The sequence below is a fragment of the Coffea arabica genome, chromosome 2e (genome assembly GCF_036785885.1).
Source record: "Coffea arabica cultivar ET-39 chromosome 2e, Coffea Arabica ET-39 HiFi, whole genome shotgun sequence".
Classification (NCBI taxonomy): Eukaryota; Viridiplantae; Streptophyta; class Magnoliopsida; order Gentianales; family Rubiaceae; genus Coffea; species Coffea arabica.
In genome coordinates, this window is record NC_092313.1 from 76,553,749 (window position 1) to 76,664,726 (window position 110,978).

Here is a 110,978-nt window from a genome sequence, read left to right on the forward strand (position 1 = left end):
CCCTGGGATCACTCCGACGATCAAGTTAGTATGAGAACGAGAGAAAAGCAATAGTATATGTGAATGAACAGTATGCTTACTTGTGTGGAGTACATGAGGGGTATTTATAGAGCGTGAGCGGAAGGTAGGACGGAGGGCTCACGCTGGTGGGACCCATGTCCTGGTCATTACGACTATGTTCCCTGCCAGGAGGTCTGACTTTGACACTGTAGCCGCCTGGACATGATGACGGGGAACCTTGCGCAGTAGCCATTAAGAGCATAATGTGCTTTTCAGATAAAGCATTGGTCCCGGATGATGTCAGGTGCGTTGACATCATCAGCGTGCAGCCGAGGTGGAAGCCCGAGGTGCACAGGTCACCTGAGCAGCAGACCAGGGACCAGCCCGAGCTCCGGAGTCATGTTCAGGACATGACTGCGCTCGGGTGAGGGATGAAATGAGGTCACCTCGGCTGTAGAGGGACCGCCGAGGTGAGCATCCTCAATACTGTTTATTTTGGCATGTGGAGATTGCGGATATCATCACATAGGTTGACTCTGTTAATTCTAATTATAATGTATATTTGATTTTGTTAATTCTATTCTATATTATAATAGGTTGACTCTGCTCTTCACGATGATATTAATGTGTATAAATGTTTTCAGGTAATTAGTTTATAGTTAGTCCTCTTGATGGGGATTTTAGGCTTTTGATGTAGATGAGCTTCAGTGCAGATTATTAATTCATGCCTACATGATTGCTAGTTATTGGTTTTTTCCTCCTCTTATTATTGTACATTAATAAATCAGGCAAAGAAAGGCAGAGCTTTCTTGTTTTCCCATGCTAGGAACGTTGTTGCAGGGCCTACAGAGGATTGACACCTGATCACCAGCCTCCACACGGTGGACGATGTTAGCTGCTCCGATTGTGGAGAGGTGTTGGGATGGAAGTACGAAAGGGCAACAAGGAAAGAAAAGTCGTTCTTGAAAAGTTTAAGATAGTCGAGGAAGATTGGCAGCCCGATTGCCCAATTCATCGTCATCAAAGATCGTCACCAAAATCTATCCTGCAGTTACCATTAAATATTAATTCCGTCGAGTCTTTATTAAGTCTGTTTAATAGCAATGGAGTTCTCCGCCTTTCATATTAAGTATGCACCACCCAAATTTGTTTTCTAAGATTTTAAGGAAGGAAGAAAGGAAGGAAAAGATACGAGCATGTCCATTTGGAAAAGAATTTGAAGGGTCATTCAGCTCCAATTTCGCAAGCGGAATTATGTAGGATGAATAATGGTGGAAGGATGCGGCAGGGTTTAGGGCAGTTTCAAAGGTTAGTACTATAACTTCGAAAAAATCACATCGAAAAGAGAAGAGACTCTCTTTCTTTATCATCCTTGCTTTGCTGTCCAGTCCAACAACCAGGGATCAGAAAAATGACCTCATCTCATTGGTTGAATCACCACTCTACTGCTGCTTCAAATATAGAAACGTCCTAGCACTTCAAGATTTTTTTTGGGTTTCCAAAAGTTTCGTGGTAAAGTCTTTTCTATTCTTTCTTTTTTTTTTCTTTTCATTTTGTTGGGTGTCACCAGGATCAGTTGATTCGTTAATTGTTGAATTGATGAGTTGGTGTTGTGTGAGAGTAGTGAGGCTCTTCTTTCTCGATTGATTGAGATAAATTCATCTCATCTTGGGGTAAGTAAAAGATTTGGGTTGGAATTGGATTAATAATAAGGTAGTCGAGTTAGAGTGTGTGATAAATTGCCGTGATACTAAAATGGATTTGAGTCATCATTGATATCAACACATCTGGAATTCCCAAATTCTTGTTGTTGACACATATTTTCTTTTTATTTCTCGGGTCTCTGGTGAGTTGCCGACAGAATTCGAAAAGATCACATCTTTGATAATTCCATTAGCTATGATTGAATTGCGAAAACTTCTGGATAGATATCCTAAATGTGAACTGTAGTACGGAGGACCATCTTCCTGAGATGATCACCGTTTCTGGACATTTCCTAATCTGAGGAGTGGTCGTGTGGCTTAAAGGTCTTGTCAGCCAAGAACACTACGACAAGAAGTAATTGACACGACACCTTACAAGCTTTTGAGACTTATACTTCTGCACCGACAGACCTATAATGCAATCCGAACCCCAAAGTCGCCTCTCATGTTCTATTATAAATACTCTACTTCTTGAATCCTAGAGATAACTACTTCCTAACTCTCCTACTCGGTAACTTATTTCCGAACTGTCACTCTTATTAAATTATGCATTGGAATCAAACTAGGGGAATAGCCCCGCTTTTGTTTTTGATCTCGTACAAGAAATTAGAACTAGAGTTTGTCGATCTCCAGTCTTCTCAAGAGCCTCGATTATGACTCTATCATGAACCAAATTCTTTCTAGTTAAAAATTATCTTTCTCTTTGAAACAATTAGGAAATTCTCTAGACGCAATACGAGGTGTGTAGGCAGTGGACGTGGATAAGGAGGTGGAGGTCAAGCATTCTTATTTTCGCATGTTAAGAACGTAGTGGAAGGGCCTGCACAAACAAGAGTGGAGAATGTAGAGGTGGTTAAAGTGAATATTGCTACACACAGGAGATCGGATAGCAATAAGGTTGGTATAGGAGTGACTGTTATGATTGAAGGAGATGTTATAGTGGCAGTTTGGACAATGCATGAAAGAAGTTACAATTGTCCACAATTGGATGAAGCCGAGGCAATCAAGTTAACCATGAGTAAAACTAGCAGTGAAAGGATGGAGGAAGATCATCGTACAGAGCTGCAATAAGTAACTGCTCCAGCAAATCCATTCTAGAAGTGCATCAAACATCAAACTGCACACTCTAGTTGAGGATATACTTAGTTTGAAAGCTTTGTTTCACATGTGTTTTTTTTTTTGTTTTTTGACTAAAAATGTTAACCATGTTAGTAATAAAATTAGTAATTATACTTTAGGCATTTTACATGATGAGGAATGAATCAATCCTATGTGCTATTAAGCACTTTGTATAGAATTGGGGGCCTTTGCTCCAAACTTAAAGCTCAGTTTATGATTACTATTTAATGAGAATCGTTCCGGAAAAAAAAAGAAGGGCCTGCACAAGATCGGCATCTGATCACCGGCAATCATATGGTTTGCGACGTTTATTGCTCGGATTGCGAAGACGAGTTGCAACCCCACTTGTACAAGTTAGGTAAAACCGTTCTTGTCAAGTCCAAGATTACCGAGCTTGTTGATTCTCCTCCTTTTTAATTTTTTTTTGTTTTACCACCAATCCATTTGGATTCAGTATACGTAAGTGTTATAGTACAAGGTGACGTGATTAATAGTAGCCACCATCTGTTGATTGGTTGTGGATAGGGTTGCAAACGAGTCGAGTCGAGCCGAGTTTTGACCTAATCGAGCCGAGTCTTGACTGAATTTTACCAAGTTCGAGCTCGAGCTCGACGAGCCGGCAATTTTCAAGCTCGAGCTCGACTTGATTGCCGGCAATTTTCAAGCTCGAGCTCGAAAAAAATAAAAAATAATTATTTTATTTTTAAAAAAATAAATAAAATAATATTTTTTTAATAAATAATAAAATATTAAAGATATATACGTAATTTTACTATAAAAATAAAAAATAAAAAAATAAATATAATATACGTATTTTTATTATTAAATAAAAATATATATATATATATATATATATATATATATACTCAAGCTCGCGAGCGTAACGAGCTTAATATTTTAAGCTCAAGTTCGAACTCGAGTTTGACTCGAGCCGGTTCGAGCTCGACTCGAGTTTGACTCGAACCGTTTTGATTATGGGGAATGGGTAATGGGTAATTGTCCTGCAATTTTGATTGTGCTGTCAATCTCGTCCGTCACCATGCAACAAACAGAAAACATCACCTCACATGACTGCAATAATATTTTAAAGGCAATGTCGGTCAAGTCTTAGCAATAATATTACTAATTGGCATTGCTGTTACAAGTAAATATTTTAAGGGATAATTTCAGAAACCTCCCCTGAGGTTTCTGACACTTTCACTGACATCCCCTGAGGTTCTCAAAATTTCACTTACCTCCCTTGATAAAAAATTGGGCCCCTTTTCTGACGTCATCAGGGCCAAAATTACAGATATATCCCAAGTAGTTGGGGTTAATTACTACCGTTTATGTTTAAGTTACATAATGAATTTTCTTATTCTTTACGTACCTATTCTTGTCATGCAAGATTACACGTCTGACTTCAAATTACGTACTTTGCAAGAAAATGTCTGTGGAGTCATTTGTTACAAGACAAGAAGTTCAATCAAATAAGAACAATTTATGTACACAGGTGGGATTGGGAATTCAAGCTTGTCCTTTTTGGTATTTAGGATAATGTTTTTATATGAACTCAAGGAAGATGGATAGCCTATTTTGCAAGGTTATTAGGTAATTTACCTTTGTGGAATTCTTGATATCAAGCCATTTGATTGCTAATGTGGACAGGTGGCTTAAGCGCGTAATAAGTGCCATGGATTCGAAGTTCGGCTGAAATATCACATATCGAACGAAGTCTTTATTAGAAACCTAATTAGAAACCTATTAGAGTTCAGTGAGCTCTCGTACTAAGCTCCACCGCCAACCCTCCATTTCGAAAAAAAAAGACAAAAGCAAAACAAAAGCAAACACACGAAGCGCAGAATAACGTTGAAACCCGCGAGCGGGATTATGTGTTTTTTCTATTTCAAGGTTAGCTCGCATGCGGGTTAATGTTATATTTGAGCGCGAGAAGAAAAAATTGGTAATTAGGCTCTTTGGGCATTATAAGTAAATATTTAAATTAATGGCAGTTTTATTACACCAATATTATTGTATTATCATTATTATGATTATTGTATTATTTCTTATGCAAATATAACATTTAATTATTTAAATTTGATTTTATTTTTACAATTTATAAAATTTTTATCACTTATATAATATTTTTAAAACCCTAATACATCTAAATTTGATTTTATTTTTCAAATTTATAAGATTTTTATTTAAAAAAATGGGATACGGATAAGATATTCGGTTGGTTCGATTTGCATAGGTGCATATGAGAATATCCGAATACTCCTGAAACCCGCAAGCGGGATTCTGTGTTTTTTCTATTTCAAGGTTAGCTCGCATGCGGGTTAATGTTATATTTGAGCGCGAGAAGAAAAAATTGGTAATTAGGCTCTTTGGGCATTATAAGTAAATATTTAAATTAATGGCAGTTTTATTACACCGATATTATTGTATTATCATTATTATGATTATTGTATTATTTCTTATGCAAATATAACATTTAATTATCCAAGCAGTTTGATTTTATTTTTACAATTTATAAAATTTTATCACTTATATAATATTTTTAAAACCCTAATACATCTAAATTTGAATCTAATTTTCTACAAGTCATACTTATAAATGCGAAATCTAACAAAAAAGTTAAATACAATTTTTGCAGGTCAAATTTAACAAATGCGAGCTATTTGCAAAATTTTAAATATTTGCAACATTTTTTAAAACAAAAATTAGAAGCTTTCTGCAAATAATTCCCTACCTCTCAAAAAATACCAAAATAAAAAAGATAAGAGCTCGCATTTGCTTCCTAGAAATAATTCCCTAGCTCTTAAAAAAGGAAAAAAAAAAATTGAGAAGAGCTCGCATTCGTGGAATGCGAGCTCAATAACCAGAGCTCGCATTCCACGAATGCGAGCTCTTGTAAGCTCGCATTTGTGAAATTCACAAATGCGAAGACCCCCCTGACGGAAATTAAACCCAAAATCACCCCTTTTGTAGAATTTTTTTAAAATTCATCACAAAGTTGGAAATTTCTCAATAGAAATACAACTTGTCTGGATTTCTTTCACTCTCTGATATCATTACGGTTGCTTTGCGATTACAGCGGCAAAACCTGTTTTTAATGGAGAAAGATGTAGGTGAATTCCATGATTCTCCCCTATGGCTTGAAGAGGCCATGGTTGCAGCTAAAACTTTTTACTCAGAGCTCTAATTGTAGCACAGCAAATGCACTTGTTATCACTCCAAATTAGTAGCAAAGAATGTTAATAGCTTGAAACCTCAGAGGTAGTTAAGTTGCTTTGCTTTATATGCTATTGCTACTGAAACAGCAAACCTTCTGGCCGTTGCAATTTGCAGCTAGCCGTTGCAAAATCTGCCAAATAACTGTTGCATGGCACATCTGGTGCATGCAATTTTTTGTATTGCACTTACCCCCCCTCAACTTTACTAATTAGTCCAAATCATTTATTCTTCTTTGAATCTTCTACTAATACAACTTCTGCAAAGGGTAGCTATGGAATAAAAATACCTTCTCACACATGAAAATAATATTTTAATCTGATTTGGACTGGATTGTTACCACAAAATCAAAAGCAAGGGAGGTAAGTGAAATTTTGAGAACCTCAGGGGATGTCAGTGAAAGTGTCAGAAACCTCAGGGGAGGTTTCTGAAATTATCCCATATTTTAAAGGCAATGTCGGTCAAGTCTTAGCCGGCGGGATAACCCAAAAAAAAAGTCTTGGCCGGCAAGCTAACCAAAGTTTTTCTTAAAAAAGGGATAGTTTCAGAAACATCCCCAGAAGTTTTATAAAATATCACTTAACTCCCTTGAATTTTTAAAATCTCACTTAACACCCTTAAAGTAATAGTGAGACTATATGTCAATATCAAAGGTGAAAAATTATCAATAATATCCTCATATTTAAATTTCCTAAACTTTTTTTTTCTGTAAATTTCTTGCTTTTCTTTAATAATGTCAATACACACACACACACACATACATATATATAGTTGAATTACAAATGTCCATGAAATATAGGATTTAATCAATGAAATAGTCAACGCATTGGGAGAAGAAGATCAAGCTGTAGGTTTTTTTTCCCCTTTTTTTTTGTGTTTCATAACTAAGGGTTTGTTTGGATAGGAGTTTATTTGAATGATTTATTTGAGATAATTACTGTAACACTTTTTGTGATGTGATGTATGTGAGATAAAAAAATGATTGAAAAAATAAAAAGGTGATTAGAATTTGTGAAGCAAATTATTTTATTTGAAATAATCTCAATCCAAATAAACCCTAAATTTATCTATCTGTTTATTTGTTTGTTCCTATTCATATAAAACGCCAGAGAAATGATAGGTTTGCTTGGATAGTGGGTTATTTTTCCAAATATATTTGCTTATATCACCATTACAATTTTCAATACAATTTTTATCTTCCCAATTATCTTTTTATCTCACATACATCACATCACAAAAAGTGTTACAGTAAAAATATCTCAAATAATTTACAATCTAAACAAACCCGACGTAATTGGAACTTCGGACACCATAGTTTTTCAAATTTGGACTTTTTTCTTTTTATAATAAAATTTTTATGTTTCACGTCCATGAAAAAATCGATCCATTTCGAGTAAATTCTCTATATGATATTGAGGTTGAATTTCATCTATTATTGAGTTTTTTTGCTCAAATGTACAAGTTTTATATGACAATTGCCTTCAACATGATGGAGTGTTTTATTTGTGGCAATAGTTTTATTTATTTCTTTTTTTTCCATCAATTATTGGAGTATTATTGACCTGTGTGTGCTTGCCTAAATTTTGACTTGACGTAAAATTACTTCTCTGATTTCTCATTTCCAAGGAAAAGGGACCGAGGCCCGTAGAACTTGTGTGATTAGAATACCACAAGGAGCTCTTTTAAGTTTATTTTAACGCCAAAACATGAATTTATTTTGGACAAAATTAAATGTTGGTCAATAGTGGAAGAAACTAACGATAAAATGTAAGCAGAACAAAGTATGATATATATATATATATATATATATATATATATATATATATATATATATATATATATATATATATTTTAAAATAAATCTTGATAACCAAACAGTACCAGTAGTATCCAACTTTGATGGATGAAATATGTACGGATGGGGTAGAGATAGAGGGGTACAATCAATAATATTCAATAGCAATGGGGTAAATTTCTCGTCCATGACATTTTAGCAGGCAGCTCCGAGGAGGAAAACAAGGGGCATATCATTAATAGTAGATGGTTGGCACACAAGCAAGCTGCAAAGAATCTGGTGCGGGCTGTTTGGGGAGAAGAAAAAGGAACCTTCCACGAAAGTCGACTCCGGCCGCCTGATTGATTGATTAAGCAAACGCTGTCGTCATGACACATGACTCCTGACTCCGACTCCACATTTTGAGTGATGACAAATTACCGGAAACTCCAAAAATCCAAAGCACCTTCCTCGAAACCCAGCCATACGTACATACAAATACAATACTACAAAGAAACAATAATTAGGTTTGTTTGGACTGCGATTTATTTGCCAAAATATATTTGCTTACATCATCATTACAATTTCCAACACACATTTTTATCTTCTCAATTATTTTTTTATCTCACATACATCACATCACAAAAAATGCTACGGTAAAAATATCTCTAATAATTCACAATCCAAACAAACCATAATGGGAACAAAATGCCAACCCCCAACCCAGAAAACCTATAAAATCATACGCTGCTAAACTACTGCTGCTGCTGCTATGGAAAATCATACTACTCCATGATAAAAAATCATTTTACCAAGCAACTTCAATTGAAATTATTATTACTTTTCGGAGCGTTCTTAGAAAATTTTGCTCTTAAAACTGTGAAATTATGCAAAAAAAAAAAAAAAAAAAAAAAGCGTACGTACGAAACAAACAAAACTAGTAGTCTAGTACTTTGGACGGTGGCCCCGGTCCACGCAAGCACAAGCAGCAGCCTCTCAGTAAAACGACTGGAATAAATGAATGGTCCTCCCCTCCCCAGTCCCTCCCCCGCCCCCTTACTAGTTACTACTAGTAACCACCAGTGTGTGTGTGGAAGTCGCATTGCTGTCATTTGTTTAGGCTCAACTCAACAGTAGTTGGATTGCGTAGCACCTCCACCAATTTTCCTCCATTCCTTGACAAACTCCTCCCCCTTTTTCTTTGTAAATGTTGCTAGTATAAAGTAGTACTAGTACTAAATAGTTCCAACAAACTCCCCTTCTTCCTCAGGCTATCCGCCAGCAGTATTGTCCAACACTTGTGGTGGGGGGGGGGGTCACCAAACTAAAATAACTAAGATTTTTTTTTTTTTTTTTTGTATGCGTTGAAGAAAGAAGAAACTGAAGAAGGGCTTTCGAGAGGAGGAATGGAAAATAATACCAACTCGGGAATAACGGAGTCAACCGAATATGAAGACTTGTTGCCTGTGATGGCGGAAAAGCTAGACGTGGATACGTTTGTGGGGGAACTTTGTGGAGGGTTCGGGCTTCTGGCAGACACAACAAGCGGCCTGATCACATCGGCCAGCCTGCGCAACAACTGTGCCCTCCTGGGCATGGAAGGACTGAGCAGAGAGGACGCAGAGGCTATGGTGAAAGAAGGAGACCTGGATGGAGATGGAGCCCTCAATCAGACAGAGTTCTGCATCCTCATGGTCAGACTTAGCCCGGGGATGATGCAAGATGCTGAGGCCTGGCTTGACAAGGCAATTGCTCAAGAGCTGGGACACGCCTCCGCTTAGTCTCCTGCAACTTCCAAACTACTCAAATTCATTTACTTGATTAATTTACCTACTACTGGCTACTGCTGCTTCCATGTATGTACTATTTGCCTTGGCCTATACTATATACGCCATGATGATGATGCACCTTAATCATTCACAACAGAAGCTTGTGTTGTTCATGATAATTTAACAACTTTCTGAATTTCTTCTATTTAAAAAGGTCTTCTTTTCTTTTTCTTTCTTTTTAATACTCCCTCCGTCCCACTTTGATAATTTGTTTCTTTTTTTACACAGTTTAAGAAAAAGTAGTTAATTTTGTTGGAAAAGTAAATTTAGATTGCTATTTTTTTAAAATATTCTCACATTAAATATGGTACAACTTTATGAAAATTTGAATTGATGGTAAAAAAAGAATCAATTCTCATTAAATGGAGTAGGTCTATAGTAACAACTACTTACATTGAATAAAGGATATTTTAGAAAAATTAAAATACAACTACATTTTTCAATTGGAGAGTGGACTACAATTTGGGACAGATGAAAAAAAAAATACAAGATTATTAAAATGGGACGAAGAGAGTAACAAATGATTGTGATATCGAATGCGGAGAGCGGATGTCGAAAAAATGAAAAACAATTGTCCATCCAGGTTTGCAATGTTTAGTAATTTCCATAATTTGTCCCTCCTTCCTTCACAATCCAGTCCAGATGATGCCTGATGGTGTTAACTAATTGACGTTCACACATGGTAATTGGTAAAGTCAATAGCACTGCATAGACGACGCAGCGTGGATGCATTTTTTTTAAAACTAAAACAAAAATAACTGCAGTTGCTATGTAGGTTTGGCTTCCTGATTGATTGGAGACTAGAGTCGCTAGGCCGCTCAGATGCCGCCATATTCCAACGGATTTGTGCACCTTTGGACGAATTGGAGTTGATGGCCCTTCCAAAGTTTCATAATTCGACAATGTACGATTCTACTGAACTTACACCGTTGCATATTCTTTCGCATTAGAACTCAAAATTTTTTTTTTTTTTTTTTAAAAAAACGCCAGGCAAGCTCGGTCGACATTGTTCATGAATAAAAGACACCCTTACGAAATCAAATTCGCAACCAAGTTCTTCATAAATACACAACCATTAGGAACAGATCGATTCCAAACTATAGATTTCCAACACATAATCTTTAGACTAAACATCATGTGCTAGATATACACAAAGAAAAGGATAATGCAAAGCACATATAACAGCCAATTTTAAAATATCAAAATCATCCCATCCAAACCAATGCAAATTTTAAAAAGAGTGACAGAGTGAACTACGCTCTAAACCAAATACACCAATTCAGTACGCCTATCCTCCTGCATGTTGCAACTGAAACTACGGCAGCATTTACAAAAAACAAAAACTTTCAAGTCTTCCCTCCCTCACTCATCTTCATACCTTTCAAGTTCTTGACCTCCGAACAGGCGACCTGCTGTTCAAAAAAATTGAGGAATAAAAAAAGAATTCCAGCAACAATTGCAATGAAATCAAAGAACACATAAACTGACCCAAGGGAAAATTGCAAAACAGAAAGGACCCAACCTGCGGTGCCTATCATGCTCGGGACTCCTTCGCCTTTCATAAGGGCCATTGTACTTGTCATAGACAGGGCTGCGAACACGCCCATAATCAGGACTTGCTCGACCCCTTCGGTACACAGGACTCGGTGACCTCCTATAGGGACTGCCCCCACGCCCTCCATAGTCTCTTCTAGGACTGTCATATCTGTCACCCCTCTCCCCATCATCCCTTAGAGCATATTCAACAGATACCACCCTGTCCAATATCTTGCTGCAGATTCAAAGGCAATGCAGATTGTCAGGCAACAAAAACAACCAACTATCAATTATAACCAATTCATTTTCCAGACCATCCGGTGTGAAGGTAAAAAAGTAAATATGCATATATCACAAACCTCATATGTGTACACTCCAAGGCTTTGGTAGCATCTTCTTGAGTCTCAAACTGCACAAATGCAAAGTTGCGACGGATGCGAACGTTAAGAACCTTACCATAAGGTTCAAAGTGCCTTTCAATGTCACGGATCCTAGTGCGGATGGGATCAAAGTTTATGACAAACAAGGTTTTTGTTGGTCTCTGGTTAACCATTGGCCTAGAGCTATCTCGGTGTCTGCCACGTTCACCCTGCCCAAGCATAAACATGATCATATTCATAAATGACATACACAATATGGCACTCACTTAGCCTAAGAATAGCTGGCACACATGTGCGCATGCACACAGAGACGAACTTTTTCCCTTTTTTTGGGGGGGGGGGGGGGGGGGGGGGGGGGAGGAGGGGGGAAATAGGGAAACACCTTAGCCCATTCCACTGAAAGCCTGCGTCTGTCATACCCAAAGGGCGCATTGTCAAGGCCACGGATAGCATCTTCAGCATCACGCTCATCCTCAAAATAAACAAATGCAAACCCTACATTATAAAATTAAACTACTCAGAGGTAAAAATATTATAAATTGCGATGTTTATAGGCCCATTTACAAAATGCTACATCAGCAAAATCAGGGATCTTTTCCCTGGGAAAAGAATTAAATTTAGTACAACACCTGCAGATATGTGAAGGGCTGATGAAAGTAAGGATGTAGAGGCCTTGCATGAAGAACTAAATCATGATGATGATGAAGGTGTGAGAAGGGGGCAAAATAAATTTTATATCCATAGTATCATGGCTGAGTACTGATTGCTAAGCATGCTTCACCATTTTCACAGCACGAAATCAGTATATGGGACTCATGGCATGATAGAATTCAGTGATCCCCTTATGATAGTGGTGGTAGACAAGGCATGAAGAACTGATAGATGACACCATGACGACCATTCTTGTAAAATGGCAACTTAGGCAGAGAGGTAAGTGAGTAACAGGTGATCGGAGTGAAATAAATACAACGATTCCATCTTGAGTATCAGGAGAGCAGGCAGGTAGATAGGTTTCCATTGCATTAGAAATGTTATTGCACAGAAGTTGGCGAGCCAAGAAAGAAGCTCACTTTTCCTTAGTAGACGTTCCTGCGTCAAAACAAACACTTAAACATGGATACCTTTGCCAATTATTTTTTTTTTTGACAGTTTGATTATTCTACTCAAGTGACGTTGACTGAACTATTAGCTTTCCTGTTCGGGTTGCACTAAAGTTGTAAATCTTTTTAATATGCATATAACATAAGCAGCTTGTTCTTTCCCCTCTTCACTTGATTATTGTGGCTTTGTTATCCATTCCAACTACATATAATCAATGGTCAAACAAACAATTGCAACAAAGAGCTGCCCTCTAATAAGAGCTGACCTATAAATCAAGTGTGAACCTTCCTTAAGACAAGAATGGCCAAAAAGCATGCTGATTACTAATCATTTACTGCAACGTTGAAAATGAAAAAAAAAAAATTCAAGCATTCATTTATGACCTAAAAAAAATCCCAGCAACACGGCCACCCCAATTAAAATGGAGGAGGAGAAAAAGGATTTAGAGATTAGTATTTAACAAATGAGCAAAAGGACAAAAATAAACCTCAATATCTAACTACATGGAATCAAACTCATCATTTATGCGAGCCATTGATATCCTCCCTCGTGGGGAAAGCTAAGGTCATATGTGTTTTATACTTGTAAACAATCGACCAACCCACTCTGGAAAATGAAATACTATCCTAGGAACATCAACAACGTCATGTGAGAACTAGCGCAGCAACTGAAACTAGAGGAAAAAACGCACTTGAGTACATGTATATCTAAACATCGGTGATGAATATAGAATAGTTACCAGATTTCATGTCAACGCGCTCAACCCTTCCGTATTTAGAGAAGAGTCGTTCCAAGTCAGACTGGCGAGTCTCGTACTCAAAATTCCCACAGAACACTGGCCTCATCTTCCTTTTCCTTTTTTTTTCCCGACCAGATTTACCTTTTTCCTTCAGAACAAAGAACGAATTAGAAATCACTCTTTCCCCTTTTTTCTTAACAGCAAAAAAAAAACGAGAGAGAGAGAGAGAGAGAGAGAGAGAGAGAGAGAGTACCCTTGAGCTTGGGGTATGGAGGACAGGAGGAACCAAAAAGAACCCTAGCCTCCCGAATCGAAGAGGGTCCTCACCAATTACAATCTTTCCAAGGGGTAAACGGGTATACGGGAGGCCATTTTATAGCCAGGACTGGCAGGCATGGGCCGACTCCAACTGAACAGCATAAGCCCAAATGCCTCAGAATCAACCCACTGAACAACACCAAAGGGATCGGGTCAAGAACGTTCTACTGCCATCAGCAAGCCCTATCTTTAGACTTGCAAGTGTAGGTTAGGGGCTAGGACAGTTATCAAATTCATATCAATCCTCCCGGAAGAGCGTGTCTATTTGAGTCTCGCATATTGCGTTTAAAAAACCCATTGTATGCTAGTGTATAGTGATTTGAGCCTTAAAATTTTTTTGACCAATTATATAGCTATCAACCTTCAAATACAACAGTTTTTTAGGGTTGTCAATTGTGCCATCAGAGTCGGATTTTAACAAGTCTAGATTCTGTTCACCTAATTAGTATGACACTTGGATTTCAAACTATGAGTCTTAAGTTAATATATGTGAAACTCATACTTTATTTACAATACATTCGTGGCTTGGAGTTTAATACGAGTTTAGTATAAATTCATTTATTACTCTTTAATTTTCTTGATAGAATTTCTATAATGATTTTGTAGTAAAGTTAATTTGTAATATACAATATTAAAATTACACATAAATTAGTAAAAAAATCACTAAATGTACATCAATCAAAAGTTTTCCAACAATAATTATGTCTAATTATTTTAATCACATGAAAAATAGTAATAATAAAACATGATCAACAGATGTTATAACTTCTCAATAGCCTTCTCAATTTGCTCCTACAAGGATTTGTTCACCATACTGAATCTTCATTAGTTAATAAACTACCAAAAGTTTTTTCTTTTTAAACATATTTATTTAGTGAATTTAAGTCTCTTCAAAACCAATACTAATTACTAATTGTCTAATTGTATATTACATATTTAAAAATAATATAGTTATAGTTATATACATTACAGGATGTGGGTATGTATATGTGTGTACATATATATATCTATGTATATGTGTACACACATATATAATCACATCAAAGTATAAATAATATATATAATAATCGGTCGGGCTTTAATCGAGTTAAGCCTGTAGAAACTCAAGTTTGACTCACATTTTAATCGCGTTTCAAATTTAAACCCAGACTCTACCCGTCAAAGAATTATAGTAGGCTCGGCTATTTTTCTTTCGGGCCGAACGAGTCAACTTCGAGCTAGTCCGACCCATTAATAGTCCTATCGTTTTTGCCTTAATTTTGCAAGTTGCAGCTGTATGTTCTTCTCTGAATTTTGTAGTATTTGACTTGCATCCACAAATTCAAAGTTCGACTATTTTCCTTAAAATTCAAATTATTTTCCCCCAATCAATCTTTAGACTACTATAATGGATTAAGATTTTCTTCACGTTTGACTTGTTGTTTACATAGTTTAAGTGTAATCAAGTACATTAAAAGCATCAAAATAACACATAAACAAAATCAACCACAAATCCACGTTTTACTTAGATGACATGTGAACTATTTTATCACAACTTGGCACACCCAACTATTTTGCATGAATATTCAATATTGGCTCAGGCCTAGCTAGACATAAAGTGTTCAATTGGCTCATAAACGTGATAAGGGAAGGTAAAGAATACCGAGATAATTGTCCTCAATTATCTCTACCAAGAAAATCAAGAAGAGAACGTCCCCGGCCTAGAATATTTGCAAGTCAAAAAGTCCTTACCTACACCATTGGATCCGACGACTTTGGAAACCTAATCACGAATACAGCAACAAAAATGTGAATTCAGTAAGAAGTTGCTTTTTTAGCTCACATGTATCACATAAAAAAAATACTAGAATATTATTCAAAAAATTTTCAAATAATCTTCTATCCAAATTTAGGCAAATAGAAATGTATAATTATTAAGATACAAGGAAATTGAATGTACATTCCTTAACAGATTAATATGTATACAAATTAGAAAGTAATTAAGTATTGCAAATAATTTAAGAGTCACCACTCACCCAATACGACTAGATAAAAATGAGGATTATAAAATTGTCTTTTATACCGACAGCAGGCCTATACAGTCATGATTTGAATCTTATGGTGTAGTTAATTGTAAGGATGAATTTGATTTGATAGTTGATGGGTAAACTTGATCGTAGGATATAATTTTCAAATAGTGCCAAACGCATGTTGTGCTTCTACACATTTTTGTTTCATTTTTTAAATTTTATTTTAGTGTTTACATCATTTTTTGCAAACTGCAATTCGTGAGATTGGAAAATTGCGAAGTCCTGGTCCTTCATACACTACAAATGCGTGTGAATCGTGGCAATGTATATGTTAGGATACTGTCAAGTCGAGTCGAACTTGAATATCACTATGCTTGAACTCAAATTCGAATTCGATAATTATTAGTGCTATTCAAGGTTGAGCTCAAATTCGAACAAGCATATAAATTTGAGTTCGAACTTGACTTAACATAATGGAGATTAAGTTCGAACTCGACTCGTTTGAAATGGAGTAAACTGCAAGCCGTATCAAATTCAAGTTACTCGAGTTTCGACTCGAGTTTTTCTTTTCTTGTTTTAAATTTTTTACACTTTAGATTTATCAGATTACCATTTTGCCATCTATCACATTTTTTTTATTGAACAGTACTTTATGTAAATTTATTAAACTACGAACCCATAATAGTCATTTTATACTTAAAATATATAATATATAAATAATATAAATACTCGATTAAGCTCGTCGAGCACTCGAGTAGTCATTACTGATACTCAAACTCAACTTGTTACACGGAACGAGTAACTTGAACTCGAACTTAAGGTCGAACTCGATCAAATCAAGTACGAACCAAACTTTTGACCAAACCTCTCGCAAACCACTCGCGAGCGGTTTGACTTGTCCATACCCCCAGTATATATGTTACTAAGGGTTTATAGTACTTACTAGGAGACGTTCACCGTGCTTGCGCACGGTGGAAAATTGTATATATGCCCAGGATCAAAAGCTAGACAGCAAATTTGTAAGGATAGGTGTAAAATACGCAAATTTTATTTAATGGGAAATGCATGATGTGGACCACAAACATTCACGGAGAAAATGGACAACAAAGGAATACATGGAGATTTCAAACTACACGTGCATTAGAAAAGTCATTAGGATAAAACTAAGTTGTGGCATCTCCCATGGTAGAATACACATAAAAGCTGTTATACCATGGGAAATGTTTTTCTGCACCGTGTCTATCAAAGATTATAACAGTGTAGGTAGTAACGGATTCAGGAACAAAGACCAAAACTTCTCGAAACTGTAGTTGGTGCTCTGCCACAAAGATGTTCCAGTTGTCCGTAAATTGTCTTCCACGCATTGAAACAGTTATTGTTTTGTTTCCAGTCCTCAGAGTAACCGAAGGAGTCTTTGTGCTATGGACGAACTGAGCAACAAACCTTGGGACTTTCTAGCATTGCATGGACCAAGAGCTAAGCGTGTTGTGGGATATAGATGTAAAAAATTAAATAAATCTATATATTAAACTTACAAAATTATGCCGATTCAGTTTGTCAATGAACTGATAGAAACACACGCCTTCGGTTAAGGTTTGTACGAAATCAGGCCTGATGGATGATGACACTCGCTGGCGTAGCATTTTCTGCTGTTCATCACCTGGAAGTAAAGGACACTCGCATGAGAGAAACAAATTTATAAAAAAAAAAAATGGCTGATACAGAAAAAAAATGTTTAGCCCTCAACTTCCGAACTCGAGGGACAGCTGGGAATGCAGCATATTAGGCAGAGGATCTGTCCATGGCATGTATACTTGTTTTTTGTCCTCACAAAAATGGATGACATCGAAGATTAGGTGACCAGAATGTCGGAGCAAGAAAAAGTAATTTTCCTTGATGATGTTGCTGTGGCAAAACTCTTGCCATCCTTCAGCGAATGATTGCCGCTGAAGCTTGATAATCCGAGTTCTGTACCCTTCTCTTATAGTTAGCTGGCTACATCGGTGTTTGATTAGAAGGCCTTGAAATGGAATAGGCAATATCTGCAGTGTATATGTAAATAAAAGCTGCATGAGAAGCGATATGAGATGGCACGGTATGCTAATAGCAGCAAAATGGTAAAACTTCTTAGTACCTGTTCAGGCTCAGTAAATCTAAATAAGAACCAGCATCCCTTTGCAGCTCTATCTTTGGCTAACAAACTGGAAGAACCAACACTCTCCAGCTCCTCCATTTGTATGAGATGCATAAGTTCATATTCTTCATGGCACGGTTCATTTATATATTATGTACAAGAACGCATTCGTAGCCTGGGAGACCAGATTAGTTGGTTGGGGAACTATTTGTAGTTAATGTGTTAATATTAAGTGTTTCAATTAATATTGGCAGGTTCATTAGTGATTGTAGGCAAAGCATGCCTTAAAACTTTGAAACTAACAGAGTAATAAATGGCACTATGGGTTGCATGACTTGTGATATTATAAAAGAAGTCTTTGATAATCACAATGGTTATGACAATAGCGCTTTGATTTCTTAGAACTTCACAAAAGCTGGAGTGCTTTCAAAGCTGTCATTTCGCATTAAGTATGAAGAAGAGAAGGTTTGAATATGCGTAAAAAAAACGGAAAGACAGTTCTGAACTTGTGGTTGTAAAGTTCATATTTTAGCATTTAAAGGAAAACCGGTCAAATGATCCCGTTTCGATAGATTTTGTGGCCAAAGCAAGTAACAACTACGTATATGGCATGGTGGCTATTCGCAGTAACAAACAAGGCATGATGAGGGAAAAATACCAAATTTGCTTCCACACCATAATGCATTTCAGTACTCAGTTTGACGAGCATAATTGTAAAAGAACATGGCTAGTTAATTAATACAGGCCGCAATACTATCAAAAACCAGCTGAAAAAATGAGTTTGGATAACTCTAGTGGCAATCATCTTGCAGAAAGGAAAAATGTGAGCAAAAGCCTTAGGTATACCAGGTTTTTTTCCCCCTAATTTTTCCTGGCTTTTTTGTTTTTGCTAGCTTCGGAATTCGATGAGGCGGTTTCCTGTGGAGCATCACAATTGTTGAATCTATCAATGAGAGAAAGCTTAGTTTTTGGAAAGGAGCTCTCTTCTTCAACGGTTGGGATTGAATGAGCTCCATCAGAGATTTCTTCATAGTACTGCATTGTATAGCGGCGCTTTCCATTTGCTAGAGGAGTCTGCACAGGCTTGACATGGGCTAAGAATTTTTTAGTTTTCAACTGTTGGTGCAACTTTCCCAACGGAAGTTCGAGATTCTGCATTTCCAAGGCAAAGTTAGGTCTTGACTGATTGTAAATAAGACTTGTATAATGGAAGTTCCATATTATGCATTTCCAAACCTGGTTGAAGTGTTCCATTGCTTCAACAGCCGTAAATGTCAGTAGTTTTTCTGCCAAATCACCAAATAGCGTAGCCGTTATAGTTCCACTGTCATCAGCCAGGTCAACATCAATGCGACATCTGAAGTTATAGTAAAAACTATAAGACACAAAAAATAGCAGAAGCTATATTGAAAATGTAAATAATGAAAGGTAACGAAGCCGACCTTGGTGCAGCTTTGTATTTTTTGTTGCAAGTATTGCACATGAATATAACTCCATGATCTGCACTGGTGGAGCGGAAACACTTCTCACAGGCCATGTACCAAAGCCTTTGAAAGATATTTTCAAAAGAGAATGAGACTTTTACCCAGACGGCCTGCAAAACATGAGTTAAATGAATAAACAACACGCTCATTTAACAGTTTGGCAGATTTTTGTGACAGGAAGAAAGTCATTACTCTCTGGTTTGGTGTGATATTTATAATATCAGTAATTCTTTGATCTGGTCGAAAAGAAATATCAGGATTGAACTTGCTGTACGCTTTCTGATCAACAATGTTAGCAAGCTGCTTACTGTTTCTCATTGCCCTGCAACCAACCAACATCAGCAATGAGTGAGCAAGTTGAGTGCCACGGTTTTACGATATAAGAATGCTGTAAACATGCAATAGCATAACCAATTCTTTAGGGCTCTCGCTTCTTGCACAGACGGATCGATAAGAATGGCGGAGTTGAACCACGTAGTGAGAGAGACTCCTATGTAAAACGAGAAAAAAGAAATGGCCACATTGGTAGCTGCTAGAGCAAAGATGAGCATCGGTAAAGCTGCAGAAATGTCCAAAAATAATGAATTAACTACCATTGTAATTCTGGACCTTCAACCTCCTTCCAATAAGAACAGGATAGTTTTGAAGATCTGCCGTGATCTGTGCACCCTCATTTTCAATGAAGGCATCCCACATAGACAGCATAATTGTTTGGAAACTGGCTCAAATAGAAAAATTGTCAACTTGTATGAGTAGACGTAAGTATCGAGTAGTAGTATGGTTAGAAAGAAAATGTCAGAAAGCGACACATTACTTTTCATTAACAATGACAAACTTCTGGACATAAGAATCCTTCTCTTTTCGGTTGATGAGCTTTTTCTCCAAGGCAGTAACGACAATTCCCAGAATGTCTGGTGGTCAATGGCAGAGAATACGAATCAAACAAACAAAGTAGCATAAAGGGAAAGCAAGAAAGAGTGAAATACTGACCAACTGATTTATCTTTTTGATCCATAAATTGTGCCAAATCTGCGAATTTGATGCAGTTAAATGTTGAAGGAATGATGTCTTCATCGTCAGCAACCTCCTCAACTATAGTTCGAGTGGTGATAACCCACTGCGCGGCTAATTCTGGAGTCTTAAACGCATCTGGGATCTTTCTAACCTCAGCATTGGAAATGAGATATTTCTTATAAACTTCAATTTTTGGACTCATGATAGGAATATCAGCATTGAACATAATTGCTTCAACCTTCGACCCCTTTCAAAGTAAACAGCAAAACGGTGGAAGATAATGACTTTTTTAAGCAACATCTCATGAAAAGTCAACCATTGAAGAAATCAAGCGGCAGGGAATACCTCTGCATCGACAAAGACGAACTTTTGCTTCTTTGTTGGTGTGTCCATTGATGAAGTAATATGCTGTCTCTCTTGAACAGTGATCTTCGAAGTCCATCTATTCATTCCAAACGGAACATCTTTGATAGGAACTATGCTATCCATCCTACAACAAGATAAGAAGTAGAAATTATCTATAGCACTCAGTCATGACAGATTTGAGCTAAATGCACATGCATATTAGACCAAAAAAATTTGTCCACAGAGATACTTCAAAAAATTAATTAACCATGCTGTGTTGAGCTGACAAACATTATAGCTAGCTAGTCAACTGCAAAATTTCATTAAAGACAACATTTCTAGTTTTGCAGTCCGTCTTGATGCCATCAAAAGTTCCAGGGAGTATAAGAATTTTCAATGCACTGGCTGTTCTAGCCCTTGAGAGTGCAACATACAACTGGCCATGTGAAAAGACCGGTTCACGCAAGTAAATGCCAACGTAATCAAGAGTTTGGCCCTGCGATCTATTGATAGTCATTGCAAAACATAAGCGCACTGGAAATTGTGTTCTTATGAAAGGGATTCCATTCCTTTCGTTGTCTGAAGTCTGCAATGGAATCCTGGGAATAAATATCTGTTTTCCCTTGTGCTGACCCAGGACAATTTCAGCACAGATACTGTTGCGGAGCAGCTGCCTACAAATAAGCCTCGTACCATTGCACAAACCTTCTGTTGGGTTTATATTCCGTAGAAGTATAAGCGGACAATTTTCTTTCAGTAATAGTTTGTGCGGAGGCAGGCCCTTTGGATTCTGTGAGTTTAGAAAATCTTCATAATCCCCTTGATGTTTCTGATCAGTGGTTTTGTCTGAACTGGTGTAGACATGGAGCTGTCCAGGAAAGCTTTCAATAATCATATCGTTGAGCTCATCAACACAAGTATTCTTGGGGGTCAAAATACATCGATTGATAAATTTATAAGGATCATCTGAATAGGCATTTAGATCTGGAAAAACACAGGTAATGAGCCTGTTCATGCAGATTTAATATTATCAACACAAGAGAAAAAAATTCAGAGCAATATAAAAACTTAAACCGAAAACCATCGAGGGGAAAATAAAAGAAAACCTGTTTAAAGAGACCTCTGGACCAAAGTATGGAATGACAATGTTGCTTGGAAGGCATATCTGGTTATCAGCATCCATGGGTTCTCGGCCTTCACCAACTCTGAGCAAAAAGGCCGCAAATGAAGGATCCGAGAATGCCCGCATGTTCATGGTCGGCTTCACTTTGTCCATTTGAGGCCATAGAAAAGAACTAACAAGGCTTGACTTGATTAGCTGTTCTTTTGCCGCGCCTGGAACAACAGGGAGCGTTTGGCGAAAATCACCGCCAAACACCACAACCTTGCCGCCAAATGGCTCGTCCGTCTCCATTATATCCTTTAGTAAAGCATCAAAAGCCTCTATAGTATCCCTTTTCGCCATGGATGCCTCATCCCAGAGGATCAACTTACAATCAGTAATCAGCCTGGCCGTGCTACTCTGTTTGCTGAGTTGGCAAGTTTTGGTAACTGAAAAATCCAATGGTATTTTGAATCTAGAGTGAGCAGTTCGGCCACCAGGTAGAATAGAGGCTGCAACTCCCGAAGTTGCAACAGCAAGTGCAACGTGTCCCTGTGACCTCAGTGTAGCAAGGAGGGAACGGTATAAAAATGTCTTGCCGGTCCCTCCCGGGCCATCGATGAAATAAGCCTGACCTTTCGAAGAGGAAATCACATGCATGATTAAAGAGTATGCATGTTTTTGTTCTGTATTTAACTTGGATGTGGTCAGCAAATCTTCTGGTGTGACTTCGGCACTCCGCTCGCTCTGGACTTCCCTTGTCAGACGGTCATGGGTATAAAGAGAAAAGTCACCCTGAATAATATGGTAATCATAAATATGCCTCCCCATCTGTTCCAAGGCTCTATTGATGTCTAGCAAAACCCTTCTCTTTATTTCAGCAGCAGAATGTTCACCGCACAAAGATGCATGTTGAAAATCCCTTGACATATCTGCCTCAAACCTTTGCCAAAGAAACCTAGGATTTGTTGGAGCGCAATGTAAAAGCAGGGTAGCAAATAGGAACCTAAGTGAAGATGGCATTTGAAATCCAGCAGCCTCCTCAAGTGTGTCCTCAATATATGAATCGGAGTCTAGTAAGCCAAGCTGCAACGCTGCATCTCTAAATGAGTCTAGCTTACGACCATCAACTGTCAGTAAGTCATCGAATGATTTAGGACCACGAACATGCGATAGGAGCAGCCTCAAGTAGTACCTATCACCTTCATTTGGGCTCACAGTCACCAACCTACCTATGACCTTTCGCCTACTTCTTGTCGACCATGTGCGTGACGAGGGCGTCCATACAAAGTGCGCAGGGAATTCTCTATACAAACATTTGAGGATTCGAGCCTCTGGGTCCGTACAGTTCATCTTGAAGAATTCTGTTAGCATGGTCCTTGAGAAGTCAACCTGCTCTAAAAGTTGCTTAAGATCAGCATTTTTAGCGAAAGAGATGTATTGCTGATCAGGTAGATGGACCTGGAGCGTGTAAACAGCCGGGGTCATCTCATTCAAGCGGAAGGCATAGATGCGCCACAAAGCCTCGGGGGGGGAAACCCATCTACCCCGCTGGAATTCTGCAATTTCATCAACATCATGAGGAGTATCCTGAGTTACAATATGAAAGTTGACAACATCATGGCCCTTGAATATGTACTTGTATAGGTATTTAACTAACTTGATAGTGGAACAAATTTCCACATTCATGTGGCAGTCAAACAAAGACAAAAGATAAGGACTGTACGGAACGATCCACCGATTATCTAAATCATATCTCCTGACCTTAACGCGTTTACCATCGTCACGCCTTCGGTAAGAAGGATAGCTATCATCAGCATGGGTAGTCTGATGACAGAAAGCTTTAGGGTAATGGTTTTTGCAGTTGGCATTTCGCATGCAGGGGCTTTTTGGATTCATCGAACCACAGGGTCCATGGATCATATATTTCACAACAAGAGAGAATAAATGAGGATGCCTAGCAGAATCAGGCAATTCAGCAGAAACAATGTTATCATAAGCCTCTGGATTGAGAGGCTTAAACTGAGGTTTTAAAATCAGCAATAGATGAGCGTGCGGGAAGCCGCGTTTTTGGAACTCAATCACGTAGACACAAGCCGCAACTTCGCCAAATAGCTTCTTGTTCAAAAGCTCGGCTTTCAACACCTCAAACTTTGATCTGAAAACTCTGGAAAGCAAGTCTGGCCTATCTTGGGGTTTTTCTTTATACCGTAAATTTTCCTGTATTTCTGCCCACATCGGGTTGCATGTCATGGTTAAAAAAATATCAGGCTTGCCATATTTTTGCACCAGAGCCATGGCATCGAGATAGCGACGTCTCATATCTCGCGGCCCTCCGATAAAAGAAGCAGGCAAGATGACTCTACGGCCAACCTTGGAGCCAGATACATCCCCAGCAGAAACACTATCCAGCACACCCTTAAGTGCCTCTGTGCGAAGTTCTTTTTGTTTTTTCCTGTGAAAATCAAGTCTAGACGTCTCAATTTTGACGTAGACATCAACAGAGTACTGCTGCAGTAGGCGAAGGGCGTGCAACAGCATACTCCTATCGCCGTCTCGCATCTGCAACTTATAGCAATAATATTCCCTTGCAGTAACAGTGCTCTTCTTCTCTTTACCCAAAGTAGCGGCTGAAAAGCACAGAGAAAGTGAAGGTAAGTAATAATAAATAGGATATTAAAAAGGTCGAAGATTAAATAAGGTTTGTTTGAGGACAAAGCAAAACCTGCCTCTCTGCTCAAGGCGAACTAATTCGGAAGCACTGGTGACAGAGGACGGATCGATCACAGTGTCGTGGCCAGAAGAACCACGTTGTTGGGGAGCAGGCCTAACCTGAGTGCGCTGGATCCCATGGCACCAGCCAGATTCACCGTGTGAAAATAACAAAGGATACTGCAAACTATCATAACAAGCGTAATAATGCTTGATGGTGTAGCTTGTATCTGAGTGGCTGTATACTTGGATGTGAGCAGACCTATCATGAGTGTCGTCTACAACATCATCTTCTGTCCATATAGCCGCAACCTGTGAAGCAGACGGTAGATTGTATACACGCTGATCAAGTGTTGGATTGCAGTTTAGGATGATTTTGTGCCTGTCTAGGTCTGGGATGGACCGCAGATCCCTTAAGAACCTAGCATACGGGTTGTCCGACAAAACATGCATGAGAAGGCGAAGAGTAGATTCACGTAATTTGGGAGAGCCACCGACTCGCTGTGCAAGTTCGGAATCAGTATCGAAGAAGTACAACTGAATGCCTGAAGCCGTATTTCCGGGCGAGACCAAGCTATTCAAAAAGTGGTAGACCTGGCCCTGCAAACGAAATGTGTATACACCAAAATGATTTTTGGTCAATTCCCGGTCGTACTTGGCAGCAAAAGTGGTGAAAGCGACGTTGTTATTGTAAGTGCGAACGTTCCGCCTAAAGTGTTCACATTCTTCATCGTCACCAGTAAACAAACGCATGAGGTCGTAAGGCATGGACGTGCCAACAAGCGCGACCTCGCCACCCGAGCAGCAAAAGTTTGGAGGTTCTAAGTGAAACCTCTTAGCACCACAGTGGTGGCAATCGGGAGCGGGTGGCAATAGCAAGGTTTCCGCAGCTATCTTGTGTAGCCGCGAAGGAGCGCGCCGTTTTCGGTTGGCAGATTGGGCCGAAGCAGAAGCTACAGGGACATAATGCATGTAATGAGGAAATGAGGAAATGATGGGAGGTAAAAGAACAGAATGCAATATGTTAGCGTAAGAAAATAAGGAAGTAATGGGCAACCTGCGTCGTGCGGTGCCGCAGATGGCGAAGCAGGGCGTGGAGGTACGGAGGCTGATGTGGCACAAAGCTGGACAACGTGAGAAACAACAGGCGCACCATGCGAATGCTGGCTGGAAGAGATAGGAATAAGCAAGCCTGCGTCTAGCGGGAGAGGGAGGGAACCCTGAGAGGCGACAACAGGCTCATGGGCACAGTCCGACACAGAAGGGAGCAGCCTGCTCTTCTTCGTAGCGTAAGCATCGCGACGACGGCGCAAAAGCGCATCTTTCTGGTGTGGTGGCATATCATGGTAGCGTTTGCGGCGGATAGAATTCCTATCCATGGAGCTGGAAATGGCTAAGCAAACAATGGAAGCGACTACAAAACAAAATAGCCTTGAAAGACAGATAACGAGCTTCCCAATGTTTGCTTACGAAACTACGAGCAAGGCAAGGGCAAGCAACAGCGGACGAAGAGTGTTTTTGTTGAGGAGTAACAGAAGGCAGCGAAGAAGCTAAGGAAAAAAAGGCACGCACACAAGGCAGCAGTATATGTATGGAATGGAAAGGGAGAGGCAAAAAGAAAAAGAGGAAGAAAGGTAGAACAAAGAAAGTAGAGAAAAGCAATATTAACAGCAAAGGTAGCCAAGTAAAAAAGGCATGCAAGTTTCGAACGGGGCGGGAAAGAAGGGGAAAAAATAGATGAAAGAGAAGCGAAAAGAAGAACAGAACAGGTACCTTGTTGTTGGTTGAGTAGTAGCAGAAACAGCAACGCTGATGATGAGGGGAGCGTGAGCAAAGCGGACAGTAATACGGGGCAGATGGACGCAAGTTAAATAGAGAGTGCAAGGAAAACAAGTAAGACTGGTGAAGAGGAGACAAATAAGATGGGAAGAAAGAGGTACAAAAAAGAAGGACTGAAGGGGGGGATTATAAGCACGCGGATGCAGGGAAGAGACGCTATGAAAAGCAGAGATGAGGAGCACGAGAAGCTGGCAAGGAAAGTGTTGGAAATCAAAGAAATTAGTAGGTTGAAGGTAGAGTAAACCTCCGCGACCAATGGAGAGCATGCCAGCGGAGATGAAAAGGCAAGGTTCTATCGACGGTAACTTAAAGCCGGGAAGAGAAGCTATGAAAAGCAGGGAAGAGGATGCACGAGAAACTGTGAAGAGGAGTGCTGGAATCCAAAGAAGTTTTGAGCTTGCAGGAACGGTAAACCACCGTCACAATAAACGATAGCAATGATGACAATGCAGCCGACTTTTTAAAAAAAGCTGTTGGTTATGAGGTAACGAGATGAGGAATCCGCCGTTTGCACACATATAAATAAAAAAAGCAATGATGCGTGCTCAATTCCAAAGCAGAGGGACCTTCTTTAGCCGAAGGAGGAGGAGGAGGAGGAATGAGGAAAAAACAAAAGAGCAGCAAAAAACACCAATAACAACTAAATAACACGTGAAGCGCACACGGAGGACGACCAAAGCGTAAAACTGTGTGGCCGGTTTATACTACATTTCTAAGGAAAAAATAGATGAAAGAGAAGCGAAAAGAAGAACAGAACAGGTACCTTGTTGTTGGTTGAGTAGTAGCAGAAACAGCAACGCTGATGATGAGGGGAGCGTGAGCAAAGCGGACAGTAATACGGGGCAGATGGACGCAAGTTAAATAGAGAGTGCAAGGAAAACAAGTAAGACTGGTGAAGAGGAGACAAATAAGATGGGAAGAAAGGGGTACAAAAAAGAAGGACTGAAGGGGGGGATTATAAGCACGCGGATGCAGGGAAGAGACGCTATGAAAAGCAGAGATGAGGAGCACGAGAAGCTGGCAAGGAAAGTGTTGGAAATCAAAGAAATTAGTAGGTTGAAGGTAGAGTAAACCTCCGCGACCAATGGAGAGCATGCCAGCGGAGATGAAAAGGCAAGGTTCCATCGACGGTAACTTAAAGCCGGGAAGAGAAGCTATGAAAAGCAGGGAAGAGGATGCACGAGAAACTGTGAAGAGGAGTGCTGGAATCCAAAGAAGTTTTGAGCTTGCAGGAACGGTAAACCACCGTCACAATAAACGATAGCAATGATGACAATGCAGCCGACTTTTTAAAAAAAGCTGTTGGTTATGAGGTAACGAGATGAGGAATCCGCCGTTTGCACACATATAAATAAAAAAAGCAATGATGCGTGCTCAATTCCAAAGCAGAGGGACCTTCTTTAGCCGAAGGAGGAGGAGGAGGAGGAATGAGGAAAAAACAAAAGAGCAGCAAAAAACACCAATAACAACTAAATAACACGTGAAGCGCACACGGAGGACGACCAAAGCGTAAAACTGTGTGGCCGGTTTATACTACATTTCTAAGGAAAAAATAGATGAAAGAGAAGCGAAAAGAAGAACAGAACAGGTACCTTGTTGTTGGTTGAGTAGTAGCAGAAACAGCAACGCTGATGATGAGGGGAGCGTGAGCAAAGCGGACAGTAATACGGGGCAGATGGACGCAAGTTAAATAGAGAGTGCAAGGAAAACAAGTAAGACTGGTGAAGAGGAGACAAATAAGATGGGAAGAAAGGGGTACAAAAAAGAAGGACTGAAGGGAGGGATTATAAGCACGCGGATGCAGGGAAGAGACGCTATGAAAAGCAGAGATGAGGAGCACGAGAAGCTGGCAAGGAAAGTGTTGGAAATCAAAGAAATTAGTAGGTTGAAGGTAGAGTAAACCTCCGCGACCAATGGAGAGCATGCCAGCGGAGATGAAAAGGCAAGGTTCCATCGACGGTAACTTAAAGCCGGGAAGAGAAGCTATGAAAAGCAGGGAAGAGGATGCACGAGAAACTGTGAAGAGGAGTGCTGGAATCCAAAGAAGTTTTGAGCTTGCAGGAACGGTAAACCACCGTCACAATAAACGATAGCAATGATGACAATGCAGCCGACTTTTTAAAAAAAGCTGTTGGTTATGAGGTAACGAGATGAGGAATCCGCCGTTTGCACACATATAAATAAAAAAAGCAATGATGCGTGCTCAATTCCAAAGCAGAGGGACCTTCTTTAGCCGAAGGAGGAGGAGGAGGAGGAATGAGGAAAAAACAAAAGAGCAGCAAAAAACACCAATAACAACTAAATAACACGTGAAGCGCACACGGAGGACGACCAAAGCGTAAAACTGTGTGGCCGGTTTATACTACATTTCTAATGAGGCATGCGTGCAGAGTGTCATCAATTAAGCTAGTGCTTAAATCAATAGGGTTGGACCAGCCAGATCTCAGCCCATTCGGCTAGAAAAAAAGTTTATTGAGGTTAAGTTTTAATTGGGATGTACAATGGTTAGCCCTAAATATTGGGCTTGAGCTAAATATAAGTCGAATTTGGGATACTAGACCTAGGCTCGATTAAAGTTCAGCCCATATATAAGTATAATTATATAAATATATATAATATGTATAATATGTATAATAATATCTATAATCTATAATTATACACATTAAGACATAAAATATTAATAATTTATATATAAATGTGTATTAATTCATAATTATAAAATATATAAGAAAATGTCATTTGCACTCCTATTTTTGTTAATCGCACTCCCACTATCATTCTAACTATATAGTTTTCATTTATTGGATTATATGATAAAACAAAGTGTGGGAGTGCAAATAACAAAAAATGGAGTGCAAATGACATTTTTAAATATATATTAAATATAATTATGTATTTAATTATGAGTTTTGGCTAGACCTGATTTGAATTTGAAACTCGTATAATAGTGTGAGTTGATTTTGAACCTTTTAATATGAGCCTGGAACCCAAAAAATCCACATAATTTGTAAGTCGAATTTGGACTTGTTAAATCCTGACTCAAAAAATCCAATTAACACCCCTACTGATGCTTAGGCCATTACCTGGGGTTTATGGTAAATAGTGGTTTTTCTAAATTAATACTAGTTGAGATTGGCTGTGCGACCCACCTGAAAGCATTTAATTGCAATCATATTTTTGAGAAAATTTAACGAATTGTTTGTGCCCATTTGCTTCTACGTTTAGCGTATAAATTGTTTTCTAATTTTGGAGTTGACAATATATTTACTGTCTAAAAGTAAAAAGAACAATGTGTATATCTTTTCATAAATATTATATTTATTGTTAGTTTTTAGTAGTCAAAAGGAAAAATGTACATGGTTGTTTAAAAAATGTAACTGCTTTATTAAATTTTGAAGAAGTACTTATTGATTGTTGAGCTATGTAATTTTTATAGAATAAAACTATTAAATTATACGATAATTTTTTTTTCCTGTTAAGTTGGAATAGTATATTCCTTTTTTTTTTTAATATGGTTGCACTATTGGATTACATTGTGAAGAAATGAAATAATCAGAAGGTTATAATTTTAATAGAATAACGTAGATACATGAAGAAAAAAGATAAAATCATCAAAATGATTTTTTTATTATTTTTCTTCCATACCTATATATAGATGGGTAATTGTAGAATTATTAAAATTGCGAGTAATATATAAATTTATAAATTTGCTTGGTGCTAAAGTCTTTTATAAGCTGATGAAGAAAATCTTTACATTTCTTGCTAGTGTTTTTGCATATATATGATAGCATGAAATAAATTATCTTTAATCTAGAATCTCTTTTGTTATTATAAAGACATATAATTTTCTGGTGTTTTTTCTTGTTCTCTAAATCACAAACAGCAGAAAAATCTAAAAAAAAAAAAAAAAAAAAAAACCAAAGCACAAATTCTCACAATGCTACACTCATATGATTACCAACTTATTTGAGCAACTTTGCAGTCCATGACCGAGGTCACATGTCATTACACTCCATGATCCAAAAATCATTCGCATGGGCCAAATTTCAAGTAAATATACTGGAGAGGAATTCAACTTGCACTGCTGCCATTTGAAGGCAGAAGAAAACATTTATTATTGAAATTCTCCTTCTAGCGTACCCAAGTTACGGTAAGAACCAACTGGTTCCTATATATTAGTTAGAAATTAGTAGGGTGGGTCAGACAATATAAATTGGGTAAAGTGTATGATGTTTTGGTTTGAGAGGGACCGAATTTTTTAAATTATAATCGATTGGGATTTGGGCGTGTTGGGGCCGAATCCCTGTATGGAAGGGAAGGTGAGGGGGTGTCAGTCAGGTGAGAGCCAGAGCGTGCAGGTGCCGGGTGAGGCTGGTGCGAGGAACCTTCCTGGAACTTTGGTAGTGAACATACAATTTGAAAAGGCAATTAAGTGAGTAGCAGGTCTTTGTTGCTTCCACAAAAGATTTGTTGGGGCACCAAAGGCCACCGTGAATGAAAGGCACAGGTTAGAAAAGAATCCCGACACTGTGTGTCTTTAATTTGTCAGAGATACGCTTGTGCTAGTAGGTATCCTTTATTCTCACCAAGAAGCGCCCTCACCCCAACCGAAAAAAAAAAAATTGTTATGATATGACTATGCGTTTGAAAAATAAAAAATTTACGTATGAGGATATGTTTATACGTAAACAAATTTCAATTGTTCAAAATGCTTATATATGCATTCATATCGATCCAAACCCTGCTAATTGCGTTATATCCTGTTCAAACTAATTTATATAATTTTTATTACACTTGATTAGAATAATTTTGACGTAATCATCAATTTAAGGTATGCTTTTTGTAATTTTGCACAAAAAAGAACTTCCAATTTTGCATTTTTCCAACCTCTTTTCTCAGCCACTTACTTTCGTGAAATTACTCTGATACAAAAAGTCATCTCTTTAGTTTCTAACCCGACGGGAAAATCCCTCGAGAAGAACAGACTTTTAATTTCCTTTCTCCGTGCTTCCTTTACTCTATTCGAGCCTTTCTTATATACAGTTGAAATCTGGTCATGTCAAGTTCTATCAATCATGAAATAGCACCAATTGGTGTAGTAAATTGGCATCATTTTGTATCTTTCACATTACTGTTTATGCTATTGATAGATAATTCTGTTAATTAGTTTATTTGTGCCATAATTACTTTAATTTTCATATTTTAATTTCTAATCTCAGATAATGTGTTGGGGTCATGAGTAATTTCAAGCTAGGTGATGTCAGCAAATAAGCCTCTTCTTCTGCCAGGGGAGATCAGTAGTGTATTTTTCCAGATCTCAGGAGGGGTTAGTGAAATTATGAGGTTTTTGGAATTATCCCTTTTTATGGAGAGTTCGCCTAATAATTTGCTCCCAGTTCTTGTGCAGTCTCTTTCCTTTTTTGGGTATCAGTGCTTTACTTGGATTGTGATTTTTTGTCAAAAAAATTTTACTCTTTTCGTGAATACATTTGTCAATCACATTTTTACCTTACATATATCAAATCACTATAATATATATATTTTTTTTATAAAAAAATCCTAAAAATAGGAATCCAAGCAGGGTAGTAGTAGTAGTAGTAATTGTGAAGCCGTGGGGAGCAGGTCCGTCGCAGTTTTTTTTTGGTCTCTTGGGTTGATCCTAATCGGAGGACGCCCTCAAAAATTAGAGAGCTGTTTTGGGAAACTATATGGTAAGCCGTAAGCGTGGAGCAATTCAGGGGAAAAATAATGCATTTTCTTTCTTCTTTTCTTACTTTGTTGTTATATTCTTTCCAGAAAGAAGAAAGGAAACCTACGACTTCATAAAATGGGTACTTGATGACAAAAACTTGGGTAAACCTAATGAACAAAAATTTGGGTAGACCTAATGAACTAAATTTTACCACATCTTCTTCAGTTATTGGGTTGGTGAAATGATGCGGTAAAATTTGCGTTACATGACTTACATAGATTGAATCTATCCAAGTATTTGTCGTGTTTGATTAGGATATTGATGCATTAGTTGCACCTTAATTCGTTAGAATTGCTGGACATGTTATACATACCACCGTAGGGAATTTCTATCATCCCCTTTGAATATCGTACTCATAATTATAATTCAATATATTCTTGCCATATCAACCAATAATTTCAATTTCTAAAATCATCTAAGAATTGCTATTTCTTTTTACATATTCAACGGTGGTGAATTGATATTTATGATCATAATACCAAAAATTATTCCGTAGAACGCCCCACATTATAATCTCTTTATGCACCTTTTACATTTCAAGGGATCATCCATCATGCTCTTTAAAATTTTCAAACTCTAACTTTGCCAAAGAAACTATAGCCTGTTTCATGTTCAAACATACCTTTTTTTTTTCTTTTTAAAAATAAATTATTAAAGAACCTATATCAAAAGCTTATTCCTTCAAATTACAATCATGGTTCGAAGACTCGGCCGAGTCGTCACCGTCTCGGTCTAGTCCGAGACGAGACTACGACGAAACGATATCGAGATACGTGACTCGCCGAGACGTCACCGTGAAGGGTTGAAACGGCCGAATCTTACCGAGTCATCCCGAGTCAACTCGAATTTTTATTATTTTTACTAATTTTTTAATTATTTTTATTTATCATATTTTTTATAATTTTTAGAATATTAAATATTTCAAAAATTCGCGTCTCGTCGAGACCGCGATCGATATGCCGAGATCGATGTGGAACGGTCCAGACCGCGACCGCAACTTTGAACCATGATTACAATCCCAACACAGAAAGCAAAACATATTAAAAGCACACAAAGCAAAAGTTTATTCCTGCAAACGCGTTTTCAACACACAACCAAACAACCGGGGAATGGGGATAATTATGGAACTTAAAAATAAAAAATTAAAGAGAGAACGAGATTGGAATTGGATCAACCAAATCCTGTCAACCAATATAAGAATTTTAGTTAAAGAAAGCAAAGAGTCAACGAGGCAATTAGCTATTTAAAAATAGTTTTGGGGGCTTTCGCAGAAGTTCTCTGATTGCCTCCTTTAAATTTAAAAGTGAAAAAAAAAGGCCGTTATCTCTACTTCATAGTAAACCGTCAAAAGCAAAACTGCAGAAACATTAAACAAACAACCCGAAAACAGGAGTGACAAGACTGGCGGAAAATTCCTACGACCCCTTTGATGTTGGAAGGATTCCCAAGTCCCTTGCCTCAGTCAAGAACCAAAAACTTTTTACCAGGAATTTTCCCCAGTCGCCCCTCTTTTTTAAGCAGGAATTTTCGTCTTTCCTTTGGAATTAGGTACTGCCAAGAGTCTTTCAACTAGTGTGCTTCCTTGCTTCGTCTTAAAGCCATGTACTTTTTGTCCCATTTAAGCTACATTTCCTCATTCTCACTTAACTGTCTGGCTTATTTTTAGATTATGACTGGGTTTTGCCAATGAACTTCAAGCTTTCTTCATGTGGGTGTTTTGAAAATTTAATCTTTTCTGCATATCATATCGGTAAGATCACACGTTAAAGTCATGCACTTTAAAAGTGCTACTCTTTTTTTTTTTTTTTTTTCCCTTGGGTGTTGTTTTGGAGAGGATTTCCGGTTACAGAGTTTGTTGGGCTTGTCATAAATAGTTATTGAGATTCATAATTTAGATGGAGACAAATTTATTAGTTCCAGTTGTAGATTCATACTAGTATTTTAGATGGAGACACATTTATTAGTTCCAGTGGTTTGGCTTGAGCATTCATACTCATTCTTGCATTTTGAGTGTGTAGTGTGTACTTGTTTGGGCCAGTGATACTACTATTTTGCGTATTTATTTGTCTGGCCCACGTTAGGAGTTAGCTATCTAAAGCGGATCGAGCAGAATTTAAATGCAACTCTTCGTTTTATTAGATTCAGAATTGGATTTTCATCTTTTCTTTTGCTGAATACGTGCTTTACTCAGAACTTTTGCAGTGGGATTGACATGAATTTGGTCTAAATTGTCTCGGGTACGACCAGTGAAATTAGATGGATCCATCAGAAGACGAGAAACCATTTCATGCATGGTCATGGCCTGTTGAACAATGTCTGAAAGAGTATTCAGTGAAAATAGACAAGGGATTGAGCACTTATGAGGTGGAGAAGCGGCTAGAGAAGTACGGTTGGAATGAGCTCCAGAAGGAGAGGAGGAAGCCCCTATGGTTGTGTGTTCTGGAGCAGTTTGATGATACGCTTGTCAAGATTCTACTGATTGCAGCCTTCATTTCATTTATTCTGGCTTATCTGCATGGAAGTGAGGCTGGAGATTCTGGCTTGGAGGTCTATGTAGAGCCAATTGTGATTATCTTGATCTTAGTTCTTAATGCCATTGTAGGGGTGTGGCAAGAGAACAATGCTGAAAGGGCTCTTGATGCCCTCAAGGAGATGCAATGCGACTCGTGCAAAGTGCGCAGAGATGGACACCTAGTGCCAGGTTTGCCGGCTAAAGAACTTGTGCCAGGGGATATCGTAGAACTGCGAGTTGGTGATAAAGTGCCTGCTGACATGAGAGTTGCAGCTTTGAAAACCTCAACAGTAAGAGTTGAGCAAAGCTCCTTGACAGGGGAGGCAATGCCTGTCCTGAAAGGCACTGATCCTATATTCTTAGATGACTGTGAGCTGCAGGCCAAAGAGAACATGGTATTTGCTGGAACAACAGTGGTGAATGGTAGCTGCATCTGTCTTGTGGTTAACACTGGGATGCACACAGAAATCGGGAAGATACAGAAACAAATTCATGAGGCCTCACTGGAAGAGAGTGACACTCCTCTGAAGAAGAAGCTCGACGAATTTGGGAACAGGCTTACAACTGCAATTGGCATTGTATGCCTCATTGTGTGGGCTGTCAATTATAAATATTTTCTCACATGGGAGATTAAGCATGGATGGCCTACTAATTTCCGGTTTTCTTTTGAGAAGTGCACCTACTATTTCAAAATAGCTGTTGTCCTTGCAGTCGCAGCTATCCCAGAAGGTCTCCCAGCAGTAATAACTACTTGTCTTGCTCTTGGTACAAGAAAAATGGCACAAAAGAATGCAATAGTGCGGAAGCTTCCAAGCGTGGAGACTTTAGGATGCACTACTGTGATTTGTTCAGATAAAACTGGCACATTGACTACTAACCAGATGTCTGTGACAGAATTCTTCACACTTGGAGGAAAAACTACAATTTCTCGAATATTTAGTGTTGAAGGCACAACCTATGATCCTAAAGATGGTGGAATAGTTGACTGGAACTGCTATAATATGGACGCGAACTTGCAGGCCTTGGCAGAAGTCTGTGCACTGTGCAATGATGCAGGAATATACTCTGATGGCCAGCTATACAGAATGACAGGGCTGCCAACTGAGGCAGCTCTTAAAGTCTTGGTTGAAAAGATGGGAGTCCCAGACAGTAAGGCAAGGAACAAAATCCGCGATGCTCAGCTTGCAGCAAATTATTTGATTGATCACAACACAGTTAAGCTAGGTAATCAAATTCTTATTTACCACTGAGTATTTTAGTGTGATGTGCAGCTGTGAATGTAACATATCTGTTAATCTCAGGTTGCTGTGAATGGTGGACAAGAAGATCAAAGAGAGTTGCAACTCTGGAGTTCGATCGTGTACGTAAGTCAATGAGTGTTATTGTGCGGGAGCCATGTGGGCGTAATCGGCTTCTTGTCAAGGTAACATCGTGTCTGCTGGAGTTGGTTCTTCATAATAACAACTTCAAAAATTGTTAGAGTTGCTTACAAACTTTTTTCCTAGTTAGGCATCTGCTGGAGTTTTGATAGACTCATTTACAGCACTTTTTCTAAGCCATCTGTTGTCAATTTGCATTGTGGCATCAATCATTTTATCTTTACATTCTGCATCGTTGAACTACTTAGCATAAGAAAGCACTGAATGCTGTGCATAATTGGTTAAGTCAATCGACAAAACCTTTCATATGGTTGAGTAGACTAAATGTGAAATTTTAAGTTGCAGCCATCATTTCTCTGTGTGAGAAACAGTTTAAGCAATTAGTTAATAGTTTAACAAGCAACAAGAAAAATCAATTTCAGCTATCGGTGTCATTTCCTGTGAGAAGCAACCAAAGAATAAACAAAAACTGCTGTCTGTTTTTCAATATATGACCCAACCAGGTTCACTACAATGGTAATGCAATTCATTCAGCATTTAGAACATATCTCCTAGGCTATTTTGTTATTTTCCCCTTCATGTCTTCTGCATGGTATCATAATAGTCTCATGCTTCTACAATTAACTACATTCTTTACATAGGGTGCTGTTGAGAGTCTGTTAGAACGCACCTTGTACATCCAGCTGGCAGATGGATCAATTGTTCCAATTGATGAGCCTTGTCGGCAACTGCTGCTCTCGAGACACTCAGAGATGAGTTCAAAGGGATTGCGGTGCTTGGGTATGGCATACAAGGATGACTTAGGAGAGCTTTCAGACTATTATGCTGAGGGTCATCCTGCATATAAGAAATTACTCGATCCTTCCTGCTTCTCCTTGATAGAAAGTAATCTAGTTTTTGTTGGAGTTGTTGGTTTAAGGGTAAGACTCTTGTTTGTAGATTCAATATTCTTTAGGCAATTTCAGCTTAAGGAAAACCCAGATTTTTTTGCTAGTACCTCTAAATAGAAGTATATCTTCAGGACCCTCCTCGTGAGGAGGTTCACCAAGCAATTGAAGATTGTCGAGGAGCTGGTATCAAGGTGATGGTAATAACTGGAGATAACAAGTCCACTGCTGAGGCAATCTGTCGCGAGATTCACTTGTTTAGTGAGGATGATGACCTTGCAGGGAGGAGTTTTAGTGGGAAAGAATTTATGGAACTTTCATCTGTGGAACAAATGAAGATATTAAATGAACCTGGAGGAAAGGTTTTTTCTAGAGCAGAACCTAGACACAAGCAAGAAATAGTGCGGATGCTAAAAGAGATTGGTGAGATTGTTGCAATGACTGGAGATGGTGTTAATGATGCTCCTGCGCTGAAACTTGCAGATATTGGAATAGCAATGGGCGTTACCGGAACAGAGGTAAGTGATTATACTTCTACTTGTAATTGCTCTTTCCCACTATAGAGTTCTATTGTATTCATCAATCCATATCCTAAAAATTTAATTATCTAGTCAAAGGTAAATTAGTATTGCTTGTTTTTATGCATTTAATGATTTAGAAAATATTGTGAACTGTTAAGAACAATAAAGATCAGAGAAAAGACTGACAACAGAATAATAAGAATTAGGACAATAAAGAGTATAATAAAAATAAGAAAATGAGAGAATAGGTCAATAAGGTGTTGTATTGAGAACGAGGTCATTTTTTTACAGCGGGAAAGATAATTTTTTCTTTCCTTCCCTCTCTACTTACTCTGATTTTCAAGTAACTGTGTGGTTAGTCACCAATGGAATAACTGTTGACAGCTTCTAACTAACTTTCCGTCTGCTGACTTTTCCCACTTGTTGCATTAATGCACTTGTCAAGTTAATTATTTTCATGCTAAGCATGTATTATTCCAAAGTTCTCAGGTTCACCTGTTATTACTTTTGGTTGAATGATAGAAGAGGATGCTTAAGACATTTCTGAGTTACTGCAAGTCGAAGTAGTGTAACTAGCCCTTTTTCTTGTTCTGCCTAAATCATTGATCTTTTAGGTTGCAAAAGAAGCATCGGACATGGTTCTTGCTGATGATAATTTCAGTACCATAGTATCAGCCATTGCAGAGGGTCGCTCAATTTACAACAATATGAAAGCTTTCATCAGGTTATTCGCATTTTTACATCAGCTGTTTAAATATATTGAATGTTGAATTTTAACGAATTCTCACTGCAGATACATGATATCATCTAATTTTGGGGAGGTGATAGCCATATTCTTGACTGCTGCTCTTGGCATACCAGAATGTATGATACCTGTACAGTTGCTGTGGGTAAATTTGGTTACTGACGGTCCACCTGCTACAGCACTTGGATTTAACCCAGCTGAAGTTGACATAATGCAGAAACCACCGCGGAGGAGCAATGATGCTCTAATAAGCTCTTGGGTGTTGTTCCGCTACATGGTTAGTATTCGCCATTATCCTCTTTAACATTTTTTCCCTCTCGATGCAGTATATTTTCCCTTCAAGCAGACAGGAAAGAGATAAAGAGTGTTATGCTGCTAAACTGGGTTGCCACTGTTTGAAAGGAAGTGGTTGAATTGTCCTCTGTGCAACTCTTATCCTCTTTTGCATAATCTAATTTTACATTGTTCTGTGGTGTCTGATGTATGACAAGATTCTGTCTGCAAAATTATCTGCATGCAAGGAAAGAAAGATTATTGAAAGTTACCTGCATTTCATTAATCACCTCTCACTGGCAGGTAATTGGGTCTTACGTTGGATTAGCTACTGTCGGCATTTTCATTTTGTGGTACACTCGTGCTTCCTTTTTGGGCATCAACCTCGTAAGTGATGGGCACACGCTTGTTGAACTATCTCAGCTTCGCAACTGGGGAGAGTGCCCAGGATGGTCAAATTTTGTTGCTGCTCCATTTACAGTTGCTGGAGGTCGTGTTATAACTTTTTCAAACCCTTGTGACTATTTCTCTGTCGGTAAAGTGAAGGCCATGACTTTGTCCCTATCTGTGTTGGTGGCAATTGAGATGTTTAATTCTCTGAACGCTCTCTCCGAAGATACTAGTTTGATCAAAATGCCTCCATGGAGAAACTGTTGGCTGCTGCTTGCCATGTCAGTCTCATTTGGTCTACACTGCCTGATACTCTATGTTCCTTTGTTGGCAGACGTTTTTGGAATAGTTCCCCTGACTTTTAACGAATGGCTTCTTGTTCTCTTGGTATCAGCTCCTGTAATCCTTATTGATGAACTCCTCAAATTTGCGGGAAGGAGAAAAACGCAGAGAAGAAAGGTCAAGGCTGCATGACAGTCTGGGTTAGAAGTATTGAATGCCTTTTTTTAAAAAAAAAAAATTTTGGGGCAAGGGTAACTGTATACAATCATGTTTACAAGTGAAGAAATATTTCTTTGACTATTTTCAGATTCCGCCCTTCAATTTTAGAATGAAAAATATCAGTAGTTGTAGAAGTACGGCAAGAAATATCAGTAGTTTACACTGAACCAATCAGCAACAAATTTCATCCCCTCCCCATGGGCAATAATGCGTTGCAGCATTTCCTCTTAACTTTGTACCTAACATGGTTTCACAATTTCTCAACATGGTGTACGTAAACATATCAAATAACGTCTGTCATAGTGTTACGTCTGTATCTTCAGTAATAGAATCAATATCAGTTGTATGCCCAAGAAGCTTAATTTTTACATGGACATCATCCAACAATGCATATATCTGACCACACTTTGGATGAGATCTATCGTCAACAATGAACCTATGGAGCTGGCCTCCTTCCTCCATGAAGCTGTATCCTGCTGCTTTCGTTACTTGGGAGCTCTTCATTAGCTTCCTCAACTTAGCAACTCCATCCCATCTGCCTGCTGATGCATAAATATTAGAAAGAATCACATAGTTTCCTGGATTACAAGGTTCTAACTCGAAGAGAGACTCTGCTGCTTTCTCACCCAGCTCCACATTGCCGTAAAAGCTGCATGCCCCCAGCATTGTCCCCCAAATAACAGAGTCTGGCCTCATGGGCATGCTCCGTATAAGATGATAAGCCTCTTGCAATTCTCCTGCACGACCTAAAAGATCAACCATACATCCATAATGTTCCAGTCTAGGAGTGACAGAAAATTTTTGCTCCATTGACTCGAAGAGTTCTCGTCCTTTAGCAACCATGCCGCCATGTGTGCACGCCAAGATTGCCCCAACAAATGTGACGTCATCGGGTGAAATGCCTTCCCCCTGCATCAGCAATTACAATTAGGGCAGGAAAGATGTGAATATCCGCCTGAAAGATTCGGAAGTAGCAGTTGGTCCTATAACCGAGTATGTCTCTGTAATTGATTTTGGGGCACAAGAAATATTTCTTGTGCATTTGATAAAATGATCGGCCTTGAACTCAGTTAAAAAGCTATATTCGTCGCTGGTTATAAGCAAGATGCTATCATTAAAAACCAGGAAATGTGGTGATGACCAGGTATAAGGTTCAGAGAAAGCTTCTTACTTACCAACATTTGGTTGAAAAGGTCCAGAGCCTCGCTGCATTTACCATGGATAGCTAGACCCATAATCATAGTATTCCAAGAGCACAAATCTCTTCTTCTCCCAATCTCATGAAATAATCTCATCGCTGAATCTATTCTACCACACCTCGCATACATTTCCAATATGGCATTGCACACAAACATGTTGTTTAAGTAACCGTTAGACTTGGCATAGGCCTCAATCCTCTGCCCAACTTCCAATGCTCCAAGATTTGCACAAGCTGGAAGAACACTAGCTATGGTCACTTGGTTGGGCTTCACTCCTTTCTCTTTCTCCATTTCCAGATACAACGCCAATGCATCTGCGTACTCGCCATTCTGCGAGTAGCCCGATATCATTGCCGTCCAAGAAATCACATTCCTGGAAGGCATATTAGAAAACAAGCGAGAAGCTTCCCTCATATCCCCACTCTTTGCGTAACCAGCGATCAAGGCGTTCCAAGTGGGCACATCTCTTGTGGGCATCCCATCAAACTGTTTTCGCGCTAAATTGAGCAGGCCCAGTTTAGCATACATGTCCACCAATGCGGTTGAGGCGTAAATATCCGATTCGAAACCCCATTTGACAAAATGGGCGTGAAGCGCTTGGGGATGGAATGGATTAGAGAGACTGGTACAGGCGTTAAAGAGGAAATTGAAGGAGTGGGCGTTGGGTATGAAGCCTCTGAGTAGCATGGCGACGTAGACAGACAAGCATTGGCGAGGAGAGCCATGAGAGGAGTAGGCTTGAATGAGCTTGTTATAATGAAACACGGTTGGGTTGGGAATAGTATCGAGCAGTTTGTGAGCGTAGGAAAAATCGAGAGTTTCTGCGAGTTTGGTTACAAGAAAAGCGGTGAAGTCTGTGCCGTTTCGGAGAGTGTTGGCGTGTATTTCTCTCAATCTCAACTGGTTCATAAGAAAGTCGGGACAAAATGCAGTATTGACAAAGAATCGAGGTTATAAAGTTTACAAGTATCTGTTGGCTTTTGGAGCGCTGGGCTTTACAGCTTCTACTTGTAAGTTATTTTCTTTTTGCTGCTATTCTGTTCGATAAAAGGAGCGCCCTTTTTTCCTTTTTCTTCTTCTTCTTTTTCTCCCTAAACGTAAGCAATCTCTGAAACCAGCCCAAGAGGGCACAGGATAGAAAAAATAGGAAAGAGATTTGTATGCAGGCCAGGCGTTATTCCTTTATGATCAAAGCACAGGTACTTCAACTGCTATTTGTTTTTTTGTCTTTGGGCATGTCTCCACTAGTATAAAACGTATCCTTTTTATCAGGTTCTGCGAAAATCTACAAGAAGGAAGTGTATTCTTTAAACTACTAACTGGTTACCTATACACCATACAACAGAATCACGTACGCACTTGATCAATTGTAAAAGAATGTTGGCAAGATTTTCCAAAGTCCCCAGCTTGACAAATGACTACTAGTATCTCCTTCAAGGCCTCCAGGAATTTGGGAACTCCAGGAATTTGGGAACTTTCTCTATTGACAATTCAAGCACGGAACAAGCAGAGGTAGCTGTTAAACTAGACCCAACTCATATCTTGTGATGCCATGAAAGAGACATTCAGGTCAGCGGTTATATATAGCCGGCATACATCCACGACTGAAAAGCCGCCTTAGCTTACACTAAACTATCAAACATAAGATGCCCGTCAACTCTCTGTGCCTGATTAAATGGTGGTAACCAACGTAACAAACCATGGCTGCTCTCGCTTATTGCTAAATGAATAAAAGACCATCTTTATCTAGAGATGACGAGTGGTGGCCTGACCTGCTACCAACTTCAGAAACCTCTGCCTGGTTATGAAGCAATTTGCTAGGGATGATTGATTTCCTAAACCTTTTGTACTCATCAGGATAAGTAGGTTATGCTCCTGCTAGAAATAAGAGGGCAGTTCGTGTAGCACATTCAGTTGAGCTAGTATCCTGGCTGCCAAAGGCCTTATTTGGGTACTCCCCCTTTGTGTCAAATCAACTAAAGACATCTGAACTGAGGGCCCATACTTCTGTTTGATCTCCAGTACTTGAAAAATCTTTTCCAAAGAAGTGAGAATTTTTTCTTGCAATCTGGGAGAAGAACTCCCCAGTAATTTTATCATAGAGGGTATGGCTCTCTCTTCATCCAGCACCTTACTACCACCTTGTAGCCTATCACCTTCAACCAAAGTAAGTAGAGCATCCAAGGAAGCTTCACATGCTCCAGGATCTGGCTCCCCAAGAACCTTCACCAAATGGCCCACCGCACCAGCCTCCAAAAGGCAAAATGAGGTTCTTACAGCACATATTCCCCGATGAACAGGGCAGCCTGCCTCTGGCAAAGCTGAGAAGCACCAGAACATGCGATGCTTTGGGATTGGCCGACATAGATCACTAGAGCTCTCAGAAAGTTGTGAAAGAGAAATGGCAGCTCGTCTTTTTGTCAAGCTGGTTCCTGACTCCAGCAACTGTACCAACAGCGGAATGACATCAGCTTCAGCTGCTTTCTGCTGTGACATCCTATTTGCTGGAACAGTGAAATGACACAAGGCTCCCACAGCATTCTCTATTAATTGATCCTTGCAGGGACCATTTGGCTTTTTGCTACGAAGGAATCTTAACATTATACGAAGACCATCTCCCTCCAACAGCCAATCAGACACCAGGGTAGACATGGGAAGGTTAGCTATAATACCCAATGCAGAAGCAACTTCTTCTTCATTCTCAGAATCCTCAATGATTCTAAGCAAGGTTTGAACTGTCTTCTGCCCCACGTGCTCAGTAATTGTAGCTTCATTACATTTTTCGATCAGGCAACATAATAGCTTAACCACGTTCACCCGCACTTCATGATTATCGAGCTCACACAATTGAACAAGTATTTGCACAGCACAGCACTGAAAATTATTAAGAGAAATATTAGCATATATAGGATTGGCAGTCTATCACAAGTCCAAATCTCCATTCACTGTATAGAAATAAAAATATTGAGACTCCAATCCACACCAGTTGATCAAGAAGTAACAAGACTCTTCTTCCCAGGTATCATCACATGCAAACTTATTAAAACTAACTTCTGCAAGAGAAGGACGAGGAGAAGTGGGATGACGAGTGTTGGTTGGATAATGAATTAATCCTTGTAGAAACTTAACAAGGTTCTAGGATTTCGAAGGCTCAAACCCACCATCCATAAAATGATGTTTGTAGCTGTTACTGTAATGAAATACATTAAATCTTCTGCACTTAAAAGTAGACGCAGAAATTACCCAATGTTGTTACTAATAGCTAATAACTGTGAGTAATAGTGCATGACAACAAACATAGCATGAAGCCAATGGGATCACAGAAACAGAATGCAGAGTCATCCAATATCAAATATCCAGAAGTTTGGAGTGCCAAAAATTTTTGCTTCTCAAGAGGGCAATCGAAAGAATATACAGGAAAGATTTTTTTATGCAGGTTATTCCTTGATCATCAAAGCAAAAAATAAAAACCTTGTGCATGGGTTCACTCATCAAAAGTTAGACTTCGGAGGTTATGTGTGTCAGTTTCTTTAAAAGATCATTGCCAAGTATTTAGAAACTATAAATCAGCGAAATCACGTTTTACACATGAGCTTACAGAGAAATTTCATGTGGGAAGATTTTTCAAAGTAAAGAATGTTATAGTGTATGTTTGCTCGTGTCTTTTATATGAAGCAATTCCTACGTATTCTTATGTCTTTAATTGAAGTATCTTTACTGGAAGATGTCGATAAAAGACACCTAAACGTACAACTTTTGATCAGTAGACATATCATTTCAAAACCGCAAAGAAAGAATTTCTCATAAAAAAGCACTTGGTGGTCGTGTAAATTAAATCCATAGATATATCAATTCACCAAAAGACATGTCTATATGAATACCTGAAAAGAAAACTGTGTCTCATCACGAAAAGACATGATACACCATAACTAAATGTATCAAGTTAGTAGTACGACATGTGCATAAACATTCTGATATCATTCTCATCCTCCAATGTAACTCCCATAAATCTGCCAAGCACTCTAGTGTTAAGGGAATTCATTTCCTTGGAAGGAATAGATCAATTTTATACTATACTGTGTCCTAAAACTCAAGCTAAGCCCTCTAAACCACACCAAATCTGGTGAGTGCAAACTATATGATCAGAAACACAACAGTTAAACATGCCCAAGCCATGTCTTTTGCTACTTACTGTAATGCATCTAACACTATCTGCAGTTGTTCTCCAAAATCTTATTTAAGAACGCGTCAAGCAAATTGTAAATATTTCATTCATTAATCAGTCTACAAATGCTCATTTCTCATGTAACTGATGATATACTATTCTGGGGAAATAAATGCCAGTTTTTATCAAGACTAGTGAGTGTTGACCAAGTATAGAGCTTTGAAAACTATCCACTTGAACAAGCAAGTTTAAAAACTATTCACTAAACATAGATTCTGACTTATGATGTTGTCATTAAAGTCTTTTAGTAGTCTGAGAATGCAGTGAAAGGATTTTGAGAGCAAACTTAACCTCGTTCAGCAGTTCCTGGACTGTAGTTGCCGATGGAGACTGGCAAATGGTGTAAAAGGCCTGGAGAAGTCTCTGTTGTACAGCAGGCCATGTCAAGTTAATCAAGGAAAACAATTGGCGGATATCCTTGTTGGATTCCAATAAGGAAAGCTCCATTTCTGAAGAATCTTGACGTACAGTTGATAGAGCAAGATGCACGATAGTTTCAGCTACAAGTTCACACAAGTTTCGATGGGATGTGTGACAATAAAGAATATCAAGCAGTGGACGTACTGCACCTTGTCTTATCATCTCCTGGCCATTCTTTGTTAAGCTCGAGAGGTTCAAAATGGCTTTAACGGCTACCATTTTCATTTCAAGATTACCATGTGAAACCAAGTTAAGTAGCGAATCCAAAACACCTTCCTCAAACAGAGATGATTTGTTATGATCAGTAAACTCCATCTCTCCAAGAGTTTCTGCCATTCTCATCTTGACATCATCTGATCCTGTAGAGGGGGGCCAGGGTGGGGAGGATGTTTGAGTTTGCGATCTTAAGTCAGTGATAATTGCTATAACTACAATATATGAGACTTCTCTTAGTACGTACACTATTGGAGATAATGACCACATAACCCCCAGAGAAAGGGCTTCATGCGTTACAAAGAAGACAGGCAAAGATCACATGCTAATATTTCTGCACGACCTCCTTATTATGTGCCAAAATTGTTGGTTCCACATCCATAGACAATATTAACTTACAGTTCTACATGTACCAATTGTCAACATTTAAGCTACACGAACAACCTTAATTCAAGAACCAGAACCTAATTAGGGTAATGTTAACATAAACAAGGACTCCCTAAACAGCTCAAAAGGCCCAAGAGTAACAGCTGACTGTTTATCCATCTTAAGCAAATTAACTGGACTTAGAACTAGACATAGAGCTAAGGTTGTGAACACAGGGGTACTATTCCCTCTTAGTGTAATGTATTTCTTCTCAATTTTGAAGTATGCATGAAGTAATAAAATAAATATTCTTCATTGTGTCTTCTTCCTAGCGTCAATCCATTTTATCGCGGGATGAATTAAATTGATTATTTTTGCTGGTATTTTTATTTTAAAGATCTAATCCTGCTCTTCTGGTATTTTTGCACATATCTTGCAAATTGTGATTTTGAAATTACCCAAATACTGTCTGCCTGCTGCTGAGAGAATGGCAAATCTGGCAGATTAACTCTTTAAACTCTCAGGTGAAGACGACCTCTGCATTGGACAGATGGATACAATTTTCTATATTTCCTAGTTAATAATCTGCTGTAAATGAGGTTGATCATAAACACAAGGCTACTGCAGTAAAGGTTCAGGATTCATGACAATACTATTTAGAAGCTGAAGCTACTCTTGCTTTTAGTTATCTGGACTATATTCACTTGTCAAAAAGTAGCTAATTGTGCAAAAGCAACGTCACGGTGACTGCAAATAATAGCAGAACAAATATCTAGCAGTCCTATACCTGTAGAAAATTTCAAACATAAAATGACTGGTCTTATGTGAAAGAAGAACCTGAAGAAAGACGTTGCAGCAGATACTTGAAATAATTAGCCTTGACCATTTGTATAACATTGTCATCAGAGAATGACAGATTTTTTAACACATCCCTTGCATCTCTGGAAGCTTGATTGTCATCACTTCTTGTCAGATTCACCAAATAAAATATGCAGCCCTGCACCTCTCCAATGCAGTCACGTATTGACTCGCTCTTTGCCAGTTCTAGTAGTAATCCCACGGCCAACTTCCCTACCCCAATACGACGTCCAAGGGAGCGAACAATAGATTCCATTGCATTGTCAACTTTAACTATACTTTCCTGCATAACATTCCATTGGAATCCATGTATAACGTTCTGTACAATATATCCAACCTAGAGCTCGTTGATTGGGCGTTGTTTGAAACAGAAACACATTATTCCAGCCAGTAAAATACAGACATCACGGATGCAAAGTCATGATATTGACTACGGAGTGCAAGGCTTTATCTCACAATAAGTTTGATAAATTTAAGTGCACATCCTAACCACTATTAGTTTAATAACAAATTCATTTCAATACAGAGTTGCACAGAAGTTTCCTAATAGCAAGTATGGGCTGTCCAGGTCAAATTCTTAGGAGCTAAAACATCTATACAGTGTTATAAAGAAGTCAAGTGATACAATAGTACACCTATGCTCTACTGGAAGAGACAAATGAATGTTCTATTTTCTAGGTAATGATCCTAAAACATCATCAGATATTCAGATTCATGAGAAAGAGAGTAAAAAGTACCTTACATTCATCACTATCCTTTGCCAGGATATGAAGGACGAGAAGAGAACGACTTATGATCTCTCGACTTTTTGCACTGAGAAGCTTAACAAGCATTGGTATATGGTCCTCCAGTACAACCCATTCCCGATGTATTTCTCTTTTTTCACAGAGGTCCTTTAGCTCTTGCAGGCAATCAAGCACCTCACCTTCCTCTTCTGATGACAGTCTTGATTTCATAGAGGCTATAGTGATCATGGTATTTCTATCTCTCCATTCCTCAATGGACTGTCTCAAAGTTTTGTTAGGCCGCAACATTGAGGTGTCTAAAGGAGTTGAGGTTAGGGGACAGAAATTTTTTTCAGCCAACCACTTCTCTATTGCACTCCTCTCAAATGTATGTCCAGAAGGAGTCTCTACCGGATCTTTCATTACCTCTTTTGTAATTGGGCAACAAAATGCCTCGAGAGGTTCAAATGGATGACTAGCTAAGGATTTCCTTATTGTGAAGTACTTCTTTTCTTTGTCCTCACGAGTACTTGCAGCATCTGCCCTTTCTAATAGAGCAATTATTTGTTCCATCTGCATGGCTTCAGCATGATCTTTCCTCAACCTTTCATTTTCTATCTCCTTTTTAAATTCCTCAAATTCTTTCTTCAATACAGCTTGTTCTGTTGAAATTCCAATGGCCTCTGCTATGGAAACCAATAAATTATTGGCATATGAGCGGTCCACATTCCTTTCCTGTATACCCAACTCAATTCTCTCCAAAATCTTTTCTTCAACTACGGCAGCCCTAAACTCTGCAGCATGCATACTGTTGACTAGTTGAGTAATCTCTGCCTCAATTCCTGATGAGATATCAAGAGAGGCCAAGGGAATGCAGCACAATGCTTGGCCTATCTCCCTAGTAATATTTTGCATCCTCTTAGCTATCAAACGGCAGTTCATTAGGAGATAAAATTTGTTTTTTTCGCTGCACTCGGTAATCAGTTCCTGTGCAAGCTTTGTCTCACGGTTAAGAACCTCAATCAAAATTTTCAATGCTTCAGAATCTCTGGCATCCTTCTGATTCAACTCCTTAAGGAGGGGAATTAGCCGATCTAAGTAAGATGAAAGTTGAGCAAAACTCTTGTTCTCAATGAGAACATATCTGGATGTGTGTACTACCTCGATGATGCCCTCTATGGTCTGAGATAGGACATCAGCAAAAGGAGGACTCGATATGGCATCAAGAACCATCTTTAGAAAGACTAAAGACCCTCAAGAATCAAAATTTGGATTGAACCAATAAAACTAAATGGAGTAATAGTTATGGCATTAAGAACCATCCTTCAACCAACTAAACACCCTTTAGAATCAAAGTTTCCAGGAAACCATTATACTACATCCAGTTGGTCGATAGCTGAATCTAAAAGCTCGATTCCCAACTCTTTTTGTTAGGAGAACCTATATTCCAGTTTTCAGAAACGCCCATCAGACAAATAGCATTTGTTTATGCAATAACATGCATGTTTACGTTGCAGATGAGAAAACAGAGGACCATTTCTATGTGCAGCCAAATTCAAAACCTTTTTTGTACATGTTTCTCTCTCTCTCTCTCTCCCCACGAAAGAGAATTCAACAACATCTAATAAAGATTACAAAGCTACAACAGGGCATCAAGAAAGTACAAAAAGAAAGCAAATTCAGAAAAATAAGCATTTACTCAAGAGGCAGAAACATAAAGGACCAAGCAAAGCAAAACAGAGTAAGCACACGGCAGAAATAGTCAACAGAAGTAAACGGCTTAACAAGATAACATTTGCTATTAAGGGCTGAAAGATCAGATCTTTGAAACTCCTAAACAAGAATTCCAGGGCTAGTACTCAAAAACTCCAGCAATTATCTGCTTGAAACAAGGTTACAAGAAAGTACATACATGAAAAAGAATGCCCGCTGGAGGTTTTTTTTTTTTTTTTATGGGATATGCATATATTTGTTCCTGAAACTAGTAGGAAGCAAGACTTGGTATATAAAAGAGTAGAAAGTGGTGCTCCAATTTCCAACTCTAACAAAGGAGAGAACCTCGTCTTCCTTTTCTTTTAATTTGCCGGGAGGCAGGACCAGACTTGAGATTGTAATGCAAATACTCCATTAAATACACAGAGTTACTCTGAAACTCAGTACTCCGGCCTCCAGGCAGTCTATTCTAGTACTAGTAATTGCAAATACTTCTGCGAGAAATTTGCCAATTTGGTCCTTGAACTTTTGCATTAAAATTAATTTCACCCTTAATGATTTTTTATTATCAGAGTTTGTTTGGATAGTAGTTTGTTTGGATGATTTATTTGAGATAATTACTGTAACATTTTTTGTGATGTGATATATATGAGATAAAAAGATGATTGGGAAGATAAAAAGGTAATTAGAATTTATGAAATAAATTATTTTATTTCAAAACATTTCAATCCAATTATATCTTCTGTTTCAATGTAGGCATTCGTCACCACATTGTATCTCCTTTCCAACACCAATTAAGGGTATTCTGGCAGATAAGCGCTTAAAACTGTAATGTAGAAAAAGGATAGGAAAAATGTTTAAAACATCGATCACAATTTATAAAATAATTTTTTCATTCTTCACCTTTAAAAGTATACTTTTATATCCTCGCAAATTCACAGTGTACCAACAAAGTTACAGACCTTAAGGACAGAAATCGGCCACGCTGCTTTTTTTCTACTATCAAAGCCAAAAAAGCGCAACAAGACTTGGTCCGTTCTTCGTCTTCTGATAGAAGAATCAGTCCGCAAAGCTACATTCGGAGCAGGACGCCTTGATGGATTAAACCCAAAAGGACATCTCTCCCAAATCCGAATCCGTATCCAACACTTCTTAACTTCTAAACTATGACCGGAAGCGAAATTTTTTGTCAAGTTTATCCGCAGCAAATTTTAAAAAAATTTTAACTACAATAATCTCAAAATATCCAAAAAACTTCAAAATCTTTTGGATGGCGTAGGTAGTGTTTACAACCACCATTTTCTTCCCGGGCAAATAGCAGCAATCATTTGCGAAAAGAAATCAGAAACTTTGAAGTCTTTCGAAGGGGCCTTAAAAAAGTAAGAACAGTGACAATAGCATTGCACTTCCAACCAAGGGAAATCGCACGGCGTGTTCGTTGGACATTGTTTCTGGGAAGAAGTGGGAAAATTTCGGCTAGCCCACAGGCCTGAAATAGAGATCAATGGAAGAAGAAGCTTTGTTGCAGGGATGTCTGAAAAATTGTTAATTTTTATTTTCACCCCATTTTAATGAAGCTTTGATTTTTCTCCCCAACTTAGTTCATTATTTTTATATTCTTAATTTTTACGGAGCTATATATAATACCCCTACTTTTTGTGACGGAAATATCGAAATACGTAGCCCCGCCACAAAAGGATTTGATTGGACACTAAATAAAACTTGAAGGACTGCAATAGTCAACAAAATTATTATGGACTAAATTGGTTCTAGTGAAAAAGTTTTAAGAACAAAAATGACGAATTATGAATTAGTATTACTTTGTTTCGCTTCTTTCATAAAGTTTTTTTTTTTTTAAATATTAATAGTCGGATTGAGATATGGGAGAAACTACGGGAGAGCGAGAGAGAGAGAGAGAGAAAAAAAATCGAATAGAGTTGTATAAATTGATAGTAAAAAAGTTTTAAGGATGAAAATGACGAATTTTCCTACTTATATGAAACTCTGCAAATTATGGATTAGTACTACTTTGTCTTGCTTCTTTTATAAAGCTTTTTTTTTTTTTTTTTATATTAATAGTTGGATTGAGATATGGGAGTAACTACAGGGAAGAGAGAATCGAATTGACTTGTATAAAGAGTTAGAAGGAAGACAGCCCCTCTTTTTAAGTATTTGATAGATCAAATGATAAGCATGTACAAAGGACGCATAAATGCTCATAAAAAATATGGAAGGCTCTCCTATTTTTTTGGTTTTATATTCTCAAATTAAAGTTACTGTTAGATTGTAAAATACGTACATTTAACAATAATTTGAATTATTTAAAATATGAATCACTGCTATCATTGAGGGAAACAATTTGAGAAAATAGTCTAAAATTCTCCAAAACTATAAAGTGATTCTTACCTCTTAACAGTAGTGTAGAAAATAAAAGGAGTGTCTGAATAATCTTCATGGGATTGGTCTATTTCTCATGCCATCTAAATGTCAATTAACTAAAAGCTAAGGTTGTGTTTGGATTGCATTTTCCGTCATTTTTCATGGAAAAATTACTGTAGCGATTTGATATATGTGAGGGAAAAAGGTGATAGGGAAATGTGATCACGGAAAACGATAATATTTTCCGACGAAAACCTTCAATCCAAGCAAGGCCTAGTAATCACACTCAAACTTCTGAAGTTGGTCACTTGTCCTTCTTTTTTTTTTTGTCTTTGTTTTGCAATTTTTTTAACAAACAAAAGCAACTATATATATCTTAGTCTAATGGAAAGGAGAAACTTGAATGGGTTATATAAATGAATTATTTTAACTATAGAGTACTGAGTTTGAACTCCTAATCTACAACCTATAAAGGTCTTGTTTTTGATAAGATTGTCTCAGATTTTGACTATTCTATTTGCACATTAATTGTTTATAAAAATTAGGAAAAAAAATTTGATCTTAAAACTACTAAAAGAAAGTCCTCGTGGTTAGACTAACGGTATATTTACCAATAAAAGGGGTTAAACCTGTGATAGTGGAAAATGCAGGAGAGGTTTGGGTAGGAAGTCAATTTTGGTCATTATCAACACCATGTAACTTTCTTTGTACATCGTGTAACTTTTTTTTCACAGGATGTATTTTCACAACAGATAGTGGTGGGTCCCACACTTGGCGCGGAAATCGAGTTACATGGTGTAATCTCAGCCTCACAAAATTTTGAGGGCCAATCTTGGCCCTCAACCGTGCAGGGACGGTCATACTGATGAAAGATTGTTTATGAGTTGAGTGTCGTGTGCAAATATATTATAACAATTTTAAATATTTTTTCTGTTTTTGAAATTAAGTCCCTTTTATTTTTATGCAATAATATAAAGTTGAAATAATTTAATACACTTTTCAAACTCTAGATTTTTGAGAGATGTAATTCAATTGGAGTACCATTTACATGATCATTTCAAGTTATATTTGACGAATTAACTTAAGTTTTGATCGAATTTCAATGTTCATCGCCAGAGTTTCCAATAATATAAAAAATTAATAAAATATTTTTATTAATTTTTATGTATAACAATATTTTATTAATAAAAATTAATAAAATATTGCTAGCCTTAAACTGTAATAAAAGATGACTAACAACTCATATGCTAGTTATGAGAGTAATTAGTCCTTAACTTACTTTTTTTTGAGTCAACCGAATTTTTACACTTCTGGACTAAACACTAAACAAGATTCCAGCAGGTGTCAATAAATAGGACTAAATGTGCTTAGAGATTAAAATATTTGAGACTACATTTACTTTCTTTAAAGCTTTAGGAACCAAAAGCATTCATGTTCTAAACATTTGGGAGCAAAAGTGCAATTATCTCCCCTGTTTAATGCTATCAAACCACGAATTTCTTAGTACACAGCCCAGCAAACGCGCCTTGGTTACTGGGCACATACTTTTCAACTCTTTTAAACACTGCAAAAACAGGAAAATGGCAAATACTTGAGTAGACCCGCTAGTAGTCCAAATTTTGCCGCATCATCTCGCCAATTCATGAACTGATAGTATGATAAAATTTGAATCACATGATCTATAAAACTAGATCTGTCCAAGTTTTTGCCCAGAAAAATACCCCTCTCCTCAGTCATGGCCCCGCACTCACCCTACCATGGTCAGTTGATCACGTCCAAAGTCCGAACGAACCGCTAATAACAGCGTCCAACCGCGTTTTACCAAGGCAGAAAGCCACAACAACGGTCATACTCGTATACCCACAAAATTCTCTGTTCCCTCCGTCCAGCTTCAATGGTTTTGATTTTTTTTCCACACATAATTTGTAAAAAATTAATTAACTTTATTGAAAAATAAATATAATCTAATATTTTTTTTAAATAAAAAAAAATAAATATTCTGTTCCCCAGCCCTTGGATTAGACAACAAAGTCTACCACTATTAATTATGTCATGGATTACGAAGAAAATCGTACAAGAACAGAACTTTTCTATAAGCCTAGTAGTAACACTTTCTTTACTGAGGGAGCAAAGAGGAAGGATTACTTGTCCGGATAATCTGAAGATACTTGCAAAATGATCACATCCAAGACTTGAGGATGACACATCTCGTGAGCTGCGGGGATGGAGGACATCCAGCATAGAACGATCACAGAATTTAAATTTGGGTGAAATGGACGGCAGTAGTGTGATCTTCTCACCAAAATAGTCTTAGCTAGGGCAACAGTGCTAGACCAGTTTTAGGTTCATTTGGAAAGGGGCTATGGGAGGAGCCTATGTACCTGGCACCTCTTACAAGGGTATGGGACTGAAAGCGTCTACGAGCACCAACCGAGGGCTCAATTAATCATTTTAATCAGAAACAGAGGGGGTGACAGAAACAAAAAAGCTCATCTTGTTAGTTGTTACAACCAGAGATCGAGACAGAGAGATTGAAGGCAAGAAGGATATTAGTATGTAGTTCTTCAGAAGAATGGTAACACGGATTTAGACTAAAGGAATTGCAGCCTGAGAATGTGATAAGGGAGTTCAAATTCCTACTGAATCCGATTTGTTGAAATTTATTCACAGACGGCAAAATGTGTGAAAGGGAAACGAATCTTGTTAGCTTTCCCTGGTGCTACAATGCATGTTTTTCTCGGTTCTTGCCTTGCAGGCGTGCAAAGGTTGCTGGCCGTCTCAGCACATTTTGTGAAACAGTGACTTTTAAGAAAATTATTTCAAGCGGCCATGACGAATGTGGAATGTTTTAATAATCAAAGAGACTTGCGATGAGATCTGATACTAGTAAACAGAGTTGCTATATGCACATATTACATATCGACTGACCTAAAAAGACATATATATATATATATATAGAGTATATTGTACTTGTAACCAGAGGCCTAACAAATGCTTATGAATCTAAAAAGGCATAAATATCACCAGATCGTTTTGACTGGCCATTGCTACTGGAGTATTTGATTTTCCCTCCAAGCTCGTTTGTATGCAGATGGAGTAGCATAAAGATGGACCCCGAGAAAACAATCCCAGAGGGCTCCCTTTAAGGAAAGAGTAGTAGAAGGGGGTCCATCTCAGGCTGTCCCATGTCTGGTCTTGGTGGACGACCAACCTCTCTTTCTTTCTTTCTTCTTTTTTTAAACTTCAATAATGATAAAGATGAGGTGAACATGAACATGTTTGGGGGCACAGCCCCATCCATGAATGATAACATCTAGTGTGAGCGAGTACTTTTATGGTATGATCATTTTTCCCTTGCATTTCGCCTGGAATTAAGGTAGGGCTCCCTACCATACACAAAGTAACAGCGAATCGACTTTTCAGCCTCGTAGGGCATGGATATGTCCCTAGTCAAGGACTTAAAGGTAGTTGTAGCGTAGTAGTACTTCTTCTCTTTGGCCATGCATTGCTTTATGCTTTCTCCCAACTCCCAACTCCCGACTTTTAATTAATTCCCTCCATAAGAGAAAGAGTAGTAGCCTAGTACTAATACTACCATATGCCACCGGGCACTGATCAATAGGAAGTTTTGGGAGTTCTATTATTATTAGATAGAAGATACACAGAAACAGCAGCATCACGACAATCATTTATCTTCTGATCCTCCTCCTCCCACATGCTATTTGTGGGTTGGGCACGTACGTGCATTTTCCAACTAATAATAATGATGGAAACTTACCAAACTCACTCTCAAGTCAGTTTGCTCATTGTCCATCATATAAAAGAGCTTTCTTCACCTTCACTTGTTCTAGCTTGACCCCCTCCTCCTCCTCCAGGATCGGAGATCAATAGTGACCAGGCTCAGTACTTGTCGTCCAAGCTCAGATAATTGTAGGTAGCACTTAGCAGTCGCTGCAAAAAAGACCAGCGAGTAGACGGTACTCCGTATATAAATATATATAATACTCGATCAGAAGCTAGCTTAATTTTGTCCATCAGCCTCTCTCTTGATTAGGACTTGCCACTGCAGTTGAGTCCTGTGCGGCAGAGGCGAATTGGGAAAAATGGAAGAGGTGAAGAATGGCGCGGAAGGTAGCAGGGGTGGCCATGATCATGTGAAGAAGGACGACAATGTTGGAGATCAGATCAATGAAAAGGTAGACTATGTGTTCAAGGTGGTGGTGATCGGAGACTCTGCGGTGGGCAAGTCTCAGATACTGTCCAGGTTTACCAAGAATGAGTTCTGCTTCGATTCCAAATCCACCATTGGAGTCGAGTTCCAGACCAGGACTGTCAACATCAACTCCAAAGTCGTCAAGGCCCAGATCTGGGATACTGCTGGCCAAGAAAGGTACCCCATCACTACCTACCCTCCACATGTAATTAACAGTCCTCTCTCATCTCTCTGTTTCTATGATCATCACTTCAAGTTTATGGCTTTATGCTATGATACAGAGCATATTTTTTCTCTGTTAGTATATTTTTATTAAGATTTGGTTACTGAGTAGTAGTAGTTTTCTTCCTTGTGGATTCAAAATCATGGCTGGTGATGTCCCTGGAAAATTGTATATAGTATCATATGTTGTGGTGAGTAGTAATATAGCAAGCTTATACATGTGCACATATATGAATGCGTGAATCGACTAAAATAAATCCAGCCAAAGTTGGGTCCCAAAATGAGAATTATGAATCCAACTAGTCACAGAAAAGCTTTCTGTACAAAAATCCCAATTGCTCCTTCACCTAACTCGCCAACATTATTGACTCCACGGCTGTACATAAATTGGTTGGCCTCCATTATTGCTCACCATGCATCTCATCCTACATCCTAGCTAGCGTAGCAGTGAAATCATATGCTGCTGGTAGAAAGTAGAAACCAGCTTATTTTATTTCGAGCGTTTGTTTCTTTACTTTAAATCTCGCGAGAACGCTATTTTATTCCTCCCCCCTCTCAAACCTCAATCATTTTGCTGTGCAACATAATAATATGTTTGGAGCTCTCTAGAGAAATGCATACTTTTATCCCAATCTCCACTCCAACTAAGAAAACAAGAAAATTTTGTTTCACCTGTGAAACAGCATACATGCAATGGATTGCATATTTGTCTCAAGAGATTTTTACTTGTCCCAATTTCCAATGTCAATGAAAATTTAACTTTTACCAAACAAAGAAAAATAATCTGATAATATCCTCTTTACTGAAAAACAAACAATCAAAGCTGCTATTTTGTTGACGCAACAAAGAATGCCAGACGTTGGGATATGGAAAGCCATTCAAAGTCTATAGTTTTATGGGTTGTTATCACTTTACCCCCTTATTAAATCACCATGTTATTATCAATTTACCCACTCAAACTATGATACCAGTGCCGCTTTCAATTTACTAGTCACTTTATCGTCCATAGTTAAATCAACTCAGTTTGACAAATTTTGGACAAAAATATCATTCTCTCTTATAATGCCACTATATTGTTATTATCGTTTTACCCCCTTAAACTATAGTGATTATTAGTTTATCCACGAGCATCATACTCTAAGTTGCTTCAGAAAAGCTAGAAAATCAATCAAAAGAAGTCCTAGGTTGCTTGTGGATTGTGATTGCAGCTTCCTTTTTCTTTTAAAGACCCCTGCAATTGATTATTTAGGTTGCTTTCTTAACGAAGTTATTACTTATGAGAAGTCTTATATGCTTTCAACAACCATTTTTATAAAATCAACTACTAGTACTACATGAGATGACAGTGCTTTGCAATTGGCAATTAATTAAGGTGGTTTCGCTCTCATTTATCAACCATCAAGAACGTATAACTTGTGTGGAGGATACTGCTTTCATGGAAGTTGAACAATAGACGAATGCAGCGAGAGATTAACACAGTATAAGTAAATTAAATAGCGGGGAAGGAAGTTGAATCAATAGTAAGTATTTACACTACACTGCAGGTACCGAGCTGTGACGAGTGCATACTACAGAGGTGCGCTGGGGGCCATGTTGGTGTACGACATTACCAAAAGGCAGTCATTTGATCATGTAGCCAGATGGGTGGAGGAACTGAGGGCTCATGCAGATAACTCCATCGTCATCGTGCTGGTCGGAAACAAAGCTGATCTCGTGGACTTGAGGACCGTGCCGGCGGAGGACGCCGTGGAGTTCGCAGAAAACCAGGGCCTGTTATTCTTTGAGACATCAGCACTCAACGGTGACAATGTGGACGCTGCATTCTTTAAGCTCCTCGAGGAGATACACAACGCGGTGTCCAAGAAGTGTTTGGATAGCCGCGGCGCCGGTGGAATCAGAGCCAATGCCACCGACCAAGGTTCCTTCAAGGGTTTGAAAATTGATGTCATTTCTAGTGCAGAATTTGAAGTCAGTGAGATGAAGAAATCGTCCTCTTGCTCTTGCTAAATAATTTCATGTTGCTGTACTTAACTGTCTGTGTATATTGATTCTACTACTGCTACTACTTCACAAGGGAATATTGGAGGGAAAAGGAGAGATCATTTGATGCATTGCTCGATCGTTTCAAGTGTTCTTTCTGTAGTTGATTATTCAAGTGTTCCGTTGCACTTGCGGCCGAGCCGCCTGTCAAGGGATCTCGATTAAAATTAGAACCTCGCATATAATTAATTATGCTCAGAACACAGCTGATATATATATAAACGAGAAGCTTGAACCCAGAATTTCATACTTAAAGTTGCTCTGCTTGCTTGCTGCAATATAGGACGTACTTTAATTTTGCAATCATCTTGTTCAAGTCAAATTTGATATAGGCCAATTTGGGCCATTAATTGCTATCGGTCGGTCCTAATACATACATGTTGAATGAAATGGGCCGCCAAATCGTTATTCAACTCCCTGCAATATGACTGGAAAGTCAATGTCATGATACAAATTGCTTTGCAAAGTTATTATCGTTCATTTGACTGTCTCTTAGATGTCATGTCATTCATCCAAATCAAATTCACACCCATACGATAAGGACAAGAGTTGCCCGCTTTTGATGGTTTATGTGGAGTAACTTTACGTATTTACAAAAGTCACTCTGTCGAGTTTGACAAAAAAAAAAAAAAAGATAAGGACAAGAAATCGGCCCAAATCCCAGGGAAAACCCAAAGGAGCGGGCCTGCTACAACCAAACTGCGGGGGTCTGGCTGGGCAGCCAATAGCAAAAGAGTAGTGGCTTATCTATGGATATGGATGATGGTGGTGCTGTCGTGCTGTGGATCGCTCACTCCCTTCCGGAACGGATCCTTTCTCCTCTGCGTTCTTGTCTCCTGCTCTAGCATTGAAGTGGTCTCTGGCAAATAGCAGCATTTGGGGGCCGGCCGGCGTTGGGGAATGGCAGCCACACTCTGCTTCCTTCAACTCCCTCTGCTTCCTCCTGCACCAAACCACCGCCACCACCACCGACCATCATTCTCCTTGAGATTCACCCTCACAGCCACCGACCCAATTACCACTACTTCTACTACTAATACAACATCACAACTCTCTCAACAACAACATTCCCCGCAAAAACTCCTGCATCAAACTGTTATTTCTACTTTAAAATCAGCTGCCCTTCCTCTCCTCCCAATTGCATTCCCTTTCTTTCTTGACCCCAAGGCATGTAAGCCCAATTTAAAACAACTTTCAGATTTCATTTGGCTATAGGAATTGGCGGCGCTACAATCAGTTTATTCGTTTCTTTTATATTTTATGGATTTAAACCCCCCCAAAAAAAAAAACAATGAAGGAGTTTACTGCTTACCTGCATACTAGTGGAGGGAGTACAATTGTTGCAGTAGTAATTAATTTCAAATTTGGTAGCATTTCTTGAACTGACTTTGATGAGGGTTGAACTGCAGGATGCAGTTGCAGTTGACGGGAACTTTGGACTTCTTGAAGGGAGGACAATGGCTCTCGTTCATCCCCTTGTCATGGCTAGTTTGTTTCTTTACACCTTATACGCCGGTTATCTTGGCTGGCAATGGCGCCGAGTCCGCACCATACAAACTGAGATTAACGAGCTCAAGAAGCAAGTGCAGCAGGTTCCAGTCTCCCCGGCTGGCACCCCTCCTCCTCAACCCCCGCAGCCGTCCCCTGTTGAGCTCCAAATTCAGCAACTCACCGAGGTCCATCAAAAACACTACTGCCTCCCACCAACCCTTTCTTCTCTTTATTTATTTATTTATTTTAAAGAAACACACACACGCACACAATTTAGTCATCGTATGATTACTAAACCACAAAGCGTATAGTATATGCGATACGACTACCGACCAAAGGGCCAACTCGCTTGTCATTGGAAATAGTATTAATTAATATTCATTTTCTGAATTCAGGAAAGGAAGCAGTTGATTAAAGGCCAATACAGGGATAAGCACTACGATGCTGGTTCCCTTCTACTCGGATTTGGGGTGTTTGGGTCGGTTTTTGGAGCAGTCAACACCTGGTTTCGGACTGGAAAGCTATTTCCGGGACCCCATTTATTTGCAGGGGCAGGTAAAAACGGTGACCTATCTTCTACTTGGTGTAAATTGCCCAAAAAAAAAAAAAAAAGCTTCAACTTTGCGCTTTCGTGCAGATAAAACATATTCTTTCACTCTTTACCCTTTTTTTTTTTTTTTCATTTCTGGGCACTTGCTCAAAAGTTTCCTGCTGCAAGAGTTGAGCTCTTTGGGTTTTGATTTTGTCTTGCAATAGGGATAACTGTGCTATGGGCAGCAGCTGCATCCCTTGTACCTGCAATGCAGAAGGGGAACGAAACTGCCAGAAATCTTCATATTGCGCTCAACTCCCTAAATGTTATCCTCTTCATTTGGCAGATTCCCACTGGAATTGACATTCTCTTCAGAACGGTTGAGTTCACCAACTGGCCTTGAACTATTTGGTCTTGCTGAGTTATATCTAGCACCATCTAGTATCGCAACTTATATGCCCATATAATCTAATGTTATTCCAATTCAGGTATGTTGACGTTATTAGGAGTGAAGTCTTCTAGTAGTATATGATTCGGTCTATAAAAATGAATGCTTCGAGTTGGGATTTTGCTTCTCAGTAAGTGTCATCCTTTGAACTGGATGCATAGTGTAAATCAAGCAATCAGTTTGTCATCTCAAGCTCCAACTGTTTGATTGAACTAGTCTTGCTCTCTTATCGACTGGAGGAGTCCTCCAACTCTCATCCAGTTTGACTCACTTGGTGTTTCCTTAATTGGAATACATGTTATCAAAAGAAAGCTGGTATGATTTTGTAGCTATCATCTGATCGCAACCTCATATTCTCTGGAAAGTTTTGTGAAACCAGAGAATGTTAGACAGATGGGTGATTAATCTCCATGTTAATCAAGCTATGCTGAGAAACTGGAGCTGACTTGGCAAGGCAATGATTAATCTCCATCTGATCGCAACTCTATCCTATTGTTTTAGCAGCAACGGATTTGCGCTTGATGTTGCGGTTGAGCATACAAACCCCTACTATCAAAGTACAAAAGGAGGAGGACAGGAGATATTACAACAACTAATTCCTATGGTACAAGAAATTCTGACGTGATGCGATTCAGGTTGTTAGAATTTGGCTTTGGAATGAAACGGTATAAGATAAAACCGAAAGCTGTTAATACTATAATCAACCAGTCTGACAGCTCCTTCCTCCTAGAATGAAAAAGGAACTGTGCCCTCCGTAGTTTTAGTGTTTGCAGGCCGCAATAGATGGTCTACAAATTGAAGTATCTGAGAGCTGAATAACAAAGCTTGCTCTCCATACACATTTCTCATCGAGTAGTACTGATAGTATGCATATATGTACAAGAAGATTGTAGGACAGCGTAGAATGGTTGGTTGAATGAGGATTTAAATTGCATGTGCTGTTTGAATTTGCTGTCAAGCTACAGGCCTCGATCCACCTTACCAGCTAATGGTGATGCACAAATGATTTTTGTTTTATCAATAAGATCAGGAGAAAAGTAAATAAGATTGGAAGGGTAGGGAGCGAGGTGAGGACATGGGGGCTTGGAAGTTTGAACAAGAATTTCTGCACCTACTGTACTAGGTCCATAATTAAAAAGAAAAGAAACAAAAAGAGTTTTAGGCCGTAAAGAGCTGAACCCAATCCATCCGTCACACGGATTTGTAAAAGATATGGTAATAACGAGGAAAAGGGTTAGTATTTGGATGATATTCTCTTGCTAAATAAACTTGATTTATGAAATGTCCTGTATGCAATTTTTACAACGGTTGCCTTCTCAGGTAAAAGAATGCACCCGAAGTGCTGAACGCAGCATCTGTCTTCAAGAGGTTAGCCTCTTCAGTCGTACAATATTCTTGGCCTTGCATTGGCTAATGGCTGGCTAGGACTAGGAGGGCATCAAAGAAACTGACAAGGGAAGAAAGCACGTCGGCATAACAAATAAATCAAATTTCATTCAGTTACTAATCAATAATTCGTGATACCATTGCCAAATGAGACGACAGAAACAAAAAGAGATAACTGCATTAAAAAGGCAAAAAGTAGTAGTCCCTTCAGGAAGGTAGAGATGATGGGATGGTAGAGGAATCCCTCTTGAGGGGCATCTTGAAAAGCCCAGAAATGGGACCAAGCCGAAGGAAAAAGGAAGAAGATTGCATGGCAATTGGCATCGCACCATACATTCTCAACAAGCAAAGTCAAAGATAGAGACAGAATTGTGGTTCAATGGTCCGGGAAAGGCGTTTAGTGATTGTGAATTTAGGAATCTCAATGCCAAAAAAAAAAAGGCGTTTCCTTAATAGTCCCTTTTTGTGCTCGTTAGGAAACTCAAAAGATAATACGGCGCAATATGCAAAGCAAAGTCATGAAAGTAATCGGTTTAAGTACTTAAATATTCGTCCGCCAGCAGCAGCGCACTGGCACTGGCACTGGCGCTGGAACTGCATCCAGATATGCACCGCACCACTGTTGCTGCAGCAGTTGGTGCGTATGAGCCGCAAATAGCAGCACAAGTTGCTGCAGACAACAGCTTAATCCCGAGGAGACAGATGCTGAACGGACTTTACTTTCTTCTTCCACAAATTTACACCTTTACTTCAACGTTACAAAGGTTTCGAAAATGTTTATTTGCTTGAAGCTTCAACGTGATCTTAGAAGGGAGCCGAATATCTGCTGATCAGACTGAGACCGTCATGGGCCCAAAAGCGACGTTGCCTTTTCTTGTAAGGCTTGGTTCTTTAATTCTTTTTGGTGAATGGTGATCCCTCCGGAGTCCCCCAGCTAGCTGCATCAGATGCCTTTCTTCTTGTCTTCCCACCCTGACGATGGATCACCGCATTGATGCACGCTTGTTGATTTGTCTCGCTTTACCCGCCGCTTCACAAATTGCTAGTTGCTGAACGTCAGTATAAATAAATGAGTGTGCATCAGAACTTTTAACTGCTCGTGTTCACCCAATTCATTAATTCCTTTGGTAGTGAGTAGTGTCAAGCATGCAGGGCAGGCTGACACTCGAATAGTACTCCCGACCAGAATACGCAGTGCTTACTATACTGCTCCTTCCTTCCTTCCTTCCTAGCATCCTACTCCTACCGCCCCGCCTGATTCATTTTTATTTCAGGTAAAGACCAAAATGTCTACCCAACAGCAGCCTCGGCCATGGTTCCGTTTGGCTAACATAATGCGCCCAGCACCTCCACCTGCACCTGCACCTGCACCACCACCGCCTCTTGCACGTCCCCCTGCTCCAACACCTTCACTGCAAGCCCCACCTCCTATTGCACCCTTCAGGCCCCCTGTAGCTCTGCCTCGGCCTCTGCCACCTGCTCCACCGAATTTGCCTGTTGCTTCACCCCCTTCTGTAACCCCTACAACCCCAAGCTCCCCTCAGATCTCCACTACTAGAGCACCTCCACCATCGCCACGACCACCGCCAACACCTCCGGCTCCAAGCCCCTCCCCCACGCCTCCAAAATCCCCTACCCCCTCCATAACTAGGTCGCCTGTTGCACCCCCTCCTAAACCTGGATCTTCGTCGCCACCAGCATCTCCAATAATCAAAACTGCATCAGCGGAAACGTCTTCGGCTGCACGTCCAGTTGTATCCTCTCCATCTTTATCAGCATCCCCAAAAACTAAACCCCCATCACCGCCCTCTTCAACAATAGCATTGCCAGCCTCTCCTGCTCCAAAAACATTGCTCTATTCAGGCCCTCCCACTGCAGCACCAGCACCAGTCCCTCCACCACCTTCTCCAGTTGCAGCCACCGCCGCAAGACCTCGTGCTGCACCCAGCCCGAGGGTGAAAAGCAGTACACCTCCTCCTAATCACGCTCAATCCACCATTGTGAAACCTTCTCCATCTCCATTAACACTGCCTCCGCCGCAACTCAGTCATGATTATGATCTGGAACCAATACCCCCAGAAGCTGTGCAGAAAACAGTGCTAACGCAAGATGATACCAATCATGAAAAGGCGCCAAAGATCGATCCCACGAAGTCGTCGTCCTCCCCCTCCTCCGGGGGGAAAGAGAGACAAGTTAAGAAAGACAAAGGAGCAATGACGACTTACAAGGATAAAAAGAATCATAATAATAAATCAGCTGTTTCTTCACCAGAGCTTGGTATGAGAGTCGTAACACTTGCAGGTGACAACAAAGGAGCTGTTATGGAATTGAGCCCAGGAGCTTCCCGCAAGAAGTACGATTCTGGGCAACATTTCTGGGGTAAAAATGGCCAGAAATTGGGAAGCCATGAGAAGGAGGAGGAGGACGGCAGGCATTCTGATGACGGTGGGATAAAGAATGGAAGAGGCGAAATGGGAAGGAGCAAATTAGTGGCAGCTCCACAGCCCCCAGTGGACGCCTTTGTGAACAGTAACGTCCAGGGAGTCAACAATTCCATTGTCTACAACTGCACCTACGGCAACCGTGATCCTGGAGTCCATCTCTCGGTATCTAGGAAGGGCAATGGCCACCACCACCAGCAGGACGCCGGCCATTATAATGTTCATCGTGACTAGTCTAGGCACAGTGCCTGAATGATCAAGGGAGCATAGGAAGTTATGCGTATTTATATTTGGTTGCATGATTCGTGGTATTTTATTTAAATCTTAAAGCGGCTGGGGCCTGGCTCGCTAATAATTGTTGCACTTTTCTGCAACCTCTTCCGGTCTGTCATAATGTTGTACTTGAAAACTTTGAGCGTGCATCTTCTTGATTCCATTATCAACGAATAATTTCATCTCCCCGTTTTACTTGCTTCTCCTCTTTTCTTTTTGGATCTGGCAATTTTTTTATTTTTTGGAAGGATTGGATTGGATCTGGCAATTAAATCTATGCTTTCTTTTCTCGTTAATTAATGGGAGTACCTTTTTTGATTTCAGAAGGTAGAAACCGAAAAAAGTGATTCCACGTTTTCTTCTTTCTTGGGTTTGGTCCTTCTGTTTGCGGCCCGTTTTGTGAAATTGAAGTCATTACACGGTGTTTAGCGTAGATTCAGCGGCCCAAATTTTTCAACACCTGATCTTGTAGAGTGTGGCCCAAATTTTGCCACACTATTACAAAATCAAGTCAACCCAAGTTTTTGCCATTGCCTCAATATCATCAAACATCCAAAGTCATATATATGTATATATATAGCAAATTATCCGAAAAACCACTAGACAGTGAGATTAGAGTAAAATTACCCAAAATTTATAAGTTTGATAGTTCAGTAGATAAAAACATATCATTAATAGTTGAGTAATCAAATCTTAACATTCGAAAAGTTCAATAACTACCTAAGTAATTTGCTCATATATATATATATATATATATATATATATATATATATATACGCGCGCATCCACAAGCAGAGTAATGTTTCTCCCTTGAACTAATTCGAGGGCCGATTTCTATGACGCCTTGGGCTTTTAGTAACTTGTGCAGTTGGGCCAATAGGAACAGGGGACAGTCCGGAACACGCCAACAATGTTGGATACCCCACCAGACCCCAACTCAACTTTTGAGTTTTAAAAGCGTTAATAATGTAATCATAAGGTTCTTGGATCAAGTTTAGTGTCCTGCCCTTTCTTTTGTCATATTAAAAAAAAAAAAAGATTAATCTCCTCTACACCAACAGTAGTGTATACATTATTACATTTTGATGAATATCACATATACTGAATTTTAATTTCAAATATAAATTTTAATTATGTGACATTTGCCTAACCATGACAGTATATACACTACTAGTATATACAAGATTTGCTCAAAAAATTATTCATAAAAGAAGTAAATCAAGGGTAGAAACTTTTTTTTTCTTGGCAAATCCTGTATACGGGGGAGAGATGCCAGTCCTAAATTTTATTAATAATAATTAAAAATAAAATTGAAGAGGGGGCATAAACCTTAGCTCGATCACAATTAAAAACCAGTTACTAAAAAGAAACAAGGACTATTACTCCCTTACAAGTTGTAGATGCTAGAAATTTATGTTGAGTGTGACTGTGTAGGAAAAAATTATTCCATATTTTTCTTATTGAGGAGTTGGGAATTTATTTGGGAATAACTTGATCCTTGTTCACCAGATTTATTGCATCATAAATTTGGCATTGTTCAAGTTTTCTCTTCTTTAATATGTGGACACTGAGTATTGCTAGTCTTTTATTGTTTAAGATATTAATAAATTTATAGGTGTAAGATTACCATGCTGTCCGCTGTATAACAGAGCAAATTGGGATTTAGTTGTGAAACTTGGACATCATCATAATTGCATTAGCTGATGATTGGTGAATAGTGTATTGAATATAGTAGCTTTCTGATGTATTTTGAACTCTGTATGTTCCTTATGACACTCAATTTTGCTTATTAATAAAATGAGTCAATTTACAAAAAGAGAGAGAGAGAGAGAGAGAGAGAGAGAGAGAGAGAGAGAGAGAGAGAGAGAGAGAGAGAGAGAGAGAGATTATTATGCTGTCACTCTTTCACAAATTCTTATGTGTGCTTACTACTTCTCTCAATTCTACAATTCTGAGTTGATATCGCTTAACTTTATAAATAAGGATTCTAGAAGTACCATCCAATTAATATCTCGCCTAAGTTGCGTTTGATAAAACTGAAATCTAGAATTTGAAATCTGAATCTATTAAATTATTGAATTGTTAAGTATTAAATCTAATGCATTTAAGTGCATATCACATTCAATAATAAGTGAATAGTTTATCACTTAATTTTGAAAGCATCCAATAAAAGGTTAAACATAAAAGCAAACCATACAAATGTGTAATTTTAATAGACACAATATAATAATAGTTATTAAAAATTAGTTTTAAGAATGTATTCATAGTGTTTTCAAGCCAAAAGGATTATTCCTTTATTATGAAGTGTTTTTTGGTCAACCTGAAGAGTTTTTTTTTCTCAATTTTTTTGAATTTTTAAAATTTTCTGATTTTCTTGTTTTGATTGGTGGCTTGAAAACCAAGAAAAAAAAAGACAAAATGTTTATGTTTACAAACCCATTTAAGGTTTCTTTAAAGAAAATTTATTTTTTAATTCAAAAGTGCTTGGGGATGTATCAATTTAAGGATTTATGAATTGTGTACATGTTTTTTAAATTTTTAATTTTTTTTGTCTAGATCAATGGCTTTAGAACTTAAAAATGATAAATTTTAAACCATGCATTTAGAAACTTATTTGAGGTATTTTTAAGGTGTAAAATGTTATTTTCTTTATTGTAAAATTCTCATAAATGAGTTTTCTAAATTATTTAAAATATTAAAATTTTATTATATTTCTTGTGTAGACTAATGATGTGAACATTATTAATAGGTCTTTCAACCTTGTTATTTTTCAAAAGTTAAGGGATTAAGTAGATTTGTTTCGAGTCAAAATGGTTCACAAGAAAATGGCAAAATTGGAATGAAAGTATACTCTCTATCGACTAATAAATTCTTTAATAATATATTTTCAAATAGGTTGACAATTATATTACTAAAAGTTAAAAATGGGGGAAGCATGTGATATGTTTCAAAACCAAAAAATAGTAAGTGATATAACCACAAACCTCGAGAAGGTTTCTAAAATTATCCCATTAGAACATGTATATCAACCTTTCATTCGAGCTACGAGGAGTTGTTGTAACCGGATTCTGATACAGTATTACAGGGCCTTCCTGCCTCAAAAACTAACTCAAGGTTTTGGGGTTTTCCTCAAACTCATAACCAAGAAGTTTATCCTTTTTTTACATATGGATAAATCTAACAATAACAAAGATGCAATAGAACATGAATCGAGAAGAAGGGAAAGAACTGCGCCATTCCCATCGAAATTCGGGAATGAGAGGGAAATGCTAAAATTATCAACCAAAATCCAAATGTATTCCAAGACCCACACACTCAAGTCCAATCATACAGGAATGATTAATGGGTTGACTGACTGATAATTGAGCAAAAGTTGCAATGCAGGCCACTATTTCGGAAGAATCCTTTGAACTGAACATTGCACTTGCAGCATGAATGCATGCACCTCTATCCGTCTTCTAATTCGCTTTTGTTGTTTTTTCCTTTCTACCCTTTGAGTTCTTAGTACAAAATTGTTTTTCCCTTTCTATTCTCAACAAAACAAAATAATTTCTTCTCAAAAAAAAAGAAAAGAAAGAAAGAGACGGTTGGGCTATCCGTCGTAGTTGGCTTATCACTGATGGGTCTAGATGCTGTAGAGAGCTTCTAACTGGTGCAGTGCCAAAAGGAAACGATATCGACTTATCTAGCTTGATCACCACAAAGATATATATGGCTCTAATCTTTCTTTAAGTTCTGATATCTCTGGAGGCTTGAGCTGTTGTCCAATACGAATGGAGGTGGAGTAATATTTTTCCAGAAAAAGATTGGGTCGCGCCACATAACCAAATATGCTTCATGGCAGGATACCTCCGCTCCAATTTCTGCTCAACTCCCCGTCGACAAAAAAACACGCCTTGTGCCTTGTAGCTTCTCTTGTAGTCTCTCTTGGCTTGCTACCTATTCATTTAGTCGTTTATCAATCATTTTGATGTCCTTAATTTGCTTGTAGTCTCTCTTGGCTTGGAACGTATTCACAATGTTTTTTTTACATACCGATTCGCAGCAAAGACTTGTAATCAATATGATAGTTTTTTGCGGAAAAAATTTTTCCAATTTTTTGGGTGTAAATGTATTCCTAATACTCTATGACAACAATGCTGCACTGGTTATCACATTCCCAAATTTGAAGGTCAGGATATGACATTAAACCTGTTTCTCAAGGCTAAAATTCATAATTAAATTAAGATTTTTAAAATTCTAAAGAGGGCAGTTGATTTGTAAAATTCTTGGGCCTCCCTCTATTAATTCAGCCCGTGCCTTGAAAGGCATGTCAATTTTTATTTTTTAATTTCTTCATTCTGTTTCTATGTAAGACGTTTGCTTGTAGTATATGAATTATACCCGTCCTTGCTCAGTCGTTTTATCATTCTTTTTATCCCTTTGATATGGTGACAAGTTTCCAAATGTTTTCCCCAACATTTGTGTCTATTCATATGGACTTCATTTACCTCATATTTTGGTTGGATATTCAAGAACAATGGGCAAATAATGCAGCGTACCAGGAGTAAGAAAAACAAGCTGAAAAAAAAAGGTATATAAAAAAGAAAGAAAGAAAGAAAAGACAGCAGAGAATATCCTCCTTCCCTATCAACTAAAGTACTAACATGAGCCTGTCATTTCACTTTGCCGTAGTTGTTTGCGCTTTTCTGCTTTCATGGTTTAATAACATCAGTTGCGTCCACCTCCACATGCAATACGGAAATATGAATTTCATAGTAGTATTTGTGTTCAGTGTCAGAGAAATATGACCCTCCCTCGCTCCCTCTCCCCCAAAAAAAAATAAAAATAAAAAATTTAGAGCTTTTCTCGTTCACTAAAATTTCCACAAGCCTAAAGGCTTGAAGGATGACCTTGCAAGTGCACTAAAAGCAGAGGAAAGCAGATAAGAGCCTTTACCAGGACATATGATGCAGAACGATCGAGAATTGAGCTAGCTTGGAAAGGTTTGCTTTTCTAGCTAGCTAGGGAGTACTTTTATTGCTTCAAGAAAGAAGCCTTGTTGATTTTGCGAGGAAAAGGTTCTATTGCAGTGAAGGAGGAGCAAATGTGACCCACGGAAACAAATTAAGCGGATAACCCGCAGGCCCTGCCTAGCTTGCTGGATAGGAACATCTACCCCGACCCTGCAACAACAGAGAAACATGATCAAGATCAACTTGGCTTTTTGACAGAATCCAAAGCAAACTACTAGGCGCAGTGCTATTAGCTTTATTACAGCCAACAAATTGAGGACCCGATCCAATGCCCACCATTTCTGGTCCCTCCCTCCAGTCCATTGTCCTTCTCCACTGGTTTTAGCTCTATGCTGCGCAACCGGACATCTCACTAACAGTCAAATTCAAATACCTACAACAAAATCTCGATCAGGGTGTGCTGAATAATATCTACATATACTAAAATAAGATTATTGATATTTGTTAAGTAGCACAAGAAAAAATAATAATAATAATATGAGCATGCACTTAGGTAGGTTACGTCCATTAACTAGTGTTCGACGTAAGAATATTTTGTTCGCCATTGTGCCCTTCCAGTGAAGTAGCCATAGTCTCTATACAAGTTCTAGATTGTCTAACTGCAGAAAGAATCCAATGAAAGACATTTCCTGCATCGAGGATTCAAGGCCTAACCAACGACCGGAATAGCGATGACCGGGGGAAACAAGTGAGAGGAAAATGGACATTGCACAAGCCCACCAAAAAAAGAAAAGGTGTTTAAGATTCAATCAGGCCGTTCATTTTTTATCGGGCGACGGGAACTATGAGAGGAAATGAGTGAGAAACACATAAGGGCCCCCCACGGGATGTGGGGTTGATGGAGCCATTAGATCCCGAGGAAGCTCCATTAATTTAAGTCTGAGGATCATGAGTGTGCGTGCTTGGACTTGGATACATGGCAGCACTCAGCACGACTGCTGAATGGGGATGGAGTTGGCGATTCTTGAAAATTGGCTGTGAATCATCGTGTTCGGCAATATCAAAAGCACTAAGTTATAAATTGGAGGTCATATTGTACCAAACGAAGTACTAAAAGGAAAGGGCAAAAAAAAAAGGCTGTGGATCGTATGATCGCTCGGGGAATTGGTTTCTGCGTTTTACTGCACATATAACACAATGCTTACAAAGCGTTGGCGAATTGGAAAGGTGTAAAGTTGATGGGGATCGGGGAATAGTGGACTATCAATTCAAGAGACGACACGAGAGAGAGAGCTGAGAAGGACAAAGCACAGTACAAAGTCCAAGAGCAAATTGTTGAGATGAGATGAGATCAAAGAGTCAAGCTAGCTTGGCAGCTAGGTGAATGAATGTCGGGGGTTTGGTACTGTATCACATATCATACCAACCAATTACAGAGTCGCGTCAAGCAGAATCAGGAGGAAACCATCGAACTTTTCGTACTATGGTTCAGTAGCATCGAAACGACATGCGATCCTTTCACGATCAAATAGTACTACTTTTACAACTTTTGTTATCCAATTCAGATTACCACCATTAGCTAGCCTAGAGCACGGCAAAATTTTGGCAGGGGAAGGTTGATAAGATGCCTGAATTAGATATCACCTTGCCTGTGCTATGCCTATGCGTTGCGTCGCAGGTGAATGTTTAATGCGGGCGTAATTAATTTTGTTGCACGACCACTTTAAATTCTTCTGACATGTATGTGTAATAAGCCTGTGTTGTCGCAATGGGGTTGAGGATCCAAAATGCAGGTAAGCAAGCACTTGACAAAGTTTTAGGCATCTTGAGATTTGTTGCGCGACGGGGACTTGCTTGCTCTAACTTGTTCTCTACACTACAAAAAAAAAGAGGTTGGATGTTTTGACCTCTTAACTTAGACTCCAAATTCCATGGAAAAGCTAACCTTTCATGCAATTTATACCTTTCATGCATTTGCCGGTAGCAAAACCAATGATGTGAGGAAAACAGAGAACTGAATAGGTCGTCGTTAGAAAAGGTTGTTTGTTTAGAGTTTAGAGTAATTCTTATGATTGATTAGGGTGTGTGTGTGTCACTGTGTGTGTGTGTGTGTGTATATATACATATATATATATAATTAAAATTATAATGTAAAAAGGGTATGATTGGAATTCGGCTGAATAGAAGAATCCATGGGGAAGCAAACGCAGCAACATCTCGTAAAAAATGTATGCATGCAGGTACGTGGGTGTGGGGCGAGGGCTCACTGCTTGGGCTGTCACCTTACACGTGTCGGCCAGTTAAACCTTCCTACCACTTGACCAAGACCCCCCCTCCCCGGCGGGCCTGCCCGAGGCCCAATCAACAGAAGAGTGGGGCCTTAAACGGCCTTCTCCATTCTCCATTTCCCTTTCCCCCCAGCCCCGATGTCCCAGTTGATTTCCCACTAAGCCGTTTTAGCCAAGGAGGCAGCTATAGCCTTCTTCTTCTTCTTCTTCTGGGCAAATACTCATTCTTCTTCTTCTTCTTCTTCTTCTTCTTCTTCTTGTTTGAGACCAGAGATCACATTTCACCACTGCTGCATATTACTAGTACCCAAATGAAGGTCATATTTTACCCTTTCCCTCTAATTACATTTCTTCTCTGATTTCTCAATTTAATAAGTTGGCTAATGCTCTGTTTTCTATGCATAGATCTTCAATTGGGTGCACCGTCGCTTTATTCCTAGAGGTACATATTTTTGGTTTACTAGCTATTGCTTCTTGTTTAAATTAATTAGTGGAACACAACATATTTGGGTAAGGTGAAACACAACACATTTTGATCATCTTCCTAATTTTAGACTGCTACGCTACTACTACTACTACTTGACTATTTTCTTCTCTCCGTCTTTTTTAAAAAATAATACATTTTTTTAAAAAAAAATTTTCTCCACGAATGATGATGGCAGATGGATTGGGTCAGAACCATGTGAAAAAGCATGAAGAGATCCCCCTGGCTAACAGCAATGATGATCATGCAGAAGACACGGCAGCCCTACTGCTTGACAAGGTTGTCCCGGATGATGATGATGATGATGAGATGCTGCAACTATTCCAGGGTCATAATTATGATGGTTGGGGTGGAGCTGGGGCTGGTATTCTATCCATTGGCACATTTGGGCTCGACAAAACTCTGGGCATCAATATTCATCCTGAACCAAATAATAAGGAGTTTTTCGGGCTGAGAGGTAAGGATGGCGATCAAGAACCGGAATCAGAAGATGACGACGACCGACAACGCTGTGACGAGGAGGAGGAGTCTGATCATCATGATGATGTGGAAGATGATAATGATGAAATCGACTGCGAAGAAGAATGGAACCCTTTGGTGTACGACAAAAGTGGTGCTCAAAGGCCAATCAATGCTTCTGCCCTCGTCATCGGCAACAGCAGCATTCATAATGATGCCAAACCTGTGCGTCCTCCTCCAGGTAACCTCCAGCTGCAGCCGGACACCCCTGATCACGACGACGAGCACATTCATAGCAACTACTCCAGCTACAGGAGGATCATGATCAACACCAAGAAGGAGAAGGAAAGAATCACTCTGGCCGACCTGTTTTCCGCTGATTCTGATGATGCGATTTGGATGGACGGGACTGCCAAAAACAACATCCCAAGTTGTGATTACTTGCAAGCGCAGTGCATCAAGAACCAAGCCGCCAGTGCCACTCCGCACCCTCCTGACCGTGCTAAACCCAAGAACGGAACGTTACTGTTCCCCAAGAAACTCATCCCTCTGGTCAAACAAGATTCACGTCCCATTCAGAAATTGCACGGGGTGAGTCGGTCATTTTTTAATTTCACTCTCCCTTTATCCTCCTCCTCCTCCTCAAGCTTTTGGATCGTGCGAAATTGCATACATCGACACAACTGCTGCATGGTCCACTTGATTTGGAGATAACTGATTGATTCTCCTTGTAACTTGCAATCACATCTAGATAATACTAGGAGTTAATTAATTAAACAGCGCTAATTATTACTTGGCAATGGACGTATGTGTACGAATAAATAGCGCCAATCTAACCGACTGCGTTAAAACAGCTGATGAAGAGGATGTTGAAGAGAAAAATTCACCCGGACGTTGTGGCAGCTGGGAAGAACAACGCCTGCGCTGCCAATGAATCGGTTTCCCTTCTTCAAAGTCAAGGTATCGTAATTTTTCTCCAATTCCTTGCACTTTAACCTAATTAATTAACTATGTGTTTTTTCTATACCTATATAATCATATGGAAAAATAATATGCATGTGGTTTCTACGACTTACATTGCTAAAACGAATCAGCGAAGCACATTGGTTTGGGTTTGCACCAAGAATTGTCTTGAAAATCTAGTAGCTAAGATTGAGATTCTAGCAAATAGAGGTGATCCCGCTTCGTATTCGTATTTGTGCTCCCTCCCCCCTTCTTTCATCCCACTCCTTCTTTGTTCGAATTCTTTTTCTCTACCAAAAAAAAAAGAGTGTACATTGGTTTACGCGTGTTGGAGTTGGTCCAGTCAGTGGCACTAGTTTTTTTAGGTAATTTTAGAATTAGGTGAACTATATATTGATCACACGACATTTTCATGAGGAACAAAACTGAAAGCAGAAATAGGGGTGAAAACACGATTTAACAAGTAAACTAAACTCAGAACAAGTTTTCATTTGTTTAGTTCAAGTAATCAAAAGTCCAAGATTACACGATCGGTGTACAGAGGTGCAAAGTCTCATTCTTGTTATATATTTACAGCAGAGCAAATATGTGATGGAAGACATCGTACACGCTTTTAAGATTACCGAACTATTATCTCATGCATATTTGGAATGCACGAAATGTAAAATTAATTTTGCGATGAGACATAAATCAATTTGTGCACCATTTAAACCTACTAAAATTAGAGTTCCAGACATAAAAAATTCTAAGCTCAGCAGTGCAAGTTAAATGAGATTTTTTTTTTTTTTTTTACGTGGATGATGATGATGATCATCATCATCATATCTCATACCCTGGATTTTGATTCCCCACTCCACCGTAAAATGGGTCCCTCCAGAAAATAACAGAAAGATGATTCCAACTGGAAAGTTGAGCAGCAACAATTAGTGTCTCAAATTATCTTTCTTTTCTTCACCACCACCAAATTTTCAGACTCTGCATGAACAAGAACATTATTGATAATTGTGGAAAAGATGCAACTAAATGTAGCTCATCTGCTACACCCACTTGCTGCTTTTGAAATAATTCTCCATCACTTCACAATGTTCTTTTGCAATCTTAATAATGTAGGTGAACAGTTTGTAATGAAATGTATGGGTGAGATTCATAATATACGCATAAAAACTTGGAACGTAAAAGTATTTTTTATTATTTAAATTTATTTAAATTTTTAGATTAATATTATTGTCTTTTTTGATATGCCTCATTTTTAAACTTAGAGAACGAGAATGGAAATTAAATCAAATTTCAATTTTTTTAGAAGAAAAGGCAACAATAGTAAATATGATACATCAACAAAAAAAAAATGACAATAGTATTAGCCAAAAAGTTCATATGAACTAAAATAAAAAAAATACTTTTTTGAAAAAGAAAAAACATGGTTAGTATTACCTCTTTTTTTAAAAAAAATTGGTAATTGTGTCTAATTTAGTATTATATTATTTATCCTTTTTGTTTGATATAAAGCATAACAAATTGAAGAAATCATATATAAAAGTGAATATTGCTCCAACAGAAAAAATTCAAAGGATATGAACTAAATGTAAACTTTTTTGGTAGCTTTTTTTAGTTCAGCATTGTTGCATAGTTGGTACAATAGAGAAGATGTATATTTTTAAGTAATGAAAGGAAATAATACTAAGTTATAGGTAATTTCATGAATAAAAAGGTAATAATGTCATTGCACTCACTTTTTTTTGGTATTTCTAACTTTGACTAGTCTTCATTGGGGGTAAAGTGTAAATATTTAAGATTGGAGGGGATAAAATGTGACGATCCACTAAGTTCAGGGGGCAAAGTGTTATTAAACCTATTATATTGAGTGCTTTATTTTTTTTTTAATCTCAACTAGTGGTTGTTTTAGTAACAAATGGTGTATTTTCATGTGAAATAATTACTTATCATTAGAGATAATTGTGGAACGTTGTTTTCTATAAATTAACAAGTCTATTTTACAAAATAACTAAGCTAAATCATTTTGATCATTTCTTAGTGGAAAAACTTGATTTTTGATTTCAAATTCTCTCTGTATCTTATTGTATCTTAAGGGCAATTTTGGCTATCATGCCTTAAGATCATCAATCAAACCCCCATTTTGTTTAATTGAAATTTAGTGTTCATAAATTTCTATATTCTTGGTACTTCGTGTATCATTAACATCAACAAATAACTCCAAAATCAAGTCTAATGCTTTATAGCTGCGTAAATTAGCTAGAAAAGCAGACTATCTCAATCGAAACTATAATTCTGAGTGCTTAATGGAATTTCATGTGGATAAAATCTGTAACTTCTGCCCCCAGTATTACCCCCTCGATACATGAAAGGGAAAAAAAGAAATTTCTTACCTAAAAAATATAAGAAATAAAAATCGATAACTTCTTGATCTTAGGATTATTTTTTCTCAATTATTTCGTGTTAATTGTGTTCTTATTATTCCAGGTCAATTCTGTGCAGATAAAAACATGTGAGCTGTGAGCAAAGCAGCTGCCTACCATGTCTCAGGAGATCCTCTACTTTGCAGCTCTCTTAGAGAACAAGTATCAATTTAATCTACCTTTGGTGATTTCTGTCATGACGAGATTAATAGTCTTTTGTGAGTTTAGTCACTTCAATCGCTTTGAAAATGCTGTGTCATTCGAACATCTTATTTGGGTTATTTGCTTTAGCTGCCGGTATTTGGTATGAACAGATGGCGTTTGTTGTCATGCATCTGTACGTATGATATATATTCGCTTGTACTTCCTTTTTTTTTTTTTCTCTCTTATATGTAGAGGTTTTGATTGATGTATATATAACATATGGGCATAAGGTGCAATTAAATCGCGTATGAGCAAAATCTATGATCATCATTAACAGTAGTGATAATTACCTTTACCTGCAAGCACAGAGGTACACCTGTATCTGTGGTGCATTAAATATTTCTTCTCACAAATAAGTTGCAAACCATTAATTGTTTCTAAAAGGGAAAGAAAAAAAAAAAAAAGAAGGTTATTCGAACGTATGATGCATCGTATATTTGATTTTGTTCTCTTAAGGACACTGTTTTCAACGTATCATTGAACAAACCAACCAACACACAAGCTACTAGTAGATTTATATGAATGAAACTATTAGCCCTCAGCGCCTTGACTGCTTAAACCTGTATTAATTGGATGATAGCTAAGGCAGAATTGGTACTTTTCTTCCAAAGGACCAAAAATTTTTTCTTGCTGGAGAAAGCTCCAATGAGCGAGCTGCTTTAATACAATGTTTCAATGTCAAAGTTTTGATTGAACATTTGTGAATTATTGAAGGTGATGATCCACGACTTTATGTAGAAAATGTTATTGCTGTTTTCCTCCCCCATGGGGAAAGCAGGATGAGGTGAGACGGGAGGAGTATTTTTTGTGACGGGCATATCTGCCCTGATGTCATCTCTACATCGGGCTTGAGTAAGAGTTTTTTTTTTCTTCTTCTTTTCTAAATTAAAAAAAAAAAACTGTTTAAGAACTCTGAGTATCAATTTTTTTTTCTTTCGCTGGGGTCGGAAAAAAGTAGTGCATCGATATATAATACTTAAATTGTTTAGTTTGCTATAGAAGTACAGAAGGTCAAGTTAGCCACTCCAACCATTGACTGAAGTGCCCATAAAGATGAACTATACTATAGTAATTAGTAGGGGAACATTTTTGCCAATAGCAAATATGGTGAAATTGGGGATCTTTTTTCTTTCAATTGATGCCTTCTTCCAATCTTAGTAAAAAATTATTGAACGGTGCGGTGCGGTGCAAGGGTGAAAAATTATAAAAATTTCGATCGCATTTCTTTTATGATAGAGTAGGTTATACAAAATGTATCGTTGCTGGCAAAAAAAAATTGATGGGTTTTGTGGGCGCGGCCGCTGAATCAACCCGTGCGATGCACGAGGTGAATAACTAATATTATTAAATTCCATGCATCCATCCAGAAATAGCGAATCCAGGTGCGGTGGTTAATCAAAGCATGGAAGATGCTTAATTATAGGCCAAATTAAAGCAGCGATTAATTTCTTGAATTGGAGGCGTGCCCCCACCCCAACCCACGCCAGCCCATCATCATAATAAGACATAAGACATGAGAAGAGCAGACAATTCTATCATTATTGTCCCTTTAATCCTTGTGCAAAAATAGTAGTACTGTAGTAGTGACATTATGTGCACTGATACCAATCATTTTAAACTAATCAAGTATTATTACAAGAGGACATTAATTATAGGCCCGGGTGGGGTGTTTACAAATTACAAGACAAGAACTCGCTTGGTACCATTACTTAGTAGTAGTGGTATAATTAGTTAGTATCACGGGGTGGAATGTAAAATTCTTCTTCTCCCTCTCGAATTATTAGCATGTTCCTTCCTTCCAAAAATTTTTTTTTACTGTATTAGCATGTTGTCTTGTAATACCGCAACAATTTTTATAAAATTGTACTGTTACTTCGCTGGATACCGCAACTGTCTCTGGACTCCGAAGCCCAAAGCTACTGCTGCTGCTGCTGCTAAAGTAAAGAACAGCCATACACATAACAAGCTTTTCTGGGCTCTCCCTCTCATCATGTGAGTCTCTGCTAATGCTCCTTTACATAATATGTAGGTCGTAAGAAGCTTCTATGAACTAACATTAACTTGCTGGCCTCCTCTCTCGTTGGAGCAGATTCGAAGAGATGACGGATCGTAGAGTTTATGTCTTTGATGAGGTTGCAAGGCACCACAAAAGGGGGGACACCTGGCTTATAATCTCCGGGAAGGTTTGCATCAATTCTTTCTGGTCTTTCATTTTTTTTTTCCTCGTCCCCTTCGTTTTCCTCTTCTCAACAAGTTTGAAGATGTGTAGTTGGTAAAAGTAGGCAAGGCCTAGGATAAAGTTATAGTACGTTTTTATTTTTGTTAACCCATTTTGATTCCTTCCTTGGTGGGAATTGTTCGAGTCGCAAATGAATTCGAATTTGGATTCAGGAGTATTGCTTGGGTCCTTTTCTTCTCTCGTAATATTGCTTTAGAAGCTAAAGATCACTTGTGGGATCAAGAATCACCATGTTCTTCTTTTAATTATCAGTAATAGAAGCAAGAATCCAAAATGCCCCTTCCTCTTTTTCTTTTCTCTTAATGGTATCTATGTTGCATAGCCATATCTATTGCCCCTCTGGGTCCTTCATATCCTGGATAAACATTTCAGTGTAGCATGACAAGTGCTTGTCATAAACTGCAGAAAGAGTTACTTGTCGTAAACCGCTTCTCCTGGATCCTTCATATCTATTAGAAATTTTTCCTGGATCTGAGTCCAGCACATAAACTGCAGAAATGAGTTACTTACTTTTGGGACCATTTGATCAATTACTGTCACAAACTAAATTATCTTGGTGCTCTATACTCTCAAAATCAGCTCAAGTTGTTGCAACTGAGAAGAGGAACCTACACTCCAAAGCCAATGATTTTCCTTTTAAGGAAATCTTCCTGAAAGGCCAAACTGAAATAAAGATGCAATTTGGGTCGATTTAAACATTAGCATTTGGAGAAGGTGGATTGGTGCTTCCAGTGATCATAGCCATATTTTTGAAGGCAATGCATAAGCCTGTGCTCACTACTCATTGGTGGTTTTGTTCTCTTTCCCCAAGCTGCTTCTTTGTGTTGACATTTAGCTTACCAAACCTGCCTTAGGTATAAAAACCTTGCAGAAGGCCCAGGATAACAGGTTGTTGGTTCTACCGTGGGTTTGTCTGATAAGCGCATTAGATATGACTTGAGATTCTGGATCTTGTTATAGAATAATTGACATTTGAAATGCGTCTTACAACGGGGATATAACCTCAATTACTTTAAATTCAAAATTTTGATGCATCTCCAACGAATGAAGAAAGCTAAATTCAGTTTTCAAAGGAGGGCTTCAGTTTTCAGAGGAAGCAGCCCTCCCTGACTTTCTAGATGAATCAATGAATTAGCTTAAAAAGATCCTTGATATGGAACATCAGAATAACAAAAAAATCTATGTTTAGAAATCAAATTTAACTTGCCCAAGTTTGGAGTTTAAACTGCTAAAAGAAAGAAATATCAATTAGACTTCAAAATGGTAGGAATCCATTTGGCCTCGACAATTTTGGATACATAAATTTTGTCTTTGTATCTGTGTCTTACTCTTCAAATTCTCTATGCACTTTTGGGTTGAAATGCTAATATCTTGGTTCCAGAATTGTGTTCTACGTGCAGTAGAGTGCAGACTTGAGACAGTTGAAATGCTTCATCTTCCATGACATTAAGAAAAGGAAGCTTCTGATTTTTTGTTCTTTGGTATTTTAAATTCCCAAACAACAAAGTATACCAGAATTGTAATCTTTCACTGACTAGTTTGGCTTCCACTTTCTTTGAATGCTCTCTTGTTCTGTTTTTAATTTAATGTAATCAGAATTGGGAAGAAAATTGCCAACCTTCTTGTCTCACACATCTGATTAAACTTTGGGGTCCTTTGGCTTTATCTGTTGGATACTATGGCCCCCAGTATCTAAGTTCCAACAATTAGCTGCCTCCCAATGAAGATTAGGAGGTGGGCAGTGTCTTCGCCCATCTTTACTCATTAAGCACCTGCTTTTTTAGATTTATTAGCTTCTTCTCAGCTTCTTTATCCCGTGAGCTTCTTAAGATTGCAAAGCACAATCTTAAAGCAACCATTTTCTGACGGGTGCCTTCTTAAGGATTTGGCAGTGATCTGTCCTCATCCTATACACATGCAGTTTCCATCTCTATTTATTGGTGTTCCAGCTGTGTGAATAGAGAGACCTGCAATATGCTTAGATGCTAGCTGTTTCAGCTTCCGTTTATTTGAAAATTCGGATTTTTGATAGTGTTTTGGCACAGACCTTACAGCTATCTTTGCTACACTAGCCTGTCATAGATAAAACCTATAAACATAGAAAAAATCGCACTTGAGTTTCTTTGTATGTTGTAGACTATTTGTCACTCCAGAATCTGGCTCTTGAGCCTTCTCTTCATCCAATCGAGTGGTATGTGCTCCCGCTTGCTGTCATTTAAGCTCAAATAAGTTTCCAATCCCAAATGACAGAGACGTGAAAATGACATCAACCAAGAAATCTTGGCAGCAGTGCTGGTGGTGTTGTATGAAGTGGCATGGAGAAAGCAAATGTAAAAGAGGCTTAGGCCACCGTTCTAAGATGTGGATTTACCAATAATTGATGAAAAGATGACTCTTAAGTGCTTTAGTGTAACGGCCCATAATTTGTTGCTATACTTCTGCGATACACATTCCAGTGGTTATGTTGTTTACTTGTAATCCTGCATTTGGTTTTAGGTGTACGATGTGTCCTTATTTCTGGATGACCATCCCGGGGGTGATGAGGCCCTGCTTGCAGTAACTGGTGAGAGGTTCATCTTATTGATCCAGCTTAAAAGTCTATTCATGATGATCTTCTAATGTTAATGTTATCAGTTTTTATACCTAGCCAAGACTCTTTCTGAATTTTTGCAGGGAAAGATGCCACAATTGATTTTGACGAACAGAACCACAGTGAGGAGGCAAGGAAAATGCTGGTTGACTACTACATTGGTGATGTAGACATATCGACTCTTCCAGTTGAACATGAAGACACAACTGAAGAAGCAGCGGCTTCTGCAGGAATCCAGACTTTTGGAGGTTTGGTTAAGATATTGCAATTCCTGATCCCCCTGATCATCCTGGGATTAGCATTAGCTCTCCGCCAGTACAAGAACAAGGAATAGGCAAACCATTTGATGGTGTTGTTATACCGATGCCCTTGATTGACTTGCGTCTGCCATTGGAATAATGTTAATTTGCAGTCCATTGTGTTTGTTGTAAGTTGTATACCTTCAAAACCGAACCACAAACCTTTCTGTTTTTCTGCTTCTCCTTCACATCTGCTGCGCTTGAATTTCATTACTGGATCTGATTTGTTATAATTTGTTATTTAGGTTATAAGCATCTGATCTCGAAGCTTAAATCCTCGCATATGCATTAGTGAAATGTGGCAGGGGCCGATGGTTGAAAACACGGCACGAAAAATGGCAACTCAACAAAAGAAAACGCAGATGCAAAGGATGAGACGCCTGCAAGAAATAATTAAAAATCATGTCAAATGTTGAGAGACGAAACAGGCGTCCGCATACGTTCAAAAGGGGGAGAAAATAGGAGTCATCTTTTTTTTTTTTGGTCAGAAATTTTAAGAATTAGTAGTTAAACCTAATCCCAAATTAACCTCAAAAGTCATCTTGTTGGGATTTTTTGCCTTTTCACTTTTCACTTTTGGGTGGGGTCTAAAAAGAAAACGTTGTTATCAACAGGGATGAGAATGAAAAAGCAACGGTCAACCGATCTTAATATTTTGGGTTATTATCACTTTATCTCTTTAAATTATATCATTTACTATGAGTTTACTTACTAACGCTATCTTTTAGTCACTTCGCCTCCATAAGTAATTCAACTCAACTCATTACAAAATTTTAAACAAAAATACCCTTTTACTCTATAGCATTACTATATTATTATTATCACTTTATCCCTTTAAATTATAGTGATACAATCACTTTAATTCCTAATATTATTTTCTACGTATTTTATCTCATCGTTAATCTAACTAGTATGGTAAAAAAATTTTAAAATATATTTACCCTTTTTATATATAATTAAAAATAAAAAATTGGAATGTTTATTCTTCCTTTGTTTTTTTCTTTAAGAGATCCAAAAATACAAAAATAAACAGATTTTCTCAAATTTTTTTCACACTTATTAATACTAGGAAAAAAAAAGGAAACAGGAAAGAAGGAGATATAAAATTAGATTTTACAAAAAATAAAATAAATAAATAAATAAAGAAGAGTTTAACTTTATCGTATTACTTTAAGGTTGTCGGGATTAAAATTGAAATTTGGTAGTAAACAGATAAGTGAAATAATTTTAAAATAATAAAAGTATTTAATTCTTTTTTATTTGTATTTTAAAAAAAATGAATTGAGCTCTCTTTCTCCCTCTCCCCATCTTTCTATTTTTTTCAATATTAATAAGATTGTGAAGAAGAAAAAGATTAATACTTCGACTTTTTTTATACTAAAAAGAAGAAAAATCACTCTAAATTTTTTATTATACAAAGAGGAGGGTACTTTCTTCTAAAATTTTTTAACTTGCTAAGTTGGTTTAATGATGGGATAAATTACCTAAAAAATAACTCTATGGGGTAAATTAATAATGAGACCATAGTTTATGGGATTAAAGTGAGAATAATTTTAAGGACTAAACATGCCTTTTTACTTTACTTAACAAACTCTTTTAAGATTGAGCGTTAGTCTTGGAGGTCAAGTAATTAAAAAGTAACGTTAAGGAGGAAATTGATAGTGGTGCCGGATGTTAAGAAGATAAAGTAATAATAACCCTAATATTTTGTAGAAGCTCCCAAATCAATTATCGTAACCCAAAGAGAACTTTTTAATATCCGTAACAAGGAATGGCATTATTATTGGGGAACACAATACTACTACTACAAATAACTCGCAGGTATTCGTAGCATATACTGTGCTTCTGAAATATATCGAGAATCTAGCAGCATTAATGTCGAGCATGATCCTCAAGAAATACTTCATCAGTTCACGAAGATGAGTCCACTGATCAGTACAGGGAGAACTGATGAATTACTTTTCTGTTGCTAGTTGGGTCCCAAGGGATTTGCTTCTGAATTTACATGAACTAATTAAAGGTATTCCCAGGTTGCTGTCTAATTAACAGCACGAATCTTAGGAGAATATGCTTCACGTTAGATAGTCTTGACTGATTTCTGTCATATTATGGAAGCGATACACGCGTACAATGCAAAACGATGATCGACTGCCGCCGACTATATGCTGTACAATAATACTTGTAGATTTTCCAAGCATACATATAAGCTAAAAAGTTGTTGATCATCATTTGTTTATGTGCCCAAACTGCACTTAAATTTGGAGGCGGAGTGCTGACACGAGATGTGATCATTTTCTTGAAAGTCACTAGTAATATTGACTATTCAGTATTTAATTTAACTAATTAAGCCCAAATGGCCAACTCACAAAACTGTTTTATTTTCCCTTCCCCGTGTTTACTTACACCTCCACTTATTCCCGCTTCTTAATTCAGGCCTCAATACTTATTTTACTCGCAGCACCCAGACAAAACAAAGCAATGGGCAGCAACGATTAGCTTTAAATGATTTACCCAAGTTGCACCCCTTCCCTTCTTTCTTCAGGTGGTCCTCCAATCTAATAAGTCAAGACGAACATCCAATCCCTAGTGGTTTTTTTTTTTTCCCCTATTCTTGGTGGTCTTTCAATTCTCCCACTTAGTGAAAGATAATAAGTATGATACATATGGCTTTTGTGTTTTTTGCAGCAGGTCATGATCGATCAATTTACAGATGTTCTTTCTTGCTATCCTTTTCGTTTTCCGTCGGGCAGTGGTTGTACTCTTGTGCAGCGAAGCGATTTGGTTCGGTTATACATGTATATACACATATATCAAGGCTGGCCTTTCAAGAAGAGTATATCTGGAGCGATGCGTCAAACTGTAAAAATCTATAAATGGTTCTCTTAAATTGGACAATACATGAAATTAATTTGTAATTGATTACTTATTATAGGGAAAGAATGCATAGTTTCTTCAATTTTGTAAATTAGACAATGGATTGAAACAAAGAGAGACGAAGTTCAAATGAGACCAGAAACATGACATTACTGCTAAAAGAAAAAGGGGGACCAAGTACCAAGAGAAGAGTTGGAGAGAGACATGCATGCAGCAAGAAGACGATGTAGGCTATAGGGACTTGAGGACTGAAAAAAATAGCACTAACAATAATAATAAGGCATAATTTACGACAAATCAGAGTGTACAACACTACTGACATCTGTGTTACTTATCCAAACATGGGGTGTCAGCGGATCAAATCAGAAGCGGCTGGTGATGGCTGGACCCCCAAGGCAGGTTGTGCACGATCAATGATGATGCTAGCTACTCTTCCGCAATCAATTAATGAATGAATAAAAACCATAAATGTCTGGAGGGATATTCGTAGGTTCACAGGTAGGAAGTCTCTATCGCGCCCGGAAGAGAGAGGCCAACATTGCTCATCACATCGTTTTCAGTTGTCAAAGCCTCCACACTCCATAGCCATAGGTGCTCTGCTTTTGTTTTGTTTTTTTGGGTATATATAGACTATAAATAAATTAGTTCAGTACTTACAATGAATACTAGGTCTTCTGGGGAAAGCAGGAACACCCCTCTCGAGTACGAGTACTGTTCTTCCACCAAACATCCTAATAATCTTTGAGGACAGCGCGCGCGCAGGTGTCACAGATACACAAGATAGAAATTGCATCTCTCACACGTACGTTTCTTATCCACAGCACAGCAGGACGGAAGAGGAGCTTTCGTTAATCGTCGTCATTTGCAGAAGTAATAAGCCCAAAATGCCAATTGGAACACGCGAACGTACAGGACGTAACATGTACTCTCTTCTTCTGCACGCGCATGTGCACACATCTATTTCACTTGTGTGTATATATATATATATATATATATATATATATACTAGCAAGGGTTGGCTGTGCTATAGTACCCGCCTTGAAGCGTTTAAGGTTAGCAAAATTTGATGAAATATTTGTCAGTAGAGTGTCATGTGTGAAAGTATACGTAAATTATCTATATTACTGAAATGGAGTGAAATTGGATTATCAGTATTTAAATTTGAACAAATGAACTTTGTCATTTTTTTGAGTAAAATATGAGTCATTAATGCTAATTGAAATTATCAAGTATAGCATGCAAATTTGATGAGAAAAATATATATGTCTTTATTGCATTTTATTAAGATGCTTTTTTTTTTCCTCTTTTAATGATAGCTTTCAAATATACATTTTTTTGTCATTGTCAATGGATTTATAATTGTCTACATTTTTTATTTAACAAATTTAATTCAGTGTACAAATTAATAATATACTTATATACTTTTTTGTTTTAAAATTATATGTATAATTTGTTCAGCAAATATACGCAAAGAAATTGAAAAGCAGGAGGATTAATAATGGTTAGCATTTTTGCAAAAGTTTTTTGTGTTTGATAGAGGGACATCTATATATGAATTGGATTTATAACTTATCAGTAAATTTGCTTTTCAAGGCAAAAGAGATTAAATTGAAGTACATTAACATAAAGGATAGACAAATACAAGATAACAAAATTAAAACATACATAGGTAGTAAGTCAAAGCAGCTAAGTCGAAGTACATTAACATAAACGATAAATAGATACAAGATAATTAAATTAAAACACAAGTAGTTCAGTTATGAAGCACATAAGCATTATATTGTTGGAAACTAATTTTATGCATAATCACTATGAAGGTTCATTTGAGTCTCTTGGCCGGCTCAGACTTGTTCCGCTTCATAGCTTGTGATAATGGTAAAAGCTGTTTCTTTGATTGTTTTTTCTCTTGGAGTTGCTTTCTTAACAAAGCACAGGAGTCTCTTTCCTTGGAATATATTAAGTGGCAATGTCAGTTCAACTATATAACTTTAAATGACAATAAAAACATGAAAAAATATAAAGTCAAATGTTACTAAATATTTGAACATGAACAAATCAAAATAAAATTGACACACAAAAATGTACATTGCGTTAAGCAAAAATAGTAATCTTGTTCTTTATAATAGGATAGAATAAATTTTAAATAATCTTTTGCTTTACATTAACTTTAAATGATAACTTATTTTGACAAATATAATTTTAAATGATAAGGTTGAAAACTCGAATAGAAATAATTAAATCTTAAGTTAATTTGTCAAATATAAGTTGAAATGTTAATGTAAATAGTAATAAATATAAATTCTAATTGAATTATATATGCTCAAAATATAGAGATTGAAAAGTTTACTCAAAATAATTCAACCTTATAAAGAAATGGTAAATGCAATATAATTTGGGTCATTGAGCACATTTAAAGAAATGCAAGTCCATAGAGAAAGCAAAAGAGAAAGCTCAAAATTTAGACAATAAACATATGAATAAACGTAAAGTCAAATGTTGCTAAATATTTGAACAGGAACAAATCAAAATAAAATTGACACAGAGAAATGTACATTGCATTGAGTAGAAATAATAATCTTGTTCTTTATCATAAGATAGAATAAATTTTAAATAATCTCTTACTTTACATTAACTTTAAATGATAATGTATTTTGACAAATTAAATTTAAATGATAAGGTTGAAGACTCGAACAGAAATAATTAAATCTTAAGTTAATTTGTCAAATATAAGTTGAAAATGTTAATGTAAATAGTAATAAATATAAATTCTAATTGAATTATATCTGTTCAAAATGTACAGATTGAAAAGTTTACTCAAAATAATTCAACCTTATAAAGAAATGGTAAATGCAATATAATTTGGGTCATTGAGCACATTTAAAGAAATGCAAGTCCATAGAGAAAGCAAAAGAGAAAGCTCAAAATTTAGACAATAAACATATGAATAAACGTAAAGTCAAATGTTGCTAAATATTTGAACAGGAACAAATCAAAATAAAATTGACACAGAGAAATGTACATTGCATTGAGTAGAAATAATAATCTTGTTCTTTATCATAAGATAGAATAAATTTTAAATAATCTCTTACTTTACATTAACTTTAAATGATAACGTATTTTGACAAATTAAATTTAAATGATAAGGTTGAAGACTCGAACAGAAATAATTAAATCTTAAGTTAATTTGTCAAATATAAGTTGAAAATGTTAATGTAAATAGTAATAAATATAAATTCTAATTGAATTATATCTGTTCAAAATGTACAGATTGAAAAGTCTACTAAAAGTAATTCAACCTTATAACGAAATAGTAAATGCAATATAATTTGGGTCATTGAGCACATTTAAACGATTCCAAATCCATAGAGAAAGCAAAAGAGAAAGTTCAAAATTCACACAAAATGCCACGTGTCAGCAAAAGAGACTGCTATAGTAACTATGACCATTTGTTTATCTTATAGTAAGATATATATATATATATAGACGTACACACATTCAAACCAATGTTTTAAAAGATGAGAGCATCTGACGTGCCATTTTATATCTTCCTAAACGGAGCGAAAACCCCGAGGTAAGGGATGTAAGTCTCACAAAAATTTTTATTTTTAAATATATAAAAAATAAAATATACAATAATGCTACAGAATTACAATATTCAAGCACATATGTGTTTATATATATTACTTATAAATATAAAAATTGATAAAATTAAGGAAATTACAAAAATATTATTGTTGTCTAACAAGTAAAATCACAACACAACTCTAACTCATACATTAGCCATCTAAAATCATGTTAATAAAAAATAGTTATATTTTGGGATCAAAGAAAAGGAAAAGAAAAAAAGAAAACAAAGTCACAGATGCTTTTGTTTTGTATTTTTTTTTCAAAACTATTTCCACAGAAAAAAAATAAATGGAATCATTCTTCAAAATTATTAAATAATAATAAGGATAGGAAACAAAGATAAGGAAGATAAAATAAAAATTCAAAATTAATAAAATTACAAAAATGCCCCTAAAATTTGGGGCATTTGAGGCTCGCCTCAGCAATGTCTTTTAAAATAATGTGAATGACTAATAACTTTTTTTTTTTTTTTATCTTCATCTAATCCTTTTGACATAAATTGACAATCGACAGGGATATGATATATATGTAAATATAGGTGATAGTGGCAGGGCTATGAGACGAGGGCCAAGGGGCAATTCAGGGTGTCGAAAGCAGTCCATAAAATAAATAAATAAATAAATAAATAAAAATCTGAAAGAGGGGACCAGCTGCAGCAGCTTCATTAATTAATTAATTAAACCCTTGATATTCATCGACTATTATAAACCCCCGACGCACGCGCAGCCTATAGTCGTTCACCTGCTGCTGCAGACAATCGCCCAAATAATTGTTGCCACTAGTATTTTGCAATCCTACAGGTAAACAGCAAATTAACGTGCCAATAATTTGTCATTTCAATCTGATGCAAATCATTAGCCTCCAAACGTCCAATTTCCTACTATTAATCTAATGAGACTTGGTCAACTCCTGCAGCGACGACCATTTGGCTTTACAATAATAATGAGTTGTTAAACTTAAAAGGGCGCTTGATATTTTGTACCTGCACATGCAACAATTACCCAATGCATATTGGTGACCAATGGAACGGTTGCCGCTGGCCTGTTAATGAATACTGCTGTAATTGATGACATACTTCTTTATATACTATACTTTTCACTTCGTTTTCCCGGTGGAGCACAAATTTAAGGAATAGTTCTATGCTTTACAAGTGGACGAATAAGGAAAAATAGAACGAATGGAATCATCCACAAGTGTGTCGAGTTTTTGCTAGAATCTGGAGGAAAATGTGTTAGGGAGTTGAAATGTAGCATCCACGTGTGCCTATAATACATACATACATATATTATATATGATTACCGTTTAAATTACTGATACGATAAACTATAACTAAGAGAGATAAAATCACGCCAACACACCAAGTACTTTTATAGGACCACACGTTACAGTGGATAGGGCGTCACAATTTTCATTTGAATTGGAATAGGGTGTCATGCATCCAATAGGGTCGTCTTATTCAAATTAATAAATGGATATGAAGACAATAATTTTTTTATAAATAAAAAACTAAAAAAAAAAGTTACGAAGCACGGAACTAAGTGCTACGTCAACCTAGGAGGAGCTGGAGTCAACTTAAGAGCATGTATAAGCCGCCTCTCTGGTTCGAACTTTGTCGAGACGTAAAGTTTTACGAATGACGGTAACATTATTGTTAAAATTTTGAATTGATAAATAGTACCTTTATTTATAAGTAACAAGTTTGACTTAAAAGCATTTTGAACACATCGATTCATGCATTAATCCCAATTCATAAGATGGCTCGCATCTCTTTGTGCATTAATCCTAGTTCATCTTATCATCCTCAGAATAAGCTATAATACATTTTCCCCCATGTTGGGCTTGGGATCTAACCGTTCCAAATCGTTTACAATCAAGATTTCTGTTACATGACTTTATATATATATATGCACTATCACGGTTGAATGGATGACACATGAACAAATTTTAAATTTTAAATTTACATATGTGTCATATATCTAATGATGATAGTGTATATACTGACCCACACTGTATATAAAATTAATTATATATATATATACATATTACTTATATTCATAAAATACTGCTAAGGACGAATCAATAACGCATGGTACTAATCTTAGGCCCTTCGTGATAATGCATTTTTTGGTCGGGCTGCAAAGGATTGACACAAACAAACAATGTTGTTAAATCAAAAGCTTTGTACAATTTACATGCAAGTTGCTAGCTACTTGCCTATAACATCAAGTGAATACAATTATACATTATCTCCGTCATATTCTCGGGGCTCTGCCTAATAATTTAAAGTAATGTCCCTCTCAATCCTCCCGTGCGTGCGTCCAAAAAAGTTGGAACATACAATAATATACTACGGGCCGAAGGTTATGTCATCAGTCAGTAGTACATACATATATATACATATACATATACATACACACATATATCACTTTTCGTTTTACGACTTGCTCTTGAAAACTCTATCGTGCATGCTCAAGTTTCTTCATGGCTCGAAACCAACCTAACCATCATTGAAGTAAGCATTTTCCAACAAGAGTGTGCTTGTTTTCTAATAGGCCTGAAATTCATTTTCTAGTGCTCGTTTTCTGCACGATTTTTTTTTGGTTGGGGGCCGGGGGGTTGGAGGAGAAGAGAACCACGTTGCTTTTTGATTGAATTTTCTTTTTCTCCTAACTTAAATTTTCTATTCACATGAGCACGTACATTTTACAATTAAGAGTCCTACTAAGGGCACAAATGATTAAAAAAAAAAAAGTGGGTTTTGTATCAAGTTTTTTTCTGTGAAAATACAAATATTTGTCTAGCGAATGCATACATACAAATTAGAGGATGGGTTCTAATTTTAGAGGTTCTGTAATGAACCCAACTTATCATTTTAGTAAAATATATTATCTTGCGCCTAGAGAGAGGGTATAGATTAAAAAATAACCCATAATGAAGTTGTTTTCCACGGTCCGGCATAAGTGGTTGTTTGGTTGGTCATTACACTATATATATTCCAGATTTCCGTTTGTAGTTTAGGATTGTACATCGACGTCCTGTGTTAGTAAAATATAGCAACATGAGCCTCGACGAGAATGCCGCAATCTTAATAAACAATAAAGGACTCGGCTTTGTCTTTTATGCCATAATCTTTATTAGTTTGATTAGTATTTCGCAGCTTCATTCATTAGATGAAATTCACTTGAGAGTTTTCAAATTTATTCAACTCCGACATCATTATTAGTTTTTTTTTTTTTTTGGGTGTTGTTCCAATTCGATTCCATAACTGTGCACTAAAACTAGGTCATTAGTTCGCCATTTTTATTCATTCCTAAAATCAAGAAGGTGGTCTCTTATTCTCGATCGATTGTGTAAAAGGTGGTTTTAGAAAATTACAATTAAAAAAAACACCAAAATAGATACTTCTGATTTTCAGCAATTTTAGACTTGAAAAATTCAAAATTAGGTTATGAGAAGCAATTAAGAGCACAACAAAATAGCTTTTTTAAAGCCGAAATCTAAAATTAGGTTTTTGAAATCACTTGAGAACAAAGCATGTATCTGTGGTAAAAATCGTGTATCGTTTAGAGTAAGATTTTCCTTATGATGAGTGCTCACCCGCCCAAAAACTGAACAACGGAAAACCTCAATGATTTTATCATTTAGTATTATTCATTGAAGCTTCAAACTTTGCTCAGGTTTGACTCGATTAACATTAAATTTCACATTTATATGTTTGAAATTCAAGTTACTAAAGACCATTTTGATTTTGATTTTTTTTTAAAAAGAAAAGCTATTTGAGTTGAAGCTGATAAATACGTAAGTTAAATTTATTAAAATAAACAAAGGGACTTGAAGATAGATTACAGAAGTTAAATTGCTATTTAATTGCCTCTTATTATACTCCAGCTGCGCATATTTATCATCATCAAGTATTGGGTTTCTAGTTTAGTAATTCTCTTATAGTATGGTTAGGTAGGGCGATTTTTCCAACCCCAAAACCTCTGCAGTTGAACTTGATACGGTTTGTGTGTGTCTGCCTCAAAGTGGAAAAGAAAAAGAGCCATTTGACCCAATTTCATTTGGTGGAATATTGAACCAAAATGAGTAAACAGACAGGTGGTAGTATGTAAATCTCCTCGCGACTTGCAAATAAAAGTTGTTGCTAAATTTGTTCCATATGATCCACAAATTCACAAAAAAAAAAAAAATTTAATTCGTTGGGCTAATAAATACTACTACTAGTACTCTGTGTGTGTGTGTGTGTGGTTTTTTTTTTTTTTTTTTTTTTAAATTAGGAAAGGAAACAACAAGAAGTAGCATATGTATAGGATGTTTGAAGGACGCAAGTGGGGTTGAGAATTAAGAGAAGCGGGCAAAAAGTATCGTTGACTTTGAATGATTCTTCAACTATCCTGTATAATCCTGGACAACTAACAGACAAAAACTCCCACATTACCAAATTCCTCATTCGCGCCCATCATCTTCCGTACTTTTATATCAGTTGCTTTCTTTTGTCCCACCTAAATTCAGAATATATATATATATGTATGAAGAGATGATCAGCTTATTTATTCCACATATATATATATATATATATATTTTGTAGTGTGGTGCAAGGGGCACGATCTCTCTATCTTCAAGCACACGACGATTTATACCCATGCAATTTAGTCAGTCAAACCTTTTTTTTCTTTTTTCTTTTTTTCCTTCTTTGTCTTCCCTCTGCTGCTGCTGCTGAAAGAATAGAATGGTAGTGGAGAGAAAAGTAAACAAAACAGAGTGAAGACAAAGAGGGGTTTACAAAAGTTTCACCATTTTAATGAGAAATCATTATTGCATTCCGATACTTATTAAGATGCTGATTTATGTACAACCAAGTAACTGTAGAAATACCCAAGTGTATTAAGAGAGCTTTGGAGAGAGAAAAAAGGGGGTTTGGGGGAAGACATTTTATGGCACTACCGCTATGTCATATCGGTAGTAGTGGTGGTAGGAGTAGTAGTCTGCTACTTGGTGTCGTTGTGTGACAGTGTGTATGGTCTCTGTCTGAGCGACCGGCATCGACTCAAGCCTCAGGCTAACAGCCGCCGGGGTCGCACCCTCACCCTCAGCGGTTCCGCCATTTCACATGACAGCCGCAGCACCTCACCTAAATCCGGCGCACCCTCTCCCCCAAACTCAAATTCGAACTCGTGCAAAAGCGAAGCCACCCAAAAGGTCACCGTGGTGAGGCCCAGGGCCTTGCCGGGACAGCTTCTTCTGCCCGACCCAAACGGTGCTAGCCTCAGGTCTGATCCCAACACGCACAACCCCGCCGCATTCCCGCCTCCGCCGCATTCCGGCTTTGTTAAGAACCTGTCGGGATTGAATTCCAGGGGGTCCGACCAGACTTGTGGGTCCCTGGTGATGGCCCACATGTTTACCATAGCTGTGGTCCCCCTCGGCACGTTTTGACCATCCACCGTGGTGTCCGTCACAGCCAAACGGGCCCAGGACAGGAGCGGGCCCGGGGGGTGCAACCTAAGTACTTCCTTGACCACCGCCGGCAGATATGCGGCGTCCGCGATGTCAGGCTCCACCAAGGCACGTGACCCCCCGCCACTGAGTTGGTCCAGCTCCTGTTGGACCCTGGTTTGGACCTCCGGATGAATCACCATCCTGGCCAGGACCCACTCCACCAATACCGCTACTGTGTCCGTACCTCGAAATATCATTTCCTGCCCACAAACAAACAAACAACAGAGAATTCCTTCAATAAAAGTTACAAACACACCCAACCACAACTTCTTCGCACACAACCACTGTGTGCGTGTGTGTGAGTTTCTTCCGTTTCGGAAAAAAAACCCAACCACAACTTCTTCACACAAAACTGTCGGTCACTTCGTCATATTCATCAATCATACTAATACCACTGTTGTGCCACAACAGTAATTCCCTTGACCTAAAAGTAACTTTTTTTTTTTTTTTAGTGCAGGTCAAAAAGATCAAATCCTTTTGACTTGTACTCTACTTTAAAATTTCCTGAACAGTTAATTCTATTAATTTACTCCCAATTCTTGAAAGAAAAATAATTAATCCTCTACTTTTTTTTTTTTTGTCAAAAATTAATCCTCTACTTATTTGTAGCAATTATAATTAATCGGCCAGGAAATAAGTGGTTTGACTTAATTTGAGAAAAGACTTTTCCTGTAGAATTATGCTCGTAATCCCTAAAGGAAGAATACAAACGCTAAATTTATATAAAAAAATAAATAAACAAAAGCGATCATCGGGGAAGCAAAGAAAAAGTTGACAAGGGCTAATCAAACTCTGTAGCAACTATCTCTTTCCCACTCCCTCCATCGCAAAAGATAAAGAAAAAGGCCAAAAACAGCAACGCTAACACTTTTAATCTTCGACTCGATTATGTATTACTACTAAATTTACTGCCACTACTTATGATTATGAAGTGGCATCAAAATGATCTTTTTCCTTTCTATTTTTTTTTTTTAAAACCCCTTCGGATTCTTTCGGGAAATTTCAAAATGGAAGGAACGACGGGAAGGCTGGGCAAATCATAACTGAATTTTTTGGTCTTGAAAAACGTCAGAACAAAATCCTCTAGAGTAGCACCAGTACTAGGCTACGAGCTAGCTAGCCGGTACGTACTAGTATGTATAAATAAAATTTTGCAAGTGCGCTTTGTAACTTAATATATTATTATTACCCAGAGTACGGCGATCATGTCAGAATCCGACAACTTGTCTGGTCCCTCAAGGTTGAGCAAAACGTCCACAAAATCGCGGTCGAATTGGGTATGTTGATCGCCCTGATGACGATGCTGAGCCTTCTTCTTATGTTGGTCGATGATCCGACTGACAAATCGGTTCACTTTGGGAACCAGGTTGGAGCACCTGAAGCGAACTTTTTGCAAGTCAAAATCGGCCAACCAGGGAAGGTGGTCGGACCAGTTGAATACACCCAGAAGGTTGTATCCCTCGTCCACCAGCTTCCTGAGTTCATCCGTCTCAGAGTGGGAACCATCCTCCTCCTCCTCCCCCTCCCGCAGCACCAAGCTGTATTTCCTTCCAAACACAGAGCACATCATGTGGTTAAGAGAAGCCAGCTTCAGCACATCCCTGACGGGGACCACGCTTTCTTTTCCTCCACGCCTCGTCATCGTTTCCACCATCTGGGAAGCTATTTCGAACCTCTGGGACTGCGAGGCTTTGATCTGTTTGGGACAAAACAGATGCGTAGCCGCGATTCTTCGGAGGGTTCTCCAGTATACCCCGTAAGGAGCGAACCCAATAGCTCTGTTGAACATAAGGCTGTAAGCCGACTCCTTCATGGGACGATCACCGAAGTCTGAGCTGTTCAATATCTCCCTCGCCACCTCCGGGTTGCACGTCACGATCACCCTCGTCTCGCCCAAGCTGAAGGCCATCAGACGCTTGGCCTGGCAAGCAGCGGCCGCGGCCGCAATCTTGTGGTGTGCAAGCCCAGCCATGAGGTCCATGCTTCCTATGAAAGGAAGCCCTTTTGGCCCCGGTATTATTTTAGAGTGCTTCTTCCACGGGGACATGAGCTGGACCGTAGCAGTACTAGTGGTGGCAGTTCTAGTACTGCAACTGCTAGAAGCATTTCTCCTCCGGCTCCATTTATGCCTGCCCCAGGCTGGGCCACCTGGATGAGCCCAGTAGATTAAGTTGATGACTAGATACACTAGGACGACGAGAAACAAGAAACATATGGCATTTGCGGGAGTTACGGATTTGCTTTTTGAGGCCAGAGGAGCTAATAACCAAAGCTGCGGTTCTATGTCTCGTCTCATCGTAAGTATTTTTTCTTTCAGCAGTACAAAAAATTTTTGTTTGTTTTGTTTTGTTCTGTGGGGTTCTTTTTTGGAGGGGAAAGAAAATATGGGAATATATATATGTACCACACTAGTGTGCGTGTGATTCGTTTGTTTAAACGTTCAAACTATGGAGGCGGCTCTTAGAGGGAGCAGCAGCAATAGCAGTAGTAGCGTATGAGTATCTGGGCAATGGGCACACCATGGACGTAAAGCCATTAGCTGATTTATATAGGGACGGCAGCGAACTGTTTGTACTAGCAATTTGGGTTTTTTTTTTTTTTTTTTTTGGGGGGTGGGGGCCCATCCGTATTATTCATTTTAATACGTACTGCGAATCATGTATTTTTATTTTCCTTTTAAACACCGAGTGTTGGCCAATTAAATAAAGTAAGTCGTACTAGTAGTAAAAGGGCATTGAGAACTATGGGGAGGAGGGCGGGGAAATTGAGAAGAAAGTTTTAGCGGCGCCGCCACGAATGCATGACGAAAGTGGAAAGAGCAAACAGCGAACCACTGGAGCGTGGGAAGCACGACGCATTGGCTAGAGAGGCTACTGAGACTGCGTGCTTTCTTCATCTCTCCTGCGTAAGAGATTTACTACTCGCGCTGCCTAGTGGCGGAGTAGTACTACTAAATTTTACATTTACCTAATTAAACTGCGATTTTTTTTTAGGAGGTCTTATGTTGATGAGGTCACCCTGTGTCGTCGGCACTGTTTGTCATGTGGCATTGTACAGATACTACGACTAATTCAAACACGAGTTCCATTGACCACACGGTTAAGGTTCTGATTCGTTCTTCCTTTTTCAAAGGATGGAAAATCTTTTTTTTTTTATTTTTTTTAAAGTTTACCTCAAAGATCGGTCCTGTTTGGATTGAAGCATCTAAATGAAATAAAAGTAAAGAATGGAGTGCTTGAGAATAAAATTGAAGTGGAAATTAATATCAGCAGAAACACTTTAGTCTGTTAAATCGTTCTCTTTCTGAGCAGAAATTTCGAAGGTCCGTCCAGTGCAGTAAGTGATGGTGGCTTTTTGGCCGTAAAATAAATCTGAAGAAGCTCAGATTGAGGAGGCGCATGAATCGTACGTGAGGTTAAAGAGCGCGTAGTTGGGAGGACCAAAACTTGGGACTTGGAACATTGGATTGAGAGAAGCAGGATGACACGTGTGGGTAATTCTGGCGGGACGTTGTCGGGGGAATAGGGGTTGGGTGCACCTGACTCCCATGCCCACTTTTGTTTTCTGCGCCTCGCTCCTCAAATACACTGTCTCTAACCTCTGGGAATACACTGCCCCGATGGCAGAATAAAGGAACCGGTGCGCCCTGTGGGACGCGGGGCTGGACAACCGCTCCGGAAGGTGTAACATCATTTGTACATGGTGTAACATCATCTGTACAAGGTGTAACAATTGAACAACAGCGAGTAAAATAAAACAACATTTTTGTGGGTCCCACACGGCGTGAAAATCGAGTTACAAGACGTGATCTGAGCCGCACAAATTTTTGAGGCTTCATCCAAGCCGTGAACTGCCTGGGACGGTTGTCTGTCCAGGCCCCTCGTCCCGCCCTGTGCTCTGCACCCAGATCAGAAGTGGAAACGAGAAACAAATTAGAGCTGGTCTGGTCTGGGTAGGGATGTAATCGAGCCAAATCAAGATCGAGTATTGCTATACTCGAGCTCGATTCGACTCATATATACTTAGATTCGAGCTCGACTCGAGCTCGATCGAGTACAAAAAATCAATACTCGAAACTTGACTCGAGAAACTCGTTTTAAACTCGATACTCGACTCGACTCGATAAGACTCGAGGCTACTCGATTGTCATTCGAGTCCAGTGCAGTAAGTGATGGTGACTCGGCGAGTAGCTCGATTATTTTTGCTTGAACTCGGTTAACCGAACTTCAAGCCTGAAATTCACAGACTCTTCGATCAATCCGAATTCAAGCCAAACCGTTAACCGAGCTACTCGATTATGACTCGACTCGCGTACATTCCTAGGTCTGGGTGCCTGGGCTGATTAAACAACCAAAATGAAAAGGAGGCACATTGTACCGTTGTTCAAACCGCCACGTTTGTTTAGGGGTGGAAGCAGGACAGTGGTGATGTTGACAAGACTGAGTACCCGTTTATCGAAGCTTCTGCACACGCGTCCCTAGAGAACCCAAGAATAAATCCATAACCCCCAAAACAAAACACCCACTCTCCCCTCTGCTCTCACAAGTCACAGGTCACAACACAACAAATAATTATGAATACCGATACAATTAATAGCTGTCGGTAGTAGTGCTTGCAGGGATGGATAGTGTGGTCTACGTCTCACCGGTCAACCAACCGGCATTTGTCTGAAGATGAGCCGCAGGATGCATGGCGTGACACCAAAAAATGCATATGAGTTGCATCTCTTCTTCTCATCGGGTTAGTAAACAAGTAGTGCCTACGGATACGAATGAACTGAGTATTCGTATATTTAACTCATCAAATTAATTAGCTCAAATTCGGTCAACATGAGCTCGAATCGAAATATGATCAATCAAGTCAACTCACTAACGCTCACGGGTATACATGAATCTTTTGCAGCCCTAGCCTGGAAACGACCAAAAATTATGGCCGTTTGGATCAAATGACAGCTAGTGCTGCATCAGAAGTACTACTAGTGGTGGTGTGTAATTTTTTTTTTTTTTTTTTTCGGAACTTTCCTTTTTGTGTTTTTGTGCGGAGGTATATAAGTACATGTAATCTTACCTCAACGACGACGATAGGCGGCATGTGATTCCGCTGTTGAATGAATCAAAAGGAGAAAGTCCCCCCGTCCGTTCATGTTGCTGTGTGTAAGCTAGCATCCAAAGACTTAGCGGAGAATGGTGATAGCTAAAGCACGAACACTGTACACCACCATTATTGATTGTGTTTTAGACGCATCCAACCTTTTTATCTCTCCTCCTGCAGTCCATCATGTTTCCCCCGAGCCACTGAATGCATCTCGTTTTGGTTTGTACCTGAATGTTCAAAACTAAAGTGCTCCACCACGGATTGAAAGAGTTTTAGCTGCATTTCGATTTCCTTATGCTGCATTTAATTCATCAAACAACTTATAAGAAGAAACGGCATACTTTTACTTTCAACCACATGTTGTAGATAGGGAGCACAAAACTGATTAAACAGGCGTATGTTCTTACCTTCCTAACAGTTCAAAAATTAACCGAATGAGCTTCTAATTCACGGTTCAAACTGATTCAATCCGGTTCTTGTTACTGTTCCACGAATGGCTGTAAAAAAGCATATATATGACTTGCGGCTTTCTCATATTTGAAAACGATATCTCATTTAGGTAGGAACAAAATGGCATGTTAGATGGTTATTAGTTGTTTTAATTTTCGACAGAATCAATACCTAATCCTGTTGTCCACTATTTTTGGCTTAAGAACGGTGGTGTCACAGGGATATATTTACAGTACTATCATGACGTAAAACCTTAAATAGCATTTCAGCCCCACAATTAAAGGTGCTCCTTAAGTGGCTGGTGATGGATGAATGTGAGAATCAATCAATGCAAAATAGCATATTGTATTACGAACTTTTCCACGTGACCCGGGATTGGAAATCAAAATGTTTAATTAATGTTTATTATGGAAAGAAAAGAAGACTGCAGCTGCTTAGTATACATGCAGTAGTAGCTAGTGATAAAAAAAAAAAAAAAAAAAAAGAAGCCTCAAGACAGTACGTAGTGGCTCGACGGCCGATTGAGAGAGCTTGGATTCTTGAAGAAGATGTACCCTATTTTTATTGTCATTATTAGATCTTATTTGAAAGATCTTATTTGGTGGCATAGGTGTGATTGCATCATTGCCTACAATGATTGATTTCTTCTTTTCGTAAAAAACATTTATTAAAAGAAAGCGAATATTTCAAAAACAAGATCCTCATCCTCAACATCTACATCAAATTGAGGCCATATGATATCTATCGTATTGAGTTCTCTTATAGCTTTGTCATTGTAAAGGGTGGGTGGGTTGGCCCAACAAACCCTCTTTTAATTTGGTTATTGATCACTTGGCTGGTTTTTACTTACTTAAAAGCCACACCATCCCCGAAACAAAACAAAACGCTCTACAGTCATTGACCCCTTTAATTGATTTGAAACTTGCTTGTCACTGATCACTTCCGTATGACTGCACCGCATATACCATGTCAAGTCCATATGGTGAGGACTGAGGAGGAGAAATCATGGGAATTGAAAAGACCCACGTTCTCGAGGTTCCAACCAAGCAGATTTTGAGTTTGAAGGGACCAATCGTTGGTCCTACGACAGGGAAGAAATTACTTATGTACGGCCAATACACAAGAAGAAGAAGTACTCATTATTGTTTTTGGTTCTTGGGATATTCATATGATTGAGGAGGAGACCATCAATGAGAGCAACAATGACGTTAATAGCAAGTACTCCTAATCTAGTACTTAGTAGTTTTTTTTTTTTTTTTTTTTTTATAGAGTACTAGTCTACAAATTAAAGAGATGGAGAATGAGTCGGAGGAAAATGAATGGTACGTAGTACTAGTGCTCTAATTAATTTTAGAGCTACTTTTATGCATTAATTTACAATCTCTAATTAATACCCTCAGTGCTTAAGAGGATAATTAATTAGTGTCTAATTAATTGACACCTGTCTTCCTTAAATCACAACCTTAACTTCAATTAGGTACACAGCTCCTCCAGAAACACACACGTATCAACACGCACATGACAGTAGCGTATGACATGGATATTAGAAGACGACCCGCAGTCACTGTATACAAATTCTTCTACTAATTGGTTACTTCTTCCCGGGAAGGCTGAACAGAAACTTCCCATTTGTTTGTTGAGTTCCTCAGGGAACAATCCAACACTGCATCCGGTTGCGTACCTACACCTCCTCGGCCTTTTTCAAGTAGAAGAGGAGGATTCTCAAAACGACAATCTTCAGTACATCCGGCACCGCAGGACCCTTTCAGTACATCCGGCAACGTGTTTCCGCAACGGTGCGCGCATGCATGGTGATTGATTGTGTGGTTAGTTAATTTCACAACAGTGAATATAACTTGTTTACAAAGAAGAAAAGAACGCGCAACACTATGAACAGACAGACAGCAGATATTCAATGCTAACAAGTTGGTGGCAAAAGCAGCTGGGCGTGCAGACAATTATAGAGCGAATAAAGAATAATAAGCCACTTAATTAAGACCAATGGATTGCAACACCCGACCCAAGAGGCTAGCAAATTAAGATCGATGCTGCCTAACCCAAGCACTTGTTTTAAACAAATAAAACATGCATGATTGGATGTGATCTGATGCCGTAATCTAATCCAAGATTTACTTTCTGACCCGTTTCGGATGTGGTCAATGGTGGGGAGGTCTAAAGATTCTCGACATCGATACCGATTTTCTTACGCTAGAAAATCTGAATCTGGAACCATACAATTACGACCAAAGGATATGTCTCAGGTTCCCATCCATCCGTGGTCCTTTGTAAAAGCGCCTTTTCGGGTTCGACACACTACTACTTGGCTATATATGTATGCACAAGTTGGCACACCTCCCTTTCCCTCTAACCTTTGATATATATACAGCCAGCCACTTACGCTTTGACTATAATAGTTGAGCTGAGGATGATGGACTCTAACAGGTGCGCTCTGGTACAAAGGGTCCTACCCCATTATATATACATGTGTTTCTGCCGGATTGGATTGCAATGAGGTATCGGAAGCTTTCCTCTTTGGGGACGCTGGACTATTTGGGGAAACACGTCTTTGCGTGCTTGGGGAGCTGGAAAGGATATGTATATATATTTGGTACATGCCTAAAACTTTTGTCTGCTCCAAGTCTCCGTTGTTCCAAGATTTTGAAAGGATTCGATATGTATTTGCAATTCTTAGTGGCTGCAACTTGGTTCTATACACAGTCAAAACTAACAAACTGACATCTATGTCACTATATATGTTTCTTACTGCGCCTTTTTCTTTGTTTTTTTTTTTTTAATGTGGAATTTCTCTCTCTGTCCTCCTTTGAGCTGTTCATTTCATTCTGAATACGATGGAACAGCATCTAGTTTTAGCATATTCGAAGTATGTGCTCCAATGAGTCACAGGAAGGAAGATGGCGAATCACACAGCATTTCATTAATTTGCATATGGATATAAATTTATAAAAAGGCAGGTTTCACTGATCATACCTAATTTGCATCCTAAACATTTGAAACATACTACTATATACTATTATTGAAATTTCCGAGGCTCTGAGAAAGTTCTTTGCTTCACATGATTACTTGATGAATATTCATAGAGCATGCACGGTGAAACTATATCATCAGCCTTTCTTTTTTTTTTTTCTAGCTAATAATATTGGAACTGTCTAGCCGCCATGTCATAAGCGTATTACCCAAATTTGTACAAGTTCACATGCAAAAAATATACCAACCTCGTGGCACCATATGGCAGTGTTTATAAGACAAATGCTAATCGGACGCATGCAGGAGCTGATCGTCGGGTTAGTCAAAAGTTGCATGGTACCAGTATAATTTAAGGAAAGAAAAATTAAGTAAAAGTTATCGGCTGAGGACCTTAGAGAGTAAAGTAAGTGCTTGAGGAAGTTGACTTTTTTTTTTGGTTGGCGGCTGCATGGAATGAAATCCATCAAAAGTTTGAAAAGGCAAAACCTCCTGGGAATTTCTTTATATCAATCTGCTCTCGAACATCCATGACAATTTTGATAACCCTCGTACGTACAGAAGAGAGAATTATCAACGATCTCCCAAATATTTTACCTTACCTGCTGTGTTTATAATAAGGAGCAATGCCGTCACGTTGCATATGAAGAAGCACAACTGTGAGGGTTTTGATTAATTAGGTGGCAGCGACGGCGTCTCAGTTGACTGGGAAGTCAATTAAAAATTTGGGAAAAAACAGGATTGAAGGTCAACTTGTCCTTCCAAAAAAGAAAAAAGGTCAACTCAGTGAGTCATGTATTCACTCAAATTATCGGTGGTGACGTTAACGGTGAGCATGGGCAATTGGCAGGGGCAGCTTTTTATTAGCTTAATAATCTAACATCCACGAAAATGACATGTTGATGGACAAGAAGACGGTCTTCCCAGAAGAATTTCTGCGATCGAGCAGGTTAGGCAAGTCAATAAGAAACTATTCTGAACGGCTAACTTTTATTGTAGCACCTTTTTTTTTTTTTTTTGGCAGTGTAATATAGGTAAGATGAAAAGTTTGTTGAAGAAATCAAAAAGGTAAGAAAACGGGTTTAGAGAATTTCAAGCCAAGCAATTAATTCTTTCTCGAAGTGGACCTTTCATTTCTTTGATGTGATAAAAAGTGAATCAAAAGCATGCACGGCAACTAATTATTGATACCAGTATTTGTATTGCTGAACGACTTTGGGGTCAAATATTTGAAAATTTTTCTAGTGGTCTCTGTTGGGATCCTTCTATTTTTCAAATGCTATAAAAAATTTTAAAAAAGTAGTTTAAATTTTTTTAATGTTTAAAAAATATTTCAAAATATATTTTAAAAACTCTACTGCTCTTAAATATTCCAAAACATTTTCTAAAAATATCTCAAAATATACTCTAAAAACTCTGCTGCAGTAAAATTTTTCAAAAACACTCCCAAAAACACAGCTAATCCTATCCCCATCAGTAGGAGTTATTTATAATAAGGCAACCTGCTGATTACCATTGCAGAGGCAAAAAATCTTGCCCCTGCTCCTTGTATCTTTGATCACTTCACTCTTTGTCCAGTCAAGAAAGCCTGAAAAAGGCGGGGCTACCTTCCCCGGAAGTAATAAAATGTGATGCTTAAATTAGTGAAACGGAGGTAGGAAAGAAGTGTTGTAAAATATATAGTATTTCAAAAATATTCTTTGTCCCACATCGAAAAAATGAGAAGTATTATTTTCTCTGTCCCACATTGAGAAGTGAGAAGGGTTGCAGTCTTTGTCCCACATCGGAAGTGAGAAGGGTTGCACCTCACTCTGAAGTCTATAAATAGGATCCACTTCTCCCTCAGAAAATTACCCCAGCAGCTTCAGTTAATATCTTTTGATAGCTGCTCTATCCCTCTCTCTCTCTCTCTTTTATTTTTTGTTAGTTGATATCTTCCTGATAATTCTGTTCTCATCCTTTATATATATATATCTGCTGGTTTTAATTTGCTAGTTCTGGTCCTTCTAGTTTGCAACAAGAAGAAAGTTTGTCTTTCTTGTTCGCAATAAATAGAAGAAGGCTTGTTTAATCCTGGGGAAACATTTCAATTTCATGAAATAGTTTCTTAGGACAGTGCTACGCACGACTCAAGCAGATAGTGTTAACATTGTTGTAGCCAATTATCCAACAATCTAAGAAACTATGGCATCTGACAATGTTAGCACCCCGCAGCCTTCATCAGCAACTGTTGCAGTGGCACTACCATTCGCCAAGCCCTTTCCAGATGTATCCAAAATTGAAATTTTCGCCAATGAAAATTTCAAAAGGTGGCAAGAACGAGTACACTCACGACTCGACATCCATGGAGTGGTTTATGCACTAACGGAGTCCCAACCTGCTTCAACCACAGATGTCAAAATACAAGAATCGTGGCAATATGCCAATAAGGTATGTAGGCATACTATTTTACAAACACTCTTAAATGAATTATTTGACGTGTATTGTAGCTATATGCAAGCCAATAAGTCCCAGTATAATAGACTAAAAAATTCCAATTACAAGCCTAATATTCCCAACTTTAAGAAAAAGAAAGGCAATTGCCATTATTGTAGAAAATCAGAACATTATGTTGCCCTGTATAGATACAATAAAGGTGACAAAGCAAATGGTAATCCTCCTAAGGTTAATTTAACCGAAGGAGATGAAATAATTGATGCAGTCATCTTTCAAGTGAACATTGCAGCTAATGTTAAAGAATGGGTGGTAGACTCTGGGGCTACTCGGCACATATGTGCGAATCGAGAAGCGTTTTCCTCCTATACTTCAATAGGGGATGATGAAAAAATAGTCTACCTTGCAGACTCACGAACTACTAAAGTTCTGGGTAAGGGCAAAGTACTATTGAAACTCACTTCAAGAAATACTTTGGCTCTTAATGATGTGCTGCATGTTCCAAATATTCGGGCAAATCTTGTTTCTGTGGCTTTGCTTGGAAAAGTTGGGGTGAAAGTATCATTCGAATCTGAAAAGATTGTAATGACAAGAAATAATGTGTTTGTAGGGAAAGGCTATTGTAATCAGGGACTTTTTGTACTTAATATTTCCAATGTGATAAATGAAAATGCATCTTCTTCTGCTTATATTGTTGATTCCATTTCTTTATGGCATGCTAGATTAGGACATGTTAATATTGGTTATATAAAGAAAATGCAATCATGTGGTCTAATTTCTGGTATTAATGATAATATGGACAAATGTGAAATATGTGCAGAAGCTAAAATAACAAAGAAAAGTTGTATAACTGTCCATAGAGAAACTGAGTTATTAAATTTAATTCATACTGATTTAGGTGATTTAAAACAAACAATGACTAGAGGTGGGAAAAGGTATTATGTCACCTTTATAGATGACTATTCTAGATATACCAAAGTTTATTTACTTAGAAATAAAGATGATACTTATAATGCCTTTTTATCCTATAAGTCTGAAGTAGAAAATCAACTTAATAAAAGGATAAAAAGAATTAGATCAGATAGGGGTGGAGAATATTAACTTTAGATAACCTTTGTGAACAGGAAGGCATAATACATGAAATAACTCCACCTTATTCTCCAGAATCTAATGGAGTAGCTGAAACGAAAAATAGAACATTAAAAGAAATGATGAACTCTATGTTAATTAGTTCTCATGCTCCAGATAATTTATGGGGAGAAGCTATATTATCTGCATGTCACTTACAAAATAGAATCCCACATAAAAAGACTGGCAAAATACCTTATGAGTTATGGAAAAATTATAAACCAAATTTGAAATATTTAAAAGTTTGGGGGTGTCTTGCTAAAGTCTTGTTGCCTGAACCTAAGAAAAGGAAAATAGGTTCTAAAACTTCTGATTGTATGTTTATTGGATATGCTGAACATAGTGCTGCATATAGATTTCTTGTGTTAAGAAGTGATATACTTGATTGTAATACAATTATTGAGACAAAGAATGCTGAATTTTTTGAACATATTTTTCCACTGTCTAGTAAAATTTCTCATGCACCTGTTGAAATAAATAAGGAAATTATTCCAATTGAGGAATTAAGAAGGAGCAAAAGGCCAAGAAAAGAATTTTCATTTGGAAATGAATTCCAAACCTTTCTTGTTGATAATGATCATTTAACATACTCCGATGCTATTTCTTCTCCTGAGTGTAAATTTTGGAAAGAAGCAATTAAATCTGAAATAGATTCTATCTTGTCAAATAAAACTTGGATTTTGGTAGACTTATCTCCTGGTGCAAAACCTATTGGTTGCAAATGAATTTTTAAAAGAAAATATAACTCTGATGGCTCTATAGAAAAGTACAAAACTCGTTTAGTAGCAAAAGGATTTTCTCAAAAACAAAATATTGATTATTTTGATACATTTGCACCAGTAACTAGAATTGCGTCTATTCGAGTTTTATTTGCTTTAGCTTCTATCCATAAACTTGTTATTCATCAAATGGATGTCAAAACAGCCTTTTTAAATGGTGATTTAGAAGAAGAAATTTATATGTTTCAACCTGAGGGATGTATTGTATCTGGACAAGAAAATAAGGTTTGTAAACTAATTAAATCTCTTTATGGCCTAAAACAAGCTCCTAAACAGTGGCATGAGAAATTTGATCAAGTATTGATGAAAGATGGTTTCTCGTCTGTAGAAGTGGATAAATGTGTATATGTCAAAATTATAAATGATCAATATGTGATAATCAGTTTATATGTGGATGACATGCTTATATTTGGTACTAGTCTAGATATTGTAAATAATACTAAATATTTTTTGTCTTCTAATTTTGATATGAAAGATTTGGGTGAAGCCAAAATAATATTGGGTGTTAAAATCATAAGGAAATGTGATGGTATAATGTTGTCACAAGAACATTATACAGAGAGACTTCTTAGGAAGTTTGAAAATTATGATGTGACACCTGTGAGTACTCCTTATGATGCTAACACTCAATTAAAGAAAAATAATGGTGACCCAATTGCTCAGTCTAGATATGCTCAGATTATTGGGAGTCTGATGCATCTGATGAATTTTACTAGACCTGATATAGCTTATGCTGTATGTCGACTGAGTAGATATACTCATAATCCCAACCGTGAGCATTGATTTGCATTAGTCAGACTAATGAAATATTTGAGAGGTACCATGAATTTTGGTATCCTGTATAGTGGATTTCCCACTGTATTAGAAGGTTACAGTGATGCTAATTGGATCTCTGATTCAAATGATACGAAATCCACTAGTGGTTATGTGTTCATCCTTGGTGGTGGTGCAATAGCATGGAAATCTGCTAGACAGACAATCATTGCTAGATCAACAATGGAGTCAGAGTTTGTAGCTCTGGAACTGACAGGGACTGAGGCCGAGTGGTTGAGAAATTTCTTAGCTAACATTCCTTCAACTAAGGATTTGTTGCCTCCTGTGTCCATACATTGTGACTGTCAAGCAGCGATTGCCATAGCTAAAAATAAATCGTATAATTGTAAAAGTCGACACATGAGTTTGAGACATGATGTCGTAAAGCAGCTGCTTAGAGATGGAATTATTTCCATTGATTATGTAAAGTCAGAGTTGAATTTGGCCGATCCTCTGACTAAACCCGTAGGAAGAAAATTGATTCTTCAAACTACGAAAGAAATGGGACTTCGACCAACAAGTTGTCAATAGAGACGGTAACCCAACCTATGTGATTGGTGATCCCATGAAGTAGGTTCATATGGGTAATAACAAGTCTATATTGATAGTAAAGCACTTCAAATTTAAGTCCCTCTAGAGATAAGTGCTTTGAGTAATTGTGAGGATGAGTTAAAACTCTTAATGAATTCATATCCCATTAGGGAGGTGTAGTTAAAGCAATATACACTTGATGAATTCACCTATATGAGAGTGGAGTGGGGCCGCTCCTATAAGAGTCATTGGTCAAATCTTTAGAGCTCTCATGAATAACCAGGCAGGCGCACGGCCAAAAAGCGCAAAATCGCGTTAACAGCAAATTATGGGTTGTAATGTGATTGATAAAATCTCTGTCATACATCAAGAGTTATTGGTTCATAGAAATTTATATTTCACCAATAATTCTGTAGATCATATTTTATCAATCTATGTTTGGTTCATAGTCCAAAAGACACCAATCTAATTACATTTCAACCAAATCCAGCAGAGTACTTTTAAAATTCTTCCTTTATCCAAAGAATTTTTTTGAAATAGGTGGGAGATTGTTGTAAAATATATAGTATTTCAAAAATATTCTTTGTCCCACATCGAAAAAATGAGAAGTATTATTTTCTCTGTCCCACATTGAGAAGTGAGAAGGGTTGCAGTCTTTGTCCCACATCGGAAGTGAGAAGGGTTGCACCTCACTCTGAAGTCTATAAATAGGATCCACTTCTCCCTCAGAAAATTACCCCAGCAGCTTCAGTTAATATCTTTTGATAGCTGCTCTATCCCTCTCTCTCTCTCTCTTTTATTTTTTGTTAGTTGATATCTTCCTGATAATTCTGTTCTCATCCTTTATATATATATATCTGCTGGTTTTAATTTGCTAGTTCTGGTCCTTCTAGTTTGCAACAAGAAGAAAGTTTGTCTTTCTTGTTCGCAATAAATAGAAGAAGGCTTGTTTAATCCTGGGGAAACATTTCAATTTCATGAAATAATTTCTTAGAACAGTGCTACGCACGACTCAAGCAGATAGTGTTAACATTGTTGTAGCCAATTATCCAACAAGAAGATGGGAGTATTGAGAGAATTCAGCAATTAAAAAGAGAAGTATATTATTACGTCCTTTCGTATGACCATTTCTCCTTTTATTCTTCTCAGAGCGATGGGCCATGTCATATGCTAAGATCTCGAGGTTGGAGTCTTGTGATGAGATGTCAACCCGCTTAACTTCCCTCATATAATATTAATATAACTGGGTTGATGCTTTATTAGTAGTCACACTCACATATATGATTTGCTCTTTTATTTATTGTTTAATGCACGGTAACACTTGTCAAGACAGCTGACATCCACCTCTTTGCCATTTCTTCTTCTTTCCAACCATGAAGATCGGGCTTGAAGTGATTAGTTTTATCCATATTCAATTTCGTTAATTCAGACAACTTAATTAATTAATTGGAGAAGCCCAAAGATAATTTTTTGAAGTGTCATATAAATTGAAGGTAAAAAAAAAATAAAAAAATCTCGAAATAACCAATGGCGTCTCATTATTACTCTATAAAAAGGGGAAAAAGCGTCTTTTTGATTTAAAGAAAATTTTCAATAATGAATTCTTTTTGACCAAAAATTGAATAAATCTTCAGTTTCGAGCCCAAAGAGTGTAATTAGGTACTGGTGGGATTATGCAATTGATAGGCAAAAAAAATAAATAAATAAATAAATAAAGAGAAAAGAATGGGGAAGTGTCAAAGCATTTTGGGCCCGCTGCAGCATTTTACAAAAGCAAACTTAAGCGAGAGAGGGCCTGAAGCTCTCTTGATTGGATGACAGACCAATACAAGTGTTTATTTCAGTGAAATGAAATGGGCTGAACTTTTGGATTGTTTAAAAAGCCCAAACAAAGCTCATTGATTGAGGAGTGGAGTTAAAACCCTAACTCTCAGCCGCTGCGCACGCTATAATAAGTGTCCTGGCTAGGCGAAACGGCGTTCTAAAAGTAGCGTTAAACAAAAAAGGGGAGAGGAAGAGGAGGAGCCGCCGGCGGCAGCTGAGAAAATATGCAGATCTTCGTCAAAACCCTGACCGGAAAGACCATAACTCTAGAGGTCGAGTCCTCGGACACCATCGACAATGTCAAGGCCAAAATTCAAGACAAGGAAGGTAACTCTTGCTTTCATTTCATTCTTGTACTCTTCTCTTCTCTGATATTTTCAGATTTTTTATTTGCTCAATTGTGTAGGCTTTGCTAATAATATTCTTATGTGCTTTCTGTTTCTATATTTAAAAATAAATAAATGAAGGGATTCCTCCGGACCAGCAGCGGTTGATTTTTGCTGGAAAGCAGCTGGAGGATGGCCGTACTCTTGCTGATTACAATATCCAGAAAGGTGATAAATTGTTTTTTTCTTGATTTAGGTCCAATTCATCTGTGCATTTTTACGGGGCTTATTGTGGGAAAATTTTTGCAGAGTCGACCCTCCATTTGGTTCTGAGGTTGCGGGGAGGGATCATTGAGCCCTCTCTGATGGCTCTAGCTAGAAAATACAATCAGGACAAGATGATTTGCCGCAAGTAAGCTTTCATTCTTCTTCTCTCTCTCTTTTTTTTTTCCTTGTTTTGGATGATATATTCCTACGGCTATTTTTTGTATTGTTAATTACCCAAGAAATCCTAATGTATTGGTGTTGGGTTGGTCTTTTGAACTTACTTTGGGACTGGATCATGGATCAAGTGTGATCCCACAAAATATTCACTGTTGGCTTGGTATAATAGTAGCTGTCATTTCTCGAGGTTGTTGATTTGGATTATTTGTTGAGAGGCTAAACTGGATTGGAACTAGTTTTTAGGGCAGTTGATCAATGATTGGAACTGTTAAAGCAGTTCCTTTCGTTATCTTGTGGAACAACGGAACAGGGTGTGGTACAAGAGGAAAAAGAAAAAGATGCCAAGTTAATGTCAATCTGGGGTATGGTTCTAGTGGGGCTTCATAAGCTTTAGGACTTTTTTTTTTTAAACCTTTATGCTTCCTTCTTCAACCAATTTTACAGTCTTTTCACCTCACATTAGGACTTACTAATTGACCCTAGGTCCTTTTTGAGTATGCCTCTCCTCCAAGCATTTTTATTGCTACCTGAGGATCTGGGTTGTGTTCGTCATTTTCTTACTAACCTTTTCTGGCTATTCCTCCACTACCTTTACTAATGGACCCTAGCTATTTACTAATGCAACATTCTTTTGCTATTCCGCCACTACCTTTTGTCTGTTATCTGATCGCGTTTTGCTTTCCACTTGTTTTTATTTTGGCACGGGCAACAACGAACTGTTGAAAAGTTATGTCAATATATGGCACATTGATTTCTGTCTTTTAGTTGACCTTGTTAAGATTGGTAAACTCTGTGGCAAAAAAGCGCTTTCTAAGAATGAATGT

The 110,978-nt window shown here is 38.0% G+C and overlaps 12 protein-coding genes across 21 annotated transcripts in view; 8 read left to right on the forward strand and 4 right to left on the reverse strand.

Moving 5' to 3' along the window:
- The first annotated feature begins 8,849 nt into the window (after positions 1-8,849).
- LOC113733352 (calcium-binding protein KIC-like) lies at positions 8,850-9,803 on the forward strand. The gene has a single exon (XM_027259716.2). It carries the CDS (start codon positions 9,216-9,218, stop codon positions 9,588-9,590), a length of 375 nt encoding a protein of 124 aa, XP_027115517.1. The 5' UTR covers positions 8,850-9,215; the 3' UTR covers positions 9,591-9,803.
- A 998-nt stretch (positions 9,804-10,801) lies between these two features.
- On the reverse strand, positions 10,802-13,803 carry LOC113733351 (serine/arginine-rich splicing factor RS31-like). 2 transcript variants are annotated; one of them, XM_027259715.2, is made up of 6 exons: positions 13,648-13,803; positions 13,395-13,542; positions 11,937-12,049; positions 11,534-11,763; positions 11,161-11,409; positions 10,802-11,047 (listed from the first exon to the last, which is right to left on the reverse strand). In XM_027259715.2, the coding sequence occupies exons 2-6, from the start codon at positions 13,498-13,500 to the stop codon at positions 11,020-11,022; spliced, it is 726 nt and encodes a 241-aa protein (XP_027115516.1). In that variant the 5' UTR covers positions 13,501-13,542; positions 13,648-13,803; the 3' UTR covers positions 10,802-11,019. The 2 variants fall into 2 exon arrangements, with proteins under 2 accessions (XP_027115516.1, XP_027115515.1); XM_027259714.2 differs by having other exon boundaries at positions 10,802-11,050.
- A 19,628-nt stretch (positions 13,804-33,431) lies between these two features.
- Positions 33,432-39,392, forward strand: LOC113733312 (calcium-transporting ATPase, endoplasmic reticulum-type-like). Of its 5 annotated transcripts, none has more exons than XM_027259635.2 (8): positions 33,432-33,651; positions 34,295-35,839; positions 35,917-36,038; positions 36,636-36,914; positions 37,016-37,399; positions 38,017-38,126; positions 38,196-38,424; positions 38,724-39,392. In XM_027259635.2, exons 2-8 carry the CDS (start codon positions 34,360-34,362, stop codon positions 39,282-39,284), a joined length of 3,165 nt encoding a protein of 1,054 aa, XP_027115436.1. In that variant the 5' UTR covers positions 33,432-33,651; positions 34,295-34,359; the 3' UTR covers positions 39,285-39,392. The 5 variants fall into 5 exon arrangements, with proteins under 5 accessions (XP_027115436.1, XP_071937403.1, XP_027115437.1 ...); XM_072081302.1 differs by having other exon boundaries at positions 34,351-35,839; XM_027259636.2 differs by lacking the exon at positions 33,432-33,651 and adding an exon at positions 33,686-33,705.
- A 175-nt stretch (positions 39,393-39,567) lies between these two features.
- Positions 39,568-41,556, reverse strand: LOC113733315 (pentatricopeptide repeat-containing protein At5g08510-like). 2 transcript variants are annotated; one of them, XM_027259644.2, is made up of 3 exons: positions 40,487-41,556; positions 39,938-40,220; positions 39,568-39,850 (listed from the first exon to the last, which is right to left on the reverse strand). In XM_027259644.2, the coding sequence occupies exons 1-3, from the start codon at positions 41,417-41,419 to the stop codon at positions 39,609-39,611; spliced, it is 1,458 nt and encodes a 485-aa protein (XP_027115445.1). In that variant the 5' UTR covers positions 41,420-41,556; the 3' UTR covers positions 39,568-39,608. The 2 variants fall into 2 exon arrangements, with proteins under 2 accessions (XP_027115445.1, XP_027115444.1); XM_027259643.2 differs by having other exon boundaries at positions 39,568-40,220.
- A 199-nt stretch (positions 41,557-41,755) lies between these two features.
- LOC113733314 (U-box domain-containing protein 44-like) lies at positions 41,756-49,489 on the reverse strand. Of its 3 annotated transcripts, none has more exons than XM_027259642.2 (5): positions 49,230-49,489; positions 47,330-48,757; positions 46,572-46,875; positions 45,027-45,514; positions 41,756-43,384 (listed from the first exon to the last, which is right to left on the reverse strand). In XM_027259642.2, exons 2-5 carry the CDS (start codon positions 48,548-48,550, stop codon positions 42,389-42,391), a joined length of 3,009 nt encoding a protein of 1,002 aa, XP_027115443.1. In that variant the 5' UTR covers positions 48,551-48,757; positions 49,230-49,489; the 3' UTR covers positions 41,756-42,388. The 3 variants fall into 3 exon arrangements, with proteins under 3 accessions (XP_027115443.1, XP_071937404.1, XP_027115442.1); XM_072081303.1 differs by having other exon boundaries at positions 49,376-49,477; XM_027259641.2 differs by having other exon boundaries at positions 47,330-49,489.
- Positions 49,490-55,370: 5,881 nt separating this feature from the next.
- On the forward strand, positions 55,371-57,955 carry LOC113733311 (ras-related protein RABA3-like). The gene is made up of 2 exons (XM_027259633.2): positions 55,371-55,799; positions 57,389-57,955. The coding sequence occupies exons 1-2, from the start codon at positions 55,513-55,515 to the stop codon at positions 57,849-57,851; spliced, it is 750 nt and encodes a 249-aa protein (XP_027115434.1). The 5' UTR covers positions 55,371-55,512; the 3' UTR covers positions 57,852-57,955.
- Positions 57,956-58,644: 689 nt separating this feature from the next.
- LOC113733310 (uncharacterized) lies at positions 58,645-60,541 on the forward strand. The gene is made up of 4 exons (XM_027259631.2): positions 58,645-59,051; positions 59,294-59,560; positions 59,771-59,930; positions 60,132-60,541. The coding sequence occupies exons 1-4, from the start codon at positions 58,785-58,787 to the stop codon at positions 60,308-60,310; spliced, it is 873 nt and encodes a 290-aa protein (XP_027115432.1). The 5' UTR covers positions 58,645-58,784; the 3' UTR covers positions 60,311-60,541.
- Positions 60,542-62,330: 1,789 nt separating this feature from the next.
- Positions 62,331-64,650, forward strand: LOC113728187 (uncharacterized). Its single transcript, XM_027252728.2, has one exon. It carries the CDS (start codon positions 63,028-63,030, stop codon positions 64,414-64,416), a length of 1,389 nt encoding a protein of 462 aa, XP_027108529.1. The 5' UTR covers positions 62,331-63,027; the 3' UTR covers positions 64,417-64,650.
- A 7,183-nt stretch (positions 64,651-71,833) lies between these two features.
- Positions 71,834-76,348, forward strand: LOC113728186 (protein TILLER ANGLE CONTROL 1). 2 transcript variants are annotated; one of them, XM_027252725.2, is made up of 5 exons: positions 71,834-72,015; positions 72,104-72,140; positions 72,361-73,232; positions 73,496-73,601; positions 76,083-76,348. In XM_027252725.2, exons 1-5 carry the CDS (start codon positions 72,010-72,012, stop codon positions 76,109-76,111), a joined length of 1,050 nt encoding a protein of 349 aa, XP_027108526.2. In that variant the 5' UTR covers positions 71,834-72,009; the 3' UTR covers positions 76,112-76,348. The 2 variants fall into 2 exon arrangements, with proteins under 2 accessions (XP_027108526.2, XP_027108527.2); XM_027252726.2 differs by having other exon boundaries at positions 71,884-72,015; positions 76,098-76,348.
- A 1,580-nt stretch (positions 76,349-77,928) lies between these two features.
- LOC113728185 (cytochrome b5-like) lies at positions 77,929-81,538 on the forward strand. Its single transcript, XM_027252723.2, has 4 exons — positions 77,929-78,214; positions 78,312-78,405; positions 80,958-81,024; positions 81,135-81,538. Exons 1-4 carry the CDS (start codon positions 78,048-78,050, stop codon positions 81,383-81,385), a joined length of 579 nt encoding a protein of 192 aa, XP_027108524.1. The 5' UTR covers positions 77,929-78,047; the 3' UTR covers positions 81,386-81,538.
- Positions 81,539-92,629: 11,091 nt separating this feature from the next.
- On the reverse strand, positions 92,630-95,877 carry LOC113733355 (cytochrome P450 78A9-like). The gene is made up of 2 exons (XM_027259718.2): positions 94,540-95,877; positions 92,630-93,550 (listed from the first exon to the last, which is right to left on the reverse strand). Exons 1-2 carry the CDS (start codon positions 95,644-95,646, stop codon positions 92,906-92,908), a joined length of 1,752 nt encoding a protein of 583 aa, XP_027115519.1. The 5' UTR covers positions 95,647-95,877; the 3' UTR covers positions 92,630-92,905.
- Positions 95,878-109,506: 13,629 nt separating this feature from the next.
- Positions 109,507-110,978, forward strand: part of LOC113733358 (ubiquitin-ribosomal protein eL40 fusion protein) — a 2,640-nt gene continuing 1,168 nt past the window's right edge. Inside the window, exons 1-3 of the mRNA XM_027259721.2 lie at positions 109,507-109,711; positions 109,852-109,938; positions 110,020-110,122. Coding sequence (XP_027115522.1) covers positions 109,609-109,711; positions 109,852-109,938; positions 110,020-110,122 — 293 coding nt within the window. The 5' untranslated portion in view covers positions 109,507-109,608. The remainder of the gene's footprint in view (positions 109,712-109,851; positions 109,939-110,019; positions 110,123-110,978) is intronic.

What these genes read in the sequence shown, in the direction of transcription:
- LOC113733352 (XM_027259716.2), top strand. Translation starts at nt 9,216, where the DNA reads ATGGAAAATAATACCAACTCGGGAATAACGGAGTCAACCGAATATGAA.
- LOC113733351 (XM_027259714.2), bottom strand. Translation starts at nt 13,500, where the DNA reads ATGAGGCCAGTGTTCTGTGGGAATTTTGAGTACGAGACTCGCCAGTCT. An exon ending in TTTCAGTGGAATGGGCTAAG is followed by an intron (nt 11,764 to 11,936) that starts GTGTTTCCCTAT and finishes ATGCTTGGGCAG; the next exon opens with GGTGAACGTGGCAGACACCG. An exon ending in GAGCATGATAGGCACCGCAG is followed by an intron (nt 11,051 to 11,160) that starts GTTGGGTCCTTT and finishes TTTTTTGAACAG; the next exon opens with CAGGTCGCCTGTTCGGAGGT.
- LOC113733312 (XM_027259635.2), top strand. Translation starts at nt 34,360, where the DNA reads ATGGATCCATCAGAAGACGAGAAACCATTTCATGCATGGTCATGGCCT. An exon ending in TTGGAGTTGTTGGTTTAAGG is followed by an intron (nt 36,915 to 37,015) that starts GTAAGACTCTTG and finishes GTATATCTTCAG; the next exon opens with GACCCTCCTCGTGAGGAGGT. An exon ending in GGGTGTTGTTCCGCTACATG is followed by an intron (nt 38,425 to 38,723) that starts GTTAGTATTCGC and finishes TCTCACTGGCAG; the next exon opens with GTAATTGGGTCTTACGTTGG.
- LOC113733315 (XM_027259643.2), bottom strand. Translation starts at nt 41,419, where the DNA reads ATGAACCAGTTGAGATTGAGAGAAATACACGCCAACACTCTCCGAAAC. An exon ending in ACCTTTTCAACCAAATGTTG is followed by an intron (nt 40,221 to 40,486) that starts GTAAGTAAGAAG and finishes TTGCTGATGCAG; the next exon opens with GGGGAAGGCATTTCACCCGA.
- LOC113733314 (XM_027259642.2), bottom strand. Translation starts at nt 48,550, where the DNA reads ATGGTTCTTGATGCCATATCGAGTCCTCCTTTTGCTGATGTCCTATCT. An exon ending in AGGATAGTGATGAATGTAAG is followed by an intron (nt 46,876 to 47,329) that starts GTACTTTTTACT and finishes AATGTTATGCAG; the next exon opens with GAAAGTATAGTTAAAGTTGA. An exon ending in GCTGCAACGTCTTTCTTCAG is followed by an intron (nt 45,515 to 46,571) that starts GTTCTTCTTTCA and finishes CCCCCTCTACAG; the next exon opens with GATCAGATGATGTCAAGATG.
- LOC113733311 (XM_027259633.2), top strand. Translation starts at nt 55,513, where the DNA reads ATGGAAGAGGTGAAGAATGGCGCGGAAGGTAGCAGGGGTGGCCATGAT. An exon ending in GATACTGCTGGCCAAGAAAG is followed by an intron (nt 55,800 to 57,388) that starts GTACCCCATCAC and finishes ACTACACTGCAG; the next exon opens with GTACCGAGCTGTGACGAGTG.
- LOC113733310 (XM_027259631.2), top strand. Translation starts at nt 58,785, where the DNA reads ATGGCAGCCACACTCTGCTTCCTTCAACTCCCTCTGCTTCCTCCTGCA. An exon ending in CTTTCTTTCTTGACCCCAAG is followed by an intron (nt 59,052 to 59,293) that starts GCATGTAAGCCC and finishes GTTGAACTGCAG; the next exon opens with GATGCAGTTGCAGTTGACGG. An exon ending in AAATTCAGCAACTCACCGAG is followed by an intron (nt 59,561 to 59,770) that starts GTCCATCAAAAA and finishes TTCTGAATTCAG; the next exon opens with GAAAGGAAGCAGTTGATTAA.
- LOC113728187 (XM_027252728.2), top strand. Translation starts at nt 63,028, where the DNA reads ATGTCTACCCAACAGCAGCCTCGGCCATGGTTCCGTTTGGCTAACATA.
- LOC113728186 (XM_027252725.2), top strand. An exon ending in CCGTCGCTTTATTCCTAGAG is followed by an intron (nt 72,141 to 72,360) that starts GTACATATTTTT and finishes TGATGATGGCAG; the next exon opens with ATGGATTGGGTCAGAACCAT. An exon ending in CCATTCAGAAATTGCACGGG is followed by an intron (nt 73,233 to 73,495) that starts GTGAGTCGGTCA and finishes GCGTTAAAACAG; the next exon opens with CTGATGAAGAGGATGTTGAA.
- LOC113728185 (XM_027252723.2), top strand. Translation starts at nt 78,048, where the DNA reads ATGTTGTCTTGTAATACCGCAACAATTTTTATAAAATTGTACTGTTAC. An exon ending in GGCTTATAATCTCCGGGAAG is followed by an intron (nt 78,406 to 80,957) that starts GTTTGCATCAAT and finishes ATTTGGTTTTAG; the next exon opens with GTGTACGATGTGTCCTTATT. An exon ending in GGCCCTGCTTGCAGTAACTG is followed by an intron (nt 81,025 to 81,134) that starts GTGAGAGGTTCA and finishes GAATTTTTGCAG; the next exon opens with GGAAAGATGCCACAATTGAT.
- LOC113733355 (XM_027259718.2), bottom strand. Translation starts at nt 95,646, where the DNA reads ATGAGACGAGACATAGAACCGCAGCTTTGGTTATTAGCTCCTCTGGCC. An exon ending in ACATGATCGCCGTACTCTGG is followed by an intron (nt 93,551 to 94,539) that starts GTAATAATAATA and finishes GTTTGTGGGCAG; the next exon opens with GAAATGATATTTCGAGGTAC.